Genomic DNA, 134628 nt, shown 5'->3' on the forward strand with positions numbered 1-134628 from the left:
TAGGTACCATGGTGGTTAAGATTTTATCACAGAATGCTAAGGGGCTAAATTCCCCTTTTAAAAGAGTAATGCTCTGGAGGGAAACAAGAGAGTTAAATATTGATGTGTTCAGGATATGCATTTTGCAGAGTTAGCTTGTCTTAATTTCTCCAGCCTCCTGATTGGCTGGAATCGGCACATGTGACGGGGCGGAGCTACGCGATGACGCGTAGAAGGGGGCGGGGCCAGAGCGTCGCTCGTGCCAGACCGAGCCGAAGGCAGGAGACCCTTCTGCGCAAGCGCGTCTAATCGGGCGATTAGACGCTGAAGTTAGACGGAGCCATGGAGACGGGGACGCCAGCGCAGGGAAGGTAAGTGAATAACTTCTGTATGGCTCATATTTAATGCACGATGTATATTACAAAGTGCATTAATATGGCCATACAGAAGTGTATAACCCCACTTGCTTTCGCGAGACAACCCCTTTAAGGCATGTGCCCAGAAGAAACAAGTGGGGGTCCTAATTGCTATTAGAGATTTACGTTGATTGAACAAACTTGCTACTTTGTGGTGACTTAAACATTAGACCTGAGAAGTCAATGAATTCCACAGCTGGCACTAGAAGATCGCCTACACTAAACCCATAGCTCCACAAAGAAAATTTATACACTACATTTAGATGTCTTAATTCCACATCTAAGGAGTATACCTAGGACTCCCCACAACACAAGACATTCTCACGGATAGACCTCTTTTTGGTCAACAGATGGACCCTCCCATTGGTCCAGGTGTCCAATATTAGCACGACTACCTGGTTGGATCATTTGCCTATACTACTAAAACTCCCCTGCAGTACTGATGGCACTTAGACTTAGACGCCCGCTGAAATCAGCACTAATAGAAGATTACAAAAGAGATTCCACTACTGGTGGGCCAATTTTTATTCAACATGAATAAACCCTCGAAATTAATGGCTAGCCTCACAAAACCGAAGCGTATGAAAGCTAAAATCCTGTGGGTAAAACCAATGATCCTTCAACAAAAACTCTGCATCCCCAACAAATAGCTGAGGAATTTATGAGCTCAGTTCATGGATCGGCCATCTTGGTGCTTTATCGTGAAGCCAAGTGCATCCTTTAGAGGAGATCCTTATAGAAGGTTCAGGTGTTGCAGATGTAGTCCAGTCGCTATGGCTAAACTGGCTTAATACTAATAAAGAACAGTATATTTCCATAGTCACTGAAGTATTGCTAAAGCCGCCTGTCCACGGGCATTGTGTATTCCGGCAGCAGATTTTCGCCTTGGGAGCCGCTGCAGGAGAATGCTAAAGTCACCGCAATTTTCTGCGATGAGCCTATCGTTAATAATAGCTTCATTGCGGAAAGTTGCGGCCAAATCGTGACATGTCGCTATTTTTATACGCGAGTGGATAACCGTGGTGGATTTCCGCTCGTGTACATCAGGCTGCTCTTTCCATAGTTATCCTATGGAAAGCGTTCATTGCGTTACCCGTGTGCGGATTATCGCTGTGGATATCGCCATGATATATCGCCCGTGGACAGGTGGCCTTATTCTCAAGATTCTTCAGTGAATCGGTGAAAGTTGTGTGAAATGTAAGAATATTATAAATGTCTGAATAAACTACACAGCTCAATCAATAATAACGATGGAATTCTTGCATCAGGTATGGTGCGTCATGGCCAATTTAAACAGTTTGCTTGCAGTTTTAAAGAGTAAGTCGCTACAATGAAGATGTCAACCACATAAAATTATAGAAGGATAGAAAAAACTCTTTGAAATGAAGCAGTCATAATTCGCACCTCTGCATTCTGCTATAAAGGTCCGCTGAGCTGTCATCTCCCGGTTTATAAATGAAACACACTTACGCAGAAGCAAAAGTGCCATAAATGGGATCCAAAAATAAAATATTATACAGCGGTGGTGTTGTAGCTTTATCACATGACTTCATCCATTAACCACTATTCTTACAAACAATCCAATTAAAATAAAGTGGATAGATTTCTTTCTGTTCCTATTAACCGTTTCCAATCCACTGTCTGACATCTAAAGACATTATGAATTAAGGCTGTACAGCTCTGATGTTGGAAGACGTTCGTTGAGGTTCTCTTACTGTATATTGCCAGCCTCTCTGCTGTCGGAGCCTATCCGAGTCACCTCATGCAGTACTGGCTTTAGCCAGCAGATGGCGCTATTGTATAATGGCAGAAAAAGAGTAAGCCCTCTAGGAAAACCAGGATACTAATTGGATTGCTAAGGGTTAATTCCAGTCAATGTACACTCTTTGTGAAAAAAGAAATTAAGCCCCTAGAAGTTACATCTCAGGAAGATATGCAAATAATTAGAGTTGCGGTGTGATTAGATGAACGGTCTTGACACCTGAGGACCTATAAATGGTTCCCCCCTTGGTCTATAAAAAGGCTCTCAGAGGCTCCTTGTGTGTAGTGAGCTCTTCTTCCGCTTGTGTGGAGCTTGTTGGCCACTAGACGCCTCTACGACACAATTGAAGAGATAAAAAGAAACACAGCAGCACTCCAAGGATTCAGCCACACCGCTGGTGCAAGGCACTATGCAATAGCCCAGTTAGGGTCCCGACTCCCTGGGTCCACCGTTGATCAGCAATGTAGAAAGGAGGAACCAGGCAGCATTCATTAAAATCCTCTTCTTTATTGAATAACCATGAGGAAGCAAGCAGCCACGTATCGACCCTGTGCTCGGGTCTTTATCAAGCTAAATGTCTGACATCTAAAGACATTATGATTTAAGGCTGTACAGCTCTGATGTTGGAAGACGTTCGTTGAGGTTCTCTTACTGTATATTGCCAGCCTCTCTGCTGTCGGAGCCTATCCGAGTCACCTCATGCAGTACTGGCTTTTGCCAGCAGATGGCGCTGTTGTATAATGGCAGAAAAAGAGTAAGCCCTCTAGGAAAACCAGGATACTAATTGGATTGCTAAGGGTTAATTCCAGTCAATGTACACTCTTTGTGAAAAAAGAAATTAAGCCCCTAGAAGTTACATCAAAGGAAGATATGCAAATAATTAGAGTTGCGGTGTGATTAGATGAACGGTCTTGACACCTGAGGACCTATAAATGGTTCCCCCCTTGGTCTATAGAAAGGCTCTCAGAGGCTCCTTGTGTGTAGTGAGCTCTTCTTCCGCTTGTGTGGAGCTTGTTGGCCACTAGACGCCTCTACGACACAATTGAAGAGATTTCGCCCCGTTACCAGAGAGTCTGAGAGGGGCGCATTATTGGGATGTGAGAAGCTCAGTGACGTATCGACAAATTGCCCGTCACCCGGGCCGTTCCAACCAGCCTGTTAGGAGGTGTTGGGACCAGTGAATCTGTCAAGGCACACACACACACAAGGTGACCGGGCTCAGGAAGCCCTCGACAGAGAGGATCATCTGATCATCCGACAAGCAGCTCCAACTGTTTCGCTGTTCGCTATCCAGAGACAGGTGGCACCATCATTACAGGCTGCTGTATCTGTCAAAACCATTTCCATATACTTGGCTGATGGCCTTGGGATTGAGTCTGAGCTAAATTACGAGGCACAGTCCATGGACTAAAAAAAAAGAATTACCTTAAAGAAGTATTCTGGTTATGGGATGTTTTCCCAATTTTTCACCCATTTACTAGATGGGTGACAACTGATAGATCGGTGGAGTTCCAATTACTGGGACCCCCACTGATCCCAAGAATGGAGTTCCCATTTCCCCCGTTCTCCTCACTGCAGCCTCCATAGCAAGGAAAACATTGAATGGAGTACATTTCAGGCAAGTGTAGTGCAGCTCTATTCATTTTCAATGAGATTGCCAGAGACATCCAAGTACAAAGCACTTGGCTATTTCCATCAGCCCTATTGAAATGAATGGAACTGTGGCTGTGTGAACATGACCTACTCTCGAGTCAATGATGTCACTGTGGTTGTGAGAAGCCACCCAGAATTGGGCAGGATGGAAGAAAAAGCACCCCTGTTCTTAGGATCAGTGGGGTTCTCAGTGGTCGGACCCGCACCAATCTATCAGGTTTCAACCATCCAGTAATGAGTGAAAACTTGAGAAAATGTTTTGTAACTGGAATACACCTCTAAGTCAGTGTAAGTTATTGCAAGGAGTTAACCCACTCTGGTTTCTTCACAGCTGATAGGTACTGTGAGAGTACATGGAATGCCTTTTGTGGTTTCCTCATGAAGAGAACTTGGTCCAAGGGATGTTTCTTGAGTAACAGAATATGATTAAATTCTCATTCACCAATCCATTATCTATATGAAGATGCTGATTACAAAATAATGAGCAGATCACTAATCATTTTGCTGTACCTTCATTTACTTCACAAGTTGGATGCAACCATATATGTCTCAAGACACGAAGAACAGGAAACCATGAACAAGATTAATGTGCGGATAAAGGGGTTGTCCAAGTCAGATCGATCACTGAGCCCTGTTATTGGCTGCAGCCCCTGTGATGTCCTGTAAACCGGGCGGGACCGCAACAGAGACCAGAGGGGGTACTGAGCACTGTCATGGGAAGCAGAGGGAGTCGGGAGAGGTGAGCATATCACCATTTATTTTAATGCATAGGGAAGGGGTTGTCCAGAGTTCTTACAACTTCGACAACTCCTTTAAGAGCCAAGAGGTGGGGTGCAGTTGTAGCCAGGATACACTCCTGCGCAGAACCCCCCCACACACAGAGAACAGGCTACGAAGAACGAATAACAGTGAATCTTGGCATAGCCCTCCAGTATACCATGCTGTTTTTCTCTTAATCAAGAGTGTTAATTGGAGGCTGCTGTGAGTCACATACACAACACATTATATGGCTAGATTGGTCAGAAGCTGGAAAATGAATGGTATGATAAGAAGTAATTAATTTTTCCAACAGTCTGTTTTCAGCAATGGCACCCACATTGTCCTATCATAGCCCCCTCAATGTCAGCTGGTATGTAGAGGAAACAAAATGTCCTTGTCAAGCTCAATGTTTATGAGCAAATTATTTTAAAGGGTTGTGCCAAGACTAGATGTTATCCCCAAGCCCTCCAGATTTCCTGCAGCATACGAATGCAGCAAAGTTTAACATGGCTTTTAACAAGTTATGATCACTTTTGGTTTGTTTAACTTTTCAATTACTTTACCAAAGCTTGTGTTGTGTTAAGATTAGAGAACAATATTTTTTGTTAGCTTAGGATAAACTAACTTGTCACAGAAAATTAGCACAAACAAGATGAAGGGCTTGTACCATCATTGGAAGTCATTCCCTATGCAACGTCCTGTAGGGTGGCCCCAGACACAAGGAACATGCTGAGGAGCTGGGGAGGTAGAGTGGTCACTTGTCATGGTAGCACTTAGCAGGCTCCCTCCCGGAGGGACACACGTAGCCTCAGCCAGAGCAGTGCTAGGCCTCTTATGGACACACCTAGGGTAGGGATGCCCAATAAACTGTAGAACAGGGATAGTAGATGTCACGGGTGACGCCACCTTTCCGTTACCCACTGGTATGACCCTCGGTGGTAGATAAGTGGAGCCGCAGACAGAAGTAACATACCTCAGGTCCCTGGGAACAGTCAGGGCCTGGCAAAACTTTACTGGAACAACTTCTTGCATACAAGGCACGAATGACAATAATTTGCAGTGCAGGTATTATACAGACTTGAGAGTACCTCCACCCGGTGATCCCAGACTTCAGGATGGCCGGATGTGACAAATAAATGGGTGTGCATCAACATGGTGATCCCAGATTTGGGGCTCACTTCTCTCTCATCTCTGGAACATACACTCTCAGTGAACCTCTCTTCACCACATGAGGGTGGAAAGTACCCCCATGTGGCTGGCTTTCTTTATCAGGAACCCAGAAGACATGGACCTCTTCCCGCTCTCACACACTCCTATTTATATGCTCACTCATACCATGTGACAAGACAAATTGATACATCTCAAGCATCACCCACACTTTTGCAGACACTTAGCCTCTCACTTGCTGCAGCTGTGCAATACACATACAATGACTAGACACTTTTGCTTAGCCCACCAACACAACACATGTATGACATTATGGAGGGGGCCAGGAATAGATGTACTGGGCCACTACACCTATCCATAGTATAGGGGATAACTTGCTGTTCCGTGAGGGTCCCTGCTGAACCTGAAAACAGGACTCCCAACTCCCACTCTGCTGTCATTGCATGCGTTGCTTCTCTCCCCCCACCTCCCCAGTAACATCAGCATGAAGAGAACACTGGTCAAGCATACGTGGTTGGAGCTCCATTAATTTCAACGCAGCTGATGAAAATAGCCAAGTGGCACCCACTCAGTATCTCCACAGTCCCATTGAAATGAATGGAGCTCTAGTGTGTTTGCATGACTAGCGCTCAATTTGGTCTCCTACACACTGTGAGGTTGCAGTAACCCCGCAATGAGGAGGACGGAGGACATGGGACCCCAATTCTCGAGATCAGCAGGAGTCTCAGCAAGACTTATGCTGTCTAAACAGGCTGCCCGTGCTGGTGATTACGTCACCAGCTCGTTCACTCGGGCAAATGAGAAATGCCCCTTATTAAAGGGGCATAAGGTGTTTCATTCATTATTTTACTGCATTACTTTTCTAGTCACTACCAGTGGATTTTGCTGCAGATCCACCCCAATCCACAGCAAAATCCACATAAATTGGGATTTTGACTTTCCGATTGAATTCAATGGGGAAAATCCACAGCAACTGTGCAAATATTCTACAACATAAATTGACATACTTCAGATTTAAAATTGCAGATTTAATGCACCACCGATCAAATTTTTTTTTAAATCAAGTTTAATTGAGATTTTTCATTTATTATCACAACAAACCTCCACAAAGACATCATAATGGCAGTTTCAGGTCTCACAAACATCATGGTCTCACAAAATAGAATTTACAAAAATGCACAGCAATAAGAAAAGTACCGTATATTCCGGTATATAAGGCGACTGGGCGTATAAGACGACCCCCTAACTGTCGACTTATACGCCGGGAATACGCTGTAGGAAAAAAAAAAAAAACAGTACCCACTTCCCGCGGCGTTCTGCGGCGCTGCTGCAGGCTGTCACTCCCTCCTCTTCGCCGACAGAGCATTGCTTTCTGGATGCGGGTCTTGAAATCCCCGCCTCCAGAAAGCTAATGCTGTGATTGGCTAACTGAGGCGGCATCAGCCAATAAAAGCTGGCGCTGCATTAGCCAATCACAGCCATTCAATGACATCATTGAATGACTGTGATTGGCTAGCTCAGGTGGCGTCAGCCAATGAAAGCTGGCGCTGCGTTAGCCAATCACAGCCATTCAATGACATCATTGAATGGCAGTGATTGGCTAACGCAGTTAGGCTGATGCCGCCTGAGTTAGCCAATCACAGCATTAGCTTTCTGGAGGCGGGGATTTGAACGGAGTTCCAACACTTAATCATTGCAAAACAATAACTACCACCAATCAATTTATGCTGCAGATTTTTATTTTAACCCTTTCCAATCCCCTGTCTGACCTTTAAAGACATTACAATTTAAGGCTGTACGGCTCTGATGTTGGAAGACATCCGTCGGGGTTCTCTTACTGTATACTGCCAGCCTCTCTGCTGTCAGAGCCTATCCAACGTGTCACCTCATGCAGTACTGGCTTTAGCCAGCATATAGCGCCATTGTATAACTGCAGAAAAAGAGTAAGCCCCCTAGGAAAACCAGGATACAAATTGGATTGGAAAGGGTTAATATGTAGATAAGATTTCTTGAAATCTTGTCCACTTGGCTTATACTCTAACAAGCTGCATATTCTCTGCATGTAAATCCATGATGGAAAATACGCAACGTATATGCCACGTGTGAACATACCCTTGAAGTCTATGCAATTTTGTGGAGCATGGTTGTGTGATACAGAATAGTATAAAAATGACCTAATGAATGACTACAAATGTATTAGACAAGTACAATATACAATATACAGTAGAACTAACATGCAATTATTAGACAGGTCCCTTCTGCACAGTCTGTTAGTGACTTCAGTACAGTATGTGCAGTGTGATATCAGATGTGACTACAATACTGATTAATATTCCGCACATTCTGTAATTATCTATCCCATGAATGTTTCCTTTTGCACATTCTGCTCATATTATCTGATGTAGAAGAGAAATACCCGCACACAGTATACCCTGCATTCAATAGACGGCTCAGGCGACAATTATTTTAAGTACATTGTTAGGGATTCTGTTCACGTACGTTCGTGATTTCTCTGAATAAAGTATGAAAATCACTGCTTTAACAGCTAAAGTGAAAACAATAGCGCTGAGTGATAATTAAATTCAGCAGATCTTCATAATTAACTGTAAAGCGTTGGATTTGTTAGTAAGACATCTGTAACCAAGTCTTCTGAATCTAGAAAATAGTTCTTATATCCAAAGTTGAAAAAAAAGAGAAACTGGTGCAAAAGAAAGTCGGCCCCAGACATTAGCGAGAGACCGGTCTTATAGGATTATGAAAGTGATGGGATCAGTGGAGCTACGGTGCATGTTACAGTAATAGAGCTGGTGTGGTATACAACAATAAGATAGGTTGGGTAAAAACCAAAATCAGGACCATCCAACTAACGTCAAATGTGTATGGGTTGCACTGCTGTCTTGTAGTACTCGGGTCTTGGGTTCATGTCCAACCAAGGACAATATCTGCATGGAGTTTATATGTTCTGCCCATGTTTATGTGGGTTTCCTTCAACAGTACAAAAACATGTAATAGGAGAATTTAGATTACGAGCCCCAATGGGGGTAGAACTAGAGATGAGCGAACGTACTCGTTTAGGGCGATTTCGCAATCGAGCACCGCTTTTTTCGAGTAGATTCGGAAAAGATTCGGGGGCGCCCGAAAAAAAAAAAAAGTACAGTAGGGCTGGTCTCACACGACCGAATTCGAAATGCAGATTATGCAATCGCCGTCCGCGCAGATGATATACAGTAATACATGAACATTGAAAGGCATGGGCTTTCGCCAGTTGGCTTAGACTGATAGGATAGGAATTGCGGACTCCACAAGCGGAAAAAAAATCATGGAATTCTCTATTTTAGCGCGGATTCCGAGACGATCTGTAGCGAAGCCTCTGGAGGTTGCAACGCAGTTGTGAAACCACCCTAAGATGTTACTTCTTAGTGCAGATCCCATACAAGGGCTAAATCCACATGTAGATCCTCGTCAAAATACATAACAGAAGAACATGGCTCAGCCGCGGATTTCTGCAGCAGTTTTAGACATGCTCTCTGCAAGGGAAAATTTGTGTTGGATTCCGCCTCTGAACACATATGGGGAGATTCATACGTAACTAATTTACTGCAGATTTTACTGTGGATCTGCAGCAGATTTCTCCGTTCCCTGAGAATTTAAATTGAAAAGGTGAAATTTGCTGCAGATCTGCAACAAAATCCACAAAAAAATCTGCAACGAGTAAGGCCCAAAGTCCACTTGTGGATTTTATATACGGAATCTGCGCGGATTTGAGCCACGGATTGCCGCCCATAGAAATGAATTTGGCTTCTGCAAGTGATTTTAGGTCTACGGATTTGATTTTATTGTATTTATTTAGCATCCGCACTGATCTGAAATCACAGCCTGTTCCATTTCATTGCGGATTCTGTGCGGATGTGACTTCATTCATCTCTATGGGAGCTTAGGATCCTCAGTGCATCCGCAAATACATTTAAATGCATTTGCGGATCCACTGCGGATTTGAAGGTTAGAAGCAATTAGGGAGGTGGGGAAAAGGCTTGATGGTGAGGTCTGCGTAGAAAACCCCCACAATCCGCGATCAGCCGTAAGCATTTAAAAATCTTTTTGAAGCATTTTATAGATGATCCGCAGTGCATCGGTGCGGATATCCGCATCACGTCTGCAGTGAAAGATGCAATTACATATGGACCCCAATATATGAACACACATTAACTGCCATTTTGGCGATTGATGTGGTATGTGGGCAGCATAATGTCCACGTGCGGATTTTCAGTGATGTCATTCACTGAATGGCTGTGATTGGCTCATCGAGCGCCGGCTGTGATTGGCTGCTGGCACTCGATGAGCCAATCACAGCGCTCGCTTTGCTGGAGGCGGGGTATTAAAGACCCATCACCAGCAGAAGCTCAAATGTAAGAAGAGGAGGACGAAATTTACAACAGCGCCACCGCCAGAGACCATCGAGAGGCATCGGTATACGGCGGACCAGGTGAGTATTGATTTTTTTTGGGGGTGTACTTTAGCTAGGTCCTATTTTCGGGGGAGGCCTTATATTTCAAGCCTCCCCCGAAAACCCGATAGGTCTTACTATCAGGGTAGGACCTATTTTCGGGGAAACGCGGTATAACACTAAATCCAGAGGAGATGAGCCTAGAATAAGGGACAACATATGCATGGTGGATAGATGAAGAACACTATGCTTTATATGGAAGTATTTTTCCCTTACACCATAGATTAATATACGTGAAGTCACACATTAAAGTCCCGAGAGATCAATTAACAATTTGGGACCCATTTTGTGATGTTATTTGGTGTATTTATTTTTTTTGTGTTTTTTGTTCTTGTATGTGTAAACGCCATTTAGATTTTAATATTTAATTAATAAAAGTGTATTTTTTAGTTCTTTTCAGTGATTTTTTACTACAAATTTCAAAATCCGCACCAAAATCCACAGCAAAAAAAATATACAGCGGATTTTGATGTGGATCTGCACCAAAATCCGCCACGTTTGAATGCACCCAAGTATAAATGCAGTGCAGCCATATCTGCCAGTGAATGGACACCACCAAGTCAAGAGAGGAGCGAAACCCAGCCAACGTCCGTACATCTGCATATAATCCCGCTGTACCTGCACATATTCTGTGATCCCCTTGTGCTTTGCTATACAGAAGTTAGACCAATGTACAGTCTTTGCCTAAATCCATGACCGTCTGCCCTGCCGTTATTGCTGTGTTCAGTGAGAAAATGATATTACTATGGATATTTAGTGAATTTTCCTCTTTGCAATCCCTGTAGCTAATTAACTCCACAGGGGAAGCTGTTTATAATGAGAAATTGATGAGAGATTTGTTTTATCCCACAAGCACACATCTTAGTTCTACCTGCCTTATACTCATAATCCTCCTGTAAATACATAAGGCAACATTGGATATTGTCAGGAACTTACATCATGTTTCTTTGCCGATCCGTAGATCCATTTGAACGGGGTCTGATTGTTTTCAGTTCAGTTAATGGTGCAATCCAATACAATGTACAGGAATATTGGTGTTTCTTATTTATTCTTTTTCTGTAAGGCCTCTTTCACACGGGTGTTGCAATTTTTGGCGCCCGCATCGCAGATGAAAAATCGCATGAACAGGAGAAAGCCACAACCAAGTAATGGCTAAATCTCCTGTTTTCTCGCCTGCTCACACAGCCGGGCTGCATCGCATATATACGCCCCAGCCCGTAATAGAGCTGCTAAGATCTCCCCCTCCCCTTGTCAGCTGATAGCGGCAACAGAAGCTCCCATAGAAGCTAATGGGAGCTGCCGTCAAGGGGAGGGACTTTAGCAGTACTTGCCATGCTAAATTCCTTCTCTACCCAGCCTATAGCCGCCTGCAGACAGCTGAGTCGGATCCCGCAGCGGGAATTCTGTACATTGTATCGCGGCAAAATAGCCGTGATAAAACGCTCATGTGAAAGAGGCCTAAATCTGTTGCAGGCTCCGCCAGGTTGGTTTCAGACCTGCATAACATAGGAATGGCGCATGAGATCACGCCAGAATTTGCTCAGAATTAAATGCGAGGATTGAGTTGTCAAGTGATATAACTTTCAGTGATGCGAAAGTTGATGAAGATTGAAAAGCCAAGGAATTATGGTACCAACACCCCCTCACAGAATGACTCCTCATAGATGAGATTCTTCTAGAATTTGCTGTGGATCCCATCACTTTAACATTACAACATGTATACTTTAAGCATCTTTCACACGGAAGACAGCGATATCGCTGCTATGTACATATGCCTTTTTCTTAGGAAAACTGTAGCATCGCGTCGCTGCAATCCACAGATAACTAAGACTGATAGAAAGTGTGTTTATGGGACAGAGTGTTAGCCAACAGAAAGTGGTTAGCAACTGTCATTGCTACATCTGCAAATGACATGCTGGACAGCACCTGCAGACATGCACAATAATTGCTCACAGTGCGGCGGCCGAAACAAACTAACAAATAATAAATGGGAAGTCTTTCCCTAAATACGAAACGAACGAGGGAGAGGGCCCTGCCTAACACGGCAGACTGATCGCGTCAATAGATGCGGGCCTGCACTCGTTCCTGGGACTTTAGTAACCCTACTTGGCCAAACTGATAAAGGACAAAACAAAATGAAACTCAGCACTTAGCTTTAGTAGAACAAGCCGCAGCACACAAAGTCATCTGGCGTAAGGAACAGTGGACACCACGCTGTCCATGGGAGCCACTAACTGTCAGCTCAGACAGCAAGCAAATGACAATTTATAGCACCTTAGCTTCCTATCCATCCCAGCTAAGTAGTCAGCTAATCATCCACAGATGTGAGCACATTGCATCACACCTACTAAGCTAGAAGGTGCAGAACCATGTCTAAAACTCGCATCGGACTCCGTCAACCCGGCAGCGATCCCAGCACTGCTGCAACAGTCATGGAAAAGATGGTTCAGATCTGTTGTTACCTAAGACTGTTGCAGCATGTGCTGAGGAAATCCATGTTATCAATGTTAAGTAAACCGAGTGCCACCGGTTTAACCAACAATTGGATTATTGACTGTTTATTCGATTTCTCTGTTTTATTACTTTAAGGGGCACTGGTGTCACGTGTACATTTCAAATCAAGCAGTTATCATCCTTTCTATTATTTTACCACTGTAAGCTGCCAGGCTGGGCCGTGCCTGGGAGCTCTAGGGAGGAACAGTAGAGCTGCCATTGACAAAACATCTTATTCCCTGCTGTCTCTACCCAAAGGCCTGCACTCAGCTGCCACAGCAACACAACTCAAGCTGCGTGGGAAGTAGGGCACAGAACTATGCTTGATAGGGGTCAACAGAAGGTGTTTTATTAGCAAGTAATGGAAAAGCTCTTGGCTGGACAGAGAATACTCATCTTCAAAATTTTGACATGGTTACCGTCAATTTTCAACAGTCTAAAAATACAAACTTTGCCTAAGAGGTCATGCATATGGGCATATAATCACACATTAATTTGCCTCACCCTCAAAAAATTCTATACACTCTATAAAACAACCTTTATAATATAGTGGACTTAAAGGGGTTGTCCCGCGAAAGCAAGTGGGGTTATACACTTCTGTATGGCCATATTAATGCACTTTGTAATGTACATTGTGCATTAAATATGAGCCAAACAGAAGTTATCCACTTACCTGTTCCGTTGCTGGCGTCCCCGTCTCCATGGTGCCGTCTAATTTTCAGCGTCTAATCGCCGGATTAGACGCGCTTGCGCAGTCCGGTCTTCTTCTTTTCTGAATGGGGCCGCTCGTGCCGGAGAGCGGCTCCTCGTAGCCCCGCCCCGTCACGTGCCGATTCCAGCCAATCAGGAGGCTGGAATCGGCAATGGACCGCACAGAAGACCTGCGGTCCACCGAGGGAGAAGATCCCGGCGGCCATCTTCACCAGGTAAGTAAGAAGTCACCGGAGCGCGGGGATTCAGGTAAGCACTGTCCGGTTTTTTTTTTTTAACCCCTTAAAATAATAATTACCATATAATCTGCTCAAATTCCCGCTCTACATAGTGATAGTGATTACAGTGCAGTTACCTCCAGTGATCTCAGATTACGTCGTCTATGTTTGGAGTCATTCATATTCGGTTTTCTTTTCTCTGAGCCCAGACCGCCATTGAGAATTTTTCCAGTCATGGATTGAATCTGCACTCTCTTTCCATCCTGATGCTGGAACCCCTACTCAACTTTTCAATGCCCTCCCCCCTATAGTAATAATGTACCTGGTCTGGTCCCACGTAGTTAAAATGACCTCCTCAGTGGTCCCAATTAGTAATAGGACCCCTTCTGTGCCTCACTTAGCAATATTGACCCTCTCTGTGGTTCCGTTTAATTATATGACCCTCTGTGGCTCCAATTCGTAATAGGACTCCCTGGGTACTCCCACTTAGTAATAGAACCGCCTCTGAGGTTCCAAATAGCGAGTGACCCCATTTGTGGCCTTAATTAGCAATAGTTCCTCCTGTGTGACCCAATTAATAACAGGATCCTCTGGGCTCAATAAGTGCTAGGGCCCTTTCTCTGCTCCAAATAGTATAGTGCCCATCTGTGGCCCATTGTAGAGAGTCTGGCTCCCTGCTAAACGTCAGTCAGAAGGGGTTAAATGCCTTACTACACTCACAACCTTCCCTCTCTATGCAGTGATCTCATGGCTGCTCAGCAGGACATCATCACTCCTCTCCTTGGCACTCACTCAATTCTAAGTACTGGAGTTTGGGAGGGCTGATGACGTCTCACTGTGCTTGTGAGATCGCCGTGCAGCGAGGAAATGCTGTGAGTGTAGTAAGGAGTTTACTCCTTCCTCTTCCCGCTGACGGACATTTAGCAGCACAGATTATAATAGGGTTGATTGGGAGGGCCGTGGACCCCCTGGAGCCTACGCCTCAGGACATTTGTCCCAATTGCCCATATTATAATCCACTATTGCACAGTCCAATTAATGCACTATTCCATTATTTAGTATGGCAAAAGAGACTTGCGTTTCAGAGCATTTCCTCATGTCACATAGATCATATATGTCTGTGACCTGAGGAAGGAGCCAATGCTCTGAAATGTGTCTCTATTGACACAAAAAAGACTGAAATAGTACATCTATTTTACTATGAGATCCGTTTTGACCATCTTGTCCACTGGGGAGCAGATTTACTGACTTTTTGTGTTGTGGCAATCTCTGCATGGGAGGTGGGGGTTGGCGACGACCCAGCGACTCACTTAGTCTATCTAAAAATCCAAATAACTTTATTTTTTCTTGACTTTTCGGAGGTGAGCTGTGACTATCACTTTAGCCTTAAGATTCTTGTTAACATCATGTGTATCAGTAGCATCATGTGAAAGGAGTTATTCAAAACTAAAATTAATCAAAAACGATCTTAGGTCCACGATGAGTCAGGATCGGCTCTCTGGCTTAGCCATCTTGTCAATTGAACACAAAGTAGCGAAAGGAATTGATGTTGATGATGCGATTTCAACATTTTCAGAGAACAAAGCTAGCAGACAAAGGATTCAAGTGTTTATGCCCACAATGTTAAGTAAAAAAACAAGAAAATTACATTTGCAACTGTAAGTATCTTGCCGTTCCTTCTTTTAATAATTTCAAAATTTGAGCGGAGAGCAAGGGGGGGGGGGGGGGGTTACAAAAAAATGTCCCCCCAGGTACCACCTGATCTTGCTACGCCACTGTGCCCTGTCCATTCATGCATTGCATGATTATTGTACTGCAAGCCTTGATCAAGTTCTACTTCTTCCTGTTCCTGCCGATCCTACTAAGACCTCTGTTTCTGACCCCTGGCTTCCCTTCTGACTACGCTACCCACCTTATCCATCTGTACTGCAAGCTAAGACCTCCCGTTGCTGACCCCTGGCTTCCCTTCTGACTACGCTACCCACCTCATCCATCTGTACTGCAAATTGAAACCTCCCATTGCTGACTCCTGCCTCTTTCCTGTCTATTCTTCAGACCCGCGACCATTACATCTGAGACTACAACTCAGTACCTGAAACCGCTACACAGAATCTGGCCTAGTGCGTTTTTCAGCAACAGCTCTGCCCTACGTTTTCAGCCTGGATCTCCGCTAGGGACTGCATGTATCTGTAGATTTTAGCTCCTCCAGACACACTTGCATATTTGTTCCTGCTGATTAGTTCACAGAAGGCCTGTTTACAGCCCCCTGCAGGCCATTTTGTGTACTGCCTTGCCGCAGCATGTATTGGTGAAAAGTATTATACAGGTAATGTTTCTGGTTAGACAATAAAGGTGTTTAAAATACTTTGTCTTTTTTTATACAATAGCATTTAACATGATATATGCTCCAAATCAGGAACACATACAGCACAGTCTTATATGGATAATTGTAAAAGCTTGCCTATGTGAAAAATACAATGACCAAAAAACCTAAGCTTTAACAAAGCATACTGGCATTGTGTATTCTCTCTATTTAAACCTGTCTATCTCAGTTCTTTTGGTAATTGCCATCAACTGAGCTCTACTTCCTATTATAAGAAGAAGGTAATGTAGGCAGTCCCAAGCGTCTTCTAAACAGGCCTCCCTAATTACTGCCTTCTATTCTTCACCATGAACGTTTTCTGGGTGTTATAGTAATCACTATCTTTATCATGATGTTAATGATGGTGGTTGAAAACCCTAGAGAAGAAAGGGATGGATGTTGAAACCATCCTGTCCAAGACTCCTTGTGCTTCTTGTAGGGTCCCTTGTGTCTACAGTATCAGAGTCATGCCAACATGGCTGTAAACACGACTAAACAGTGATAAAGGTTCGTATCCGGAGAGTTTTTTTAAGCATCTGATGTCTGATGTAAACACTGTGGAAGGATTAAGCAACCTCCTTGCAAAATTGTGTTTATTGCTGACGACCCTGGAGGTTACCAGAAGAAATCATGTGCTTTCTACAGTTAATCAGCCTTGATAAATGCACTCATTACAGATCTTGGTAAATACAGAAAGTAGGTGACAATGTTCCCTTGTGTGCGGGGCATTTAACTACTTAATTACCACACTTGATGGCTTGAAAACCACAATGCTATGAAGCTCTGGGATCCTAGTGTAAAATCTGTAACAGGACCCCACTTGCCATGTGCCATTATCATACTGCTGTCTTCATATATGGCAGAGGGTCCTTTGGCCTTCAAGCACCAAGAACCACGTGCAACGGTTGCCTCTGTGTTGTGCCAACTTCTCATGGCCAACAGTCTTAGTTACCTCCACCTGCGGTCAGTTGTGGCCAGTACAGTGGCCCCCTAGTCCTGATGCCACAACAACTATCACTTTCCTGCCACCCATAGAAAGCACCCATGGACGGTCTGCCTCTTAATGGGCCAGCATGCAGAGCTAGCTTTTCCATCCTCAGCTAATCCAGGCTGTTTAAGTGGAGGCAGAAAAAGAAGAATAGGTGGAGCAAACCAATGTGATAGATAAGGCCAACTGAAGTCTATGGTCCATAGTGGTGTGGCAAATGGAAGATGAAAGAAAGTGCTGCCAACCACATAACCGCTTCCACAAAGTGGAAGTGAGTAAGATCAGGAGAGCGACAACCCTGGTATTATGATATGTTTTGGCAGAAAAGACCCCTTTATCAGTTTAGCTTGAATATAGTTAGAGACTGGATGTGCGTATAGTCCTAATCGCTGGGCTGTGATTCTGGGTGAACCAATGCAGGAGTGGTGTCCAACAGAATGGAGAAGTGGATAATCATCATAACTGTATTGATTCCAGCTGTATTGATGAAGGGGTCCTTTACCCCCAAAAACTTTTTAGTGTGGGGTATTAAATTCACCAATAGAAGAGAAGTTGGACTTTACTTTCTTTTGTATTTCGGAAGGTTGTGCCAAATATAGCAACCAGGGTTCTTGCTGTTATATTTCCTGATTTGACTTTTTAAGGCACCCTCCCCAAGTAAAGGATGTCAGAGCAATTAGCTTTGTCTGGAATGCAAAGGTGCTTTCTAGTCCTAACTGACTCCTGGTTTAACCTGTGCATGTTCCACTCAGCTTTCCCGTCTTCTCCATTCCTGACCTCAGCTTCCTTGTAGACAACACTACACCTGTCTACTGCCTGCTCTGACCTACGGCTAGTCTTTGTATCTCTACTACTGCCTGCTCTTCCAGCTACCCTGAACAGTTTGCATCAGCTGCCACAACACTGAGACTACTCCTAGGATAATGGCCTAGGGGTCCCTTAAGCAAAGGCTGCATCTTGATTAGTAGGGTTAAATGCTGAAAACCAAGTGATTCCAGGTACTGTCCTCAGGAATAGCACCAGTCTAAATTGGTTGGTGGCATGATGACTTCACACTCACTGTTTTGACACTCTATGACCCCCTATAGGGCTCCACACCGGCTGATCTGACACTTACTATATGTCATAAATACGTTGTGTCTTGCCTACAGGGATTGAAATTTGCTGTGATGGTACCCTAGAGATATAGGAATCATCTCCAATTAAACATTGATAAGGGTCACACAAATAAAGGTATGGCTTTAATAGGATTGAGTAAAACCATTTTAGAATAGATAAAGTCTAGGTAATGACCAAACATTGAAAAAATAAAGTCCTTTCACTAGAGATTTCTTCCCCTTTTTCTTATATATGATCCTTCGCCCCTGATTGTGATCAGATATTTAAAGCAATTTGCTATACTGAGGAGTTAGGGTGCGTTCCCACGAACGTACAGTATATCGGCTCGGTTTTCACGCCGAGCCGATATACGTTGTCCTCATGTGCAGGGGGGGAGGCTGGAAGAGCCCAGGAGCAGGAACTGAGCTCCCGCCCCCTCTCTGCCTCCTCTCCACCCCTCTGCACTATTTGCAATGCGGAGAGGCGGAACAGGGGTGGGGATAATTCCCGGAACTTAGCCCCTCCCCCATTCCGCCTCTTCTCATTGCAAATAGTGCAGAGGGGCGGAGAGGAGGCAGAGAGGGGGCGGGAGCTCAGTTCCTGCTCCTGGGCTCTTCCAGCCTCCCCCCCCCTGCACATGAGGACAACGTATATCGACTCGGCGTGAAAACCGAGCCGATATACGTTCGTGTGAATGCACCCTGAGTTTGAGTCCTGCACTCATGTCCCTGGGAAGTAGAGCAAATCTACTCCCATGAGGGTGATTGACCTAATAAGTGCTTATTTGTTTCAGGCAGCCTGTAATCTGGATTTTTAACCTTTAGGCCTCTGTCACGAGCACAACAATTTTTGCCCGCCCCTATCACGGACGAAAATTGCATGAGTGAGAAAAATCTACGACCAAGTCGTGGCTAGATCTCACATTTTCTCACCCATTCACACAGCCAGATGCGGCGTATATATATGTGCCCCCCCCCCCCCGGGATTCCTTCAGCCAGCAAAAGTACTTCAACTGACTCAATAGAGCCAGCTGACAATAGTTTAGCAGCGCTAGATGCTGCTAAGCTTCCTCCGCCTCCTTTTGCTGGCAGCTCCCATAGAGATCTACGGGAGCTGCCGGCTGATCACAGCCGAAAGGCCTATCAGTTACGCTTGTGGCAAAACATTGGCCAACATATTTTGCTACTGATATCCTATCTTCTCCGGCTGGAGGTTTTTATACAGCTATAATCGGCCATGTAAATGAATGCATTGGAATCCAATGACTCACATAGTCGTGTAAAAATGCTTGGTGAATAAGGCCTTAGTAAGTGAATTTAAAATGTATTTTTTTTTATAAAAGTTGTATTTTAGGTAACTTGGTATAGGGGTTTATGCTTTTGGTATTTGCTTTCACTTTAAGTCATTTATGACCCTCGACGACCTTCTAAGGGCTCATTTACACGAGCATGGCTTTAGCACAGTATAGGTGAAGAAGCACAGCTGCTCCAGGAGGAGGGAGAAAAGAAGCCCCGCAGGGCTTCGGGATTTCCCCATAGTAGGAGAGAGAGCGGAGCTATAGGGGATTAACCCATAGCAGGGAGAGACACAGTGGGGCTATGGGTTAATCCTCCATAGCAGGGAGAGAGAGCGGGGCTATGAGGAATCAACCCATAGCCCGCTCTGTCTCTCCCTGCTATGGGTTAATCCCCCATAGCCCCGCTCTCTCTCTCTCTCCCTGCTATGAGGGATATCCCCATAGCGCAGAAAGAGTGGGCATGGCTTGAAAGAGCGGGGCAGGGCTATAAGGTTTCTCACAGGGATTCCGCATAGCAAAGAGAGGGACCGGGCTAGAAGGTGAATCCCTCTAGCCCCGCCCTCTCCTGCCACGCTCTTGGGGGAAGCCCAGTACTCCTGCCCCCTCACTTTCCCCGCTGTAGGGGAATCCCTTGGGTTGAGAGTTGGAGGGAGTTCCCTACTGTCCCCCGCTGCTGGGGAATTGCCCAGCAGTGGGCTGGAGGAATTCCCAGCTGCTTACAGCGGGACATTTAAAAGTGCTGCCCAGAAGTACATTTTAAATGTCCCACTGTAAACTCCTGTGAGTACCCGCAGGGATAAGGGAACCCTCAAGGCTTCCCTTCATCCCTACTGGGACTCACAGGAGTTTACAGTGGAACATTTAAAATGGGCTTCTAGGCAGCACTTTTAAATGTCCCGCTGTAAGCAGCTGGGAATTCCTTCCGTCGGCAGTAATCCTCCTAATGAGATTAGTACTGTCATTTTCCTTGGCAGGAGTTTCCATAGACTCTTGCTTCCATGGGAGTCTATGGAAACTCCTGCACATTGTGCACCAAAGATAGGTGAGGTCCTATCTTTTCTCGCACCACAGACCTTAGAAACGGGCAAAAATTCCTTCATGAGAGCACTTCTATAGAAAACTATTGGTTCTTATTAAAGCGCTCTTTTCACTCACCTCTAATGCTCGAAAACAACGCTCATGTAACGAGGCCTAAGCCACTTTTTTTGATCATTCTTTCACAAGAGATACCCGGTTTGGACTAATGAGAAAAAATAGTAAACATATATAAACTCTAACATTTAGAAGTACAGAAAGTGGATCTTGCTGCATATATACATTGGATGGCGACTTATTTGACCCATCAAGCCAGTTGTTTTATTATTATACTTTATTCAGTGGTGTTCATCAGAAAGGTCTGAACTGCAGTACCAGGCACAGCCACCATGGCATGGCTGTCACAGTTATGGTTACTGCAAATAATAGGCTGCTGTCACTTTGCTCTGTTGATTCGTGGGGGCGTCTTAACCCCTTCATGCCCCATGACGTATATGACAAAAAGGGGATTGAGGCAAAATGCTGTATATTTGCAGCATGTAGATGTCGTGCTCAGAAGCTAACCTCACGCCCTGCTGCATTGGCAGGGATTGGTGATAACACTGATCTCTGCTTTTAACCCCTTATATGCTGCAATCAATGTTGATAATGGCATGTACGAGGTTAACAGAGGGAGGACACTCCTTCTGTAATGTCGACGTCGTATTGCAAATGATGTAGAAAAAGCAATAAGACGCAGCTGAAATGGTTTTTTTTTGTTCGTTTAATTTCCCCAAAAATGTAACAAAAAGTTATTGTAATCATACCAAACCCCAGAAAAAGAAATGATCAAGACGTTTAGACCGCATAGTAAACACTGTAAAGGAAAAGTAAACAATTGCAGAATTCGCATGCATTTTGCCCCTACACCCCCCAAAAAATTATGCGGTGGATAGGGGATAACTTGATATTCTGGTAGAACTGTCAGGGAATCTGTCACCTACTTTTATCCCTATAAGCTAAACTTATGGGGTGAAAGTAGAAGAGCCATGGAGTCTGGGGACATAAGTGTTATACTTATCTTCACTGCCCTTCCACCGCCGTGCTGCTCAATGCACTGTAGGGGAAGTAAGTATAACACTTACATCCGTGGACTCCACCGGTCATCTACTTTCATACCATAAGCTTAGTTTATAGGGCGCAAATGGGATATGCAGCCATTTCTGACGACTCTTTGAGATATAGTATATCTTGACTTTCTTATATTATACTTATTAAAAAAATTGACTAAGGCCTCCTTCCCACGAACGGATTTCCGCCGCGGCAAAAATCCACTGCGTTGCCCGCAGCTATTAGGTTCTATTGAACCTAATAGCTCAGGGCACACAGTGCGGAATTCCACCGCGGAATTCCGCACCGTGAAATCTCCCGTCCTCACCCGCGGCATGCTCTATTTGCCGCGGGTGTACGCGCTGACGGCTTCCATTGCAGTCAATGGAAGCCGTCCGTTCACGCTATCTCCCGCTGTAACACAGCGGAAGATAGCGTGAAAACGCTTTCCCGCCTACCGCCGGCGCGTCACATGACACGACCGGCCGCGTCATGTGACGCGGTGGGCGTGTCATGTGACGCGGCGGCGGTGGGCGGGGAAGCATCATGCGGCAGCGAAAACGCCGGATCCACGTGTAAGTATGGGGTCTCTGGGGGGAGCCGTGACGGGCTTCGCCGTGGAATATTCCGCAGCGGAGCCCGTCACGCTCGTGTGCAGCTGGCCTAAATATGGGATTGACAAGGTAACTGTTAGGTGGATTCACAACTGGCTGAGCGATCATACTCAAAGAGTGGTCATAAATGGCTGCACATCCAAGTGGAAAGAATGTATCAAGTGGGATACCACAAGGTTCTGTCCTAGGCCCAGTGGTGTTCAACATTTATATAAATAATCTGGAGGAGGGAATTGATAGGAAAGTGATCAAATTTGCCAACGACTCAAAGCTAGGAGGGATAGCTAACACTAGGGAAGAGAGAGAGAGAATATTCAAAAAAAAAAAGATCTAGAAAAGCTTGAACAGTGGGCGGCGACTAACAGAATGGTATTTAACAAAGAGAAATGCAAAGTCCTACATCTGGGCAAGAAAAATGAAAAAAGCACATACAGAATGGGAGGAATTGGGCTAAGCAGCAGCACATGTGAAAAAGACTTGGGCATACTAATAAATCATAGACTGAACATGAGTCAACAATGTGATGCAGCAGCCAAAAAGGCAAACACAATTCTGGGATGTATTAAGAGAAGCATAGAGAATAGATTGTGTGAAGTAATTATCACCCTCTACTCTTCCTTAGTCAGACCTCATCTGAAATACTGTTCTGTGCACCCCACTTTAAAAAAGACATCGACAAACTGGAGCAAGTTCAGAGAAGAGTTACCAAGATGGTGGATGATCTGCAAATCATGTCCTATGAGGATTGGTTAAAGGATCTTGGAATGTTTAGCTTGCAAAAAAGAAGGCTGAGAGGAGACTTAATAACTGTCTACAAATATCTGAAGGGCTGTCACAGTGCAGAGGGATCGGCCCTATTCTCATCTGTACAAGGAAATACCAGAAGCAATGGGATGAAACTGAAAGGGAGGAGACACAGATTAGATATTAGACAGTGAGGGGATCAATGAGTGGAACAGGTTACCATGGGAGGTGGTGAGATCTCCTTCAGTCAAAGTATTCAAACAAAGGCTGGAGGAACATCTGTCTGGGATGATTTAGTGATCCTGCATTGAGCAGGGGGTTGGACCGGATGACCAGATTCTATACGCACTCCATACATTTGACACAGTATTTTGGCACATAAATACGCACAGAGCTAGAACATGCTGTGTTATTTTATGTGACCGAAATACGCCACGAAAATACGCAAATTTGAATTGACCCATTGAAAATAATGGGTTCTATTCACAGGAATTACATGCCTAAACACGCAGCATATATACACTTGAGGGAATGAGTCCCTAGGCACAAGCAGAGATCCACACACTTAAATAAATACATGTTAATTTTTTTTCTCTCCCTCTTCTGGTTTAAAAACTAATAAAGATATACTGGAAGCTGTTAATTTCTCCGATCCTGAAATAGGAAATATTTACAGTTTTTCAGCTGTTTTTTCAATGAAAGAGATGTTTCAGATGTCATTTACATTTGGTTCTACACCACCTACAGTACACATGAAAAAACATCCCAAATATGTGTTTCGGCTCCTATAGTCTAAAATCCCTGCAGAAAATTGTGTAGCGCTGATAATCCCCCGTCCTTGTATTTTGGTATTGAAGGCGATGATGAAAATATGTTGTGTTTGTATTCATGAATAATGCATGAAATCCTCCTGCAAACTGGCAGCTGTAAATCTTCCAAGAATGCAGGACTGCTGGTTTGCAAATAGACGACTCGAGGGAAAGACGTCCTTGTGCGCTGAATTAATGAAACGGCAAGCCTGTGCCATAAATATATTGATAATGTGCCGACAGCTCCTGACAGCTCCACACATCATAATTAACCTGAAATGACCAATCAAATCGCTTTAATAAGCCGTTCTAATGGACCATATTATCTCTTACCAAATACGGTGGCCCCTCCGATACGGTTTAATCCTATTGGTTGTGGACGTTGCCATCCTCCTCACCTACAAGGCATTCAAACTTCTCTATTAAATTGCAATTTTAATCAATGATGAGACCTGCTTGTTTATTGATCGTTAGTCTAGGCTTGTACGGCAACTCAGGTTGGGCAACCAAACTTCACCGAACATGCAACTTCATAACATAATGCAATCTGGGTCCTTCAGACGAACGTATTTGTGCATGCGAAATTTGCCGGTACAACACCCAGAGAATAGAACACGTCATCAATGTGTTTGCCCACATATTGTGTCTGTGTACCCGTAAAGAAATAGGGCAGGCTCTATCTTCCTGCGCACTTGTGCAGCAAAGCTCCCCATAGAAGTCTATGGGAGGTTCGCAAGTGTGCGCTCAATGCTTGTGCAAATGGGCAATAGGCTGCTCAACTGCATGGGGAAAAAGAACGCATGTGGACCTCAATAGGCTAAGGCCTCATGTCCATGGCGGGTAGGATTCAGTGCGGGGAAATCCCACTCGGAATCCAGCCCTGCCAGCGGCCTGTGACTCATGCTTACCTGTATTTGCCCGGCAGCAGCTCCGCACGGATCTCTCCACTTCCGGGTTCGCTGTACTGTGCATGGTCCTCACAGCTCGCGGTCGGACATGTACATCAGTACTGTTTTTCTTTTTCTAAATCTTCTGCTTTCCTGCGGGATCCGCGGCAAAACAAATCTACATGCTTAAATTAATTCGTGGACGCCCATGCTTCCCTATAGGCATCTTGATTTGCGGATCTCCCGTGTTGGTTCCGCAAATCAAACCCGCCTGTAGACATGAGGCCTAAATAGCCATTTAAATTAAGGAATGTTTATCTACCAAGTGCAAATGAACATCCCCTGCAGGCACAAAAAGTGTGCCGATACATGCGCAAATTAACATCGTTCATAGCGCAAATTCGTTGTGCTGAAGCGGGCACATTTGCTCGTGCCCAGAAATCAACCTGCTCACAACATGGTTATCGTAGAAGTAGTTGTAGCAATTGCTATCATGGGATCCACAACAGGATTTCCCTTAAAGGGATTGTCCGAGTTATTGGTGGCAGTGGGAGGAAGGGGGTGCACCGCTGCCCGCTGTGCTTCGGTCTTCTGTTTACAAGCGCTGCAGCAGTCATGTGCATGGTTTACCCACATAACTGCTGCAGTCAATAGAAGGCCCAAGAGGGGATGCTTTAAAAAGGGGCATGGAACTTGAAATCATTGTCTTCCTCTGTTAACCATGGTTACCTCCAAGGAAACATGTGCAGACATCATGGCTTTGCATCAAAAGGGCTTTATAGGCAAGGACATTGCTGCTTATAAGATTACCCATAAATCAACCATTTATCGGATAATGAAGAACTTCAAAGCAAGGGGGCCCAAGGAAGTCCAGCAAGTGCCAGGATCGTCTCCTATGGAGGATTAATCTACATGATTGGTTGCTCTACAATAACAGTAGGCAGGCAGGTATTACCAGGAGAGTTGAATCAACAGCACAAGTAATTGTCCCAATAAGGGTTAGACCTGTGTGCAGTGGCCAGACAGGAGACCCAAAAAAAAAATCCCCAAAATCAAGTAGGCAGGCAGGTGTCCGTGCATCTACACGCACAGTGAGGCAAAGACCTTTGCAGGCCGGCCTGGTGTCAAGAAAGGCAGCAAAGAAGTCACTTCTCTCCAAGAAAAACATCAAGGACTGACAGACATTCTGCATGAAGTACAGAGGACTTGGGGTAAAGTTATTTTCTCTGATGAAGCCCATTTCAGTGTGTTTGGCACATCTGGAAGAATGATTGTTCGGGGAAGAAAAAGCTATGCCATGCCAACAGTAAAGCATCCTGAGACCATTCATGTGTGAGGATGCTTTTCATCCAAGGGAGTCCGCTCACCTACAATTTTGCCTCAGAACACTGCCATGAATAAAGAACGGTTCACAAGCACCACCATGTTGGCAAAAAGTTTTCTCCACCCATCCAAGTGATCTACAAAGTTTACCATTTGTAGTTCGTTCAGAAAAAATGCCTGGTGGCCCTGACTTTTGAATCACCCTGTTTATACGCAAGAGCTTAGCTCCATCTTGTGGACATAATTGGTTTTACAACCTAAATAGTATTTATTAAGGATTTTCTAAGATCATTCTTTTTTTAGGCTGCCTTCCACGGGCGTTATTGCATTGCATTCACCGCGGCGATAATCCGGCCGAGCGGAAGGCAATGCACGCTTTCCATAGCATTGCTATGGAGAGCACACCCCCCCCCCCATCCAGGAGCAGAAAATCACAGCGATTCCCCGCTCGTGGCCGGCAAATCGCAGCATGCTGTGAATTGCCGTGATTCTCTGCAGTCAGCTTATCTGTCAGATGGGCTGACCGCGGAGATCCGTCTGCAGGCTCCTGCTCCTGGGTGGTGGCTCTTGCGGCGGAGGTCCACCGCGGGATACTGGAACGCCTGTGGATAGGCAGCCTAAAACTGCTCATGCACAAAAATAATAAAATGAGACTATAATCATGCGTCCTGGGTCCGCACAACTCCAGCGCTGCACCTTCCGCTCTCCTGGCTTGCACTCTGTTTACAGGACATCACAGGCTGATGTAGCCAATGATAGACATCAGTGATCATCGGCTGTGACCCAGTGACGTTCTGTCCACAGGCTGACCTTGCAACTTGCAAACAGAAAGTAGAGGCGCAGTGCTGAAACTGCAGAGACCCGAGACAGGTGAGTATAATCTGTTTTTTTATTTTTGAACATGGGCAGGTTAAAAGAAAAAAATGTATCTCAGAAAACCCCTTTAACACCTTTATTGCTGCAGGATGTAAGTTTATGTCCTGAATGTGGGGAACTTAACACAACAGACCGTAGACAGAGTTCATGCCATCCAGGGGGATTGCAGCGATTTACCGGTCCATCTGGTCCAGACTAAGGCCAGCTGCACACGGTGGGTCAAATTTTGCATGTGGGAGCCCACACGGAATCTGGCTCTGTCCCCAGCCAGCGACCCTCCGTACCTAGTCTTTTCTGTATTGCGGATGACTGCAGTGGCTCACCATCGGTCATGCACAGTACAGTGTAGTGGCCCAGAACACCATCCTGGTCCCCTCCATAAATGTCATACATGTTTTGTCCTATGTAGATGCACTGTGCAAAGCTTGTCCTGTCATATCCAGTGTTTGTGTTGCACAGCTGCGGCGCTTGAGAGGTTAACAGTAATAAAATCATTGACTGCATGTAGATGGATCAGTTTGTCTTGTCATGTGGTGTGTAAAAAGGTATAAATGTGAGTGCTGGAGAGCGGGAAGAGGTCTTCCATCTTGTCTGCTGAGAGAGTGCTAACACAGAGCCGCAGGAAAGCACCTTCAGCTTCCATGTAGGTGAAGATGGAGGAAGAGGAGAGATATCCTAGGGCGATTGGAGTGTGGGTGTGATCGGAGTGAGTCCAAAATCCTAGAGAGAGAGAGCAATTCACAATAGTTCTGTATAGAGGAACCCATTGTTCAGGTACCAATTCACACTACAAGATTTTCCTGTGTGGCCGTCTATAGTCAGGATCACCACACAGAGGTACACTACTGAGACATACCTACGAGCCTGTCATGCGGGGTGTTATTGCTAAGGCTTTCAAGTGAATAATTGCCGGAGTGTCTGTGGAGTGACCCCTAACCCCCATCCTCCTCTGAAGTGCTCCCAATTCAGTAGCGGTACCGTACAGCTAACGTGGATTGTAGGATCAGTTTCTTCCTGTGTATCCTCCCTGACCTCTGAGCTCTAGTTTACTTGCACTTAAGAGAATTGTACCTGCCTTACTGTGAGTGTTTCTTTGACAAGGTTATTTCTTCAAGTAAAGTCATACCAGGCCCTAACCGTTCCTGGGGACTCGAGGTACTATACACAAGTCTTTGTGTTATTTCTCTTCCACGTTGCATACTAATGTGTGGGAATGGTGGCTTCATGAGTGATATCTAGTACAACTCCCCTCATCCTGTTTATTGGCATTCCCTATCCTAGGGGTGTCAAAGGTGGTCTACAATCCAGCTCTGACCTTGGTTACGTGTCATCCCTCTGGGACCAGAGCCTGGTGGGTGCTGCCGTGACAAGCCAACACTTGTCCCTCCCATCTCTTCACGTTAGTCAGGTGCCCGGGGTATCACTCCTCTGGGATGTTGCAACAGATTTTTCTTTAAATCTTTGTTTTTCCCGCGGCGTCGCTAGGCAAAGACATGGGCACCCACAACCTATCCGCAATGTCAATTGCGGATGGGCCGCGGGTCGGACGGCTTCTATTGACTTCAATGAAAGCTGTTTGTGCCGAATCCGCACAAAAACAGAACAAGCTGTGATTGTAAGTCCGCTCTCGGAAATTGCAATCGCTGTCTGACATGCAAATGTTGTATTCTTTCAATGGCTATGGAATGCCGCAGATCATCTGTGCGGGTGACGGTCGCAATTTCCACAATTCAAATCCGGTCGTGTGCCACTAGCGTAATACACACACATACTACACTATAACTATTCACTCTCACCCATCACCACATCATAAACAACCACAACTCTTATAACTAGAAAAATGCATAAAACAGAAAGAAAACTTGAACAATAATTTACCATTATGTACAAATTCAGAGTTCCAGTCTGACCCGAATTCTGACCTAAATTTGGTCCAAGAAGAAACCTAAACATCTTAGATGAAAAATTACAGCATAACCTTAACTTAACATAGCATGTAAGGCCAAAAGAGGCACATGTCCCTCCAGTGCAGCCTATTACCCCCAATGTTGATCCAGAAGAAAGCAAAAAGACCCCAATGAGGTAGACTTCCTTAATTACCAATTATTTTTTTACAACACTTCACTATTCCTATTACTAAACCCAATCCACCACACACCCCACCCATATGGGGCTGTCTGGGAGCCATGCCTGCATCCCAAGTCCATACTCAATGTCTCTGTCCAGGCAAAGCTGTATAAACACACCCTGCCCGCCACAGTCTAAGGGCCATGCCCACAACAACAGTCCTCGCCGGATGTTCATTGTCAAGCTATGGCTAAGGCATATACCCTCCTCCCCTCAACAAACCGCAACCTATCTATTATCCCTAACGCTATATACAAGACTATAATACAATATGATGTCTACAATTTCTACAACTATGGCATTTTCAATAACACACCATAATATCCAAAAGTTTGGATTCCGGCACCGCCCGATCCATCCGATCTCCCACCATAGGTCCAGATAATCAATGCCGACCTCCTCATTGACTTCAGTCAAGAGGGGACTCGAGAGGACCTTAAAGGTCTTATAATACTCGGATGTTAAGCCATCTGGACCTGGCGACTTTTTGACCAGCCTTTTTTGCAATGGCATTGAACCAATCAGTATTAGTAGCAAACAGCTGAAATCAGAGTGCCAGTCATCATACTGTAGTGCCTGCAGACTGGCAACAATTAACCCCTTAAAGACACAGCCTTTTTTGACCATAAGAACGCAACAATTTTTGGCGGATTTTCATCATCATTTTTCAAAAGTAGAGATGAGCGAGCATACTCGTCCGAGCTTGATGCTCGTTCGAGTATTAGCGTGTTCGAGATGCTCGTTACTCAAGACGAGTACCACGCGATGTTCGAGTTACTTTCACTTTCCTCTCTGAGACATTTGTGCGCTTTTCTGGCCAATAGAAAGACATGGAAGGCATTACAGCTTCCTCCTCTGACGTTCCAGCCCTATAACACCCCCCTGCAGTGAGTGGCTGGGGAGATCAGATGACACCCGAGTATTAAAATCTGCCCCGCCCGCGGCTCGCCACAGATGCATTCTGACAGAGATCAGGGAAAGTGCTGTTGATGCTGCTGCTATAGGGAGAGCGTTAGGTGTTATTTTAGGCTTCAAGAACCCCAACGGTCCTTCTTAGGGCCACATCTGACCATGTGCAGTACTGTTGAGGCTGCTTTTAGCAGTGTTGCACAATTATTTTTTTTTTGTATATCGGGCGTGCAGACCATTGCGTCCTCAGTCTGCAGTCATTGTACAGAGTATAGGGGCAGTACTGGTGAGGCAGGGACAGTGGGAAAGGTGAAAGAGATATACTGTCTATATAGGCAGTGGGCTTTTTCAAACAAATTGGGGAAATATACTATATTTGGGCTGCCTGTGACCGTCTTCAGTGTACTGCGTGTCTGCTGGGGGTAGTAGTCCTAATTAATATGCAGCTAAGCGTTACAGCAGGCTTGCGCAAAATTGTTTCCTGGCTCTGCTGTGCCCGTTACATCACTGCCGTCATAGCGCCAGAGGGAAACAGTATACATAATATACGCTGCATACAGTATCTGTCTGGTGTTTCAGCTCACAATTTTAAAAAAGTGAAGCAAAATACTTAAGGCCTACTACTGGCCTTTGGCCACTTGACTGCTTCTGCGCTGTGAATTCCACTAGCTCAGTGATACGCACCTACGTCTCACTACAGGCGTGCGCAAAATTGTTTCCTGGCTCTGCTGTGCGTTCCGTAAGGGAAGTCAGCCTCCAACCACAGGCCAATAAGCGGCACATTTAATTACAGCGTTCTGTTTCTGCTCTACTCGTAATACACCATGCTGAGGGGTAGGGGTAGGCCTAGAGGATGTGGACGCGGGCGGGGACGCGGAGGCCCAAGACAGGGTGTGGGCACAGGCCGAGCTCCTGATCCAGGTGTATCGCAGCCGACTGCTGCGGGATTAGGAGAGAGGCACGTTTCTGGTGTCCCCAGATTCATCTCACAATTAATGGGTCCACGCGGTAGACCTTTATTAGAAAATGAGCAGTGTGAGCAGGTCCTGTCGTGGATGGCAGAAAGTGCATCCAGCAATCTATCGACCACACAGAGTTCTACGCCGTCCACTGCTACAACTCTGAATCCTCTGGCTGCTGCTCCTCCTTCCTCCCAGCCTCCTCACTCTATTACAATGACACATTCTGAGGAGCAGGCAGACTCCCAGGAACTGTTCTCGGGCCCCTGCCCAGAATGGGCAGCAATGGTTCCTCTCCCACCAGAGGAGTTTGTCGTGACCGATGCCCAACCTTTTGAAAGTTCCCGGGGTCCGGGGGATGAGGCTGGGGACTTCCGGCAACTGTCTCAAGAGCTTTCAGTGGGTGAGGAGGACGATGACGATGAGACACAGTTGTCTATCACTCAGGTAGTAGTAATTGCAGTAAGTCTGAGGGAGGAGCACACAGAGGATTCGGAGGAAGAGCAGCTGGACGATGAGGTGACTGACCCCACCTGGTTTGCTAAGCCTACTGAGGACAGGTCTTCAGAGGGGGAGGCAAGTGCAGCAGCAGGGCAGGTTGGAAGAGGCAGTGCGGTGGCCAGGGGTAGAGGCAGGGCCAGACCGAATAATCCACCAACTGTTTCCCAAAGCGCCCCCTCGCGCCATGCCACCCTGCAGAGGCCGAGGTGCTCAAAGGTCTGGCAGTTTTTCACTGAGAGTGCAGATGACCGACGAACTGTGGTGTGCAAGGTTTCTCGCGCCAAGATCAGCCGTGGAGCCACCACCACCAGCCTCACCACCACCAGCATGCGCAGGCATATGATGGTCAAGCACCCCACAAGGTGAGACGAAGGCCGTTCACCGCCTCCGGTTTGCACCACTGCCTCTCCCCCTGTGCACCAACCTGCCACTGAGATCCAACCCCCCTCTCAGGACACAGGCACGACCGTCTCTCGGCCTGCACCCACACCCTCACCTCCGCTGTCCTCGGCCCCATCCAGCAATGTCTCTCAGCGCAGCGTCCAGCCGTCGCTAGCGCAACTGTTTGAGCGCAAGCACAAGTATGCCGCCACACACACGCACGCTCAAGCGTTAAACGTGCACAAAGCCAAATTGATCAGCCTGGAGATGCTGCCGTATAGGCTTGTGGAAACGGAGGCTTTCAAAAACATGATGGCGGTGGCGGCCCTGCGATACTTGGATCCCAGTCGCCACTACTTTTCCCAATGTGCCGTCCCAGCTCTGTATGACCACGTCTCCCGCAACATTGTACGCGCCCTCACCAACGCGGTTACTGCCAAGGTCCACTTAACAATGGACATGTGGACAAGCACAGGCGGGCAGGGCCACTATATCTTCCTGATGGCACATTGGGTGAATTTAGTGGAGGCTGGGACCGAGTCAGAGCCTGGGACCGCTCACGTCCTACCCACCCCCAGAATTGCAGGCCCCAGCTCGGTGCTGGTATCTGCGGCGGTGTATGCTTCCTCCACTAAACCACCCTCCTCCTCCTCCTATGCAACCTCTGTCTCGCAATCAAGATGTGTCAGCAGCAGCACGTCGCCAGCAGTCGGTGTCGCGCGGCGTGGCAGCACAGCGGTGGGCAAGCGTCAGCAGGCCGTGCTGAAACTACTTAGCTTAGGAGAGAAGAGGCACACGGCCCCGAACTGCTGCAGGGTCTGACAGAGCAGACCGACCGCTGGCTTTCGCCGCTGAGCCTCCAACCGGGCATGGTCGTGTGTGACAACGGCCGTAACCTGGTGGCGGCTCTGCAGCTCGGCAGCCTCACGCACGTGCCATGCCTGGCCCACGTCTTTAATTTGGTGGTTCAGCACTTTCTGAAAAGCTGCCCACGCTTGTCAGACCTGCTCGGAAAGGTGCGCCGGCTCTGCGCACATTTCCGCAAGTCCAAGACGGACGCTGCCACCCTGTGCACCCTGCAACATCGGTTTAATCTGCAAGTGCACCGACTGCTGTGCGACGTGCCCACATGGTGGAACTCTACGCTCCACATGTTGGCCAGGCTCTATGAGCAGCGTAGAGCTATAGTGGAATACCAACTCCAACATGGGCGGCGCAGTGGGAGTCAGTGTCCTCAATTCTTTACAGAAGAGTGGGCCTGGTTGGCAGACATCTGCCAGGTCCTTGGAAACTTTGAGGAGTCTACCCAGATGGTGAGCGGCAATGCTGCAATCATTAGCGTCATCAATCCTCTGCTATGCCTCTTGAGAAGTTCCCTGCAAAGCATAAAGGCAGACGCTTTGCGCTCGGAAACGGAGGCGGGGGAAGACAGTATGTCGCTGGATAGTCAGAGCACCCTCATGTCTATATCTCAGCGCGTTGAGGAGGAGGAGGGGGAGGAGCATGAGGAGGAGGGGGAAGAGACAGTTTGGCCCACTGCTGAGGGTACCCATGCTGCTTGCCTGTCATCCTTTCAAAGTGTATGGCCTGAGGAGGAGGAGGAGGAGGAGGATCCTGAAAGTGATCTTCCTAGAGAGGACAGCCATGTGTTGCATACAGGTACCCTGGCACACATGGCTGACTTCATGTTAGGATGCCTTTCTCGTGACCCTCGTGTTACACGCATTCTGGCCACTACGGATTACTGGGTGTACACACTGCTCGACCCACGCTATAAGGAGAACCTTTCCACTCTCATACCCGAAGAGGAAAGGGGTTCGAGAGTGATGCTATACCACAGGACCCTGGTGGACAAACTGATGGTAAAATTCCCATCCGACAGCGCTAGTGGCAGAAGGCGCAGTTAGGAGGGCCAGGTAGCAGGGGAGGCGCGGGGATTAGGCAGCATGTACAGCGCAGGCAGGGGAACACTCTCCAAGGCCTTTGCCAGCTTTATGGCTCTCCAGCAAGACTGTGTCACCGCTCCCCAGTCAAGGCTGAGTCGGCGGGAGCACTGTAAAAGGATGCTGAGGGAGTACGTAGCCGATCGCACGACCGTTCTCGGTGACGCCTCTGCCCCCTACAACTACTGATTGTCGAAGCTGTACACGTGGCCTGAACTCGCGCTGTATGCCCTGGAGGTGCTTGCTTGTCCTGCGGCTAGCGTCTTGTCAGAGAGGGTGTTTAGTGCGGCTGGGGGAATCATCACGGATAAGCGTACACGCCTGTCAACCGACAGTGCCGACAGGCTTACACTCATAAAGATGAACAAAGCCTGGATTTCCCCAGACTTCTCTTCTCCACCAGCGGACAGCAGCGCTACCTGAACAATACGTAGGCTGCACCCGCGGATGGAAGCATCGTTCTCTATCACCATAAAAAACGGGGACCTTTTAGCTTCATCAATCTGTGTATTATATTCATCCTCCTCCTCCTGCTCCTCCTCCTGAAAGCTCAGGTAATCACGTCGAACGGGCAATTTTTCTTAGGCCCACAAGGCTCAGTCATATAATTTTTCTAAACAATTTTTATACGTTTCAATTCTCATTAAAGCGTTGAAACTTGCACCTGAACCAATTTTTATTTTAACTGGGCTGCCTACAGGCCTAGTTACAAATTAAGCCCCATTAACCAAAGCGATTAATGGGTTTCACCTGCCCTCTTGGTTGGGCATGGGCAATTTTTCTGAGGTACATTAGTACTGTTGGTACACCAATTTTTTTGGGCCCTCGCCTACAGTGTAATCCTAGTAGTTTTTAGCCCACCTGCATTAAACCTGACGTTACCTCAGCTGTATTGGGCACTGCAATGGGATTTATTTATGTACCGCCGGTAGCTTCCTGGGACCCACCCATGCTGTCGGTCCACACGGAGTTGTAACTGCATGTGTCCACTTCTAAAGAACCCCAGTCTGACTGGGGCATGCAGTGTGGGCCGAAGCCTACCTGCATTAAACCTGACGTTACCTCAGCTGTGCTGGGCACTGCAATAGGATTTATTTGTGTACCGCCGGTGGATTCCTGGGACCCACCCATGCTGTCGGTCCACACGGAGTTGTAACTGCATGTGTCCACTTCTAAAGAACCCCAGTCTGACTGGGGCATGCAGTGTGGGCCGAAGCCCACCTGCATTAAACCTGACGTTACCTCAGCTGTGCTGGGCACTGCAATAGGATTTATTTGTGTACCGCCGGTGGATTCCTGGGACCCACCCATGCTGTCGGTCCACACGGAGTTGTAACTGCATGTGTCCACTTATAAAAAAAAATAGTCTGACTGGGGCATGCAGTGTGGGCCGAAGCCCACCTGCATTTAATCTGACGTTAGCTCTGCTGTCCAGGGCACTGCAATGAGATACATTTATGTACAGCCGGTGGTTTCCAGGGAGCCAACCATGCTGTGGGTGCACACGGAATTCCCATTGCGGAGTTGTACCTGCCTGTGACTATTTATTAAAAACCCCGGTCTGACTGGGGCATGCAGACACCTTGACAGAATGAATAGTGTGTGGCACATGGGTTCCCCATTGCTATGCCCATGTGTGCAGCTCCTGATGGAGGTGGCACAGGATTGGATTTCTCATTGCTTCTGTACAGCATTATGGGCTATCGCCCCGCCCCTTTTAAAGAGGGTCGCTGCCTGGCCGTGCCAACCCTCTGCAGTGTGTGCCTGCGGTTCCTCCTCATGGCAGACGCACTTATAAATAGACATGAGGGTGGTGTGGCTATGAGGCCAGCGTGTGGCATGAGGGCAGCTGAAGGCTGCGCAGGAACACTTTGGTGTGCGCTGTGGACACTGGGTCGTGCGGGGGGGGGGGGGTTGGGCAGCATGTAACCCAGGAGAAGTGGCAGCGGAGTGTCATGCAGGCAGTGATTGTGCTTTGTTGGAGGTAGTGTGGTGCTTAGCTAAGGTATGCCTTGCTAATAAAGGTTTTTCAGATGTAAAAATTGTTGGGAGGGGGGAGCACTCTTGCCGCTATTGTGGCATAATAGTGGGACCTGAGAATTTGAGATGCAGCCCAACATGTAGCCCCTCGCCTGCCCTATCCGTTGCTGTGTCGTTCCCATCACTTTCTTGAATTGCCCAGATTTTCACAAATGGAAACCTTAGCGAGCATCGGCGATATACAAAAATGCTCGGGTCGCCCATTGACTTCAATGGGGTTCGTTACTCGAAACGAACCCTCGAACATCGCGAAAATTTCGTCTCGAGTAACGAGCACCCGAGCATTTTGGTGCTCGCTCATCTCTATTCAAAAGCCACCATTTTTTTTTAATTTTCCTGTCAACATGGCCGTATGCGGGCTTGTTTTTTGTGTGGCAAACTGTAGTTTTTATTGGTATCATTTTGTGGTACATAGAACATATTTAAAACTTTTATAAACATTTTTTGGAGGGCAGGGAGAGAAAACACATCAATTCTGTCATTTGCTTCCAATCATTATTTAGTTAATCATGCAGCATTAATGACATTATACGGGTTTTCTGCGGGTCAGTACAATTACGACGACACCAAAATAATAATTATTTCTTTGGGTTTTTCCCCTTTTGCACAATAAAAAACCTTTTTTAGAAATTTTCAGATTTTTATTGTTGCATTCAAAGTCCTATCATTTTTCCATGGATGGAGCTCTGGGGGGGGTTGTTTTTTGGATGAAGAGCTGCAGTTTTTATTGGTACGATTTTGGGATACATACAGCTTTTTTGATCATATTTATTATGTTTTGTGAGAGGCCGAATAAACAAAACACGCATTGTTCCTCATGTTTTTTTTGTTTTTTCTTTTGGGGGGGGGGGGGTGTTAACATTCTTTGATGTGCATGATAAATAGTGTGTTCAATGTATTGCACAGGACGTAATGGATAAGGTGTTTATTTTATTTTGCTCTTTTTTTATACAAACAGGGAAAAGTGTACAAAAAGGAGTGGGTTTTTTTTGTATACTTTTTATATCTCTGAACCATAAAAGCCATGATAATTAGAGATGAGCGAACGTGTTCGGCTCCGCCCCTTTTCGCCCGAACACCGAACTTTGCGAGCAATTCCGTGCTCGGGCGAAAAACGTTCGGGGGTCGCCGTGGCAGCGCGGGGGGGTGCGGCGGGGAGTGGGGGGGAGAGGGAGAGAGGGCTCCCCCCTGTTCCCCGCTGCTGCCGCCCGCGCCGCCGCGCCTCTCCCCGCCCCCCGGCGCCCCCCGAAGCTTTACGCGCGGACACTGAAGTCCTCGGCAAAGCCGGTGTCCGGGTGCGTAAGTGTTCGTTAAGAACACGTTCGCTCATCTCTAATGATAATACATTGTAATACTTCAGTACTGCAATGCAGTATTGCTCACAATAGTGATCACAGACCATGGCACCGGTGTAAGGTGTCCAGATGCCATTACATTGCGAAGTGCCAATGAGGTAATAGAGGGAGTGCGCTCCATCTGTGAACCCTTTACATGCCACGATCAATGTATATGTAAGAAGTTAAGAATGGGGATCAGTGTTATCATCGAACCCTACTGTTGCAGCAGGAGACTAGCTATCAGTCACAGCCGACTCTCTCTGTGAGATGGCGCTTCTGAGCCATCCATGCCATCCACGGAATATAACTTTATGTCCTATTGCATTCAGTGCCCCCCAACCAGGAAGTAAATGTGGTGTTAAGGGGTTAAGGTTCCCTTCAACTGATACACAAAAAAAATAGAACATGCCACAATTTTTTCCATCGCAACATCGCTGTGACAGAAAACAGTGCTCACGTGTATGAGTCCATCCAAAAGAATGTACAGTTGGGAGGTATGTATATATGTTTATATAGTAAGAAAGTCTGGGATTTCTCGTATTCCTGTCGGACTCTGGCCTTTGCTAGGCCACCAGCCTGCAGCACCTAAGCTCTGCTGCACTGGTCCTCTCTCCCTGCTTCCTGCACAGCTGCCTCTTTTGTAGCTACCTCTTGCTACAACTAGGGTATTAACCCTCTCTTTCCCTCTTGCAGGTATTAGAATGCCTGACTAGCACACTACTATATGTATGTATATATATATATATATATATATATATATAGTGATCAGACGCCCAGGACAGTTTAGCGGGACAGTCCCACTTTGGAACCCTGTGTTATGCTTTCCCCAGGGTCCCAAGCAGGACGGCCGCTTGTCCCGCTTTCACCACGTCTGTCCCACTTTCGAGATGTGGGGTCACCATGAAACTCCCCGGCTGGTAATTACTCAGTGGCGCCACTGTCTGATACACTGATGGCAGTGTGTGCATCCGGGATCCTTCTCCCCTCATCTCTCCTCATTGGTTCCGCAGAAGGAAAGGAGAAGGGAGGAGGCACTGCTGTGGGTGTACACAAGGGAAAGTATATGGGTTTCAGAGAGGGATACTATTACTATTGGAGCTACTGTGGGGGTCACTGTTACTACTGGGGTTGATATAGGGTACACTATTAGTAATAGTGTCCCCCATATCACCCCCAGTAGTAATAGTATTACTACTGAGGCCACTGTGGGGGACACTATTACTGCTGAGGCCAATACGGGAAACAGTATTACTACTGAGGCCACTATGGGTGTCACTATTACTACTGAGGCCACTGTGGGGGTGACTTACTGCCGAGGCCAATATAGGGAACATTATTTCTACTGAGTCCAGGAAGTACATACACTGACACTAATATGCGTCTGTCAGGTTGTGCTCCAGGGACTTGTTTTTCCATGGGTTTCCAGGAACACACTTCCACAGGAAAGGGATAATTGAGCTGGCTGGGAGTGTATTGCTCCAGCCAGCCAATATCCACCGGTCTGTTGCACATAAATAACAGCCCTTTTTACTAGAGAGAGATGGTCATTTATCTCATTCCCTCTTAGAACTCTGGTGCTTGGAGTCATGCAAGTTCTGCTTTGGTGTAAGCTGCACACATGAGGTTCTGGGTGGGATTCCCTTGTCTGTTTGTTGGTGTGAACAGTGACGTGTTCAGTGTCTGTTTGTAGGTGTGAAATGTCCTGTTCAGTGTGTGTTGTTTTTCCATGTCTGATGTTCCTGCTTGTTTCCATCTAGGGCGAGCCACAACCTTAGGTTCCAGCATGGGGCAGTCCCTATTGGGACAATCACCCTGCTTGTAGGCAGAGTTCTCTTTTGGGGGTTTTAGTTGTCTTGTTAGAGTAGGCATTGGAGGAGCATTACGTTAGACATCCAACGAAAATAAAGACACAGACACAAAGATTTGTGGATGGAGAAAGAACATTTTATTTCTAGTTGTAGGAAATGGTAGATTTTATCATGGAGAATTTTGAGGCTGTGTTGATCCAGAGGAAGGCGAAAACCCTTTGATAGGAAAAAGCCAATTATCCTTGTATAAAGGGGAAAAATTCCTTCCTGACCCCAAATATGGCAATCGGAACAAGTCCCAGGATCAAAGCCGAAATCTGACCTGACTTTTTAAAATGTATTCTTGTTTTAGTAATAACTAAATCTATTGCCATTGATTGTTTGTGTGAAATCTAAAGTGTATTGAACTAAACCCATTTATAGACTGTGTTGAACAGAGGAAGGCGAAAATCCCCTTGAGAAAAGAGCCAATTATCCTCTTTTAAGGGGGAAAAATTCCTTCCTGACCCCAAATATGTTGACCAGAATAAATATCAGAATCAAATGCCAGCAGCTCACCTCTCTGGTATGTGTGATGTCAGCTAAAGGTTTTTGTTTCTTTTTTGTTTATATTATGTTATTTAATTGGCCGTTTCCTTATAAATAAAACCTAACCCTATTTAAGGCTGTGAGTTGATCCAGAGGAAGGCAAAAACCTCTTTGAGGTAGGAGCCAATTGTCCTCAAGTTGGAAAAATGCCTTCCTGAATTTCCTCCCAAATGTGGCAATCGGAACAAGTCCCAAGATCAAAGCCGAAATCTACACCTATCAGTGTGTATACTTGTGTCTATGTGTATGTTAGTGTCTACACTTGTGTCTAATCTTCATGTACGTGGTGTGTGCTACTTACCTGGCCTGTGCCGAGCTTTTACTGGTAACCATGAGTTCAGGGATAATAGTCACTCGGGGTATTTTTCCTGAACTCTCCAGTTACCAATCAAGAACAGGCCGCTCCTGGGGGTGTAGAGGGTCTTCAGTAGAGGATAATGTCTGATGCCAGCCAGAGGATGTCAAGTTTTGGGGTAGCATGATAGTAATATGTAGGATACATACAGATGGTGGAGAGAGGATGTTGTTGGTAAGCCAAGGTCTTCTACAGCAGCAGAGTCATGGGTTCAGGAGACAGTTGACACAGGCTGGGCCTACAAGGCATTACAGAGAATGGTCAGTTTTACCAGTTGTGGATATAAACGAGTAAACTACTGTAAGATGATGACTTGTATCAAGATCAGATTTGTATCTGATAGAAAAACAGTTATTTCTTGCAACTGTGTCTTTACTATGAGTTATTAGGAGTTTTGTGATTGAAGAAGCCATAATGGAGGCCATATTGCTTGTCAACCAGACATATCAAAATTTCAAGAGGGGATGACATAAAAATACCCAGATATTTAGCAACCCTTTGTCTGCTGCACCAGCTCACACCACTTTCTCAAAAATCCCAATCTATGGTGGTAAAGAAAGGGTGACCTCTGATGTTCTTGTAGACACCCAGCCTCTTCCCAGGAGTCTTACGCAGCAGTCTCTCCAGAAGATGCTTCACTCCTGAGCTTGAGGAAGGCTGAAACGTTGCTTTTTATGTGATGGAACAATAAAGGACTTTTTTGCACTATTTACATCCGCATATGCTGCCATTTACTCTATTACTGGATTACGATTTTGGAGCCCTTCTGGTTTGGTCTCCTATTTTGGCACTGCATCTCTCTAGCCTGACCCATAACTGGGGCGACCTCTGTGCTGCGGGTGAGAACCTTACTTTTCCAGAAGATGCTTCACGTCAGGATCCAGCCAAAATGGAAATTTTGGCTCCTTCCTGGTGATGACTTTGATGACCTTCCTCCCGGTGGAGCCATGGTAGAAGAAGGACTGTCCTACCGCCATCCAGGAGACGACAATCCTCAGGCTCCACCAGTTGTCTGCTGTGTCGTAGTCCTCTTCAAGAAGCACCTCTGGGGCCATGAATTGAAATGTGCCCATCACTCCACTTATCTTGTTAGACAAGGTGATGTTGTCTTGGGCCAGTCCCAGGTCAATCTGGTGGATGTGTCCCGATCTGTCCAGCATGATGTTGTCTGGCTTTATGTCTCTGCAATGAAAAAAAGAGAAATGTTAATCTGTTCAGTGATACAGCGGACCTAGGGAAGTGGGGCAGCAAAACCAATCCTAATTCAGGACTCTGGGAAAGTCCGGAACCCATTGCAAGGAAAAAGAAAAGTGTGAGAAATTCTGCTTAGTGGTGGACGATGCTGCATCGGTGCAGGAACTGGAGGCCGCATGCAATCTCTGCTGTGTAGAATCTGATGGAGAGAAGAGTGTAGTATCAATGGCATTAAATCACTTCCCTAATATCCCCCCCCCCCCACACACACCTCCCCGTCTCCTGATTAGTCATTTACTCACTTCACATTGTTGATGTCCAAGCAGCCGCACATCCTGATCATTGCCCCCAAGCTTCCTCCGGACAGATACTCCGTGATGAAGTAGGCCCGGTCTGCAGACTGCTGTGCGGCATACAGATGGCATATGAAGGGGCAGTCTTGGGCCTTCAGGAGTATCCGTTGCTCTCTCATTATGATACGTGCTTCACTTCTTGCTTTGTTGACAACTAGAGATGAGAGAACGTGCTCGTTTAGAGCAATTACTCGATCAAGCATCGCTTTTTTCTAGTAACTGTCTAATCGGGCAAAAAGATTCAGGGGGCACCAGGGGTGAGCGGGGGGTTGCGGTGGGGAGTGGGGAGAGAAAGAGAGCTACCCGCTGTTCACCCCTGCTACCCCCCGCTCCACCCTGGCGCCCCCTGAATCTTCACTCGAAAAAAGCGATGCTCGATCGGGTAATTGTCCTAAACGAGCACGTTCGCTCATCTCTATTGACAACCTTGATGGCCATGAAGGTGTTTCTCCCGGGAAATGATACCAGGACCACCTCAAGAAAAGGAGGGAAGGGAAAATCATACACATTTATTACATGGGGGACTTCTTAGTAGGCTGCTGTTCACAAGGCCGAGAAAATTGCGCAAGATTTGTGCGTTGAGAGACAAACAAATCAGAACCCCATTCTTTTGAATGGAGTCATATACATGAGTTTTTCTCTCTTTTTCCCGTACCACATCTCGGTGCTGGAAAAAATCATGACATGTTCTCTTTGCACATTTCTTAGAACGCATCACCCATTGCTTTCAATGTTTCCAATTTCCGATCGCTACTTTACCTGAAGCGATGGGGGGCATTTTTAAAGAAGAACGCATTGCATACGCAGGTCAATTCTGACAGTGGCATTTAAATACCCCAACCAATGTTCCGGGTTCCCGCACAGCCCCCCGTGACATGGCTTAATAGAATGCCTGTCAGATCGTGGTATAATGTAATACTATGGCATTACATCATACTGCAGGAGCGAAAGTCCTTGTTCCCCCTGGGGACTAAAAAGTTTTACTAATTATTAAAAAAAAAAATAAAGTAATAAAAGTTAAAACAAAACCTTTTGCCATATTTATAATGAAATAATTTAAATAATAAAGCAAAAATACATATTTGGTATCACTGCATTTGTAAAAGTAACACACTATTTACCCCGTATGATGAACATCATCATAAAAAAAAAAAAAAAAGAATGCCAGAATTACACTTTTTCTTGGTCTCTAAGAAAAACTGTAAAAAAAAAAAGCAATCAGTATAGTCATATGCACTTCCACATGGTACCAATAGAAACTACAGGACATCCCGTACAAAATGAGCCCCCACACAACTATGTCAAGGATATAATAAAAAAGTTATGGCTGTCAGAAGATGGCGGCAGAAAATAATTTTAAAAAATTAAATACGTTTGAAAAAAAAAATAAAAGTAGTGCAGCAAAAAAAAAAGATATGTTTGGTATCATAGTAATTGTACTGACCCATAAAATAAAGTCATCAGGTCCTTTTTGTTGCAGTGTGTACACCGTAGAAACAAGACGCACGCAAAGATGGCAGAATTTCGTTTTTTTTTCCATTACACTCCACTTTTTAAAAAAGTTTTTCAGTACATCGTATGCTACATTAAATAGTACTATTGGAAAATACAACTCGCCCCGCAAAAAACAAGCCCTCATACAGCGATGGATAAATAAAGGAGTTATGATTTTTTATAAGGGGGCAGGAAAAAACGAAAATGAAAAAAAAGGGCTGCGTCCTTAAGGGCTAAGGGAGCGATTATGGCTGACAGGCTAAGTGAGAGAAAATCGCTGTTTGGTCCAAGTTACTCGATTTTGAGCTCACGAAAAATGAAGTGACTATCTGCCCGCTGACTCTGAATGGAGATGGGCATCCAGAAGAAGTCTGCAGTGCCTTCCGCCTCCAGTCAGGGGGCATATTTCGTGAGCCATAAACTAGAATTGGAACATACAGAGAAAAGTATAATGGAGAAATCCACTGGTATGAAGGTGCCCTCACTGCGCCCTTACCAGAAAATAAGTTATAAAACATACCTTGCTGAAGCTTTCCCTACCCAAGATCTGAAGGGCGGTGAAGCGACTGATGTCCAAGCTGTGGTCTGATGGTATGAGGTTCTGGCTGCTGCCCGGTCCTGGCTCCTCATCCTCATCCTCTCCGCTCCTTTTCCTCCTTATTTCCGTGAGTCCGCTCATGCTCTCCTCTTCCCTCTTGCCCTTCTCGCCATCTTCTCTGTGTCCATTGGACGCTATTTTTCGCAATTCTGTAGTCTTCAATCCAACCACTACCATCATCAGTTGAAAGGAAATGGCAGTTGGCTGAGTGGAGGTCAAAGGTTATTGAAGCCAATGTTGGCATATTCCTGCCAGTACCCTGTTTTGCCATATACACAGTGATGTGGGCACCATCAATTATGGTCTAGTGCCCAGAGAAATGGAGAAATTCATGGCTGGTTCTTCTATTGCCACATTATTAGTAAATAGGGCAGGAATGGCACTTCATGTCTGGGTTGGCAGTGGTGCCCATAGTTCATCAGAAACTTCATTCAGAAAACTTGCAGTTATGTGAAAATTGAAATGACCCCGGTGGAGAAATAAACCATAAATTGTACTGATGGCAGCAATAATAAAGCCTTGTGAGGGTCATTTTGTGCTCCATTCAGTAAGTGTCCATCATCCGGATACATGACGTGTATTTCTATAGGTAACAATGGGCAGCGCCCTCTCCAGGGCAGATCTGGGTGTACAGGGGGGAAAGATGCTTCTATGGGGGTTATGGAGGGATTCATCCACAATGATGGATTATTGTGAGGTGTGAAATGTTAGGAGGGTCTTATAAATAAGCGATTATGGTGTGAGTTATTATTGGGGGCTGTAAATTGGCGCAGTAATGTGTATACGGTATTATAAGACTTTTTATTTAAACTGACCCAATAAAGACTATTTTATTAGACAAGTTCCAATGGTCGGATTTTGACTGTTTTTGAAATGCAGAAATGCTGCAGAATTTGCCCCTTGTCTTTTTTTAAATGGCCCTGTACTTTTTATAACAAAGGAGGTAAAAATTTATACATTGTTATAAGCACCGCCCCTGACCACACCCCTTTGTCCTGCTTTGACCCTAATAAGGTGACCAGACCTCCCATTTAGGTGGGACAGTCCCACTTTGGGATCCTGTGTCCCACTTTCTGCCAGGACCCCAGTGAGACAGCCATTTGTCCTGCTTTTGGGACATCTGGTCACCAGTAAAGTGATTACCAGCTGGGGTGCTGCAGCTCCTCGGCCGGTAATCACTATACAGCACCGCGGCCAGATACTCACACTGACGGCAGTGTGTGCATCCGGGATCCTCCTCCCCTCACTTCTCCTCATTGGTTCCACAGAAGGAAAGGAGAGGGGAGGAGGCACTGCTGTGGGCGCACACACTTCTGTTGGCAGCAGCACTGAGAGGAGCAGCGACACAGTGAAGACCAGGAAGAGGGTATGTACATGGGTCTTAGGGGAGAGCTAATACTACTGGGGCTACTGTGGGGGTCACTATTATTGCTGGGGCTGGTATAGGGGAGCGCTATTACTGCAACACCCCAGAGGGATGACCCCGGACACTTGACTACTGTGCAGAGCTGGGAGGAATAAGTGTTGGCTTGTCGCAGCGGCACTTACCAGGCTCTAGTCCCTGAGGGATAACACGTAGCAAAGGAAAGAGCAGGATTGAAGGTCACCTTCGACACCCCTAGGATAGGGAATGCCAATAAACGGGTCGATGGGGGTAGTACTTATCACTCGTGACGCCACTGTTCCCACACATAGGGTATGCTACGTGGCGGAGAAATAACACAGAGACTTGTATATAGTACCTCGGGTCCCCAGGAACAGTTAGGGCCTGGTATAACTTTATTTGAAGAAATAAAGTTTGACAAACAGATATTCAAGGCAATGCAGGTACAATTCTCTTAAGTGAAAGTAGACCTGGGAGGATACACAGGATGAAACCTGTCCTACAGTCCACATTATTGGTACGGTACCACTCCTTGACTGGGAGCACTCCGGAGGAGGAAGGGGGGTAGGGGTCACTCGACAGACACTCCGGCAGACAATTATTTACATGAAAGCTTAAACAATATCACCCAGCACGGCAGGCTTGTGGGTGTGTCTCAGTAACGTACCTTTATGCGGTGATCTTGACTCTGGACGGCAGCACAAGAAAAGCCTGTAGTGTGAATTGGTACCTGTACGGTGGTTTCCTTTATACAGAACTATTGGGAATTGCTCTCTCTCTCTAGGACAGTGGTGGCGAACCTATGGCAAGCGTGCCAGAGGCCGCTCACCACTTGTGAATACCAGCAGGGGGCACGGCTCCTCTGCTGGTATTCACTCATAGCGCTGCTAGCCACACTGATACTGGCACACACTGTGACGTCAGTGTGCAGCCGGGATCCTCCTCCCCCATCACCCACGTCTCCTCTTAGGTTCCGCGAGAGCAGGGGGAGGTGTCCGGCAGCACACTGACATCACAGTGTGTGCTGGGATCAGCGCCGAGAAGTAGCGGAGCTTCTACAAGCAGGAGGGGGTAATGGGTTTTTGGGGGGATGAGGGGCCGCTGTGGGATGTCACTATTACACTGAGGGCTGCTATGGGGTGTCACTAATTCACTGGGGCCACTGTGGGGTGTCACTAATTCACTGGGGGCTGCTGTGGGGTCTCACTATGATATTGGGGGCCGCTGTGGGGTCTCACTATTATACTGGGGCTGCTGTGGGGTCTCACTATTACACTGGGGGCCGCTGTGTGGTCTCACTATTATACTGGGGGCCACTGTGGGGTCTTACTAATATACTGGGGGCCACTGTGGGGTCTCAATATTATACTGGGGGCCGCTGTGGGGTCTCACTATTATACTGGGGGCCTCTGTGGGGTCTCACTATTATACTGAGGGCCGCTGTGGGGTCTCACTATTACACTGGGGGCCACTGTGGGGTCTTACTAATATACTAGGGGCCGCTGTGGGGTGTCACTATTATAATGGGGGCCGCTGTGGGGTCTCACTATTATACTGGGGGAGGGTGTCACTATTATACTAGGGGAGGGGGGTGTCACTATTAGCGCTGGGGCCTCTGTGGGGGTCACTATTATCGCTGGGGTGGGGATCACTATTACCGCTGGGGTATGTTTACATATGGTAGAAATGTGCAGGGCTGTTTCAAAATAGACAGCATGCAGATTTTGACTGCTTTTTGGATGTGGAAATACTGCAGAATTTTCCACAGAAATTTCCGCTGAGGACATTCTGCAGTATTTCCGCATTTAAAAAGCAGTCAAAATCTGCACGCTATCTATTTTGAAGTGGTCCTGTCCTTTTTAGAACAGCGGGGGTCAAATCATACGTTGTGATAAGCTCCACCACCTGACATGTTGGCACTTTGCGATAAATAAGTCTGTTTTGGGTTGCAGTTTGGACACTCGGTCTCTAAAAGGTTCGCCATCACTGCTCTAGGATCTTGGGACTCACTTCATTCACATCAAACCTCCAATCGCTACAGGATATCACTCCTCTTCCTCCATCTTCACCTACATGGAAGCTGAAGGTGCTTCCACGTGGCCCTGCGTTAGCACTCAGGTAGCAGTCAAGATGGAACTCCAGATGAAGACTCCCTTTCCCGCTCTCAAGGACTCCTATTTATGCCTTCACTTATACCACATGACAGACTGTTACATTCACAGGCAGACTATGGTTTTAGTCAGGCTAACCTCTCAAGCGCTGCAGCTGTGCAACACACACACTGGATATGACAGGACAAGCTTTGCACAGTGCATCTACATAGGACAAACATGTATGACATTTATGGAGGGAACCAGGATGGTGTTCTGGGCCACTACATTACTACTGAGGCTACTGTGGGGGTCGCTATTATTACTGGGGCTGATATAGGGGACACTATTAGCAATAATTTCCCCCTATATTGGCCCCAATAATAATCTTTATTTATATAGAGCCAACATATTCCCCAGCGCTTACAAAACAGGGGGTGAGAACAGATACAAGAAACAAAGATACAAAAAACACGGTTACATGTAGTAATCGATTGATGGAAACAGTAGGGGTGAGGGTCCTGCTCCTTACATACTACAGATAATGGGGTGATACAAAAGGTAAAGGGGCTGGAGATGTGTACGATATGTGAGATGCTATACACACAGACAATGGTCAGACATTAAGCCGTGTGATGGCTGAATCAGTGTGACTGCAGGGGGGCGGTTGACTCCAGCTACCAGGGATTGCAGTTGGTAGGACAGGGTGCATGTTATCAGGTGGAGTACAGAGGGTTTTGTGTGTCGAGGATTGCCTGGATAGTTTTGGGTAGCACGTTCCAGGGGACCTGTGCTACTCTGGAGAAGTCTATACACAGCTCTGCAGCACACATATTATACTCACACAGCTCTTCAGCATTAAGGTTCCCCGCACACGGGTAGAAATTCCGCGGCGGGATTTCCCGCAGAATTTTCGCCCGTGGAAGCTGCCATAGGATTGTGTTAGAAAATGCAATCCTAGGCAGACAGTTGCGTTTTGTTTGCGCAAAATCACGCGCAGAAAACAAATCGCGGTATGCTCAGAAATGTCACTCCCCGGCCGCCGGCTCCAGTCTGCGCATGCGCCGTCTGGCCGGCACATCAAAGAGCCGGAGCCGTGGGAGAGGTGAGTGCAGCACTGGTCACTGCAGGCGCTCAGGTCGGGTCCCGCTGCAAGAATTCTCGCAGTGGGATCCGACCCGGCCGTCTGCAGGCGGCCTAACACTGTACACACACAGCTCTGCAGCATGGATAACAACACATACTACTCTGCAGCACGCACAATAACACATACTGCTCTGCAGCATGCACAATATACACACACAGCTCTGCAGCATTAACACTGTACACACACAGCTCTGCAGCATGGACAACAACACATACAGCTCTGCAGCATGCACAATAACACATACTGCTCTGCAGCATGCACAATATACACACTGAGCTCTGCAGTATTAACACTGTACACACACAGCTCTGCAGCACACATTACACACAGCTCTGTAGCACACATTACACGCAGCTCTGCAGCACACACTACACGCAGCTCTGCAGCACACACTGTACGCACAGCTCTGCAGCACACACTGTGCACACAGCTCTGCAGCACACACTGTACACACAGCTCTGCAGCACACACTGTGAACATACACCTCTGCAGCACACACTGTATACACAGCTCTGCAGCACACATTACACACACAGCTCTGCAGCACACATTACACACACAGCTCAGCAGCACACACTGTGAACACACACCTCTGCAACACACACTGTACACACAGATCTGCAGCACACATTACATACACAGCTCTGCAGCACACACTGTACACACAGATCTGCAGCACACATTACATACACAGCTCTGCAGCACACACTGTATACACAGCTCTGCAGCACACATTGTACACACAGCTCTGCAGCCCACATTACACAAACTGCTCTGCAGCACACACTGTACACACAGCTCTACAGCACACATTACACACAGCTCTGCAGCACACATTGTACACACAGCTCTACAGCACACATTACACACAGCTCTGCAGCACACACTGTACACACAGCTCTGCAGCACACAATACACACACAGCTCTGCAGCCCACACTGTATACACAGCTCTGCAGCACACACTGTACACACACGGCTCTGCAGCACACATTACACACACAGCTCTGCAGCACACATTACACACACAGCTCTGCAGTGCACACTGTATACACAGCTCTGCAGCACACACTGTGAACATACACCTCTGCAGCACACACTGTATACACAGCTCTGCAGCACACATTACACACACAGCTCTGCAGCACACATTACACACACAGCTCTGCAGCACACACTGTATACACAGCTCTGCAGCACACACTGTACACACAGCTCTACAGCCCACATTACACACAGCTCTGCAGCCCACATTACACACACAGCTCTGCAGCACACATTACACACACAGCTCTGCAGCACACACTGTACACACACGGCTCTGCAGCACACATTACACACAGCTCTGCACAGCAGCACAGTGTGGTGAGCGCTGCTCCTCCTGCTGACACTTCAGCCTGCAGATCACATGACGATGACATCATGCAGCTGCCGGCTGACTAGGAAGCTGTCTACAGACATCAGGCCTGCAGCATGGGGCGCTCCGTCTTCCTCACTGTGGGCACCACCAGCTTTGATGAGCTGATCTCCTGCATGTCCTCGGAGCGGACCGTGCGGGTGAGACGTTATTACTGCCCACAGGCTGGCACTGACGCGCTGCTTCTGTCTTGCAGATGACCTGAAGCCGCCGTCTGCAGGAGGCGCTCAAGGGTCGCCGGCTGTCTTGTACATACTGAGTGTTGGGGTACCGTGATGCAAGTGTGGCTGCATGTAGCGATACCTGCTACCAGTCTGCATGTTGCGTATGTCTGCCGGCTTACCTGGATGGGCGAATCTTCTGTCCGTGTATTTCACGGACCCGTGACTGGCTACACGCTAGAGCAGTTGTCCTCACTGGCCGCATGTGCTATGTTGGTCCATGTCAGGCGAGCAGGGCATGTGATGACCACTGTCCCCGCAGATCAGACGGCTCACAGATGGCGGTCCGTCTGCTGCGCCATGCAAGATTTTCTGGTGCAGTTCGCAATGCAGATGTCTGAATGAGCCCTGCGGCTAACGTCACAGGGGCGAGTGCGATATTGGACCATGACACCACGCTCGTGCGTGCGTGCCTGCAGGGCGTAAATACTCATACGTGCGTTCCTGCAGGGCGTAAATGCTCATGCGTGCGTTCCTGCAAGGCGTAAATGCTCATGCGTGCGTTCCTGCAAGGCGTGAATGCTCATGCGTGCGTTCCTGCAGGGCGTGAATGCTCATGCGTGCGTTCCTGCAGGGCGTGAATGCTCATGCGTGCGTTCCCGCAGGGCGTGAATGCTCACCCGTGCCTCCCCGCAGGGCGTGAATGCTCACGCGTGCCTCCCCGCAGGGCGTGAATGCTCACGCGTGCCTCCCCGCAGGGCGTGAATGCTCACGCGTGCCTCCCCGCAGGGCGTGAATGCTCATGCGTGTCTTCCTGCAGCATTTTAAGTACAAGCCACGTAGCTGAGAGTCTGAACTCCTCCGCATGATATGGAAAGAATATGCTGCGGACTTGACCCTCCTGCAGATCATCAGCGCGGAGTTCATCTCCTCAAATGACGAGGAGAAATTTTGCATCAACATCCAAGTGTAACATAAGAGTTGGCACTGACATCTGTAGCGTAATATCAGCTGTGGATAATATAGCACATGTGCGCGTCGCCTACAACTGCTACATTGCTTTAGTCTAGAGGAGAGAGGTCTAAGGGGAGCATGAGTAATTTGTACGAATTCGTAAGGCCTGATGTCCACGGGCATGCACAGATTCCAAGTGCAGAAATCCGCAGTGCAACCCTCCTGTGCCCGCAGACAGGGAGATAAAAAGGCAGTTTCTCACCTCTCCGGATCCAGCGTGGGTCTCCTCTGTGCCGGCCGGATCTTCTTTCTTCTGCATGGCAGATTTGTACTGGCACGCCGGCCATTACGCCCGGCGCATGTGCAGTGCATTTTATAAGAAAAATCGCCTGCTTTCTCGCGGATCCGCAGCACCTCCGCAGTGACAGCTGTGGATGGGCCGCGGATCGGGCAGCTTCCATTGACTTCAATGGAAGCTGTCCCTGCAGGGTCCGCAGAGAAATAGAGCATGCTCATTCATCGTTCAGTCGGGGCATTTATACTGAGCGACTCGTTCAGATCCTCACTGGATGCGGAAACCTGAAGGACTTATCGGCTCATGTAAAATCCCCCTTCCAGTAGAACGGTTTAATGATCTTGCCGTTTTGACGTTTAGTCTTTTGCTCTACTAGATTCTCAAAGACCTCGGCTACGACAGACTGATTCTCCAGATTGGAAGGGGAACAGTAGAGCCCAAGTCCCACAGTACAGGCGGATTCACTGTGGACGTCTTCAGGTATAAGGACTCGCTAGCAGAAGATATCCGCAACGCTGACCTCGTTATAAGCCATGCAGGTACTTGATGCATTTTCACATGTCTAGAAGATTTTTGAGGACTAGACCTCTTTAATGTCAGAGGGAGCAGAGGAACTAGACAGGAGCAGCAAGGAACAAGACACATTTGGGAGGGAACTGTAAAATAATCAGCAGACAACATTGCGAAAAGAAAATCGATAGAGAGTTTAACTCAGGGAGTCCTGTGAGTGACGCCCCCCAGGGCTTGGACTGGGCATCTGCATGCAGAATATTATGCATGTACTTGATGAAGGCCAAAACGCGTCTACTGCTGAAATAAACATTTGGAACTACGATTGCTGCTGCCAACGGTAATCTGCTACGTTTACTGGGATTGGGGACGTCTTCACTAGAGACGCCTCCGTGAAGTAAGTTTATCTTATGCATATTTTCATCATATCATCAGATATACTGTATCCATATATTTGAGCGCTGAGGACCTTTTTCTCTTTCCTTTTTTTGTCTATATCCACTCCACCATATGTATGATTGGAGCCTCCTGTAGCTGCTCTACAGTGCACTAGGTGCCTGTATCAATCTGGGTACAGTCACCATCAGCTTGAACAAAGTGTCCACATCTATCTCTCCATTACCGATTTGAATGACGTTCTGGGATATCTGAATAAGTGAGCGCCGCCTATCTAACTTTCTGACTATTTAAAATGGGATTTCCCTGTAAAATAAGGTTGGGATAAAATCACATTTGTTCAGTGGGATAAATTAGCCCTTGAATGACTTGATATATCTATCATGAGTGACAAGGGCAGGTATGAAGCAGACTCCGAAACCAAGCGCGCTTCATATACAGCAGCTATCAGCTGTTTCTGACAGCCGTGCTGGTAGTCTAATAAGCCCTGTCTGTGGCACGGCTAATTAGTCTACCAGTAAAATCACAATATACTGCAATGCTAAAGTATTGCAGTATATTGTAAATGAAATGAAATGTTCACAAGTTTAAGCCCCCTAAATATTAGAGAAAATCCCTCTTTTCCCAGTCTTCCTGTAAAAAATTGTTACTTCTTTATTTATCCCTCGACGTCGCTGTATGAGGGCTTGTTGTTTTTTGTGGGACGAGTTATATTTTTCAATGGTGCTATTTAAAGTACTATATAATGTACTGAAAAACTTTTAAAAAATTCTAAGTAGAGTAAATAAAAAAAAAAAAAAAGACATTCCGCCACCTTTCAGTGCGTCTTGTTTCTACGGCGCGCACACTGCAACAAAAACGACATGATAACTTTATTCTATGAGTCAGTACGATTTCTACGATACCAAACTTGTATAGTTTTTTTTTTTTTTTTTTACTGTACTATTTTTTTTTCAAAGACATTTAATTTTTTTCAATTATTTTCTGCCGCCATCTTCTGCGCACGATAACTTTATTATTTTTTTGTCAACGTAGTTGAGTGAGGGCTCATTTTTTGCAGGATGTCCTGTAGTTTCCGTTAGTACAAATTCGCAATACATACGACTTTTTAATCACTTTTAAATTTTTTTTCTGGGAGACAGGGCGACTGAAAAAGTGCATTTCTGGCGTTCTTTATTTTTTTTTCAGACGACGTTCCCCATGCAGGGTAAATAATGGGAGGATTTAAATGCATTTAAAGGGTTAATAGCCGCAATCGGCCGCATGGCCCTTAGCAGCTATTGCCCGTGGGTGTCAGGTGTAGTAAACAGCTGACTCCCGCGACCTCTCTTCATACATACCCCGATGTTCTAGGACGTAAATGTACCTCCTGGAACAGGAAGGGGTTAAGAAGTTAAACAGAAAATGTAAAGTTTAGTCGACTGTGAATTTTAATAAGTTGAGGTTTGACTTAAAGGGGTTGTCCCGTGAAACAAAGTTGGGGTATACACTTCTGTATGGCCATATTAATGCACTTTGTAATATACATCGTGCATTAAATATGAGCCAAACAGAAGTTATTCACTTACCTGTTCCGTTGCTAGCGTCCTCGTCTCCATGGTTCCGTCTAATTTTCAGCGTCTAATCGCCGGATTAGACGCGCTTGCGCAGTCCGGTCTTCTTCTTTTCTGAATGGGGCCGCTCGTGCCAGAGACCGGCTCCTCGTAGCTCCGCCCCGTCACGTGCCGATTCCAGCCAATCAGGAGGCTGGAATCGGCAATGGACCGCACAGAAGACCTGCGGTCCACCGAGGGTGAAGATCCCGGCGGCCATCTTCACAAGGTAAGTCAGAAGTCGCCGGAGCGCGGGGATTCGGGTAAGTACTGGACGGTTTGTTTTTTTTATGCCTGCATCGGGTTTGTCTCGCGCCGAACGGGGGGGCTATTGAAAAAAAACAAAAAACGTTTCGGCGCGGGACAACCCCTTTAAGGATGTGGCTGACTAGTAGATTAAAAAACTGTTTCCATTGATAACCAGCAAAACTATACATAAATGTTGGGGTTCAGAACTGGACATTCCCAATCATATAGGGATCTAATCCAAACTAGCAAAGTGCTGGAACTATCAGGTAAAATCTGTATTCACTCCACATTCTTTTGTCATACTTCGCTATATACATTTTTTTTCTTTGCAGGATGCCTCTTGCGTAGGAAAGACCAGTCAACTAAAAAAAGGGGTAAAGCCAATACTAGCCCAACACTAGCGGAGGTCAATAGGAAACTCTCTTGGCCTCCGCCAGATGACTAGAGCCCCATGCATATGTTTGGCCCATACTTTATAAATGCAGAGCTCAAGGGTCAGATAGATGTCAGAAACTAGAATAACCCTTTGCAATCCAATTTTGAAATTAAGGGTTTCCTAGGGGGCTTTCTCTTTCTGCCATTATACAATGGCGCCATCTGCTGGCTAGAGCCAGTACTGCGGTATGGGCCATGCTGGAAAGGCCCCCGACAACAGAGCGGCCGGCAATATACAGTAAGAATACCCTGCAAGACGTCTTCTGACATCGGAGCTGTACAGCCTTCAATCAGAAGGTCTTCAGATGTCAGACAGTGGATTGGAAAGGGTTAGGACTTCTTTTGAAGAAACGGTCATACACCACCAACTGAAGTTCGTCAAATTTTGTATTACATTTGTTTCAGGGCTAAGAAGCTAAGAAATCACGTGTCCCGTAGACTTTCCTCACAATCGGACGCACTTTTCAATGGATTGCATCATATTGTGGTTTTCGGCTGTTGCCTAATGTTCATGTTTCTCTATAGGCGCTGGGACTTGCTTAGAAACACTCGAAGCACAAAAACCTCTTATTGTTGTCATCAATGAGAAACTAATGTCCAACCATCAGCTGGAAATTGCCAAGCAACTTAATAAAGATGGCCACCTCTACTACTGTTCATGCAGGTAGGTACCATAATGGTCACAGCAAGCCATAGCTTACTCCAGAATATACACTGAACTCTTTTGCTAATCACTGTAAGTTCTTCCCTGGCATATACCATAATGCTAAAGTGTGTAGGGACACATCCTATTAATAACAGTAGCACTCAGTTGTCCATTTTTTACTTATATTTCACATTGTACTTTTTTTTTTGCTATGTTAACCCATTCCAGTCCAATTAGTATCCTGGTCTTCCTAGGGGGCTTACTCTTTTTCTGCCATTATAGAACCACGCTATCTGCTGGCTAAAGCCAGTACTGCATGAGGTGACATGTTGGATAGGCTCCGACAGCAGAGAGGCTAGTAATATACAGTAAGAGAACCCCGACGGACGTCTTCCATCAGAGCTGTACAGCCTTAAATCATAATGTCTTCACAGGTCAGACAGTGGGTTGGAAAGGGTTAAATACAACAAAATATAATTGGGCAAATAAACAATTATAACCACAATAAAAAGAAATTGGGACGCTGTGTGATATCTAAATAAATGTAAAGAAAAGAATACAATAACTTGGAAATCTCATATAACCACATTGTAGTCACAGTAGAACATAGAACATGTATCAGAATGGGGAAGGGAAACACTTTTCCGTTTCATTAAAAAAAAAAAAAAATTAACTCATTTAGAAATTGATGGCGGCAACACATCTCACAAAAGTTGGGAAAGCATTAACAAAAGGCTGGAAAAGTAAGTGGTACTAATGAGAAACAGTGGGTGGGTCACACGACCATGTATAAAAGAGTATATTAGAGAGGCAGAGTCTCTCAGAAGCAAAGATGGTCAGCAATCTGTGAAAAACTGTGTCTAAAAGTTGTGGAACAATTTCAGAAAAAAGGTTCCTCAACATTAAAATTGTGAAGACTTTGAATATCCCACCCAGAGGTGTAACTAGAAGCTTCCGGGCCCCAATGCAAAACCTGTAACAGGGCCCCCAACTGTAATGCTTTATTCATAGTACTGAGCTCCCTATATGCAGAAGAGAGGCCTTATGGGCCCCCTAAGGCTCCTGGGCCCGGGTGCAATCACATCCCCTGCATCCCCTATAGTTACGCCAGTGTATCCCACCATCTAGAGCACATAATACCATCAAAAGATTCAAAGAATGTGGAGAAGTTCATGTGCACAAGGGACAAGGCAGATGGTCAGTATTGTATGCTTGAGGTCTGCAGGCCCTCAGGCGTCACTGCATTAAACACAGGCATGATTCTGTAATGTAAATCACTGCATGGGCTCAGGAATACTTCCAGAAGTCATTGCCTGTGAACACAGTTTGCTCTGTAATCCACAAATGTAAGTTAAAGCTGTATCATGCAAAAAAGAAGCCATATGTCAGCACAATCCAGAAATGCCGGCGTCTTCTCTGGGCCAAAGGTAATTTAAAATGGACTGAAGCAAGATGAAAACCTGTTCTGTGGCCAGATGAACCAAAATTTGAAATTCTTTTTGGAAACCACGGACGCCGTGTCCTGCAGACTCAAGAGGAAAGAGACCATCCAGCTTATCAACGCACAGTTTAAAAGCCTGCATCTCTGATGGTATGGGGTTACATCCAAACAATGTCTCCAGTCCTGCAGTCCAGACCTTTCCCCAATAGAAAACATTTGCCTCGTTATGAAATGAAAAAAAACAGCTAAGACGACCCGGGACTGCTGAGCAATTAAAATCCTAGATCAGACAAGAATGGGACAACATTCCTCTCCCAAAACTCCAGCAATTGGTCTCCTGACTTCCCAGACATTTACAGACTGTTGTAGAACGAAGAGGAGATACCACTACAGATGAGCGAGCACGCTCGGTAAGGTCAGTTACTCGAGCGAGCATCGCTCTTCTCGAGTAACTGCCTTTTCGTCCAAGCATGCTCGGGGGGGGGGCGGTGGGGAGCACGGGGGAGAGTAAGAGAGATCTCTCTCTCCCCCCGAGCATGCTCAGACGAGAAGGCAGTTACTCGAGGAGAGCGATGCTCGCTCATCTCTAGATACTACACAATGGTAGACATGGCTCTGCCCAATTTTTGTGAGATGTGTTGCTGCCATCAATTTCTAAATATTTTAAGTAAAATGTCTCGCTGTGACCCTCTCATATGTTCTACTGTGAATAGAATATGGTTATATGAGATTTCCAAATCATTACATTCATTTTTTTTTCTTTAGCTTTATCTATATTTTACACAGTGTCCTTTCCAAACATTTTTGGAATTGGGGTTGTAACAGTCAAAAAGATTTCAACAAATGCATCAATATAGCACAAAAAATATAGTACATTTCACGGTGGTATTGCAAAAGTACACAAGTATGAAAAAAGAACGTTCCCACACACTTTTGCATTATCCACACACACAGCAAGTCCCTTTCATAGTGTATTCTTGACACTACAGTAAATGTTGTAAAAGTAAACTCTGCTTCCACATAATGAATTCACTGGTCTTTCCCGGTTGGTTCAACTGTTCTCGCTTCCAGTCAGTTTTATACTGTAGATAAATATACCATTTATGTGATTTTTGAGCTATTTTTGTGTGGCTGCAAAACTATCATTGTAATTTCCACATTGAGCACTAGATGTCAGTATAATCTGCATTTCCACAAGGCTGCGGTGCTTCTCAGCTGTACTATTTATTGTGAATGCCATTATATACGTTATCGGAGGTGTAGCTAGGTTTACCTGCACCCAGGGCAAAAATTAATTTGGCGCCTGCGGCCCTCCCCCAATATTACAGGGCCTCCATTGCTGAATTCTGTTAAAATAGAGGACAAAATAGCCCTATTTGGACAGAAACTGAACAGACCCCATTAGGGTCAATGGGATCCATTCAGTTCCATCATGACCTAGATCAGTTTTCCTGCTCCCAAAACAGAACCAACAATGCCCATCATGTATATAAGCCTTAAAATGTACCCCTATAGATAGCTAGAAGGAGCCATTGCTCACTTGCTTATTATGGGCCCATAGACTTTCTATTGAGATCATCATCGGGTAGCGAGCTGCAGCAGCGTCTGAACAAGCGCTTCCAATGGCTCTTTTTAGAGGGAAGTTTCTCACCTTTGTCATCAGTAATCAACAGTAATTAGTTAACTCGCTAAGTGTTGGGCTCAGTTGGCCGCAGATTAGTAGCACTGAGCAGCAATCAGCTGTTTAGTGCCAGGAGGCCAGAGGAGGCACAGGTGCAGTGGCAAGCTTCCTATGCCGGGCTTGGGGGCTGCTGGTCAGACAGCACCGTACTTCTATGTAAATATGCCAGGGTGGGCTCGGGCAGTTATGCGGTAGGTCAGAAGCAATAAAGTGTTTTTTGGTGCTGTGTTGGGTTGTGCAGCCGGTGCTCCCTCCCCCTCCCCGCTAATATCACATATTAGCAAAATAGTGACCTGAAACACATGCATACTGCCATGTCATGCACAGATAATAGTCATTTAGGCCTTTAAACATAAAGCAATTTTTAATTTCTCCTGTACGAGTATCCAGTATAATCTCCAGAGGCTGCACATCACTAGCACCGATGATTGTCAAACACTGTTTAATCCACAGTTTACTAATCCATACAGCTTACTTATTAGAAATGTTAAAAATGCAACAATTTACATAGTCTGCCCGCTGCTACCTTGTATGTTCTTGTGATAAGCATTCGTTTGGTGCTTACTAGAGTGGAAACATAACCATTAATAGGAACCTACATTAGGGTATATATAAGGTGGTGCAGAAGTAGCAATAAGATATTTAATGCAAGTACAAAACCGGTTCAATGACATAAATGGTAACAAATGGATACAAAACTTTAAGTTTTAAGCAATGCCGGCTGTCACAGGGGTTGGATACACTGGGGTTGTAGTGGAAGCCTAGGCTCTGACCCTCGTGTAGTGGCCGGCACTTGTCATTATAGTCTCTGCTCTCATTTAAATCAGTGAGCATTGAACCTGCAATTATAAGCAGCAGCCACTACAGAGGGGTCGGAGCAGCGGCTTGCACTCTAACCCTGGGACCAATAGGATTCCTGCCCAGACCAACACATATGTACTGCTGTTATCTACCTCGCTTGTCACTTCAGGGTCTTCAGGTCACCAATAAATACAATTGTGTCTGCTCTGAAGAATTTGTATATAGGAGATTGTTAGACCCTTCTTTTTTGAGGGATCTATTATAAAAATAGTTACTTTTCTTTTCTTATTCCCATTTGTTACAATTTATGTCATTGCGTTAGTTTTGTACTTGCATATGATATCATTACTTCTGCACCGCCCTGCATATATGTGTTAACCTTCCAGGGAAGCTTTATTCCACATTTGCGCCCGTTTCTCTTCTCCATTCAGTTGTAAAAACCATTATTGCTTGAGACAGTAATACTTGACTCTTCTTTTGCCCTAGCACCCTAGAGAGCACACTGAAGACGTTGGACCTGTCATCTTTGAAAGTTTTTCCCCCAGGACACCCGGAAAGATTTGCAGATTTTCTGGATAAAGTTGTTGGACTTCGATAGCAGTAAAAAAAAATGGACTGTTAAAAGTACTCTGTAAGACTTGTAAATACGAGGCCGACTGGGACGGCAGTCCAGATCTATTCATGAAGTTGGGAACGCCTGGCAGCTACTTTTGAATCTTATTGAACATATATTCTCTCTTAGAAATAATGTCCAAAATGATATCTATCAGTCGTGTCCAACTTTATATGCTGTGTAACCAAAATCAACAAGTTCCAGCTTTGGGATGCTTTCCCGCACCGGTGCTGGATTACTTGGGCCGCTGCAGGAAGAGTCGTCTGGAAGCCCACTGCCATTCTGGGGCTTTCTGGCTCTATGTAAAAGAAACCTGTATTGTGAAAACGTCTAATATACTTTGTTGGCATCTACAACATGTCCAGCCTGGTCTGAAATACACACTCATTTTTCAGACAACTTGTGCTTATGTGATAGCCAGTGTGATAATTAGAAAACTACTTTTTATTTACCTAAAATAAGGTTTTTGGGCTGAAAAATCCCTCTAAGACAGTGGTTGTGAACCTATGTGCCAGAGGCGGCACGCAGGGCCCTCCCTGCTGGCACACCCCGCCATCGGCTGCTCACCACTTGTGAATACCGGCATGGGCCGCGGCTCCCCTGCCGGCATTCACTCAGTGCCGCTGCTAGCAGCGCTGATGCCGGCAGCATATTAACTTTTTATTCCCCACTTCTGCCATAATCAACAATTCCAGCAACCTGATTGGTTGTTTGGGTTGACTGATTCACCAATCAGTTGCTGGAATTGATGATTAGGGCAGAAGTGGGGAAGAAAAAGTTAATATACCGGCGCACACTGAGACGTCAGTGTGCAGCCGGGATCCTCCTCCCTCTCTACCCCGACGTCTCCTACTACTTGGTTCCGCGAGAGCAGGGGAGGAGGCGTCCAGCAGCACACTGACGTCACAGTGTGTGCGGGGATCAGTGCCAGCAGCAACGCCGTGCAGAAAAGGAACGGGGCTTCCAGGAGGAGGAGGAGGGGGTAAGTATATGGGTCTTGGGGAAGGGGGGTGGGGGTGTCACTACTACACTGGGGGCTGCTGTGGGGTGCCACTACTGCACTGGGGGCCGCTGTGGGGTGCCACTACTGCACTGGGGGCCGCTGTGGGGTGCCACTACTGCACTGGGGGCCGCTGTGGGGTGCCACTGCTGCACTGGGGGCCGCTGTGGGGTGTCACTGCTGCACTGGGGGCCGCCGTTGGGAGGGTTGCTATTATTGCTGGGGCTACTGTGTGTGTGTGGGGGGGGTCACTGTTGCCGCTGGGGTAGGGGTCACTATTACCGCTGGGGTATGTTTACATGTGGCAGAAACGGGCAGGGCTGTTTCAAGTTACACAGCAGATTTTGACTGCTTTTTGGATTCAGAAATGCTACAGAATTTTCCACAGAAATTTCCGCTGAGCACATTCTTCAGTATTTCTGCATCCAAAAAGCAGTTACAATCTGCATGCTGTCTATTTTGAAACAGCCCTGTCCTTTTTATAACAATGGAGGTAAAATCATACGTTGTGATAAGCTCCGCCTCCTAACATGTTGGCACTTTGGCATAAATAAGTCGGTTTTGGGTTGCAGTTTGGGCACTCTGTCTCTAAAAGGTTCGCCATCACTGGTATAGGCGAACACCTGAAAAAGTTGTGTACCAAGAGTATAGGCGAACCCCTGAAAAAGTTGTGTACCAAGAGTATAGGCGAACCCTAGAAAAATTTGTGTACCAAGATTATCGGCGAACCCATGAAAAATTTGTGTACGAAGAGTATAGGTGTACCCCTGAAAGATTTGTTTACCCAGAGTGCAGGTAAACCCCTTAATTTTTTTTTTTTAACATACAGCTCGTACTTTCTTAATTTGCTAACAGAGCCTGGAGGCAGCCCTCCGAAAAAAAATTGTTTTTACAGAGCCTTTTGGCCCTCTAAAGAATTGGCTGTTCAGCGTGCTGACATACTGGATTAGGAGGAGGAGGAAGATCAGAGAAGGATAAACCAAGCTACTTCTACCCTTTTTTGGGGTGATAGAGGGTGCATGGTTCTCCAGTTCAAACTTAAAGAATCTTTATGTTAAGCTGCTTTCCACCGGTGGAGAAGAGAAGTCTGGGGAAATCCAGGCTTTGTTCATCTTAATAAGTGTAAGCCTGTCGGCGCTGTCAGTTGACAGGCGGGTACGCTTATCCGTGATGATTCCCCCCAGCAGTACTAAACACCCTCTCTGACAAGACGCTAGCGGCAGAGCAGGCCAGCACCTCCAGGGCGTACAGCGCAAGTTCGTGCCACATGTCCAGTTTTGACACCCAATTGTTCTATGGAGCAGAGGGATCACGGAGGACATTGGTACGGTCAGCTATGTACTCCCTCACCATCTTTTTACACTGCTCCCTCCTACTTAGCCTAGACTGGGGAGTGATGACACAGTCTGGCTGGGGAGCCATAAAACTGGCAAAGGCCTTGGAGAGTATTTGCCCTGCCTGCGCTGGACATGCTGCCTGTTCCCCTCATCTCCCCTGCTAGTTGGCCCTCTGAACTACGCCCTCTACCACTAGCGTTGTGAGATGTGAAGTTTAGTATCAGCTTTTCCACCAGGGCCTTGTGGCATTGCATCACTCTCATACTCCTTTCCTCTTCGGGAATGAGAGTGGAAAAGTTCCCCTTATACCGTGGGTGGAGAAGGGTGAACACCAAGTAATCCGTGTTGGCCAGAATGCGTCTAACGTGAGGGTCACAGGAAAGGCAGCTTAACAGGAAGTCAGCCATGTGTGCCAGAGTCCCAGTACACAACATATCGCTGTCCTCACTAGGAGGATGACTCTCAGCCTCCTCCTCGTCTTCAGCGCATACACGCTGAACAGATGTGAGGGAAGTAGCATGGGTACCCTCTGCAGTGTGGGCAGCAGTCTCTTCCTTCTCCTCCTCCTCCAATACGCACTGAGAAAGACGTGAGGGTGGTCTTGCTATCAAGTGACGTATTGTTATCCCCTATCTCCTGTTCTATCCGCAAAGCATCAGCCTTAATGCTTAGCAGCAACCTCAGCAGGCAAAGCAGCGGGATGGTTACGCTGAAAATGGCCGCATTGCTGCTCACCATTTGTGTAGACTCCTTAAAGTTTCCTAGAACCTGACAGATTTCTGCCATCCATACCCACTCTTCTGTGAAGAAATGTGGAGGTTGACTACCACTCCAACGGGCATGTTGCAGCTGGTATTCAACAATTGCTCTACGCTGCTCGTTAACCCTGGCCAACATGTGCAAAGTTGAATTCCAGCGCGGGGGCACGTCGCATAACAGTCGGTGAGCTGGCAGCTGGAAGCGCTGTTGAAGTGTCCTGAGGGGGGCAGTATCTGTGGTGGACTTTCTGAAATGTGCGCAGACGCGATGCACCTTGCTCAGCAGCTCAGACAAATTGGGGTAGTTTTTAAGAAAGTGCCGAACCACCAGATTGAACACGTGGGCCAGGCATGGCACGTGTGTTAGTCTGCCAAGCCTCAGAGCCACCACCAGGTTATGCCCATTGTCCCACATGACCATGCCTGGTTAGAGGTTCAGCAGCGAAAGCCACAGATCTGTCTGCTCCGTCAAACCCTTTAACAGCTCTTGGGCGGTGTGCCTCTTGTCACCTAAGCTCAGGGAGTTCAGCACGGCCTGTTGACGCTTCCCCACGGCAGTGCTGCAGCGCCTCAAGCTACCAACTGAAGGCGACGTGTTCACAGATGGTAATTGAGAGGTGGAGGAGGATGAGGAGGAGGTGGCATAATAAGCCGGAGAAACCATGACCGAGGTAAGACCCGCAATTCTCGGAGTAGGTAGCACCTGAGCGGACCCAGGGTTGGACTCAGTCCCAGCCTCCACCAGGTTAACCCAATGTGCCGTCAGGGAGATGTAGTGTCCCTGCCCACCAGCACTTGTTCACGTGTCGGTGGTTAAGTGGACCTTCCCAGTAACTGCGCTGGTGAGGGCACGGTTGATATTCCGTGACACGTGCTGGTGTAGGGCGGGGACGGCACAGCGAGAAAAATAGTGGTGACTGGGGACTGAGTAGCTATATGGCAGCATCTCCAGGCTCAGCAGTTTGCTGATATGCACGTTTAGCGATTGTGCATGTGGGTGGGTGTATATTTGCGCTTGCGCTCTAATGCTTCTGTTACGGGCAGCTGAACACTGCGCTGGGACACATTGGTGGAAGCAGTGGAGGACCGTGCAGCCGAAGGGGTGGATGCAGGGTGGGAGACGCTCGTGCCTGCGTCCTGGGAGGGGGATTGCATCTCAGTGCCAGCATGTGAGACGGGGGAAGAGGGGGTATATAGTGTTCGCTTGAAGCCCAAAATACACTGTAAACTGTGTACAGTCTTGTTCGATACTGTGGAGTGACAGGAAGCACACAGGGGTATATAGCGTATGCTTTAAGCCCCAAATATACACTGTAAACTGCATATAGTCTTGTTAGGTAGTGTGGAATGACAGGATGCACACAGGGGTATATAGCGTTCGCTTTAAGCCTCCCCCAAAAAATATTAACTGCATATAGTCTTGTTAGATAGTGTGGAATGACAGGACGCACACAGGGGTATATAGCGTTCGCTTTAAGCCCCCCCAAAAAAACTGGAAACTGCTTACAGTCAAGTTAGATAGCATGCATCGACAGGACACACACAGGGGTATATAGCGTACGCTTTAAGCCCCCCCAAAAATACAAAAATGAAAAATGAGGAGTTTTGTTACTACCTATCTAGTCTCTGTACACCACTAGCAGTATACTGCATAAACCCGGTAACAGTATGCAGTATACAGCCGGGATGCTTGTGAATGGTTGGTGCGCACTACTGCTCCCAGCCAGCCAAACTGCTAAAGCACAATAGTACAGTTGTAGTCCTAAAAAGAACTGTTGGGTTCTTGCACAATGGATCCCTGCCTACACGCTCCTTCTAAACTACACTAGCACTCTCCCTGATTGACAGCAGCTCTGTCCCTCGCCTAATCCAGCCTCCGTGTGAGGCGAGCATCAGGTGACCTGAGTTTTTATGCTCGTAGGTCACCTGATCTGGCCAGCCTCGTAGTGCTCGCTCGAGTAACGAGTACTCTCGAGTATGCTACTGCTCGACAGAGCACCAAGCTCTGACAAGCATGCCCGCTCATCTCTAGTTATAATCATTAATAACCTCAGAAGGATGAGTGATCCCAGGATTATTCTGATTACCAGATTGGAGTCAGGAAGGAATTTTTCTCCCTAAAATAGAGATAATTGGCTTCTACCTCATTGAGTTTTTTTGCCTTCCTCTGGATCCACATTGAGGGTTAATAGGCTGAACTGGATGGACAGATGTCTTTTTTCGGCCTTATATACTATGATATTATGAAATGGCCAACCATGTAATAATTGGACAGACCAACTCCACTGAGCAGCTCTCCACCCTGGATCATGGGGGCTGGATGCTGCTCTGAGTCCCCTTCAATTATATCCATTTTTAACCCCTTAAGAACCAGGCTGTTTTGTACCTTAAAGACCAGACACTTTATGGATGTTGACCATGTGGTGGTTTAATGCCCTATTTTTTTTCCCTTAGCTACCAAAATTTTTTTTCTGCCTTTTTTACTTCCGTGACATATAGGACTACTTATTAATATCTTTTTCACTGACTTTTTTCCTGTTTTTTTTAGTTTTATTAGGGGTAAAAAGCTAAAAAAGGAATTTTTTAACATTCATAGTTGTTTTTTTTAATTAGTATAATTACCCTAAAATAAAGTACGGTATCGGGCTCCTCATTTTGTTTTGGATGTTTTGATATATAATATGTATTCTTGAATTACAGGGCGCATACGGCGACTGTTTTAGTTGGCGTTGGCTTTGGGTCATTTTCTTTTTCTTATGTATAGATTTTTAGTTTATTCTGTAATTTTTTTTTTTACTTAATTCCTGTAACTATTTTCTTTGCCATCATATAAGACCTCTGGAGGACATTCATATGGTCTTTTTTTTTCATTACACTTTTCCACTGTAACTGGTGCTCCTATGGATCCCCCAGCTACAGTGGAAAACATCGTCACTAACAGAGCTGAACAGGGTCTGATAGGACCATGCAGCCCTTCTGTAACAGTGGGACCTGGCAGTCACATGATCGACGGCTAGCGTAGTGGAAGAAACACTTCCACTTTTTAGTACATAGCGCTCATTGAGCGCTATGTTCCAGGGAAAGGAGAAGGCAAAAGTGGTTAAAAAGTGCTTCTCCCTTCTCCTCTGGGTCCTCGGCTGTGACTAACAGCTGACAATCTGATCTGCTCCTGCTTCATTGCAGAACAGAGGCTTTAATCTTGCACCATACATCTGCTATCGGGCGGAATTAAAATCCAGGACCAAGCACTGTATATTTACTGCGCTTAGTCCTTAGTAAGACATATGGATAGCAGTTCTCTTTGAGGTGCTTCCACTCATACTGCCATATTGTGCCACTTTCTAGATTGCCAGTACTCACTGAATGCTATACCGTGCCCACAGAAAGCTGTAAAGTAAGGGCATAAACACATGAGCGTGTTTTTCTCCCCTTACATGGCCGGGAAAATCACCGCCGCATAAAAGGGAAAAGGAAATCGCTGATTTCAATGGGATTTCGGAGGTTTTGTTTTCACTTTCGGGATTTCTCAGCTGTGAATACTACGGCTGAGAAAAGATAGGACCGGCCCTACAGTAAATACTGCGTGTGCTGAAGATCGGGTGGCACCTATCTTCCCGCGGCTTTTTTCAAACTCGTGCACTCTGGCGCGGAGTTTAAAAGGCCGGCGAAGAAATTCCCCTCAGTCAGATGCAACTTCGCACCGAAGCGGTGAGCGCTGTTACACCTACGGCAGGGTGTGTGTCCGCAAATACTGCTAGTGCCATACTCTCCCCAATAGCATCAGTGTGCAGGCTGTGAGTCCTCCTTCACTTATGCCCCATTTACACGGGACGACTGTCCGCTAAACGATCTGTAGGAGCGGGTGATGTCACGGCTAATCATTAGCGCTCGGGCAGATCACTGCTGAGTATCGCTGACTTCTGGCTCAGCGCTTTACATTCCATGTGAGCGTTTAGACGCAGCGAGAAGTCAGCGAACCAGCGATGATTTGTATACTGGTTGAAAGTGAGCGACAAATGAAAAGTAAACGAATAGTAAACAATTAGTAAACGATGGGTTTGAGGTTAGACGTAACGATCATTGCGCATTTTGTTCATTTGAATGAATTTTGCAGGAAAATTGTCCCTTGTGGATGCTGCTTCACACACAGCCGCAGTGCGCACGGAGAGACAAGAAGAATAGCGCCTACATCTGTAGTAACAAGGCATTACCCACAAGCATCTCGACTTCCCTGCAGTCTGACATCTCCTGCACCACAGGGTAGTCATGCTGCCCTCTGGTGGGCAGACGGATGAAGAGCAGGGATAAAAACTGTTTTCCACACAAACCCACTTTTTATGGAAAACATATATCCATAATAGGTATCACCACTATTGTAATCACTGGAACTATAAAATATTGTCATTTACCCCAACAGTCAATGATGTACAGGAAAAAAAATACAATGTCAGAATCGCTGTTTTTGTTCATTGGGATGGTGAAAAACATGCAATAAAAAGACGAAGACAATGTCACATGCACCCCAGAATGACACCAATGGAAACTACAACTCATCTCGCAAAAAAAGAAAAAAAACACAGATTCCGCACAGCTCCTTTAGTGGAAAAATGAAAAATGTTATGTGTTGTGGAATGGGCGATGCAAATACAATAGTTTTTTTTTGTTTGTTTATTTTAAGTAATTTAAAAAAAGATTTCATTGGGTTTTTATTAAAACTGGAAATATTTCCATTTATTTCTCTTCCATTTGACGGCGCTATTTGTTCTTTTTGAAAAAAAAATGGAACAAAGAAGAGGGGGCGGGAGCTCCGTGCACTGCTCCCACTCCCATTCCATCCTGCCTCCTCCCCCTGCAGAGAGGGACAGCGTATATCGTCCGGGCGTGAAAACCCGACCGATATACGCTTGTCTGAATAAGCCCCTGGGCCTGTGTCCCACGACCGTATTTGCGCAGCAATCAATAGGCAATGAATAAAACCCATTGATTTCAGTGGATTCGTTCCCATAAGCGTATTTTTCATGCTCATTTCGGTCATGCAAGAAGATACGCAGCGCGCTCTATTTTGGCGCTCCGGCTCCATAATGTATGGTCAGTAACGTCACCGGGGCTTCTGGCCTGGTGACGGCCTGTAAACTGGTCACATAAGTAGAATCCCCAGCCTGTGAAAGGGCTGACAGCCCAGGCGAAGGATCGCAGAGTTTCTCATTATTTTCAATGGGAGACCTTGCATCGCGTGCCCCTAGCATCTGGTGTGATGCTGCTGCTGGCCCAATTGAAAGCAATGGGTGCTGCAATGCGAGAGCACGTAGCACGATAGAACTTGCCGCGATTTGTTTCCTGCATCGCATCACAGTGCCATTCAGGAAATCATCGCTCATGTGTCTGACCTGATTCAAAAGAATGGTCTTCATATCTGTGCGTCTCACAATACACAAATCTCATGCGATTTTCTCGCCCGTGTGAAGGCAGCCTGAGGTGATAAAATCGCGCAAAATTTGTGCATTGCAAGACGCACAAATGTCGCACAAATATAAACCGCATTCCTTTGAATGGGGCCGCACACATGAGCGATGTTTTCTCGCATGGCACCGCGATGCGATGCTATGTGGTTAAGCAAATCGAGGCACGTCCTGTCTTGTGCGTGCGCAGCATCGCACCACCTACTGTTTTCAATGGGGACGGTGGCAGCATCGCCACGAGGCTCTCACATGGTGGGGAGCGCGATATCGCACTCGCCAGTGGGGAGGAGCCCTTAGGGTACATTCACACAAGATAAATCAGGGTTTTCACTGCAGAAAACCGGCTGCAAATCTGCATTGGTCAAAATCTGCAACTAAATGGTGTGGATTTGGTTGCAGTTTTTGGAGCAGATCGGCTGCGAATTTTAACCCTTTTAGGCTGGGTTCAGACAGGGCAGATTTGCCGCAGTTTTGCCGTGGATTGCCGTTGCATATCCGCACTGCGGCAAAACCGCTGCGTTTGCAGTGCAATGCAGCACAAATGAGATTTGCCAAAAAGCTGTTCTCACAGGACGTTTTTTTTTCCACACAGCCGCATTGCAGAAATGCAACTGCGTCGTGGTTGCAGTATGTTCATTCTTTGGTCTTTTCCGCAGCGCTTTTTTATCCATAGACCTCTATGGACGCAGCCAAAACCGCACCAAATACGCGACAAAAAGTAAAAAAACGCTGCGGAGAAAAACGCTTGCGGATTTTTCCGCACGAAAATCTGCAGCAAAATCCGCAAGCCCAAATTAACCTTTGAAGTGGTTTTGCCGCAGAAGCATTTCTTCTGCGTCAAAACCGCAACGGAAAAACCGTGGAATATCCGCCCTGTGTGAACCCAGCCTTATTGAATGGGTTGAAATGGGTAACAGAAATCTGCAATATAAATAGGCATGCTGCACATGTGCTGAGGATATTAAAATTCTCCCCCACACGGCTTGTACTGTAAATGCAGTGGATTTGCATAGTATTTGCCCTATGTGTGAAGCGGTCGTGGGCATCTATTACACAGCAACCTTTCTTCCTTGCAAAACGGAGGCGGAGAAACACTGATTATGGCCGGCACCTGGACTCCTCATATTGTATGAGTAAGGCCCCCTGCACACGGGCGGTAATTCTGCAGCGGGATTTCCCGCAGAATTTCCACCTGCATTACAATACGCAATCCTATGCAGACGGCAGCGATTTGTCCGTGTGAAAATGCACGCAGAAAACAAATTGCGGCGCGCTCTATTTCTGTGTCGGTCTGGCAGAGCGCCGCACAGAAATGTCACTCCCGGGCCGCCGGCTCAGCTCTGTGCATGGGCCGGCTGGCCGGCACCCGGCACATCACAGAGCCAGAGCCACGGGAGAGGTGAGCGCCACACTGGTCCCTGCAGGGGCTCAGGTCGGGTCCCGCTGCAAGAATTCTCGCAGCGGGATCCGACTCGGCCGTCTGCATGTGGCCTAAGGGCTCCTACACACTTGTGTTTTTTTAACGCTGCATCTCACTGTTTTTTTTCACGCAATTGTCAATGGGACTTTCTAATGTTAAAAACGCATCGCACAAAAATTGCGAAAGCACAAACTTGCGTTTTTAACATTAGAAAGTCCCATTGACAATCGCGTAAAAAAAACGCAGCGATATCGCAGCGTTTAAAAAACGCAAGTGTGTGGGAGCCCTAAGGCTGGGTTCACACAGGGCGGATTTAGCGCGGTTTTGCCGCAGCAGATCCGCCCGCAGCCGCTAATCTCGGGATTAGCCAGCCATGTGGACGAGGTTTCTCAGAAACCTCGTCCACACGGGAAGGCTAATCCGCTGCGGTAAATCCGGCTGAAACCGCGGCTGCGGCCGCCGCAGCCGCGGTTTCAAAAGAAGCAGCATGTCTATTTACCTTTTCTTTTTTGTTTATTTATGTCACGGCCGCGCTCTCCTCTATGGGAGAGCCGGCCGCAACGGAAAAGCGAGCGGCTGGGCCGCTTCAAAGCCGCCGCGGCTTAAACCGCGGCAGTTCTCCCAGCGGAAATCTCACGGTTTTTGCTGCGGCCAACCCGCGAGATTTCCGACGGGAATCCGCCCTGTGTGAACCCTGCCTAAAGGACCTTTCACATGAGATAGAATTACACCGCAGGACGCAGCCAAATCCACTGCTGTTGAACGCCGCACCAAAACCCGCAGGTCCAACTGCAAATTGTGCAAATCACTGGCAGAATTTGGCTATTTTTAATTCTGCATCAAAATCTGCAGGATAACAGCCCGGATTGTGGCTCTGGATCCCCCGCAGGAGGCTGTATGCAGCAACGCTGCTGAGGAATATTCCATCCTGTGTGAAAGGCCCTTACTGATTTTCCCACAACTGCCCTACATGGACACAACCTTTCTGTGAAGTTCATCTGTGTAGGTGATTGTAGCAGGACTCGGGCTCGGGTCCCCACAGCTGCCAGTCTGAGTGCTCGCTAATTCCACTAGCACAGCTGAGCCCAAGTGGATTTCACATCCCGGCCAGTGCAGCCGCCTGTACTGCAGCCTCCGCCGTATGAACGTGTGTGATGTAAGCGACGAGACTTATTACACCCTGGTATATAAATATGACCTCTTGGGCTGGGTTCACACGCTGCAGATTTGCTGCAGTTTGCCGTTGCATATCCGCTCTGCGGCAAAACTGCTGCGTTCGTAGTGCAATCCAAATGTGTTTGGCCAAAAAGCTGTTCTCACAGGGTGAAATTCTTCCGCACTGCGGAAATGCAGCAGCGGCGTGGTTTTAGAATATGCAGCATGTCAATTGTTTTAGATTTTCCGCAGCGTTTTTTTTGCCCATAGCCTCCACGGACGCAGCAAAATCCGCTGCAAAAGTAAAAAAGCGCTGTGGAAAAAGACTCTTGCAGAATTTCCACGCCAAAAAAGCGGCCAAAAAGAACCTTTGAAGTGGTTTTGCTGCAGAAGCAATTTTTCAGCGGCAAAACCGCGGCAAATCCGAGTGGTGACCGATAACCCACAAGTGCCCAAATATCATATAGCAAAACGGTAGCCATTACTGCAAATGACCCCTCAAAACCGCGACTCGACCACGAGAAATATTTGTATCGTTACTTGACCCAGAAGTGGATAGAAAGAAGCGGAAGTATAAAGCAAGGCCGTGTCATTGGGCCGCCGCGGCTCTAGGTCAGAAATTACGTGCATTTCCAGCCTTTTTGCTATTTTCCGTACCGCCCTCTGATACACTGCGGTCTATCAGGTATTGCGTTGTTTCTGCTCCCCCAAGTCCCTCTTCACATGCGCCAAGAACTGCGGCAAAAAGGTGTTTTGTTTTGCTGAAAATTACGTGTTTTGGTTTTTTTCCCTCAAAAATGCTTTGGCTAAACATTCTATGAAGTGGAAAATCAAGCGCAAAATATAAGAAGCGCTTTGGTTTGTGGCTTTTTTTCCCCAAAATTTAGCCCGCTCCTGTTTTTGATTTTTTTACTGGCGTTTTCCTCGTACGCCCCTCTACCGGAACATTCCTGAAATACGCGGCGTTTTTTAAGGCGTTTGAAATAACAAGTGTGCGGACGTAAAAAAAATACGTGGAATGTGCCGCGGGTAACAAAAATAACGCAGTGGAATAGAAATAGTGTGTGTGAACGGAGCACGATGCTGTGGTGCGTAATATGTGGAGAATTCCAATGGCGTTCCGCAGGGCACAGTCTTGATACATCTCCGGGCTCACATGACCGTGTTTGCCGTGCGGGCACGCGATGGCATGCGTACTTGCTGCGTGCCACCAATCCCCACACTATCTAATGCGGACCAAGATATTGCATGCCGCCATTTTTTTCACACACGACTAAAAGCCTATGGGAGATTGGTAGTGCGTATTACGTATGCAAAAACTGCGCGGGTAATGCGTATGCTCGTGTGACAGCATAGCCAGCTACCTGTAGTTTTTCAGTCACAGAAGTTGTAATTGGAGGCAGTGTGACAGAACTACAGGCAGCCATGATGACTGCATGGGAGGGGTGCTGCTGAGAGGGTTAATATCTGGGGGGGGGGGGGTTACTTTCCCTTTAAGGAAGTCTGACTTCCTCGGTTCCGGCTCTACACCGGCGGGACTGATACATTGTAGTCAGTTGTGGCTGCGCAGAGGAGCGGGCAGAGCGCCGCCGACCACAGCCGACGCCATGCACAAGGGCTGGAAGAAATACTTCGGCCAGAAGTCCCTCAACGAGGTGACCATGGACGAGTATCTGGGCAGCCTGGGGCTCTACAGAAAGCTGACGGCCAAGGACGCGTCGTGCCTCTTCCGAGCGGTGTCCGAGCAGGTAACGGTGTGAGGAGAGCGCCCCCTCCGGCCCGCACTACCGCCGGCCGCCATAGTCAGAAACTTCAGTCATGTTGACGGGCTCTCATGTGAGGAGCTCTCCACAGGCCGGATAGGATTCACTTTTAGGAGATATATATATATATATATATATATATATATATATATATATATATATATATATATAATATAATTTTTGTTTTTCATTTTACCATTGCAGCTGGTGGAAAATGGAAGCAAATGCAAAACTATCTGTTTGCTTTCATTTTTCGTTTGTGTGTTTTTTGTTTTTTTTCCCCATTCAGCCGCTCTCAATATGCCCCAGCTGGATGGAAGTAAAGGCCCAGGTGTGAACACGGCCGAGGTTAACTTGTCATTGACCTTGCCTTTCTCTCATATATAGTTGGCACATAACTCGGCTGTCCCTCGCACGACCTTATGCATATTTGCGCGTATTTGTGGTGGTTTTTTTTTTTTGCACACAGATTGGCGTATTTTGCTCTGCTTTTTCCGTCCTCCCGGCACGTTCCTTCTATGCGCAGCAAAGAGAGACCGATTGAAGTGGCAAATTAGTCCGATGAGTTCCGCATGTTTCCTGTGCAATTCCGCAGGGTTTCATGCTGCTTCTAGCATAGTGCGTGCACCTGCGCATCCCCATTGACTTCTATGGGGATTTTCGGTGCGCAAATCCTCAGGATGATACAACACTTTTTTTTTTTTTTTTTTTTTTTTTTTGCAAGTAACGAAAATTTGCCGGCACACTACGCTACCTGTGAACGAACCCATTGAAATCAACGGGGTCTATTCTCAGTGTACAGATTTTGCATATGTGAACACGCTCATGTGAAGGGGGCCTTAATGATGGAGTTGATTTTGGCATTGAGGGCTTAATCCCTTAATCCCTTTAGTGACCCCCCCTTTAAAAAAAAAAAAAATAACTACTTTATCCATCAATGTAGCTGTCTGAGGGCTTGTATTTTGCGGGACAAGTTGTAGTTTTGCAATTTAATGTACTGAAAAGCTTTTTAAAAATTCCAAGTGGACTAAAATAAAAAAACAAAATACCGCCATCTTTCAGTGCATCTTGTTTCTACGATGTACACACTGCAACAAAAAATGAGCTGGTAACTTTATTCTATGGGTCAGTGCGATTACTATGATACCAGACCAATGTGTGTGCTTTTTTTTTTTTTTTTCCGTTTTTTTACTGTACTTTAATTTTTTGTCAGATATTTAAGTCATCTGCGTGCAATAACTTTTTTTATTCTTCTATCACCATAGTTGTGCGAGGGCTCATTTTTGGGGGATGTCCTGTAGTTTTCATTGCTTCTATTTTGGAATACCTACAACTTTCTGATTTACTTTTTATTGCATTTGTTTCTTGGAGACGCGGCGACCAAAAATCACTTTTCTTGCATTCTTTCTCAACCCCCCCCCCCCCCCCCGACTACGTTCACCGTGTGGGGTGAATAATGCATTCCTCTGATAGATCGCACGTTTACGGACGCGGCGATATCAAATATGTATTTGTGTCTTATGTAGTCTTATTATCGGGACTGCTGCCGCCGGGTGTCCGCTGTCATAAACGGCGCTGCTTGCAGCATGTTTTCATCCGGTAAAATACCAGGCAGATGAGCGGGAGGCAAACTTGCCCCATTATAATCAATGAGGTCCATTTGGTTTCATCACAAGGTGGAGCCATTCGGTCAGGGGGCTCCCCGAACTGAGCAGGAGACCGGAACCCCGAGTGCAGATGTGAAACCACCCTAAATTTAGACTTTATCAACTCTTCAAAGTTTAAAAAGGGTATTGCAAACAACTCGACAATGTAGAACTTTCTGCAGGGTTAGTAAGGTCAAGCACTACCTTGTTTTTCAGTCATTTGCTTTAAGCCCTAAACAATAGGCTTATGGTATGAAAGGAGTCCAGGGATAGACGTGTTAGGCCTCATGCCCATGGGTTGGTTGGATTTCACATGCAGGAGCCCCCAGTGGAATCCAACCCTGCCCTCAGCAGTGCCCGTGTGTAGCCAACATCTTTCTTTCTCTGTACTGCTGATGGTCCGCTCGGACATGTGCAGTACAGACTTTTTTTTTTTTAAGTGCTTTTCCACAGGAATCCGTGGCCCGTCTGCAGTTTCAATTGCGGACGGGCCATTATGCCGGACGGCTGCCATTGACTTCCGTGTAAGCCGTCTGCGCAAGAACCGCAGTGACTTGGGGCCGGGCTCACATGACCGTATGGTAATACACTGCATACAAGTTGCAGTGTTTTACGGGTGTAAGGAATGTGTATCCCTGCTTATTGTTGCGTTTTTGGTCACTTAATGCCTGTGCATGTACATTGTATTTCTACATGCGCTGTCCTGTACGGACTTCCTGTGTTTTTTTTTTTTTTTTTTAACTTCTCGTGTTTGCAGCAACATAGAAATCGCCACACATACGCAATGTAATTGCATATGCACTACTTTTCAAACACACCCGAAGAGAATTATGGGGATCTTGCTCGTGTAATACACGGTAAAATAAAACATGCTACGTTCTTACTTGCGCATTGTAACATATGCAATAAATATAGTCAAGTGTTTGAACAGTGAAAATCAAGATATTTTTATTGACCCCCGTTTACTGCGTAATGTCCAATGCAAATATGTTTGTGTGAGCCCACCTAAAAGTAGATAAGTCTGTTTTACTAAAAAAAAACAAAAAACATAAGGCTGAGTTCCTACAGGGCGGAATCGCCGCAGAATTTCCGTGCGGACATTCTGCACGAAAATTCCGTTGGCAATCTTTATCCCAGGATGAAGTAGCAAAGTGGACGAGATTTCCCAAAATCTCATCCACACGCTGTGGAGAAGCTGTTGCGGCCAAGCAGCGCAGAATTCAAAGCCGCGGCATGTCAGTTTTATCACAGTCTTCGCTGCGGCCGTCTATCCTCTCTATGGGGAGAAGTGACCGCAGTGGAATGCAGGCGGCGAAACCACTTTAAAACCTGCGCTGAACGGTGCGAGTTTTGAAGCTGCATTTCTGCTGTGGAAATCTCGTGGAATTTCCGGGCGATCCCGCGGCGGTCATTCTGCCCCGTGTGACTGCAACCTAATGTGTCAAATCTAGTAAGGGCTTGTTTCAATAAAAAGCCAATTTCCATAATACTAGTCATGCAGGACTCCTCTGTCACAAAGTATCAGCAGTCCCTGGCCGGTCCCTCTAGCAAATGAATGGCTGGGGAAATGTACAGCTAGCCACAACGATGCTTGGTGATCAGACAATTAATTGCTGACCTGTTATATTCCTAACAAGTTTCACCACGGTGAAATACCTCCATTAACCCTTTCCAATCCACTGTCTGACCTCTGAAGACATTATAATTTAAGGCTGTACAGCTCTGAAGTTGGATGACATCCGTCGAGGTTCTCTTACTGTATATTGCCAGCCTCTCTGCTGTTGGAGTCTATCCAACGTGTCACCTCATGTAGTACTGGCTTTAGCCACCATATAGCGCCGTTGTATAACAGCAGACAAAGAGTAAGGCCCCTAGGAAAACCAGGATACAAGTTGGATTGGAAAGGGTTAAAGATTAGAGATGAGCGAATGTACTCGTTTCGAGTACTTACGCACCCGAGTACCGCCATTTTCGAGTACTTCAGTACTCGGGTGAAAAGATTCGGGGGGCGGGGAGAGGCGGGGCGGTGCGGGGGGGAGCAGCGGGGAACAGGGGGGAGCCCTCTCTCTCTCCCTCTCCCCCCCACTCCCCACTGCCAACCCCCGTGCCGCCACGGCGCCCCCCGAATTTTTTCGCCCGAGTACGGAAGTACTCGGAATTCGCGGTATTCGGGCGAAAAAGGAGCGTGCCCGAGCACGTTCGCTCATCTCTATTAAAGATGGATACGAAAAATGTTGCACAGCAGATGCATGATGAGCTTAGAGAATGTCCACCAGGCTAGTCACCACTTTGACAATTCAATACCCTTTTAATAAACCACTCAATGTGTTTTGTAGTTACGTTTTGGTTAGTCTAGCCCAGTCTTTTGTAACATGTGTAGATATACTTTTTTTCTCTTTAAACCTATCTGTTCTGGTTATATTTTTCAGCTCTTCTACTGCCAGATTCACCACAATGAAATCCGAAAAATGTGCGTGTTATACATGAGGAAGAATGAAAAGCTCTTTGACTCTGTAAGTTCAACTTTATCTATCTGCAAGTAACTAGTCCTAGAAAGTTATACTGTATCAATGCTACAGCTGCTCACCCCCCCCCCCCCCCCTCCATGGTGTCTAATGGCTTACTAAAGCTGCATTGAAATAAAACACATTGATCTGAATGGGACTACTCACAGGAGCGATGCTTTTATTTACCTTTGTGTCTGTTTGTAAAGAAAAAAATAAAACAAAAACTCATGCGTAAAAATCGCACCAAAAATTGGGCGTGGATGCAGCCTACATTATGATTATAAGCAAACACAATCCAATAAAACGTACACACAAACCATTGTCCTTGTGATTCGTCTTTGAATTTAATAACCAATAGATCCCCAACCTCTGTCCCCCCCCCCCCCTCCCTCTGTTAACAGCAGTCGCCTCAGACATTTTGGGCAGCTGCAAAAAAAGATTTGCATGATGTTGAGGGGGAATCTTGAACAGTTCATCCCTGCAAGTCTATTTCAGTTCATCAATATTTCTGGGATGCTGTGTGTGTGTTCAGTCCTCTTCTAGTCATGCCACAGCTTCTCATAATGGTTCAAGTTAGGTCTCTAACTTGGACTTTGCAAAACAGTCTTTTCCCTTCACCCATGAATGCACCAGGAGAGAAAAAGGCTCTACCCGCAAGGACAGGAAAACTGAAGATGAAAAGGTGGAACTTTTCCACTTGCGCTGACAGGGTGGGTGCAGGAAGGACCTATTTTTTAAATTTTTTTTTTTTTCTCACCTGATGGTTATCAGTTGGTTCCTTACCAGCCTTATATCAGGGGATCCTGGTCTAGGAGCATCACTTGTGCAGTCTTATGGATCCTCTTATGTTCTGTGATGCTGTGCCATCCAGGAGTGCAATATGTGGAGTGGTCTTTGCCTACTCCTGGTTCCTCCATGGTGATTCACATGCTTTGTTCCAGAGGGGAGGATCTACTGTCATAGGCCGCGTCGCTTCCAATGTTGTGAATTCTAGTAGCGGCGCCTGAAATTAATAATGGTTGAACCTTCCATGACAACTTTGGCCCTACTCCACCGCTGGTATTTTCCGGATTACAGTGATGGTCTTAAGGGTCTTTGGCCCTGTTCTAATATCTGATTATAGGTTCTTTTGTAGGAAAGACCAAGGAAGCAAATGACAAAACGTGGTGTGCTCTGTATTCAATAAACTTGCCTAGTACCTATAGCAAGAAACTATGTAGGAAATGTATACAGCATAATGTTTCAGAACAATCACCCTCTTTTTGTATTAAAAATATAAATTTAATGTCTAAGATTAAAAACTATAAAAGACAGAAAATGTTTTAAAGAGCCCTAGTAACTCAAGGGGAATTTTTTGTTTTTTTGAATCCCATTTTGGATTCTGAGGTAGCGATATTATTAAACCTGGTGAATTTACTTTAGCTGTTTTTTTTGCTTCTCCTCCTCTGATGGTTCTGAGGAAGGCTGTCCTTGCTTCACTCCTGAAGTTACAGATAAGCTTCTAAAAGCTATTAGAGCCGCCATGGAAATGGAGGCACCAAAGGAGTCTCGTTCTATTTTAAGACCTTATTTGCAGAATTAGAAAACTGCAAACCTAGGACCTTCCTGGTGCAGAAGCGTGTTCTTGCCTGAGTTAAAAAAAAAAAAAAATAGGAAAAACTGCCAAAAGATGTTATGCCAAAAGGGGTAAAGAGGAAGTATCCTTTAGAGGTTTCTGCTAGTCGGGATAAGGCTCCAAAAATTGGCGTAGCTATCGCAAGGCTTTCAAGGAGGCTGGTTTTACCTTTTGATGACATGGGATTGCTTAAAGACCCTTTGGTTAGAAAGGCAGTGAGTTTTCTTAAAAAGGCCTCGGCGTCATCAGCCTCTGTTAAACCTAATCCAGCTGCTACCTATACTACAAGAGCATTAATTATTTGGTTGCAGTAGTTAGAGTTGCAGCTGACAGGACTCCAAGACCTTTGTCCATTACTCTCCCCTTTGCCTATTATCCAGAGGGCAGTTTGTTTCATGGCTGATTTTTCTGTGCATGCGGTAACTTTCGGCTAGAATGTCATCCCAGACTAACCCGACTCGTAGAGCATTATGGCTTAAGAATTGGTCAGGAGATCTTTGATCACAAAACAGATTGTGCTATTCCCTGTCAAGGAGAAGATCTGTTTGGACTGGTTTTTGATGACCTATTGAAAAAAGCCTCTGACTTAAAAAAAACAACAACAAAAAAAAACATTTAGACTTCCTTTTTAAAAGGCCCCTTTTACTGCTTTAGAAAGCAGAAAGATGGATCGGTTAGGAGGATGGAAGGTGGTATGTTGAGAGGTAGGAGAAAGTGTCTTATGTTTGGCAACTCCTTCCCCGATCAGAGAAGAACGTCTAAGCAACAATGACACCAGGGATCGGGCAGGAGGAGGGCTGATATTATTCCTGCCTGGTCTTGGATAAAAGACACTAGCAGAAGGTTTGAAGCTGTAATTTTGCTTTCTTTCCCTAGAAGGAGATAGTTACCAAAAACTTGGAGGGAGCAGGGCGTCTGGCATAATAGGACAAGATATTAGGGTTAATTCACAAACGGGTCTTGGTCTATATAAGCCCAGACTAGATGGGTTTGTGTTTCTACTCTACCCTACTCAAGTTTATGGCCACTCAAGCTTTCACAAAGTTATCCAAGATGGCAGCACACATAAGGTACAAAAGAATGTGGTTTTTTTTTGTTTTTTTTCTTTAATCTAGCTGACTTCTTGATGGTCAGAAGGACTGAGTATCAGTGCCGGAGTCTCTTATGTATTTTCTATCTGTTAGGAAGAAGCTAGGATGGGTTGTGAATTAAAAAAAAAAAAATCAAAACCTGTTCCTGTGATGCGTCAGGGGTTTCTAGGGAGAGTGCTGGATTACCCAGTTGGATTTTAAGAAATCTCATCCACATGGTGTGGAAATAACCATGTGCAATTGATGTGCTGTGGATATTTGTTTGTACTGTGGATTAGTATGTATTTCACCTCTTCAAGTCAGGAGACTGAAGCAGCATCAAAATCCACATGTGGCTTTTGATTTAAAAAATTTTTTTTTTTTTTTGCATGGATCTACCCCCAAATCCGCAGCACCGCATATAATATGCTACGTGTGCATTTAGCCTAGAACCGCGGCTGGGATTAAATGTCAAACTTGCAGTGATGGTTTTTTTTTAAGCTAATTAACCCTTTCCAGTCCAATTTGTATCCTGGTTTTCCTAAGGGGCTTACTCTTTTTCTGCCGTTATACAATGGCGCTATCTGCTGGCAAAAGCCAGTACTGCATGAGGTGGCACGTTGGATGGGCTGCGACAGCAGAGAGGCTGGCAATATACAGTAAGAGAACCCTAACGGATGTCTACCAACATTGAAGCTGTACAGCCTTAAATGATGTCTTCACAGGTCAGACAGTGGATTGGAAAGGGTTAATCCATTTAAAGTTACAATAAGGTGTTGCCTGATGGGGGAGGTGGGGAGAATACCTATTAAAAAAAATGAAATAAAACAAAACAGCTTTCTAATAGTGTCCACATGTTTTGCCTTTCATATAGTATGTAGAAGGCCCTTTTGAGAAGTACTTGGAAAGATTGGAAGATCCTAAGGTAAGCAATTGGCTGGATGGGCTTACAGGCAAGGTATTTTGTGTGCGCAGAAAATGAAGCGAGATGAGAAAATGTTCTGATTTAGGGCGCCTACCCACTTGCGTTGCCGATTTTCGCGCGTGAAAAACGCGGCGTTTTCCGCAGCCCTCCATTGACAATCATGGGTGCATTAAGAGAAAAATAAGGACACATATGCAACTGACAGTTCCTATGTGAAAAAACCCCACCAAACGGAAAAAAAAAAACCCAGATGGACAAAAACACATTCTATACTAATTGCTCTTGAGAAAAAACGCAAAACATCGCAGGAAAAAAAATCGCAAGTGGGTAGGCGCCCTTAAGGTCTGTTTCACACCGACTACAAAATCGCACAATTTTATAGCGATGCAACATCGCTAAATAAACGCATGTATGTGAAGCTCATGCTTTCCAATGGGTTCTTTCAGGCTACAAAATATCTAATGTGAAAGAACCCATAAGCTTCACATACATGCATTTTGTAGCGATGTTTCATCGCTACAAAATGGTTTATTTATTTTTTTTGAGCCTGTGTGAAACAGGCCTCAGTATGCCATTTCTCATACACTGACTACAGTGGCTTTTTTTCCCTAGCTCTTTCTTTCCATTCACTAATTTTACCCAAATATGCGTCAAAAACTGCTTGTTGTCTGCAATTTGTTTAAAAAAACAACAAACTCTGCATTCAAAAACCCCGTGTGAAGTCTTGAAACAGTGTTTGGTTTTTACAGTTCCTAGACAGTCCTACTCAGTCGGACCTTTGAATAGCCAAATACAACCTACTGAAAGACATCACACCGTGTTCTGCTGTGTGTGTGAAAAAAAAAAAAAAAAAAAAAAAAAAAAAAGCAGTTGCTTTTTACAGGAAAGACCTTGTAAATGGCATCATTTTATTTCTGCTTCTCATCTTGTTTTATTCCATATAGGAGAGTGCGGGCCAACTGGAGATAACTGCCCTTTCCTTGATTTTCAAGTGAGTAACAATTAAGACGTCTCACTTACCTGGTTAAGGCACTAGTTTCCTTAAATGTTACCCACGCCTTCCCAAATCTGTCTAAGGGCAGATTCACCCGGGCGAGCATGATGCTATTATTTCCATTCACTCGTGTGAAATAATCCACTCAAAAGAATGGATTTTATATTCATGACTTTTGTGTGCATGAATGGCGCACGTGTGAATGAACCCTAAGTGTTAGAAATGATATCGAAGGCCCCCTGTCTACGGGCGTTATGGTATCCCATGGTGGATCACCGCCACTTGGGAGCAGAAGCCACAGACGGAACTCCGCTGTCAGCCTAAACTGACAGGCTGACCGCGGAGAATCGTGGCAATTCGCAGCATGCTGCAAATTGCCAGCCGCGAGCGGAGAATCACAATGATTTTCCGCTCATGGACACGGGGCCGGCACTTTCCATAGCAACGTTATGGAAAGCTTCAGACAGCGTGATTCGCCGGCGTTTTGCCGCCGGCGGAACCACGCCAGTCGACGGGGGGCCTAAGAATTTGAAAACTTGACAACTAGTTCTGAAATTGTTATGCTGCCATGGGGACAAACAAAATTTAGTTTAAAGGTGTTTGTAGGCTTTACAAAACGGTCACTTTGTTCATGTGCTTGTTAAATGCTAAATATTAAGCAATTTCCTAAATGGTCTTAATTTAAAAGTTGCTATAGTCTTGCTACTGTGGCGTAAATGTCTTCACTTAGCTGGCTGATCTGTTGCTCCTGAGACAGACCCAGCAGCACCCTGAGAGGTTGGGAAGGTAGATGCAGGGAGGAAAGCGCGCACAAGGCATTTTAAGGGGAGAAAGGAGAGACCACATAAGCAGTGTAGAAAAAGCATAAGAACCAGTGCAAACTCTTCAGGGGAAGATCATACACTCCTTGGTACCAGTGTCTGTATCAAGGAAAAAGCGATTTCTCGTGGGCTGTAGACTGAGAAATCGATGCAGTAATGAAGCTGCACCGACATGTGAGAGCTGATGGTGGAAGCATGGTGGACACGCATATGTTACACCACATGAGAAGAGTCCGACTAGGATCATTTTGCAAAATGCGTTTTGAGGAGTCTGATGGTGCCAATTTCTTTGATTCTGCAATTCTCATTGCTTGGTGTATCTTATTATGCTGTTCTCTTATGGGGAACTTGGTCATCTTCTTTCTACATTTCCAAAAAAATTTATCCCCTTCTTTCAGCCAAAACTTCATTCTTTACAAAAGCCCTGGTAAACCACCCACCTATGCAACTGATCTTAACTGTGATGGAAAGGTAAGTGGGGGAATGATAACTTATTTTCATCAATGCTGTTATGTTCACCTTTTGTTGCACGATGCCGTCAATGTACATACAAAAAAAACTAAAGGCTCGTTGTATATGGTGTGGTTTTCTTCTAAACCCCTTTTCCCCTTATTGGTGTTTACCTTACAGGTAATGTTGTGTTGCTCCACCAATTGGCACTATGATTCTGTATTTACTAAGACTTTCCAGTCAACTGCTGCCATTTGTCAAGGTATGTATATACAATCTCTTTTTTGTTTCCTTTTTTGTATTTTTTTATTTTTTTGTTTTCTTAATACCATGAACACACAAAAGGAGTTAAACCAGTTCAAGCCATTTAGATGCAGTTGTGGCTTTTCTGAGGGCCACCATACACATTTAAGGAAAAAATTTCAGATCTAATTTTAACGGGTTCGGTTGGCTCTTATGGGCACCTCCTGACTCCTCCAACAGATAATGTTTGGTAAAGGATAGGGTACGTTGAATTTCAACCCCAAGCCTTTTATTCTTCCTGGACAGAAGTCAATGCCGCAGGTGGGTGTCTATATGGCTTGCTCTACTCTGTGACCATTGGAAAACGCATGACTGCTCAGCCAAACCAAGCATGCAATTGGGAGTCGTGAGAAATGGATGTTGGCTTATCAAGCATTTGGCTGGATGCTATTGAAGGTGTAGTAATCAGCTGTTCTCTATAGGGCAAGCTGTGTATGGCTTTACATGTGAGGGGGGGGAAATATATCGAGCCATTCATATAAAAGACCATTCATGTAGCCTGGCTCTACAGGAGTAGCTCCCTCTTCTGGCTCAAGGGGGAAGTTCTGAGCAGGACAGCTGCTGTTGTGACATAAGACACTGGGGCTTATTTACTAATACGATCTAAAAATTAGATGATGCAATTTTACAGTTTTTGGCACAGTTAGGCCACAGTTTTTGGACAAGTTGGTAAATCTTGGAAATAGTAAATCTGCCCAACTATAACTTTTGGAGTCCACATCAGTGTACCACATTCTTCTCGAAGTATTCCTCCGGACTGCAACTGTAGCTAATGGTTACAATTTTAAAGTTTCTTTACAAAAAGCCTCCATGTAGCCCAAGTTATGTTTAAATCCAGGACATCCAAACCCATGAGGGAAAGCTCCTGTTATACCAGAAACACATTTGATCAGGTGTGTTTCTGTAGAAGATGTTTGCGACTGACTGCTGCTCATTTGCGATGAGCGCTTTGCCTGACAGTCAGACAGTCTAAGCATGTGATAGGTGCATGCATTAACCAACCAGTGCTGCTTCTGCAGTAAAGGAAAGTGCTCATTTACTGACAGTCTGGTAGTAGTGAAAAATTGCTACATTGTCAGCAGGTTTTGGTGTTTGAGGGAGTGGATTGTTGCTGTAAGGGAATATTGCTGCATGGGGGGGGGGGGTAAGCTTGTACTCAAGGGGTGATGTTCCCAGGGAGGTCTGTGCTGGGCATGAACATATGACTCTCCTCTGAATCCTGGGCGCTTGCTGCCCATACATGTCTATGGGAAAGCATACATGTTGTTCATGAAGACTCAGATCTTCATGCTTAGTGTAGACTTAACAGTGGGAAACTGGTGAGTATAACAATAACATCCCCCGACTCCGTCACCTACTGGAATAATTTATGGTGCTGGTCCGAAGTGACGGGATTTCTTGGAAGATGCCAGGGAGGAGACTCTATACATGGTATGTAGTCGTGGGCACCCTGCTGACGATGGATCACACAGCCGGTGTCCAAGGAGTTGGTTCAATTTTCATAAAGTGATTAAAAATGACATGTCTTTATTTGCCTTTTTTTTTTTTTTTGCGTCTAATAGCTCTGTCTTTACCCCTGGGTTGGGTCTTTTCCGTTCCAACTTATCTGCCCTTTTAATGAATTTGTTTGTCTTGTACAGTATAATGTAATTATCTGCACCCTGTCAATCTGTCTGCATTCCACATGGGCCTGACCTAACCTTTCACTAGTATTTGTTCCATGAGTTTTTTTTTTTTTTTTGTTTTTTTTTCTTTTCTCCCCATTGCATTGGTTTATTCTATAGGTAAGTGTCTGTTCAGGGTTTTCATGTAAGATTACACCTTCCTACAAAAAAATTATGAAAGTTAAGCACACAAATGCATGTACCCCCAAACTGGTGCCATTAACTGTAATGACTCTACTTTTAAGCAGCTTTAAATGTTGTTGTAGTCCTCTAGATTTTTCTCCACATGTTGCAGATTGGCTGTGGAAAATTCATCCACACGCTGGACAAAATTTGTAGCCTAAATTGACCTGCGTTGCCGACAATCACAGGATGGCACATTTATGCTATTTTTCTGAGCATACTTCTGCTCTTCAAATAAGGAGGTGAAATCCACATTAAAATCTACATGTAACGGATGTGGGTTGGGACACGGATCCACACTAACATTCTGCTACGTGTGAACATAGACTTAACCCTTTCCAATCCAAATTGCATCCTAGTTTTCCTAGGGTACTTACTCTTTTTCTGCCATTATACAACAGTGCTATCTGCTGGCTAAAGCCAGTACTGCGTGAGGTGACACGTTGGATAGTCTCCGACAGCAGATAGGCTGGCAATATACAGTAAGAGAACCCCGACGGACGTCTTCCAACATCGGAGCTGTACAGCCTTAAATCATAATGTCTTCAGACGTCAGACAGTGGATTGGAAAGGGTTAAGAGGTTTCCCTACAACTTAAAAGTAGAGCAATATGACAATGCTCCTATTTGAATGCTTTCCCTTGATCTTTTCTTGTAGCTGTTCTGTATGAATGTCTATACAGAGATGTGTTTGGAGTAGATGAGCGAGAATTAATTGCTGCTGTTGAGCTGTTTCGAAGTGGGTCAAAGAAGAACCGCAACAGTGCATCCACCGGCAGCGAAGATGCAAACTATGAATGCATTGCAGAACACAGCAAGATATACGCTGATGGCAGGTATCTGTTCAGCCACTTACACATTTTATAAGGAGCTTTTACTGTTGTAATGCACTTATAGGAAGATGCTTAAGCTGACTACATATACTGTAGGTGATGTCTACATACTTGACAAAAAGCTTAAATCCCCAGTTTGTGGAGTGAGATGGCCATGTGCAGACTTTATTGGAAGGGGTCCAATCCATATCCAAAACTTTCCCTGATCATCCCTGACTTTGTGATGCTCATATGTTTGGATATGAAGTCATTATCTGTCGTCGCCATCCTTGCTCCCTCTTCTTAAATGCTAAAATGCTACAGGAATTAAAGCTATATTTCCTTTCAGACAAGAAGAATGGGAGAAAAAAGATTTTGGCAATCCCTTGGAGGACAAAAACAAGCAAAGCACAGAGGAAGTGAAGGTCTGATGTGTGTAGCTTACACGTTGTAATCTAAATAGTTGTATATTTTATAATATGAAACCCTAATGGACTATGATACTGTAAGGGTGGCATCTTCTTGTTCTTTAGATGGCAGAAAACCCAAACAAAATGCCATTTCCATACAAGGTCTTGAAGGCGCTTGATCCAGAAATCTATAGAAATGTAGAATTTGATGTGTGGCTGGACAGCCGAAAAGGTAAGCATGCTAAATCATGTGAGTGCTGTTGGTGGTTAAAGATCATTGGTTTTTATCACTTTTGCAATACCCCCCTGTGTCCTGTGGGACCTTCCACAGCTCGCTTTCTAGTAGAGCATAGAGACAACATAGATGTTCCAAGTAGGGAAACCCTTCTATCGGCCAGAGTGGAGAGCTGCTTCCAAAAAGACACCGACATATGCTTGGGCTGGAATGTACTAATCATTTCTGACTTAGTGCACCTTTAGCCAAAAAAAGGGTCATAAAAGTTCCTGTGTCCTTTAGCCAGGAGACTGCCTACTTGGCATCCTCCATAACACTTTCCTAACAGAGCAGGATGCCAGCATACTGTTAATATCTGAGCAAGGTCCAGAGTCACATGTACTACTATGGCAGTCCTCTTTCAGGTCCTGCAATGCTAGACCTTGATCAAACACCTCTTCAGTACTTTAACCCTTTCCAATCCAATTTGTATCCTGGTTTTCCTAGGGGGCTTACTCTTTTTCTGCCATTATACAACGGCGCTATCTGCTGGCTAAAGCCAGTACTGCATGAGGTGACGTGTTGGATAGGTTCTGACAGCAGAGAGGCTGGCAATATACAGTAAGAGAACCCCGACGGACGCCTTCCAACATTGGAGCTGTACAGCCTTAAATCATAATGTCTTCAGAGGTCAGACAGTGGATTGGAAAGGGTTAAAGGGAACTAGTCACCCAGGGGCAAACAAAGAATGTAGTTGGTTTCTTGTCTGAACGATTATTCTGTGTTAAAGGGCTCTAAGTCAAAGAAAACCCTTTGTTCTGATGATCAGGGGGGGTACCAAAGGTTGCGGCCCCACCAATCATGAAGTTTTACATTTTGACTGACTTTGAAGGACGACCGTTAACACATATTTTTTACATGGGAACACTTTAACCAGTGAAAAGGCCTTGATTCTCCACATTCATGTTGGCCACTTTATAGGAAATTCTTCATAATTCCCACTACTTTCTGCCTTGAAGTCAATAAGGTCTATTAATGTTTCTTCTGTGCTGCATTGTAGAGCTTCAGAAAACTGAATACATGGTGTTTGCTGGAAGACATTACTGTCTGGGTGATAAGTGTCAGGTCAGTGAGACTCTTCTACAAGGAAGTGTAATTTTGTTTTGCAAGTTGTTAACCCTAAATATGGTTACGTGGGTTTATTAGAGTGCGTATACAATACTTTTACATTTCTAGGTGCGTTTAGAGCCGGGTGGGCGATTTTACAATGCTCATATACAAGAAGTTGGGCAAGACACCAATTCTGTTACAGTATTTATTGAAGAACTGGCAGAAAAGTAAGTTTACCAAAAACCTGCATGCATATTAAAACTTGTTTGGTAGCAGTTGGCTTATTGTCCTAGGAAGCAACTTGCATGAAGTAATTTGGACGGCTGCTGTATACACTTGTAATTCAGTGTGGTGCATATATGGGCTAAACCAAAAATATATTGCTTTGCAGGCACATTGTCCCTCTTGTTAATTTAAAACCAGTCACTCAAGTGAATCCTGTACCAGCTTGGAATTCGTCAACTAATCGCAAGGGAACAAACTACCAGAAGATTGCTGCTGGTTACCAAAGTGACATTGGTTTGTATATTGAAACTTTTGATGCCTAATAAACACAATTCTCACATTGTCTACTTGCATCATCTGATTTTGTCCAATTATACACTGTTCGTAGACCACACTGCTTTACAAATGTATTATATGCTTCTGCTGTTGTGTATTCGGCTCCATTAAGCTACTTGCACACTGACTATATTAAAAAAAAAAATTATACCTGAGAATCTGGGGCACAATTCGGCTCAGACAGTGCATGGACATGCTATCCATGTGCTGTCCATTGTAAGAAACTGTCCCTGCACATGTATACGTTTACAGAGGAGGGCAAACAGACTGGAGTTAATCAGTCTGTCAACACAATCCTCAAAAGACATGGAGGCATGTTCAACATCAGTTTGACCCTGACCCACCAGCTATAGTAGCCCCCCTATTGGAGCACCCTCTTCCTACCCAAAGGCAGGGGCAACAGGGGTATTCATTGATGGAGTACCAGAGTTCTGTGGTATATACTCTCTCCTCTACCCCGCTCTTCCTGACCCTTTTTTTTTTTTTTTTTTCTTCCCACTTGCACTGCAACCCCCTTCACCCTGTTCCCAAACCACTACCTGTCTTGAGCTCCTGGTGGATGTGCTTTGGTGCAATTTACACTGGGGCTTCCCTTTAAGAGACAGACCCATTTTCTCCCTTTCGACACCTTGGGGGACGCTGCTGCTCTTGTGCTGGAGGGCGCTGGTAGCAACTCGTGTGGCCAAGACCTTTGGGCTGCTGCGGACTACTTATCCTGGGTTTTGCTTCTATGTAGGGTTTTGCTTCTGCTTTCCATTGCCCATTTGTGCTGCTGCTGCCTGGGGATGAAGATTGCAGTGTGGGGTCGAATTCATTCTTCAAGCACCATAGGACTTTTACTTTGTGGGAGGCTGTGCACGCCTGTGCCTGCAGTTTTCTCACGAGTTTCACAGCTGAGCACTGCTGTACTCCTGACCCTCCACCCCCAAACCTAGGCTTCAGACTAGCTGTTGCGCTCCTAGTCTTCAATTACTGGAATGGGCATGCTCCACCCTCAAGCGGTATCAAATCTTATTAAAGCCTCCAACACCATTATAGACTGGCTGGACCACTCTGTTAACTGCTACAGATGACGTTTGCCATGGAAGATCCTGGAAACGGGCTAGGCATCTTCGCTGGAAGTGATCGTTTAGCTCCCCTGCATTGGCATCTAGCGCAGTCCTTGTGGCAATGTGTTCGGAGCTCTCCTCTAAAGACTAAAGATTCTGACTTGGATGAGGAACAGGCATCTAAGCTCTCCTATCTGGTTGATGGCTTGATTGTGGTAGTGAAAGACACCCTTCAGGTGAAGGATCAGGCACTGGCTTCACCTGCGGAAACTTTTTCATTCAGATGCCCGACGCATTCTTCTAAGGTCTTCCCCACTCATACATAGTTTGAGGATGTGTTGACCAAAGAATGGAACCTTCCTCCCCCAAAAAATGCTTCACAAAGCCAAAGTGTTTGTATGCCATGTACTGATTTCTGGAAGACTTGTTTTAGAAGTGGTCATCTTCCCCTGTAGTGAACCCAGTTATCTAAAAAACACTACCCTGCCTGTGGCAGATCCCTCGTCCTTTAGGGATGTATATGACAAAAAAAAAAAACCTGAAATCCCTAGCCAAAACTTCCTTTGAGGCAGTGGGTTTGGCACTTTCACCTTATTTTTGCTTCTACTTGAGTCAGTAGGATCACTACTGAATGGGCTGAGCAACTGTCGTGGCATTCTTTCTGGCTCTTCTCCGTAAGAAATATCAGACATTGCGCAGGCTGGAAAACTTTTTTTTTTTTTATTTGTGAAACCTTAAGTATGGCCAGACTCGCGCAGCGGCAAGAGGAAACTGAGGTGGCCAAACTATGTGGCTCAAAGTCTGGGCTACAGGTACCACCTCTAAGCGGTTTTTAGCACGTCTTCCTTTTTTGGCTCTCTTCTCTTAAGCACCAGGCTGGATAAGATTATTTCTCAGGCCACTGGTGGTTTTGTTTTTCCCATCCATAACACAAAACAAAACCGGCTGTGTGAGATCTGCACAGAAGTGGCATCTGTTTCGTTCCTTTTGCTCCTGCCCACAAACCTTGGATAAAAAGATTCTCACAGGAACAAAAGCTCCTACAAACCATGTACTTATGATATTCCTGACTACAATCCGCCAAGTCCACCTTTACTAAATCCTCTGCATGAAAGGCAACTCCCACCCAAACCATCCAGGGTGGGGGAACTACTTTTTCCATATTTAGGGTGACCTTGCTCACTCATGTCTCAGACATCTGATTCAAAAGGTCATCTCTTGATGCTCTGCCAAAGTTTTCCGCCTGCACCTCTTAACAGGTTAAATCTCTGTCAAAGTTTGTCTTCTGCATGGAGTCATTGAGAAATATCACTGCATCCATGGAATTGGAATTCCTGTCGTCGATCGACCCCCCCCCCCCACCACCACCCTGATGCATATCTTCTTATCCTCGTGTGTCCAGCACATCTGCAGTTACTTTGCTTTGCTATCCAGTTGGAACGCTACCAATTCACAGCTCTTCTATTCAGGTTGGCCACGGCCTTCTGAGTCTTTCCAACGTTTCTGGCATCGGTTATGGCTCTCTTCCACTCTAAGGGGGAATAATGGCCATCCCCTATCTTAACGACCCCTTGGTGAAGGCCGTGACTTGGTCAGACAGACTATCTGAAAAGTCTCCATTCTTGACACTAATGCTTAGAATTCCCTAGACAAACTTCCAGCTCCTATTCGTCTTTCCTCAGTTTCCGCTCATTGTACAACTTCTCAAAAAGATCAAGATGGAAGGCATTTTGGTGTTTGTTATAGTTCCAGACTGGCTTTGATGCCCGAGGGACTGCTATGTGGAGCTTTATCTGTGGAGTTGACATGGTTCTCTGTATGGCGATCATAAATGTTTTAACACTTTGATATTTACATTGACTGTTTTTATCTCCGAAATCCTGCTTGCATACAACTGATTAGCTTGGTGCCTGCAGGAGGGGATATAGCTGGAAGGAGGAGCTAACACTTTTTGCTTAGTTTCCACCCCCTATTTGCTATAGCTAAACCCACGGTTTTCAGCTCTGTCCTCCAATGAATGTAACGAGATTTTAAGAGTACAAAACTCTTCCATCCCCTTTAAGTGAAATTTAAAAACAAGCATAAACGCAATTCAAACAAACGCATGCTATTTCTGTCCTTTTTTTTTTTTTTTAATAACTTTTTTAGAACTTTTTCTTGTCCAAATATAACTTGTGTAAGTAAACTTATTGACCATGTAACGTGAAATTGTTTTTTTTTTTTGTCTTTTTTTTGGATTTAGAGCTGGACCTCAAATCCAGGAAGAGGCTTTTCAAGAAAGTACGTGTAAAGGAGGTTTGTAGGATTAATCAGAACAATGGGGTGGTAATCTTACCACTCCAGTATAGTAATATACCTGGTGTAAGTTATTTTTCTTGATTCATTATTTGCAGACTGCAGCCAATCTTGCATCATATGAACATTACAGACCTCCGCAATCTCCACATCGTCAGAGCCGTATCTTTGGAATCCCAAAGTCAGTTATATATGTTATGTATGATGTAGTAGAGAAATATTTAATATACTTGGAGACATTATAAAGATGGGTGTGTAAAAATCCATTCTTTGTAGCTTTATCAGCTGAAAGTGGAGGAAAATTTGGCTTTAACATAATAGGAATTTGTTTTTCTGTAGTCCTTTTGTGTGCTTGACTTAAGGTTCAGTTTCACACTGTTGCATTTATTACCCTGCAATACTACATCTTGACAAACCTTAAAGGGGTTGTCCCGCGGCAGCAAGTGGGTCTATACACTTCTGTATGGCCATATTAATGCACTTTGTAATGTACATCGTGCATTAATTATAAGCCATACAGAAGTTATCAGAAGTTATTCACTTACCTGTTCCGTTGCTAGCGTCCTCGTCTCCATGGTGCCGTCTAATTTTCAGCGTCTAATCGCCGGATTAGACGCACTTGCGCAGTCCGGTCTTCTGCTTTTCTCAATGGGGCCGCTCGTGCCGGAGAGCGGCTCCTCGTAGCTCCGCCCCGTCACGTGCCAATTCCAGCCAATCAAGAGGCTGGAATCGGCAATGGACCGCACAGAAGAGCTGCGGTCCACCGAGAGAGAAGAACCCGGCGGCCATCTTCACCAGGTAAGTAAGAAGTCACCGGAGCGCGGGGATTCAGGTAAGCACTCTCCGGGTTTTATTTTTAACCCCTGCATCGGGTTTGTCTCGCGCCGAACGGGGGGGCTATTGGGAAAAAAAAAACCCGTTTCGGCGCGGGACAACCTCTTTAATGTTTTAGGACTTACATTTACTTGGAAAAGTGTTTATACTATGCTTCCCCAAAAATAGGTCTTACTATCGGGTTTTCGGGGAGGCTTGAAATATAAGGCCTCCCCAAAAATAAGACCTAGCTAATGCACCCATAAAAAAAATAAAATAAAAAAAATAATCAACTAACCTGGTCCGTGGCGTCATCCTCGTCTCACAGCTGCTCTTCTGCTAGGTGAGGGGGCTTTGAATACCCCGCCTCCAGCAAAGTGAATGACATCACTGTGTGATTGGCTGCCGGCGCTCGATTAGCCAATCACAGTGCTCGCTTTGCTGGAGGCGGGGTATTCAAAGTCATGGCACCAGCAGAAGACAGCTGTGAGACGAGGACGCCGGACGCCATGGACCAGGTGAGTATAAGCACACACGTACTGAAAACAAGACACTGTGCCCTTTTTGGGGCAAAAAATGAGTGTCTTATTTTCAGGGAGACACGGTTGCAGAAGTTCTTCCGAGTTCTATTGGACTTCTGTATTAGAGAGATACTTATAAAAAAAGAAGAGAAAAATCCATTTATTTTTATCATAAACTAAGGTCTTCACCTCGCTATATTAACAGACACGCTATGAGTCCAGAGATCCCTTTTTACCACAGTCCCGGAAAGAGGTGCTACCAAAGTTTTGACAACTACTCCTACAGAACTAGGTAAGCATTACATTTTGCAGTCTGTGGGTAATATAGCTTCTCTTCACATGTTTTGAGAGCTGATGTCATAACACTAAGTTTTTGAGTTAAAGGGGTATTCCAATGAATCAATCTGAGTTCTGCTTCAGAAGGTGATGTGTAATCTTGCAATAATAACTTTTTACAAAGTTGCAGAGCTATTGCTTTACCTGTGGTCCCGGCCCCCACCCCACTGGTATCCAATGATTAGAATCTGTTTGCTCTGCTGTTGTACTGGTCAGGCATGCTCGGTGCCTTTTTAAATTCTGCAATGACAGTCTGTCATTGTGAATGTGCGTTCATCAGTAACTGGCAATAGGGCATTTTTGGAGATGTAGTTTTTGTACTCCCTGGCAGTCAGTTTAAATAACAATGGGTATTTGAAGCTTATTGAATTCCAGTACTATTTTTAGTCAACCTGCACTATTGCCATTTTCCAGTCTATTTAGATGGACCTTTGGAATAATGACGAAGTGGAAACGTTAGGGAAATTTTGAAAATTTCACCCAGTCATCGAAATACCCTTTTTCCCCCAGTCGTCTCCACGACAGCACCAATGAGATTGCCTCCTCCTGGTAGGACAGGAACATACTGAGAGGTTAAAAGCTCCCCCCCTTCCCCACTTTCCTCAGTGTCTTCCTGTCCTGCCAGGAGGCAGGATCTATGAGAGGAGCTGGTGGAGAAGCCAGCGAAAGTATACAGGCGGATCGGAAGGCAGTGGCTCACCCTGTCATCCCTTCGCAGCCAGACGACTCCCGGGACGCCACATCAGGGTGGTAACCCCCGGGCCAGGTTCCTCCCGCGGCGGCCCATGGGGGGGTTCAAAGCGGGAGCCTCAGTCCCCCTCGTCCTCCGGCAGAAATTACAGCGCGGCGCTCCAGGAAGCCCTTTGACGGCAGGGGGCGGGGCGCCGCATCTCACGTCCAGCGCGATGACGTCATCGCGTCTGCATTAGGAGCGGAGGGGGCGGGGCTTAGCGCAGGAGCGCGAAAATTCAAATGGGAACCTGAGAGAAGCCAGAACACCAGCATCACAGGTCGCAGGGTGTCTGCAGCACTGGTATAAAGATGAGTGCTCCAGCCCCAGAGACAGCTGAAACCTCAGCCTCAGCGGCCGTAAGTAGCCAGTGCGGCAAAAATACAATGCAAATATCCAGTATGTTGTATATGGAAAAATTGCATGTTTACCCGCAAAAATGCTTTGTTTGTCAGGGGGATAAAAAAGACATCCCCCCCCCAGAACAAAACTGCGAAAGTGCGTGGAATGCGGGACGAGACTGCCAGCCACGTATCAGAGGCCTCTATGCAAGGCATGCGTGGCTAGGCTAGTCAGAGAGGAATCGGGGGGATTCCTGGATGACGTTAGAAAGCTGGTGAAGGAAGAGGTTCAATCAGCTCTAACGTCACTGCCGGCACCGCCAGCGAAACGCCAAAGAAAGGCATATGTTCCCGAGGAGCCTTCTGATTCCGAGAATTCCATCGGATCAGAGCAAGAGGAACAGGCGGCCGAAGAGTCCTCAGAGGAGGAGGACTACAGGAAATATTTGTTCCATCAAGATGAGTTGACGGAACTAATTAAATCAGTTAGGGCTACGTTAAAAATAGAACAGCCCAGAGAGCCGCGGACCCGACAGGATGAGATATTCAGTGGACTTGGGGAGAGGCGCAAACATACCTTCCCGGTCCACAAAAACATCTCTAAAATAATTCAGAGAGAGTGGAATAAACCAGACGCAGGTTCCTACTCCGCTCGAGGCGTAAAAAGGAGATACCCTCTGGAGGAGGAAGCTTGCGCAAGCTGGGACGAAATACCTAAAGTAGACGTCCCGGTGGCCAAGGTAGCCAAGAGGACGACTCTTCCCTTTGAGGATGCCGCACAGCTAAAAGACCCCATGGATCGCAAGGCAGAGGGACTCCTAAAGAAATCATGGGAGGCAGCGGCAAACATCCTTAGGCCAGGGATCGCAGCCACTTGCGTGGCGCGGACCCTGGGGGTATGGTTAGAGCAGCTGGAACTACATCTGACCAACAAAACGCCGAGGGATCAGATCCTTAACTCCCTTCCCATCTTGCGCATGGCCACTAACTTCCTAGCGGACGCCGCGGCCGAGACCGTCAAACTCTCAGCAAAAGCCACAGCCCGCTCTAACTCAGCCAGAAGGGTGTTATGGCTGAGGTCATGGTCAGGCGACCTGGCCTCGAAAAACAAATTGTGTGCCCTCCCATTCTACGGCCAATTTCTATTCGGACCGGACCTAGATAAAATTCTAGAGAAGGCGGCCGACAGCAAAAAAGGGTTCCCTGAGGAAAAACCACAGAGTGAAGACCTTTCCCCGGGCCCCAATGCAGCAGCCCGAGGCCTACCGAGGCAAGGGCAAGACAGGCCGCTGGAGTTACCCCAAGGGGGGCAGAGGAAGGAATATCCTCTTCAACCCCCACCAGGGGGAGCCGAAGCAAAGACCCTGACGCCATCCCCGTAGGGGCAAGGCTGGGGAGCTTTGTGGATCAATGGGCCGCAATCTGCGGGGGCCCATGGATCCCAAAGATCCTACAGTACGGATACCAGATAGAGCTGGTGTCCATCCCCAGAAGGAAATTTATTACCACGCGAGCCCCAAAAAAACAGCTACATTTACTAGGGCAAAGCGTGCGCGACTTGCAACGGTTAAACGCAATATCTCCCGTACCGCGAAACGAGGAAACCCAGGGCTATTACTCCAGGCTCTTTTTAGTAAAAAAACCCGGCGGGAAACACCGGACGATAATAAACCTGAAAGACCTGAACACCTGCGTCCGATACAGGAGATTCAAAATGGAAACCATCTCCTCGACAATAAAGTTGATCCCCAGAGGAGCCTACATGGCGTCCATCGATCTAAAGGACGCTTATTTTCACATCCCGATCCACAAAGATTCACAGAAATACCTGCGGTTCGCAGTGGACAGGGGCGGAAGAATAGAGCACCACCAGTTCAGATGCCTGCCCTTCGGGATATCCTCAGCTCCCAGAATCTTTACCAAGATTATGGCGGAGGTAGCCGCCCACCTGAGAGAAAAATCGATCCTAGTAGTACCGTACCTGGACGATATTCTATTAATAGCAGAGTCCAAAAAACTCCTAACCAAACATCTGGAGACAGTGCTACAACTTCTCCAATCATTGGGATGGATTATAAACTGGGAAAAATCCAGCCTAGATCCCGGCAAGCAGAAGACGTTTCTGGGAATAACTCTCGACTCAGAATCGCAATGCTCCTACCTACCCGAGGAGAGAATACAAAAAATCCGCAGAATAGTCAAAACCTTCCTACGAAGACGATTCTGCACAATTCGGGAGGCAATGTCTCTCCTGGGGAGCTTGACATCATGCATCCCAGGAGTAGCATGGGCCCAGGCCCACACCAGAGCCCTACAGGCCGTAGTCCTATCCTCGTGGGACAAAAGGCAGTCCTCGTTAGGGGCAAGGATGTACATCCCAAACAGGGCAAAAACATCCCTGCGTTGGTGGACATCCCCAGAGAACCTGCGGAGAGGGGTTCACTGGCTACAAAACCCAGCCATCCACATCACAACAGACGCAAGCGCCTGTGGATGGGGAGCGCATGTGGGGAACCAATTCTTTCAGGGTCCCTGGCCTCAGAGGATAAAAGAACAATCCTCAAATTTCAGAGAACTACAGGCAGTTTGGCAGGTTCTACAGCAGTTGGGCAACTCGCTACAGAACCATCACATAAAAATACTGTCAGACAATGTCACCGCGGTCGCTCACATACGACACCAAGGGGGCACAAGATCTCCCCCACTGCAAAGCATCGCACAGAAAATCTTTCACTGGGCGGAGGGCCGGATCCTCTCGATCACGGCAACCCACTTAAAGGGGACACTAAACGGAAAAGCAGACTTCCTCAGCAGGAAGCAGATAGACCCAGGGGAGTGGTCCCTCTCCCCAGAGGCATTCAGAATCTTAACCAACCGGTGGGGGACCCCACAGTTGGACCTCTTCGCAACCAGGGAGAACACAAAAGTAGGCAACTTTTTCTCCCTCCGGCCAGGAGATCGTCCGATAGCGGTAGACGCCCTAGGCCAGGACTGGGGACAAGGACTGGCCTACGCCTTTCCTCCCATACCACTAATCCCAAGGGTTTTACAGCACTTCAGAACCCAGGGATGCACGCTAATCCTAGTGACCCCCTTCTGGCCGAAAAGAAGCTGGTTCGGTCTTCTGACAACACTGAGCGTCCAGGACCCAGTCACCTTGCCTACCTGGACGGATCTTCTATCGCAGGGGCCACTGAACCACCCCGGCCTAGACAAACTCCATTTAACGGCATGGCTCTTGAGGAATCCTCGCTAAGAAAGAAAGGATTCTCAGAGAAAGTAGTAGAAACCCTAATGTCCAGTAGGAAAAAGACGACCCACCTGATCTACCAGAAGGTCTGGAGAAAGTTTTCCTCATGGAGACAGGGAAGGGATCGTGGGGATTCTATCCCCGACACTCCGCTAATCTTAGAATTCCTGCAGGAGGGCTTAGAGATGGGCCTCTCCCCGAGCACCCTAAAAGTCCAAGTTTCAGCCCTTAGCGCTATCTGCGACACAAAATTCGCAGACGATAGATGGGTCCACAGGTTCCTAACAGCAGCAGCTAGATTACGCCCTAGGCCCATAAACCTGTTCCCAGACTGGAACCTTAATTGGGTTCTAGGGGCCATGACAGCGGTACCATTCGAACCGATCAAGGCGCTACCTATAAGAATGCTGACAATCAAGACCATCTTCCTAGTAGCCATTACATCCGCAAGACGGGTTAGCGAACTACAGGCCTTGTCCATCCGCCACCCGTTTATGAAAATTGCAGACACCAAACTAATATTTAAAACAGACCCGGCCTTTATGCCGAAAGTAGTGTCAGATTTTCATAGGTCCCAGGATATAATAATCCCCTCATTCTTCAGCAACCCAAAAAACGAGGAGGAAAGAACCCTAAGCTGCCTGGACGTTAGGAGAGCAGTCCTAACCTACATAGATACAACGAGCCACTGGAGGCGGGACGACAACCTGTTCGTCCAGTTCAGTGGCCCAAATAAGGGTAGCAAAGCAGCGAAAAGTTCCATAGCCAGGTGGATCCGCCTGGCCATCATAGAATCCTATAAAGCCCTCGGGAAGGAGATCCCGTTAGCGCTTAAAGCCCATTCCACAAGGGCAGTAGCGTCCTCATGGGCCGAACACAGTTCAGCCTCGGTCGAGCAAATTTGCAAGGCCGCAGTCTGGAAAAAACCCCACACGTTTACTAAACACTATAGGGTAAAAGTGCAGCAGGACGAGGACATGGCCTTCGGCCGCAAAGTCCTCTCGGCAGCGATCCCACCCTAATAAACTTTAGTTGGTACGTCTCATTGGTGCTGTCGTGGAGACGACTGGGGGAAAAAGTGGATTATACTCACCTGATAATCAGGTTTCCAGTAGTCTCCACGACAGCACCCGTACCTTTCCCGCCCTAGAAAAATAAAATAATAAATTTAAAAATAAAAAAACCCCGGTTAGGGGAAGAAATTTAAGTTTAGCTCCTGCCCCGGCAATTCGTTAGAATCCACTGAGGAAAGTGGGGAAGGGGGGGAGCTTTTAACCTCTCAGTATGTTCCTGTCCTACCAGGAGGAGGCAATCTCATTGGTGCTGTCGTGGAGACTACTGGAAACCTGATTATCAGGTGGGTATAATCCACTTTTTTTTTTAGTGTTTTTGTTTACATCTATATAACCTAAACTTTTTATTTAAAATTCTTTACTAGCCCTCTAGACTTGTACCAGTTTACCCTGATTTCCTTTTTTTTTTTTTTTCTTCTTCTTCTTCTGGAGTTAGACTTGTGTCAGGTATTCTATAGTAATTCTTTGGGGAAAAGGGTACTGATGAACCTCACATCCAATATTTTTAAAGGGGTATCCTCTTTGTAGTGCTAAATATTAGCAAAGTAAGGTTACTTGCACAGGGCAACCATTCCATGGCAGAAACGTGGTATTCCAGAACAGTTATTGAATTATTCCATTAAAACAATCTAACTAATTCTCTTCTTTTTTTTTTTTTAATGGGTATTGCGGTACACGGGTGTCTATTCTTTTCTGTCTAGTTTGTAAAATACATGAAGCTTATGTAAAAACAGCAAATTCATTGTTTTTAACCTTTTCAACCAAATATCCCTGACCTTGTGTTGGATGTCTATACAGAATACAGCGCCTTCATAACGTATTGGTCGCTTACTTAACAGGTGCTACACACGGAGTAGAAGGCAGATGCCTTGTGTAAATAAAGAGTGTCAGTTTGGGTTTGTGTCGGACAGAGATGAGGAGCAGCGAGGCCTGGAAGAAACAATAACTTATTACGAAATTGAGGAAGGAGATGAAACTCCTTTCCCTCCTTTATCTGTAAGTATTTCCCCCTGTTCTTGGGGATGGATTTATGAGACTACTGCAGTAAAGTGTGTCCGGACCAACTTAAATCAATGGCCATACATTGATAAGACTGATATCTGGACAAGGTTGATGTGCAGACGCAGCTTGACTTAGAACTTCTCTAACTTTTATCTAGGTTTAGTAACCAATCGTGACTGTCTTCAACAAAGCTTCCTATAGTTGGGATTACAATGTGGCATGTAACATGTTATGAACCATTGTGTATTGAAACATAACTACAGGTTACAAGTTATGCCTTGTTATAGGGAATCTGTCAGGCCGAACAGGCTGTCTAAACTGCAGGAATAATGTTCTAGAGCCGGAGGATCCAAGCAGATTGAGATATGGCTTTATGGAGAAAGATTCATTATGACTTGTATGTTATTCTGAGCTGAACAGTCCAATGGGCAGCCTTATCAATCGACTGCTACTCCTGTATGTTCACTCATACATGGCTGTCAATCACTGATGGCTCCGCCCATTGGACTCTTCAGCTCAGAATATGCAGAGATATAAATAAACAAAAGTACAAGTTATACTGAAATATACTAAATCTGCCCAGCTCCTCCTCTATAACATGCTTTTTAAACTGCAGGCATTATGTTTGAGCTGACAGATTCCCTTTTTAAGTATCTTTGTTCTTGCAGAATCCAGGAAATACAATGGTTAGCACTCCAGCTTTTTGGGTTGCCAGGAGCAATCCTGGACCTGTCAAGCAAAGCTTGAATTCATCAGAGGAAGATATTGAGGAACCAAGCGATAATGGTGACCTTTTTATATGCTCTTCATTATATGGTACTGTAGTCTTGCATAATAGAAGCCTTAATTATAGAAGGATTTACTGACATATACTACAAGCTAGTTTTGATGTCTCACAGTAGGATTGTTCAAGAGCAGAATGAAATTAGGCCCAAAAGGGATTGTACTAATGTTGTGGGAGTTTGATTGCTTGCTTCTAAGGGTATATCCTCCTTGTAATGTAAGGATGATGGTAGATCGTCCATCTTTCCATGTCAATCTGCCACCTCTCTGCCCTGGGAAAGTTAGATTGACCAAGGCAGATGGGTTAAGTGTATTTTCTGCCAAGCAGAGCTTTATCAATATTCATTCCACTCTCGTTCACACCTGTATCAGAGGGCTTGGGGTCGGGGGGGGGGGGGGGTTTGATGTGACATTTTGGATAGCAAGAAAGCACTTTGTCGTGTTAATGAAGTTACTAAGTTACAAGGGATGTCAATTGTTAAATTCCTCAACCATTTGGCTTTTTCTCTGTCCAACATACACAACCCAGGCATTGCAACACACAGGAATTAATCATGGGGATTATGGGTCATCTGAAGATCTCAGCCTAAGGGCTTATTCATAGGAGCGTATATCTGCCGCCATTTTCGCGGTCAGCCGATAAACGCTACCATCTGAGCTGTCTTCCCCTCTCCTCACCGGCTCTCTACCTCTCTCCTACCCTCTGGCTGTTTGCAATGGGAGGGGTGGAACTAAGCTCCCACCCCTTGTCTGCAGCCAGCAATGGGAGGGGAGAGAGCAGAGCTTGGCTCCACCCCCTCTCATAGCAAATGGCCACAGGGGAGGAAGAGAGCCGTAAGGGAAAGACAGCTCAGATGGTAGCCTATATCGGTCAGCTGGGAAAAAGGTGGCCGATATACGCTCCAGTGAATAAGCCCTAACAGTGGTTTTATTTTTGGAACCAGGAGTGTGCCATGGGCCCAGTGCATTTACTCAATCACTGTGTGACGCACAAACGCAAGTCTGCAAAGCTAATCTTTTGCATATAATGTTTGGTATCCATGAGTAGGTAAATTCATGATACGAAACATGGCAGCCATACCTTCCCTATTGGATTTGACTCCTTGGGAAATATGGCTAAAATGTTACATTGGGTTTCCATCCAGAAGACCTGCGCATATTCTGAGCCCACCCATCAATGTAAAAGGATGGCAAAGGTGTGATTCAAAGAAGGCTTTCAAACGAAGGGGGTTATCCTCACTAAATTATTAGACTTGAGTGGTATCTAATGTATCTTTTGAGTCTTTGATATGTAGGTCTGTTTCTTTGTTTACGTGCATTACTGGATATGTTAAAATATTCATATCTTTGTTGATGCAGAACTGACCTATCACTGTTTTATGATATTTGCTGTCCTTGTAGATCATCTATTTTTCTGTTAAGTGTAGAAATTACTTTCTTTGAAAAATTTTAAAGCAAAATGTTTTGTTTTTTTATTTTGAACACTGTAAATCACGCTTGAGGTGCCTGCCATTAGGAGGGGGGTCTCTTCCAGCTTCTCTGCAATCCACTGTCATTAGGTGCAGAGCTTCCTTAGTAACAAGGACACAGGTGTCTTCATAGTAACAGGGAGGAGCTTCACAGGCTGCCCACCTGCACACTCAGACTTCAGGCTGACAGGTCTGCAGACACTGAGAATCTTCTTCCTGCCTCTCCTATTGTCACAGCATGTGGGTGTGTGACTAGCTGCACACATTATAGTGGCTTTACTAACAAGTTGACTAGAATATTAATTTTGTTTTCTGCAGGAGAGTATCATGGAGACTTCATTTATACTTCAGGTCAGTGAAATGAGCAGTGGATTGGGGAGTTGGGCAGACAGGACGTCTAAAGCATAAAATTATATATCCTGTCGCCTTCTGTGCAATTCGGACTAGTGCCTACGGGCAGTTTTAAAAGGGTTGTTCCATGATTGGAGATGCGTTTTGGATGGGATAAGGGATAACATGCTGATTGAGGTCTAACTGCTAAGACCCTCACTGCGTCCTGCAGATGCAAAGCACTAGCTCAAGCGCTTGGCTAATTAGTCCCATTGAAATGAATGGAGCAGCTTTGAGCATGCCAGATGTGTAGTATTGGTTTTTAGGCTGCGCTATAGTGTGCAAATAAAAGGCAGAGGTTTTTTTTGTTTTTTTGGATCTTGTTTCCTTCACAAGGAAAGTAAATGATAACAAGATGTTCATTCTGTCTTGGGAGGGGGGGGGGGTGTGATGTGAACAAATCCTTATTGGTGTAGCTTTTTGTTGAACTTAGGGCTTGGTAAAGACAAACTGGTTGCTGTGGTATCACATCTGTTATATCTGAGCTAATTTGTAATCTATTTTTCCCTTTTCCCTCCAGATGGCACATTTGAGAATGCATCTTTGTATAGTGCAACGGAGTCCACTCAGAATCTGGTATTAACATTTTTTTTCACTCTTGTGGTTTCTGATCTTATGCATCATATCATTCGCTTCTATGTATCTCATTTATAGCAAGATTCAGTTTAGTCTAGCACGTAAAGTCCATGGCTCTGAGAACTTCTGATCCCTCAGTTTCTATGCTATGAGAATTCCTGTATCTAGGTGCTTGTAACACAATGTCTCCCAAGCTGATGGCGTTTGCATGCACACATGTTGGAAAGAATATATTCTGTTCTTCACAAAAAAGGAGAGTCAATAAGTTCAATTTTAGTTATACAAAATGTGAAGTTTTTGTGCAAGGCATTTTAAAATTCTAGCAGGTCCTCAGTTTCGGCTCTTCAAATTGCTACATTAGTATTTCCTGTTCTAAAGGGGTCTGTATGTTGCGTAGCTGTTCTAATGTTAAATATGTTAATTCTAGGCAAAAATATTTTTCCCCATGACATCATGACAGCATACGCTGGAGGTTGCTCACCTGCTGACCTGAAGGGACAGGAAGAGGCAGAATATAAAAAGCACCTCCCCTCCACCAACACCAGTGTTTTTCCTGTCCCTTCAGGACAGCAGCGGCAGAACTCCAGCAACGCTGTCCCATGCCGGAGGAGGACTTACCGGCGAAGCGGCGGCGTGGATCTTTCGGGCAGCCCCGGCAAACCCAGTGGGAAGGACCCCATCTGGGAGCTTTCCGGGGACTGCGTGGGCCGGGGCCCAAGTACGGGTTGCCGGCACCACTGCGGCCGTCATTTCGGGCAGCGGCCGCCATCTCCGGTGGGCCGGGGTCCAAGTACGGGCTGCCGGCACCACTGCGGCCGTCATTACGGCGGCGGCCGCCATCTCCGGGTCCAGGGCCGACAGGAGCGCTCCAGGGGGCGTGGCTTTGGATACAGCGCGGTGACGTCAGACGCTCCGCAAAGGGGGCGTGGCCTGGCGCGGCCGGCGCCAAATTCAAAAATCTGCTGCCCCTGCATCAGCTGGTGGTGTTTCTCCACGCTAAGGAACGATCCTAAGCACAGGAAGCGTTCCTGCAAGGCGCAAGATGTCGACCAGAGAGGACCCAGAGACCCTCCTAACTGTAAGTGGTCCAGTGGACCAACCTACACCTGCACTACATACACTTCCCGACTAACAGAGTTTCCCTTGTCTTACAGGACAGGGATACTCAAAAACCGAGGGAGGCTAGACGCAGGAGTAAAAAATGTCCAGTATGTCTAACCAAACTTGACGACTCCTGCACCAAAACGTTATGCGCTACCTGCTCCGCAAAAATTATGCAGGAGGAAAAAACTTCCCTTATGGCCGAAATTCGGTCAGTTGTCCGAGAAGAAGTGCAGTCCTCCCTCTCAGACCTCCAACCTGGGCCTTCCGGGGTTACACGCAGGTCGGTTCCGGCGGTGTCTGAGTCTGACTCCGACATAGCGGAAAATGTGGATTTTTGACGGGGAAGTGACGCAGGAGGACAAGAAATATCTTTTCTCTACCGCGGACATGGATCAACTGCTAAAAGCAGTACGCAGGACCATGCAGGTGGAGGAAGACGTGCAGCAACCCCGCACAGTCCAGGAGGATATGTTCGCGGGGTTACTCCCGCAACAAAAATCTTCATTCCCCGTAAACGCCACACTCAAGCAGCTGATCCTAAATGAGTGGGAGAGCGCGGATCAGGCTCCGCTAATCCCCAGGGAATTTAAAGAACGCCTGCTATTCCCGGGAGATGAAGTGTCCTTTTTGGACGAGATACCTAAAGTCGATGCTGCAATTGCCATGGTATCCAGAAAGTCCGGATTGCCCTTTGAGGATACGTCCCACTTAAAGGACCCGTTGGACCATAAGGTGGACACATCCATGCGTAAAGCCTGGTCTACTTCCGGTCTCATCATGAAAGCTAACATCGCGGCCACTTCCGTGGCTCGTTCCATGGCAATCTGGTTGGACCAATTCGCAGCCCTAGTCGACCAAAAAGCCCCTAGGGAGGAGTTCGCAAGCGGCATCCCTCTGCTGCGAATGGCAACAGGGTTCCTGGCAGATGCTTCGATGGAAACAGTCCGCCTCGGAGCCCGCATGGCAGCCCTATCGAACACCGCCAGAAGGGCAGTGTGGGTGAAAGAGTGGTCAGGGGACGCAGCGTCCAAAAATAGGCTATGTACCCTACCGTTCCGGGGCGGGCGTATATTCGGACCAGACCTGGATCGTCTGCTGGAGAAAGCAGCTGACAAGAGTCACGGACTGCCTGCCACCAGACCACCCAAGAGACCCTTCACCCCTCATCCCTCGTCTACGTACGCCGGGAAGGGAAAGACCGGAAGATGGTCTTATCCAAAGGGCGGAAGGGGTAAGACTTTAACTTTTGTCCCTCAGCCCATACTTTCGGGCCCGGTAGGGGGTAGACTGACTCGCTGTGCCAATAGCTGGCGTAGTATTACAACTAATGAGTGGGTACTGCACCTAGTGGAGGAGGGGTACAGGATCGAGCTACTATCCCGCCCCCCGGACAGGTTTATGATAACCCCAACCCAGTCTCCAGGCCTAGAACAGGCTCTGTTGGAGGGCGTACGGAACCTGCAGGGTCTCGGCGCAATTATCCCAGTCCCTAAGAAGGAACAGGGAAAAGGTTTCTATTCCCCCCTCTTTCTGGTTCCCAAACCAGACGGCTCCCACCGCACCATTATCAATTTAAAACAACTGAATAAATTCATTGAATATAGGAGATTCAAAATGGAAACCATTAGAACTGCAACTCCTTTAATTGCCAGGGATAACGTAATGGCTACAATAGACCTTAAGGATGCCTATTTTCATATCCCTATTTACGCCAACTCACAAAAATTTCTGAGGTTTGCGCTGAGGGTGGAGGGGGAAATCCGCCACTTCCAGTTCGTCTGCCTACCATTTGGAATCTCCTCGGCTCCGCGAATTTTTTCCAAGGTCGTGATGGAAATGGTGGCCTTCTTACGAAATCAGGGTGTCATGATCATCCCCTACTTAGACGACTTCCTGTTGGTGGCAGATTCCCCGTCTGCTCTGAGATCACACTTGGAGTCCACATTGCAATTATTTAAGGAGCTTGGCTGGATTGTTAACGAGTCAAAATCCAACATGGAGCCAGAAACCAGGAAGAAATTCCTGGGTGTCATCCTGGATTCCAGTCTACAAAATTCGTCCCTTCCTCCCCTAAGAAAACATCTTATCATAGAGGAATGTTCCAACCTATATAAAAAACATAGGGTAACGATAAGAGACGCAATGCGGATCCTGGGACTAATGACTTCGTGCATCGGCGTGGTCCCCTGGGCCCAATTACACAGTCGCGGACTCCAGTCACTAATTCTCCAGAATTGGGACAAGTTGCAGGCTTCGCTTGATCAGACAATCCCTATTTCTGCGGAAGCCAGAGCTTCACTCCGTTGGTGGGTGTCGTCGGACAACCTGTCGCAGGCATCCGATTGGAATTTGGACCCGGCCGTAATAATCACGACCGATGCCAGCGCCAAAGGGTGGGGGGCCCACTTTGAAGGCGGTTATGTACAGGGGGCCTGGGACGTTCACGAGAAAGCTAGCTCATCGAACTTTAGGGAGCTTAAAGCTGTATGGAAATCCCTGCGTAGCCTGCAAACACGGTTAGTGGCGAAACATGTGAGGATCTTCTCAGACAATATGACAACAGTATCACTCATTCGCCACCAGGGTACCACCAGGAATCCTCCACTACAACGACTGGCGGGGCGGATCCTTCAATGGGCGGAAGGCACAACAAAGTCCCTATCGGCCTTTCATATAAGAGGAGCCGAGAACTCAGCCGCGGACTTTTTAAGCAGAAGGAAAGTGGACCCAGGAGAGTGGGAACTCCATCCAGAGGTGTTCAGCCTTCTTGTGGAGAAGTGGGGGGTACCAGAAGTAGATCTCTTTGCGTCAAGCGCAAACACCAAATGCCGGCTTTTCTTTTCCAGAGGCGCAGAGAAACAGGCCCTGGGCACGGACGCTCTCTCTCACCCCTGGGATTGGGACCTAGCGTATGCCTTTCCCCCCCTACCACTAATCCCGCTTCTGCTAAGGAAATTACTGCAGTCAACCCTAACAGTAATTTTTATAGCACCATATTGGCCCAAAAGACCGTGGTTCCCCCTCCTGAGATCCCTGTCAGTGGGAGAGCCCTTCCACCTTCCAACAAGACCGGACCTACTGTCGCAGGGCCCTCTTCTTTACCCGGAAGTTCACAAGTTCAGGCTTACGGCCTGGAGCTTGAGCGGGTAAAGTTCCTAGGAAAGGGTCTTTCCCCTAAGGTTATTTCCACCATTAGCGAGAGCCTTAAACCCTCGACACACAAAATCTACTCCAAAGTCTGGAAAAAATTTTCGGAGTGGTTAGGCCAGGACATCCAGCAGCTGGATCAGCCAGACGTCCGGAAAATCTTAGATTTTCTCCAGGCGGGCCTGGATAAAGGTTTGAGTCCGAATACGCTCAAAGTCCAAATTGCGGCCTTGGGGGCATTCTTCGATCTCGCGCTAGCGGAGCACAGGTGGATTAGGAGATTTCTTAGAGGGGCGAGCAGATTACATCCATTCACACGGGCCACGGCACCACCCTGGGATCTAACCATAGTCCTTCAGGCCTTATGCGACCCCCCCATTTGAACCGATTACGGATCTATCCATCGCCTGGCTGACATACAAGGTAGCCCTGCTTGTGGCAGTTACGTCAGCCAGACGTGTGGGGGAAATCCAGGCCCTCTCACGAAGGGCCCCATATATGACTATCCACCCGGACAAAATAGTTTTTTCCTTAGACCCATCCTTCCAACCTAAAGTATTGTCAGATTTCCACAGGGGCCAACCGATAGTTATTCCAGCCTTTTGCCAAAATTTCAAAAATGCAAAAGAACAAAAGCTCCATAATATAGACGTCAAAAGAGCGGTACTAGCGTACCTCGAGGCAACAGAAAGTTTCAGGAAGTCTGACAAACTTTTCGTTCAATTTCAGGGGCAGGCCAAAGGAAAGGCCGCTTCTAAAGATGCGATCGCCAGGTGGCTCAGGAGAGCCATCCAGGAGGCTTACAAGGCCAAGGGCATCCCCCCTCCAGAAGGATTGAAGGCCCACTCAACGAGAGCGGTGGCATCCTCTTGGGCGGAGAGAGCGCACGCATCGATTGAGCAAATCTGTAACGCAGCCACATGGACTTCAGGCCATACTTTCATCAAACATTATAGGCTGGACTTTAAATATAGTCAGGACGCATCCTTCGGTAGGAAGGTGCTCCAAGCCGTAATCCCTCCCTAAAAAGCCCATGCCACTTATTTGGTATTCCTCCAGCGTATGCTGTCATGATGTCATGGGGAAAACGGGAATTTTTTCTTACCGATAATTCCCTTTCTAGAAGACATCATGACAGCATACGGGCTTTTTTCCCCCCCTTACCAACATGGTTACCCTAGTTTGTCCAACACATGAGGTAATGTGTATGCTTTAACTTTGTTTTCTGAGGTGTGTGATGTCAATAAAAACACACCTTCTGGTTAAGTAACTGGTCACTGTGGTCATTTGGAACGCACTAGTGTTGGTGGAGGGGAGGTGCTTTTTATATTCTGCCTCTTCCTGTCCCTTCAGGTCAGCAGGTGAGCAACCTCCAGCGTATGCTGTCATGATGTCTTCTAGAAAGGGAATTATCGGTAAGAAAAAATTCCCGTTTTCTCATTGAACATCTAGTCCGATGTGTAAAGGCTCAATTTGAAATGATTACTTGTATAATACACCACAATAACTCAGTATTTTAGTGTGTAGGTATATTCTTAATATATACACCTATACACTTAGTATAAGTGTATACTGTCGGCTTGCATCCTGCTAGGTGTACCGATATATGGGAGACCTAGTGTCCATTGTTAGCAACCCATTAGCCAAGGTATTAATAGAGGGGTTCCCTAACGGATTAGATGTCTTGGTTACTATTGACCACAGCATCTAAGAGGTTAACTGTTCCTGGCCTTTTATCTCTAATCCCATATTACAGCTAGCTTCCAATGCAGATGGCATGGGCGCAGCTCCTCTGCCTGCTAATTCAGTGTCTTAAATGTGTTGATTTGTGGGAACCCCTTCAATAGTACTGTATGTGTGGTGGATGTTGGGAAGGGCTTTAAATTGGGTTGATGGTATTGAGGAGTTTGTAGTATTCAGCCAAACTGACTGGAAATAGTTCTTCCCCACCATAAACCAGAAGAAATGGAAAGCATGGTATATTTATTCGTCAGTTTTCCCTTTTTACACAGCTTTTACACATGCAGTTGTCCCCTTTTGCTGATCTTTGTAAATCTGTTAGTCTTTGCAGGATGAGGTCTCCCGGTCTGTGCCGCCTCAAGATGATGTTCCTTATAAGTTCACGGAACAGGTGACCTTGGTTTTCTACTTTCATACAGAAGACTGATTTAGTGCTAAGATACTAATGTCAGCTCTAACATGGGTATGTTGTGAAAAGCTGTTGTGCTCGTGGATTTTGAAATTTTTTTTGAAAAAGCTGAAAATTCAACATTTTCAGTCGTTTATTTGTAATTTTTTTTGAAACATGCATTTGTGCCATGGGTGTCGTTGCGTGTGTATTTGACTGCATTTTTTTTTTGTGCCTGCGCACTGCGCACATTGCATATTTTATGTGTGCAAAAAACCCACCCCAGCCACTTCCATTGATTTCAATGAACAATTAAGTTTAAAGGGGTTGTCTCGCGAAATCAAGTGGGGTTATACACTTCTGTATGGCCATATTAATGCACTTTGTAATATACATCGTGCATTAAATATGAGCCATACAGAAGTTATTCACTTACCTGCTCCGTTGCTAGCGTCCCCGTCGCCATGGTTCCGTCTAATTTCGGTGTCTTCTTGCTTTTTTAGACGCGCTTGGGCAGATGGATCTTCTCTCTTTGGCTCGGCTCGGAAGCATCTGCGTTTTGGCTCCGCCACCTTGTACGCGTCATCGCGTAGCTCCGCCCCATGACGTGTGCCGGTTCCAGCCTCCTGATTGGTTGGAATCGGCACGTGATGGGGGCGGAGCTACGTGATGACGCTACAAGGGGGCGGAGCCAAAACGCTGATGCTGCCGAGCCGAAGGGAGAAGATCCATCTGCGCAAGCGCGTCTAAAAAAGCAAGAAGACACCGAAATTAGATGGGGACGCCAGCAACGGAGCAGGTAAGTGAATAACTTCTGTATGGCTCATATTTAATGCACGATGTATATTACAAAGTGCATTAATATGGCCATACAGAAGTGTATAACCCCACTTGATTTCGCGAGACAACCCCTTTAATGTAATGTGGTCTTGCAGACTTTCATTCTTCTGACACGTAGCTCTCGCTGTTAAAGCCTTCTCCCCAAAGTTTTGTTTTCAAAATGCTGGTAAAAAGTGATCACGGCGGTGAGAATAAAATACAAATAAAAATCATCATGTCCCTTATTGGTAGGGCAGATTATACAAATGTATCTTAAGCAGACCTATTTAATGTCTGGGTAGGTCAAATCTGGAGTCAGTCACCACTAAAGTAAGAGATTTGGGTAGAATTTGGTATATCCATAAAATGATAGTTGCTAGTGTTCATATAAAGATGTACAGTATCTGATTTTCCGAAGTTTGCATTCCATTTCAGCCTTCATCTGTTATATCTACCTCTTGTGTGAATTCTGCACCAGCGACCGTGGTCTCCTCAAGTTCAGCCATGGGAGTTTCATCCGCCGTTACCTCCACCGTCCTTCCACAGACTGCTGTGCAGCCGATCATGGTATCGCAGCCCCCTACTGGACGGCCAGGTGGGAATTTTATTTTTCGTTGGTTTCTAAGGGAATTTGCTTGATTTGACTTGCTTGGTGGATAAAGCTGGTTATGTGTTTGCAGGAACACTGGGTGGCGCTCTTGTACAGTGGAAATGGTTTTGCTCAAACTATTAAAAGTTAACCAGTGACTACAATATGAAATACAATTAGCACTGGGAGGTAAAGTGCAGCACAACTGTACTCGGGGGTCTGGCCACGTGAGGTGGGGGTTCGCTGCTGATTTTCGATGTGGGAAATCCTAGGCATTTACAGCAGTAGTAAAGTGGGTGAACTTTGAACAAATCTTCTCCACAAGGTAGAATCTACGCAATCTAAAAGAAAGTTTGGCCGCAGCGAAAAACCGTGAGATTTCCGCCGGGAATCCGCTGCTTCAAAACCCACGACACTTAGCCGCGTGTTTTGAAGCGGCCTGGCCGCATGCTCTTCCACTGCGGCCGGCGCTCCCATAGAGGAGAGCGCTGCCGTAGTGGAAGAAGGGAAAAAAATGAACATGCTGAGGCCAGCGAATCCACGTCAGTCTTGCCGCGGCATATTCGCCGTCCCGTGTGGACGAGATTTCTCATAAATCTCGTCCACATGGCTGGTTACTCCCGGGATTAGTGGCCGCAGGCGGATCTGCCGCAGTGAAATTCCGGACGGAATTTTCACAGCAAATCCGCCCAGTGTGAACCCAGCCTGAGGGTTATGCTCACGGCCATTTTTTTTCAGTCAAATACTCTGACTGTAAAATTGGCCTGAAAATCGGACTGGAATAGCGCCCCTTAACTTGAATGCGTGTATTCACATGGGCCTTTTTTTTTTTTTTTTGTAATCTGAGGAAAACAAATTGCAGCACGTCCGGTTATTGGACTCAAATAATAGAACAGGTCAATGTGTGGAGTCCCGTACATAGATGGGGATGTCCAATCCAAATTGCACCCAAGAATCTCAGTCACAACCTTTTAAACGTCTTGTGCATGTACCCTTAGGGTGCATTCACACGCTGCTGATTTTCTGTAAATTTTGGTGCAGACCTGCTACAGGTTACCCCCTTTCACTTGAATTCAAATTGAAGTGCTGGTCAGAAATGAGTGTCATCTAATATAAAAAGGCCTACAGGCTTTTCCGTGCACCACACTTTGACCCCTTTGCATGACCTTTGGTGGATGATTTTGGAGTCATTAGATTTGGGACATCCCCATCACCGCCGAAAAATCATAAAATTCGAGTTTAATACATTGAGTGACTGTCAGGCCGGGTCAAAGTTACTATGTTAACTCTAGTGGCGCTGTTGTGCTTCAGCCAACCACACCACTAGGGATAGTCAGGGCTCCTTCACACTGCGAGGACTAGATCGGGCAGTCTGTGAATCACGGCTCAATATCGCCCTCGTAGTCCATGTGGAAACCCCTGGGTGTGAGCCGTTTGCACACAGTAACAGCCTGGCATCCCTGCAAGGCTGAAGGAATCCTCCGGGGCTGCTGTCACAGCCACAGCAAGGGATCGCAATGTTCTCCTATTGAAAACAATGGGCGAGATCGCCAAAAGACATGCTGTTTTTTTTTTCCTCACTGCACAGTATCAGAACGCAGGTCCATGTATGGGGAACATCGCGAACATGAATGAACTCCTTTTATGTTCTCGCAGCGAATAGGTTTATTTAAATTTAATGGTAGAAATGTACACCAAGTTACTGTAAATACACACTGGCCCTTCCAAAAACTTTTCTCTTTTCAGTTCCACCTAACTCTGGAGATATGGGGGACTGTACCATTCCTCCTCCACCGCCGCCACCTTATTCTTGTGACCCTAATGGTAATGATCTTCCAAGAGGTAAGTACTTTGTGAGCATTTGTTTTTGTTTTTTTTCTTTGCTAACAGTGCTAATTGTTCTCCTCCCGTTTCAGACACAAAGGTTCTGCAGTATTATTTTAACCTAGGCTTACAGGTAAGTACCCTTGTAAAGTACATAGCTAGTTTTAATTTTCACATACTTCTTAGTCCTTTGCAGAAGCAAGTATTTTCTCTAGAAGAGGGTGACGGTGTATATTGAACATTTATTTAAACTGGCTTGGAGATGATCTGCCCCCCTGGATAAGGGGTTCTGCCATGGTCACTGCGCCATATAGTTTGTAAATCTGCAGTGCTAGTTGTAATAACACTGATAGAAATACAATGTGCCTCAGGAGCCACTCTTGTATATCCCATAAGACCAGACCTGCCAAGGGATGGATGCCAAAGTAACAAAGGCTAACTCCCAATGGTCTCACTGAAATTGGGGAGAAAACTCTCCCAAAAGTGTCAGTTTTCCTTTTAGAGATTTTAAGTTTGTTTCATGTAAAAATATTTGACATAGAACTTGGTTGCCGCAAGGCTAAGGCTAGTTATGTCACTAAGTGGGTAAAAAGGCACTTAAGAGCCAGTAAATCGTATCCCCTTTTGTTAGTATTTTGGCCAAAATATGGAAGCCCACAACCCAAAGTCAAGGGTAGTGGGCTTATGTATCGTAGGTCCCTACACTAATGCTACACGAACAGGTTTCCAATATGGCGGAACATAAGAGACCTTTAATCTCTAATGAATATTTATCAGCAGTCCTTTTATAGAGGGGGGGGGGGGAAGAGGAATGTGCAGTGACCGAGGCGCAGGGCCCACAGCTGAGGAGAGGGCAGGGTAGCTGTTAGGGATGTTACGGTGGCACTACAATCTCTTCCCCTGAGGGACGCATGCAACCCTTTGCCAAGGCTCTGGCAGGCCTCTCCAGGAAATGGTGGTGCGGTTACCTAAATAAATCTGCGAAGAAACTTCGGTATGTCGCGGGTGACGCCACCGTTCTATCGACTGGTGAACTTCGACGATGGTGCAATAAATAGTCGACACACAGGGCTGTACTTGAAATGGCCTGAACCAGAAACGGTTGGTAAAGTCCTTCTTTACTAGAACATCCGGTAGGGATAACGTGCAACAGTTCTTGCAATAGAGGATTGGCTTTAAAACAACTTCTACCTGTGAAGAGGCAGGGAGGCTACTCGGGGCATCTTGATACATACAGTCCACGTTATCTGAAGGATCACTCTCCCGGAAGACTTTTCTCACGCTCTCTACCGGCCAACACTCACTGTTTAGTTGCCTCTCAGGGCACTCTCAGTCCTTTCATGATTTCAAAACTGTAGACCAACTGGGGGTGAAATGGGGGTATTCTCCATTTCAAAGTAGATGGGATACCTCTCCGCTTCCTCCATCTTGGAAAGGCCTAAGTGGGACACTCTTCTTACTTTCACACTCTTCTCAGATGGATTGTCTGGCGGGATGACTGATTGCTTGACTCTCTGATCACCAAATCTCCATTACGATCTCTCGACTATTTACATTGACACACCTTGCAAACACATATCTTCCATGCTCACGTGACAACATTAGATACACACAAACTGTTACATTTTCCAGACATACCTAGACATCGCTTGCATGCTGCAGCTGTGCAATACACATGACTCACTGATGAGACAATTGCACAGTGCATCCACACTAAAGACATGACAGATATTTAGGGACAGTTATGGGTTGGCCGGATATGTATATTTCAGGCCACTACAAATTCAATGCAGGTGCAGTGCAAATTTAGGTTATGCTTTTATCCCTCTCATAGCACTAAGTGTTTTATGTATCATTCTGAAACTATTTACAATTCTGTATTTTGGTGGCTGATTCTCTTTAATATTGACTTGTACATTGCTTGCTCGGGTAGAATCTATTACTTTTGTATGGTGGCAAAAATACAGTGTAGATGGCCTAAAACCCTTAAACTATTACAAATTTGGTTATGAGCATCTAATGTAATGTGGTGTGCAAACTTTGGGACCTGTATGCAGAGAATAGCAGGTGGTCTGTTCTCTGCATTCAACCCCTTTGTTCTGCTGCAGGACTGCAAGCTGTATACAATATAATCAGCGCCCCCGTGGAGAATACAGCGCCATAGACAGCAAACACAGCATGCGGTCCGTGTTATCTTTTCTCTGGCTGAACGATGGATTTTATGCTCACCTAAAAATCATCATTCAGCCTAAGAGTGAAAGATGGGTGCATTTAAACATGATTGTTGCTCAAACTATGGCTTTTGAGCGATAATGATTGCATGTAAATGGGCCTTAAGGCTGTGTTCACATATGTCATAGTGTGGCTGTTCCAAAATCGAAGCTAAACTACACTATATTTGCTGCAATTTTCAGAAAACTGCAGGAATTTATAAATTCAGCGGCTGTGATGTAAGTGCAGTGTGTGAACACAGCCTAAATATATGGCCAGTACACTGAACTAGAATATACATGTGCTGCTTGAACTTTCAATCTGTGATATCGTCAAAGCCATTTGAAAATCCAGTCAAAAGGGAATTTCATTTGCTTTGCCTGAAATATGTTAGAAGTGTTTCCTCTTCCCTTATGCCGGCTTCTGTTGGCAAGTGCATTGTGATCCAACTAGCTCTGCCAAGGGAGGGAAGAGTTAGAAAACATGGTGCATTATATTAAAACATTCAGAAAAACAGTTGGAAATACAACCTAGCTACAATATTTATGCCCCAGTGTTAAATGTGCATTGTACTTTCCATTTATTTTACCTATGTAAGGGGGGCTTCACATTTGCATTGGAACCTCCAGCCAAGTACTGGAAGAAAAAGGGCTGCATGCAGCACTTGTTCTCCTGTACAGAAGTTGGGCAGCTGGGCAAAAAAGCGGGCAGACCCCATTATAGTCAATGTGGTCTGCCCGATGCTGTTTAGTTCCATCCAGAGACAGAACCATTCGGCTGCAAGGATCCCTCTTTTCTGCTCTCCGAACATAGCCAGAAAAATTAATCCCTGCCACGAATGTGAACCCCTCCCCCCCCCCCCCCCCCCCCCCCCGCTTCTCAATTCTCAACTAAGATCAGATGATATTGCATTTTTTTTTTTTTTTTGGTTTGCACTTAGTGTTATCATCAGAGCTTTTGGCCCTCCATGGTATATGTGCAACAGCTACCAACTCCGCCACATGTTGAGCCGTATCAAGGCTATCCAGAACCTGTTCCAATGGTTGACCAATCTCTGCCTACAGTTTACAATGAAAGCCGCCCTGTGACATTAGAAACTGGTGGTAAGTACAACTGATGGTGGGAAATTCCTCATTATGATACATTTGGGACATTAGATAGTTTATAGTGTTGTTGGAGCCACCAGTACAGTATTTGTGTTTCTGGAAGGGTATGGTTTCTCCTTAGGGGAGAGCACCTGGTAAGGAGTCAGTCAGAAAATAAAAACTGCTGAAATGCAGAGGTGCAAGAATGAGGGGGGGGGGGGGGGGGGGAATTAACCCTTTGCAATCCAATTTTGGATTCAGAGTTTCCTAGGGGGCTTTCTCTTTCTGCCATTATACAATGGCGCCGTCTGCTGGCTAGAGCCAGTACTGTGGTATGGGAAATGCTGGAGAGGCCCCCGACGACAGAGGGGCCAGTAATATACAGTAAGAATACCCTGCTGAACGTCTTCTGACATCAGAGCTGTACAGCCTTCAATCAGAATGTCTTCAGATCTCAGACAGTGGATTGGAAAGGGTTAAAGATTAGGGCTGTTTAGGCTTTAAGAGAGTTGGTGAAGGTCAGTGTAAAGGAAAATGGTAACAATACTGCACTGGGTCATGATATTCTTTCATCTCATGCAATCTGTTAACACTGTTTTTCTTAATTGTAGGTCAATTTCCCAATGTGGAATCTCTGCCGCCTCCACCGGGACCCGTGTATTACCCATTTGTCCCAGACCCATATAACCAGCCTCCTATAAGTGGTTTTGACTCATGTGTGTCTGTTGTGCCTACATATCACTATGTAGCACCCTGGCATCCTATAAGCCCCCCATACAGCAGTACACCACCCCGGATTCATAACACTTTAAATCCTGGCCACATTCACCAAGTGAGCTACATAGCGGCACCAACTCCTCCTGCGCATTTTGTGCCTCAAGCTATATGAGAGCAGGTGCATTATGGGTATGTTAAAGACCTGATGATAGATCTGTCTATATTATGTCAATTCATTGCTAATTACTGCTTGTACAATGCTCTGCCACCACTTGTGAAGGGGGTTTCCACGACTTCTGTTAAAGCACTGTACAGTTCCCTATATTCTATCCCTGGCTTATTTTCACAGTGGCAATGCTGTGGAAAATTTGCAGCATTTTACAGTGTCAGTATGTGGATAAGATTACTGGGGTTGTCCAGTTGTAAAGTATTGATAGTCTATCCTGAGCATAGGCAATCCATATTGGATCAGTGGGGGAATCTGTCACCCAGGATCTCTGCTGATCAGCTGTTTGGGCCTGTCTGCTTGTGCACTGTGCTAATTTCTATAGGAAGTAGACTGCACCGTTCATTTTACAGTGGCTAGGATCGGTAGTGCAAGCAAAGTTTCCATTCGTTTCAATGAGAACTTTGCCTGCAATACCAAGTCTGGCCACTGGGGAGAAAACGGAGCAGTCTGCTTCCTGCAGAAATCGGTTCAGTGCACCAATAGTTTACAACTGGACAACCCCTTTTTAAGAAATCTCATTCACATACTAAACTGCAGTGTAAATTCACAGCATGTCACTTTTACATTCTATACTGTAGATTTTCAGTGCTGATTTCATCTTTTCTGATGCATATTTTGGTGTATTTTCTTCCTCCTCAGTGGAGTTGGTTGAACACGTGTGGTCACTCTCCATAGGAATGAATGGGGCATATGAAAACTTCAACTTGGGGTTCAGTATATGTGAAAAACTATCCAAAATGCTCTTTCCTCAAAGGTTTGCTAAGGCGAAAAAAAAAATCATTTAGCCAAATTTGAAGTCTTACGTTGGCTTGTACAGTGTTCAAAGGGATTTTGTCACCAGCAGTAGGCAAATTGCACTTGCCTCATATCGCTCACTGCCATATTACACAATCTGCACGTATATTGATGAGAGCAAGTGTGAATTCTGTCTTAGTAAAAACGCACATTTAAAGGGGTTGTCCCGCGCCGAAACGGGTTTTTTTTTTTTTTTTTTCAAACCCCCCCCCCCCCCCCCCCCCCCCGTTCGGCGCGAGACAACCCCGATGCAGGGGTTAAAAAAGAACACCGGAGAGTGCTTACCTGAATCCCCGCGCTCCGGTGACTTCTTACTTACCTGCTGAAGATGGCCGCCGGGATCTTCTCCCTCGGTGGACCGCAGGGCTTCTGTGCGGTCCATTGCCGATTCCAGCCTCCTGATTGGCTGGAATCGGCACGTGACGGGGCGGAGCTACACGGAGCCAGCATCCTGCACGAGCGGCCCCATTGAGAAAAGAAGACCCGGACTGCGCAAGCGCGGCTAATTTGGCCATTAGACAGCGAAAATTAGTCGGCTCCATGGAAACGAGGACGCTAGCAACGGAGCAGGTAAGTGAAAAACTTCTTATAACTTCTGTATGGCTCATAATTAATGCACAATGTACATTACAAAGTGCATTAATATGGCCATACAGAAGTGTATAGACCCACTTGCTGCCGCGGGACAACCCCTTTACGGGCTTCCGTGGTATGTGCCAAATCGGCCCGCCTCGAGTCCTGCGGTACAGCCTTTCATTACACCACTCCAGCATTTAGCAGCAAGGGGAGGCACAATGAGGGGCATAATGAAACGGCAGCAAGCAGAGGAGCGTAATGAAAGGCTGTACGGTACGAGTCTGGGCAGACCGCCACTGTGATCAAGGCGGGCAGATTTGCACAGGCTGCAGGATGCAATGCACGCTTTTGTCTTACAGAGGTGTGGATGTTGTGTAATATATCATGGAGCACTATGGGACTAATGTAATATGCATACTGCAGGTGACTGAATCCCTTTAATCCCAAGGATAAACAAGAACTCCTAGAAGGTGTTGGCACTCAAACCCTGCGGACAATGTCTGCCTTGGGACCCTGGAAAAACTTAGCGTAAACTTGCACGTAGCGGCATGATTATTTTACTGCGGATTTCGGCTATCACGATAGATTTAAGTTTGAGTTGTTCTCGGTAAGAGAAACCTAGTAGTCTTGTAGATTTTACCTTTTAATGGCTAACAAAAATACATGTTCTAGCGACCTGTCGGACCTTTCAGGGTCCTTTCTTAGGCATAATGGAACAAATCTAAAGACTCATTTTAATAGAACACCTGATCACGTGGGAGGCCATGAACATGGTGAACTTAATTTGCACTAGATAAATACCAGAGACGGTGTAAGAGGGCACAGACGTTTTGGGATTAATAGCATTTAGATATATACCAGGGAGGGATGAGCATAACAGTAAAATTAGTCCAGTGACAAAGAATGTGAAAGCTCCCCTTCAGACCTGCAAACAAGAAAGTTGGAACAATACCTCTGCAGCGCCACCTATTGGATGGCAGCATTCCATAGATTAAGTGAGATTCACAGCAGAAAAGTATATGCTTCAGATGTTAAAATACAAAACGAAGACTGTTTTACATGGCCGAGAAAATCGCATGACTTCTATGTCTTTCTGCGACACAATCAATGGGCTAATACATCACGTGAGCAAGGTGGAAAAACTGAAGTGGGTCCCATTTTCGTGAGATTCATGCATTAGAATAGGACTTGCAAAGTGTGGTATCTAACACATGAGCTGGGTGTCCATGCACTCTGCTGAGAGTTGTGCCCAAGAATCTCGGACGCGACTCTCTATCGGCTGTGTAAATGCAGCCTAATACAAATTTAACCCCTAATTGGCGTGGAAGGAAGTTTTTGGTTAGACTGCATATAAGTTTTCGACAAAGCCACAGTGTATACTTTCCATCTCAGTAACGATGCATAATCGGTGCGGTTTTGTATGATGCTTTCTCCCACTCTTGATGAAGCTGACAGATGAGGTAATGAAGCAACGTGATCACCTCTCAGTTTACTGAATTAATTAGTCTATGAACAATAGTGGCTTCATCATTGACTTTGTCAGTTTTCTATTGTCTTTAGGAACATAAAAAAACTAGCATTTAATGTAACATCAGAGTTGATGGGTAAATAGCGATTGTTAGTGGTAGTTAAGACTGCGAGTTATGTTGCATTATTTATACAGGTCTTACTGTTTCATACTTTTTGGCTTATTCTTCTACTTTTAACACTAGTTTCCAATTTTCAGATCCATTATGGCACTGCGCTGGGTGGCTAGGAGCGGAGGTAAACTACGTAGATTACAGTTTTGTACTATACTGAAGCTGGCTTCGTGGCAATTCTTAATTTTACGGAAAGACCATCTCCAAAACCACTGCTGAAGATTTCTCTGTACAATGACTTCCTAAGCTCCATTCTATCTTGGAGGACTGCTCGTGATCTCCTCTTTTATCACCCCTAGTGCGGCACCCAATTGCTATCGTTGGACTACTACATTCCAATACTGCCAATTAGTCTCCAGTGCCGTTGGACCACAAATGACACAACTGTGTTCTATCCAAACTCTATTTTTGTGTTACCTGTTGACTGTATATGTTTTAGTATTGAAGCACTGTTCGTCTTTCTGTACCCTACTTAGATGTGTCTTTATTTATGTTTTGAGTGTTTGTCACATTTTCACTGTAGGGGAGTTACCAATGGTGGAGTTTCACAGTCACAATAAATAAGAAAGCATGAAAACCTCCATCTGATCTTGAAGTCTCTTAAGATGACCTGTCCAACTGATTCTAGGCCATCCATTTGATCACATGATGGTTGTCTTACAGACACATACTAATGCCTCCCTCACACAAGACGCTACAGTTCTGCAAACGTCTAATGCTGCGTTTACTTTGGTTTCAGCAGCACTGGCATGCATTTTGCCAGCGTTTTGGCTGTGTTTTCAGTGCTGCTGGAACATCTTTTGCTAGTGACTGGGTTTGAAGACCCCCACCTTCAGCAATCAATTGCTCTGATTGACTGAGCTTGTGACGCTCAGCCAATCAAAGCCAGCGCTGGATGCACCAATGACAGCAATTCATTGAATGGTTGTGATTGGTTCATCGAGCGCTGGCTCTGATTGGCTCAGCCAGCGCTCGAAGAACCAATCGGAGCAATCTCTTGCTGGGGGCAGGGTCTTCAAACCCCATCCCTAGCAAATGCTGCTCAATCGGCAATAAGTGCCCGGAGCTCCGGAGAGCAGCGTCAGGGACCCACACGGTACTAGATGAGGTTAACTTTTTTTTTGTAGTGTAGCTAGCGCTGCGTTTAGCGCTGTTGGAAGCATGGTACCAAGATGTGCCACATTTTCAGCTGCGCTGACACCACTGCCCATTCACTTCAATGGGTGACGCACGGCTGAAAACGGACAAAGAGCATGCATCGCTGTCAAAGCGCAGCGTTTTGATGCTTGTGTGAGCAGCCCCATTGAAATGAATGGGAGCGTTGTACAGCGTTTAGTGCAGTGCTGAAACTGCAGCACTAAATGCAATACACAAACGTCTGTGTGAGGGAGGCATATGGGTAGGTAGCTGGAACAAGAGAATAATACTTTTGTGTGTTTTTCCCTCTTGAAAGTTTTTTTTTTTTCTTCTTCTTACATAATTATGAATTTCAAATTTGTGCTCCGTTATGGTTTGTAATTCTGTTCCTTACAGTCAACCTCAAACCGTAGAATAAAGTGGAGATATAACGCAATTAAGGCCCCCTGTCCATGGACGTGTATTTGCTGGCGGTAAACCACCGGCGAATCACACCAGCTGACTTTCCATAGCATTGCTATGGAAAGTGGCGGGCAATTCTCCGGCCAGCCTATCTATCAGATAGGGCTGACCGGCGCAGATTCGGCATCTGCTCCTGCTCCCGGGCGGCAGCTCCCACGGCGGCGATCTGCTGCGGGACTTCAATGCCCGTGGACAGGGGGCCTTAATGTTTAAGAAATTTACTTTTAAGCAGTAAATCCTGAACAGGGTAACGTCTAGGTATAAGCAGCACATAAGATCACCAAGTGCCAGATGTCTAACAAAGAACTTCCATTAGTGGAATGAAAACATGGGAAGTTTAATGCAACATTTGCATAAGGCCAGCTTCACATGGGTGTATTCGCACACGCAAAAACTGCGTGTGCAATATGCTGCATATTGAACCCATTGATTTCAATGGATTCAATCACATTTCTGTATTTTGCTCAAATATGTCAGTCACACACACACACACACACACACACCAAAAAAGTGCTCTATTTCTGCGTATTTGCTCACTAAAGGTCCTTATAGAATTTAATGGAAGGTGCGCACGCGCACACAATACTCAAGGAGATGTGTAAAATACTGTGTAATTACAGTGGGGAAAAAACATCTCGAACTAATGGGCCACTTCAATCGGTGCGTTTGTTTTCTTGTGAGCTAAACATGCTATGCGGACAGAAAAACTACGGTAAAGCATGTGCACAAAAGCAGCACTGTGGCGCACACAATCGCGCTCGTAGGAAGCTAGTCCAAGTCACTTATCAAACTACTAACGGCTGTGTGTGTGTGTGTGTGTGTGTGTGTGTGTGTGTGTGTGTGTGTGTGTGTGTGTGTGTGTGTGTGTGTGTGTGTGTGTGTGCGCGCGGTCTTGCTTGTCATGCTCCGCCCCTGGTGACTATCGCAGGATCTACAACATATATAAGTAACGCAGAGCCTGACTGACAGAAGAACAAAGTTAGGACTCTTGGAAGGGGAGAACAAAATGAGAATAGACTCCAGCCTACCGCTACCACAGAGATCCGGCAGGCTGAGGACCTGCGGTGACGTCACTTCCATGTGACCAGCGCTGCTGTGGGAGGAGCTATTATGGAGTTTGGTAGAAAGTACCGTATACTGGATAAGCCGACAGCAGCTACCAGGACCTGTGATGTCACCCTCATGTGATCACCTATGTGGATGTAGTAGAGCTGTGTGTGTAATCTGTGGGAATCAGCATGGTTGCAGTCGAGCGGTTTTTGTAATGTCTGGCCATCAGCATGGATGTAGTAGAGCTGTGTGTAATTTGTGGGAATCAGAATGGAAGTAGTACAGCTGTCTCTGTATGGGATCGCCATGGATGTAGTAGAGCTGTGTGTAATGTGTAGGAATGGGGATGGATGTAGCACAGCTGTGTCATTTCTGGGAATCAGGATGGATGTAGCACAGTTGGGTGTGTCGTCATGTCTGGGGATCAGGATGGATGTAGCACAGCTGTGTGGTGCATTGTGCCACCAGAAACACTGGTGCTATAATTTTCCTAATAATTGCTAGTTTCTTTTACATATGCCAATGTGATCCCTTGGAATATTCCAGCAGTAATCAGTCAGCATTGCAAGTATCCACATTCCTTTTTTCGATTTCACATATGTCCTGGTGAATGCTCCTTTAAGTCACCATTAGACAGTCTTGATAAATGAGGCCCAGGCTTTTAATGGTTAATATACTATAACAAAATGGCAGAATATTAAATATCATACTTTCTTGGGTCTATAACTTCATTATCTTGCCTGACAGACCATTTTGGTTGCTGTGTTTGGATTCAGCACCCTGAATATAAGTAAGAACACAGATTTCTACACAGGAAAATATACCCTTGCAACACAGTGTAATTTTCCCAACATCGTGTTGTACGTCACAAGGCCTAGACAACCTTGTGTGTTACTGTTTGTAAGTCCCACTTCTGCCAATGCTATGGTGGGAGCTTGCCTGTCTGGCTCCTGATCTAATAGCCAGGATCAGAGAAACCTCCCATCCTAGCCTCTTAACTGCTGCAGTTAATGTCAACCTTGGCATCTAAGTGGTATCAGAGGGAGGGAACTCACTCTGTACCCCATCGGCCCCCTGCAGCACAGTCGCAGGGTACTGATGGGTTGTCATTACACCCAGATTTGCCTCTACATCTGCCAAACACAGAAGGCTATTACATCCTGCCTGAGGCAGGGTTCAAGAAGGTATGTCAGGATGTTAGTGCCATAATTTACTGCACTATGAAGCACTTTTAAATGATCATAAATACTGATAAAAATCTCACAATCCAAGTTTTCCTCTAAATTAAACTTTTTTTACACACCGGAAAATAAAAAATTTCCCCCAAAAGCACACACCTCCGGATCTGCTGTGCGCATCCCGCCTGGCAAGCCTGAGCACATGCGCAGTACAGTGCGTGGTGCCCCGGCAGTGCGGGATGACGCGGTGGTTGGGGAAGGGTGATCATGCGATATTTCAGCTGTGCTACAGCGGAAGTATAGCGTGACGGTCGGGTTCCATTGACTACAATGGAAGCCGACCGCGTGTATTCTCGCAGCAATTAGAACATGCCGCGGTTTCTTTTACGCTGCGGGATTCTGCGGTAGAATTCCACAGAGTGAACATTGAGCTATTAGGTTCAATAGAACCAAAGAGCTGCGGCAGAAATCCGGCGGTGGACTTTAGCTCTTACAATGGAATGGGTTTTTGGTTTTTTCTGGAAATAGACATGTGTATGAAATTGCCAAGGAGCCCTGGTAGTAGGTTGGTCTGGCTTCAAGGACAATTCCACATTGAAACCGAGAAATAATCCCAACTATGAGAAGGTGTAACTTGGACACTCATAAAGGCGACTTTTTGGAAGGCGTACTTGCAGATTTTGATGCCGAAGTGGATCTAGCAGGAAGAAGTAGAAATCCTTCTGTATCGTTCTCATTCTTTTTCTTGATCCACTTCTGTCTTTGTTTCAAAAAGTTGCATCAGAAACTGCAAGTGCCTTTTCCAAATGTTCTGCGTGTAGCTACCCTAAAGCTGCCTTCGCACTTGCGATAAAATCGTGCGATAGTTGAGCGATGTGCGAATTATGAAACCCATACTTTTCAATGGTTTCATTCCCATTTGCAATGTTTTCAGCCCTGTGATGTTGCAAGATTTGGAAATAGCTGGACGTCTTATTTTTGCGTTTTACTTGTTTCCCTATGGAGCCTAAGACATATTGCATCGCAATGCATGAACCTGCGATGTTCGTGTGAGACATTCTTAACCCTTTGCAATCCAATTCAGTGTTTTCTAAGGGGCTTTCTCTATCTGCCCTTATACAATGGCGCCATCTGCTGGCTAGAGCCAGAACTGTAGTATGTGACATGCCGGAGAGGCCCCGACAACAAAGCGGCTGGCAATATATAGTAAGAATACCCTGCTGGACATCTTCCAACGTCGGAGCTGCACAGGCTTCAATCATCAAGACATCAGACAGTGGATTGGAAAAGGGTTAACTTTAGAAACACCCGTTGTAGACTATCGCATGAGAAAATCGCAAGCGGCAGCGATGCAATACGCGATTTTTCTCTTGGCGATCTCTCAATCGCCAGTGTGAAGAAGCCCTAACAATAGTGTCTTCATAAGCGAATGGTGCAAAGCAGTTAAAGCATCGTTTCAATCACACCAGGTTGTACTTATAAATGTTTATTGGCAACTTAATGTTACATACTGTATGAAAGAATAAAAATCTTAATTTCAGTAAGCATACATTTTTGAAAAAAAGATAAGCTTTTATTTTGTATTCAGTGTACAAGTAAATTACAAAATACATGGAAATACATTTTATGTACAAAGTATCTCTGCAGGAATAGATCTCTGTTGTGTGGTGTATAATCCAAGGTGCGCTCTAAGTGAACTCGATTTTGCGTATTTTTAAATGGACATTCAGAATGTTCTGTTACCCGTCTGTGCTGAAGGATTGGCAAGGCATAATAAATTTTTTTATCTCTCCTATCGCTTCCTCAGGACGGAAAGAATAAAAGAATCCACTTTATTCATTGCTTGGATCCCTAAGTGCAGGCAAGATGCCATTTTGGTGCATATTGCTGCCATTCTATAAAAAAATGTAAAAAATAAAACCGTTATATTACACAAATACATGTATCATCTCTGCTATGTTATATGCATGTATATTTATATATATTATTTATATAGACTTCTTAAGTTCCCAGAGATATGATTTTCTGGCATCACCCATGCACGTCTTCAGATTTCCTATTGCGTTAAATAAATGAATGGGTTCGGGCAAAAGGCTTTGCGGCTACTATTTTGCACAGTGCTGCATTGAACGTACAATGAAGCTCTCTAGATGAAAGTTGCAGGAACAAACAATGACACTTATACGGAAGGCTGCAGTACTCCGTATGGAGCTAGTATGGGACCGAACGTCATACTTGTATCAATCGTACGATACTTGAGGGAGGGGGGGGGGGGTCATTTTGGAGAATGTGCTTTCCTTTCTTCTCAATCCTTTAAAATGCATGCTATATACAGTTTGATGAGTAGACGTGGAGTGGGTAACGTCTATGGGAATGAGTGCAGAACAGGAAGGACTCTTAAAAATAGTTTTTTGTGCCATAGGTGGCACCGGTTCCCATCAGTGGAAAGTTTTGAGACGGTATCCAACTCCGGTTTTGGCATAAAGTATATAGATCTCATGCTCTGTCCATGCAGCCGTGTGATTGAAACTTTACTAGTATTCACCTTTCCCATAAAGCACCCAATCAATTGCTATAAACCTAATTTGAAGTTCACTTTAGTCCTCCACTTGGCTACCTGGATGATACGTTCACTTCCAGGGTCCTAAGATTGAGGCTACATTCACACAGGCAAGCACAATATCTGGCCAAGAAACTCGGGCCGATATTACGATTGCCGACGTGCGGTTTACACCGGATGCAAGGCATTTCCCATGCAAAAACGGCTTGGAATCACTTTTGTGAAATAGTCATCCACAGGCGTGTGTTTCATGCACATTAGAGGATTGCAAGTGTTTCCCATTGATTTCGATGGGAAACATTACATCAAACTTGCATGCAATGTGTTTTACTGTCCCATTGAAAACAATGGGCGATGTGTTCCGAGGGAATGCAAAACGATAGGGCATGCAGCAATTTATTTATTTCTGCCTCACAGCATCACTTTGTGGGAAAAACAAATCACTCGTGAATGACTCCATTCCAAAGAATGGAGTTCATATTCACACAAACTTTGGGCATCTTGCAACACACAAAACTCGCGCTCCGTTTGCGCTCCTGTGCATGTAGACTGATTCTCCACTCCCTTATCTGCTTCTATTGTAGGGTCTAGGAAGAGGGGATCCCTGCACAGATTCTCATCATTCATTAAAGACTATGTACACCTTTAAACTCTTCTTTTTTTTTTTTTTTTAAATCAATGTGTTTTTGGAAATGAAGACTTTTTGTAATTGGTTTTCATTAAACATTTTTTAATGTTTGATTTCTATGCTTGTGTTATTTTACAAGGCACTGCAGACTGGAGAACTGAGCAAACGCTGTCAGCGTAAACTGACGGGTTGTTTCTCAGCTCCAGCAGCTGCTCATAGACTGGATGAGATAAACAGCTGTGTAGCGTTGAGTGGGTGGTGGTAAGCTACACAGCTTCTGAAAGTGAAGAGGGGAGGGGGAGCTAAGATTGTGCATGTTCGTGTTCATGTTCATGAAAGAGACCAATTGATCAGTGCTGAGAACACCTCTGAGCCAGAAACCTGAATTTAAGAGCACCTGCAAAATAAGTATGATGCTTTCTAAATGCATGAGAAGGAAAACTCAATGCAAAAAGAAAAAAACAGATAAGTGCATCATGTGTTTTCTGCAGGGACTTAGTATATTGATTCTTTATGCACAAAGGTTTCCATCGCCTTCAAAATAGATTAAGCAATCTAGGCTGGGCTCCCTTTCTCTAAAGGCATATAGCAGCTGCATCGGCTATATCTAAGGTACATATTCTCTTCATTTACATATTTTAAATGTTAGTTCTCTTGGAAATGTCTATATGGTAGCAGTAAGAGACTGGATGGAATAATTATATGTACGGTATATAATGCAATCTATACTACATGTATTTTCTAATGTGTTATCGGTTACAGATAAGTGTTCATGTTGTAAAGTAAGATGATTTCCGCCCTGCTAATTCTATGATCCCATCGACACCAGCGGCACACTCAGAAGCCTCCGTTACAGATTTTGTCACATTTAACAGAGAAAAACGACGGACACCATGATCCCATTGTTAATCAATACAGTCTGTCGGGCGCCGATGAGGTCTGCTGTGAGATAGATCCAATACAGTATTGCGGTTTCCATTGTAAACTGAAAGCCACAACACAGATGTGAACAGAGAAGAAGGCAACATGTCACAAAAGTCTGTATTAATTGGTTGGCACTTTTCATGAACTTTCATTACTTTCACTACAATACTTTACAAAAGATATTAGGAAATATGGAAAATGCCAATTTGTGTAAAGGAGAGGGAGTCATACTGCAGTACTTACACTGTTGGAAATGTGCTGCGCAACAGATGCAACTATATGCCTATTAGAGATGAGTGAGTATACTCGCAAAGGCACATTACTCGAGCGAGTAGTGCCTTAGCCGAGTATCTCCCCGCTCGTCTCTAAAGATTCGGGGCCCGGCGCGGTTGACAGGTGAGTTGCGGGGGGGGAGAGAGGGAGAGAGAGATCTCCCCTCTGTTACTTCCCGCTCTCCCCCGCCGCTCGCCAGCCCCCGAATCTTTAGAGACGAGCGGGGAGATAATCGGCTAAGGCACTACTCGCTAGAGTAATGTGCCTTAGTGAGTATGCTCGCTCATCTCTAATGCCTATACATGCAGAGAAAATGAACCAGCTCACCAGCAGAATGCACTGACTTAGCCGGAATCAATTGCAGAAGACGTGCAAAAAAAAAAAAAAAGCATGTCCTATTTTTGTCCATATCCTGTTCCAAAATCACCCATTAAAATCTATGGAATTGCATCAAATACGCAGTTGCATGCCTATTCATTGCGTTTTTACGCATTTTGGAAGGAGACAGTGGTTTAAAAGTTTTAAATTTTTTTTTTGCACACGTGAAAAACGCAGTGTAGGCACATGCAACACGAATGCAAAAAAATGCATACTCACACATATAGGCTAATTTCACACCGGCGAGTGCGATATCAGGCAGTGAAACTCGCCAACATGCGATGTACCACTGCGGATGTGAGGCATTTCTGTGTTAAATCTGCCTTGCATCATTTCAGGAAAGCAGCTATCACGGTGGAGAATCGCGGAATGTTTCCCATTGATTTGAATGGGTAAACATCGCATCGCAGTTCCGTGCACCTAGCACACGGCGCTTTGCTGGGCCCATTGAAAACAATGGGCAAGGCGTTCCAAGGAATAAGACATGCCACGATTTTTTCCCGTGCCATGAAGTGATGTGGGGAAAAAAAAATCGCTCATGTGTATGACCCAATTTAAAAGAATTTGGTATATATTTGTGCATTTCGCAACGCACAAATCTCATGCGATATTCTTGACCGTGTGAAACAGCCATACGAACAGTAAAAAAATTGTGCGTATTTCACAGACCGAAAGTGTATACTCCCGAGTCCTATAAGCTCTTTCACATACGTGTATGTGTATTTCTGCTCGTGAAATCCAGTGTTTTTACTGCTTGCATATATGTGTCCTGGGCGTGTATTTGGTGCATATGCATTTTTGCGCTCGTATTCATCTCGCTAAAAAAACGTAAGAAGGCCCAATTGATGTCACTATTTTTTTTAAACCACTGCCTCCTTCCAATATGCGTAAAAATGCAGTGAATACTTATGCATTTGCATAAGTTTTACGCAATTCTGCAGACTTTAATGGGCGATTTGGATCTGTAAATATGGACCAAAATAGGATGTGCTGTGATTTTTTTTGTTTTACGCTCATAGAAAAAGAAACGCACATCTGACTAATACGATGCAAGTCAATGGGGTTTATGCTGTCCGTATGATGTGCATTAAAATACTCGCAATAAGACGGGCCAAAAGTACGCCCATGTGAATGAGCCCGAATTCTGACAACAAAAAATAAAACAGGCATAACGGATGCGGCCGGGGCTGACTAGTTCTCATCCAGCTGTTAGGTAATAGAATTGCCATTGAGTAGGTATCAGCGGATGTGATCTCTTCTAATGTGTTACTGACAACATTCATTACCTTATTTCATATGCAGGGAAGTCGCACTTTTAATTAATCTGTTTGTCTAAGTATCACACGCCGCTCCCAGGTGTACGGATGCTCATCGTACTGAGAAAACACATCATTTCATGTTGGCGCCGCACCGCTCAGAGGTGTGATCCCAGCCGGTAAATGGGACCTTCCATGCATGCTTAAACATCTGCTCGCTGCATCAGGATTGCGGATCTCAATGTTCAATATTAATACGATTTTTAAAAAAAGTTAGATCAAGAATAACTCTATATTCATATTCAATATTGCTATTCGTTACACACAACCTAATCCTCCTCAGCGTACAGTAAGTCCAGATGCCGTGGGAAGTTGCCTCAACAAAACCCGCATGCCTTACAGTAGGGTTTTCCTGCGGGCTGTAATATGATTTCACCCCTGCTACATTGTCTTGCAGATTGTATTACGGAGCTAATACGTCTATCAATCTATTTGCATTGGGCGTATTTTTCACGGCCGTGTGTAAAATAGGCAGCATGTGCTACTTTCGACTATTTTTAATGAAAACTATACCCATAGAAGTCTATGGAAAGTGATTAAAATACAGATCCATACATATTACAGCCATATTTCATCAATATTTCAATTCACTGGTATTATTTTCGATTGTGAAAAAATGGATCTGTATTTGCCCGGCAAAAAATAAAACCAATGATTGTCATTTCATATCTAATACATCTGTATTAACCCTTTGCAATCCAATTCAGTGTTTCCTAGGGGGCTTTCTCTTTCTGTCATTATACAATGGCACCATCTGCTGGCTTGAGCCAGTACTGCAGTATGGGACATGCTGGAGAGGACCCCAACAACAGAGCGGCCAGTAATGTACAGTAAGAATACCCTGCCGGACGTCTTCCGACATCAGAAGCTGTGCAGCCTTCAATCAGAATGCCTTTAGACGTCAGATAGTGGATTGGAAAGGGTTAAGGATCTGTATTACAACACATTTGTGTGAAACTGGCCTTAGATTAGTTTCACACAGTCATAATACGGCCACAACATCCAAAAACCTTCACCGTAGGAAGTGGGGGAGGCGAATGTCTGTCCATATTACAGATGTCAAGATTATATTCCTTATAAGAAATGGAGTGCGGTACTACTTGTCCACTAACGCCAACCATATACATGGAGCGTAGGGTGTAGACTGGGAGGAGAAAGAAAAAAGGATGGACTTACTAGACGCAACTCTCACATTCTACATTGTGGATACAAACAGGTAACCCTCCACATTCTGCCCCGATGTCAAAGTCTTTTTAGTTTTTACAGAAAGGCGCACTTCCCTGATTGTTGCCCATGTGTTGTGTTAGCTTTGGCCACTAGAGGATCCTCCGCTGGGTCCAGGATCTGACACATCAAAGGGCATCTAATACAGCTAGACCACAAAAGGTCCAGCCGAAGACGCTCCCCTATCAGCCAAGATTGCCGCAAAGGTCCACTTTTGTTATGAGTTGCGTGACAAATAGCCTATCAGATGTTATTGATGATATGTCTTGTGTGTAACAACGATCACAACATTTACAATGCAATTAAAAGTGAGCATGCACAAGTTTAGGTAGAGTGTTGGCTCAGGCAGACACATCAAATAATGCCAAAATATGCCATATCGTAATGACTGGTTGGAGTTTGGACCATTGACCCAAAGCGCAAAAAGGCAGAAGCCAGTTGGCCTTTTCTCGGCACATTGGTGCTCCTGGCCATTCACTATCAGGGTTGAAGGCCTCCTCTAACTATGACTACAGTCCAATACTTGTTTTTTTAGACTTTTTAAAAAAATCTACATTCATAAACAGGCTCTAGCATGCACATCCAAAAAGTAAGTTTTGCACTGTGATTCAGTTGATTTGATAGGCAAATCTTTATTAATCTAACAATTTATGGCACTTCAAGCTCTGTAACTAATGGAACAGCATATTCCTTCGTGTTACTACATTTTCTATATTACAACTGGAAAACCCATTGGATTCCTGCTACTGACATCCAGTCTTGGGCAGGAAGTGGAATATCAGTGCGGCACTCCCATTGGGTTCAATGGGAATAAAGTTGGCATTCCAACGTTCTCTCCCGTCCATTAATGACAACATCTGGCCTGTTACACTGGCACTGGGCCAGATGATCAGCTGGTGTTAGGTGCCCAGAGTGCCGGACCCCTGTCCATCCACTACTGATGGCCTAGCCTGAGGATAGGTCATCAGTTGAAAAGAGCCCATACGACCTTTCTTTAAGAAATGAAGATGCTTGCAAATAGTGGATGAACAATTATCCTGATATTTTTCTCTACAACTGCTATGTAGACCAATGGGTCCCCAGTTATTGGTGGCCTGCACTTCTACGTTCACTGTTGAGTGGGCGATGTGGCCAGGAGTTTGAAGAAGCCAGCACTGGGCCATTGGGAGAGTGCTGGGAAAAAAGGAAAAAAACCCAGTCGGAGAAAAAAATTGCTGATTCATCATATCTGTCACAAACTTATTGGCAAAGCCACTGAACAAGAGTGAAAGTGGGCTGGAGGATCAAATCACTGCCCTCTCTCGTTGGCTTGTGTCCCCCACCCTGAACGTGATGGTAGGCACAGAGGTCCCTTGTTTGTACCACGCATGTGCAAACTATGAAGAAGACGAGATTCCTTTCATTTTGGTTGGCAGAAACTAAATCTGATTCTTGTGGACTGTCCTTGAATCTCTGCAGGGTTGGCAACTCTACTCCCAATTGTCTACTACTTCTCGCTAATAGTATTGAGCCAACTGAACCAGTAGAACCCTGTTTTGGGTTGAATTTTGCTAAAAGTTCGATTCGGCATGAGCCTGAACCAAGCTTTTAGCAAAGTTGTATCAGAAAAAAGGGTTCTACTGGTTCTCAACACTAGTGTATAACACTAAGAGCCAATTAAAGCCCATTATAACACTTTCAGAGTGTTTTACAGAGTTTTTATGGCTCTTAGTGGTGTTAAATACGAGTTTTAGGGGTTTTGGTGAACTAATTTGGATCAAACAAAACTTTTTGTACAAATTCGCTGAAGCGTCCGAACTGAACTTTTCAAAAGTTTGCTCATCACTACTTGCTAACAAACATTCAGTGTCCCATTTATAAAACTCAAGCATTAAGATCAGTCTTTGTGAGGGTCTGTTTACACCAAAGGATTGATCATTTGAATGAATGAACGATGTCAGAGTTGGCTTGTACAGCTTGTTTATCATTGTTTTTGGAACAATAATCATTCCATGTAAAAGGGCCTTCAGTCTTCTTATTTCTCCCTCACTATTAACCCATATCACCCTTTGGGTACACAAATAGCACATACATTTATGATTGGTGGTGTCCAACCACTGTGACCCCACCAATCCCAAGAATGAGGGTCCAGTTGGTTCCAGAATGACTGGATGGAAAGTTTCAAGTGCGACACCACTGCATTCACTTCATCGACAGCGCCAAAGATTACAGAGTTTGGCCGCTTTGGCACTCTCTAGCGCCATCATTAAAGTGAATGGAGCAGCAGTGTCTCTGCTTGACCTCCTCTCAATTCAACTAGGGATTGATCAGAGCCCCGTTCTCAGGATCACCAATGATTGGACCCCACTGATCATAACATGGTGCCCTATGCTATGGAGAAGGGATAACTTCATAACTTGGCACAGCCACTTTAAAAGATGGAAATGTTAAGCAAATGGGTAATTTCTTGAATTGGATGTGAGCAATGTGTATGTGCAAATTTAATATAGGCAACTAGCAGGAGTATATAGTGCAAATACTATTAATCATCAGTGAGTTCCAGCTGCAATAACAGCAGTACATTAAATAAGTGGTTTCCTCTCGGGAGGTTTCACTTGCTGTGTAGAACGATTTTAATATAGAAGATAATAATCTTTCTTTATATAGTGCCAACAGATTGCACAGCACTTGCAGAGGATATTACAGTGACTTGTCGCAGTAAAGGTTTTACAAATCATTCACTTGAAGGGGTTGTCTTACCACAGCCCTTACCTGTAATGTAGCCCACCATAGTGTCCCAAAATGTGGAGAAGATGCCTTTTGGCCTCCACTCCATTCAAGCACTTGGCTACCTCCGATAGTCCCATTAAAATGAATGGAGCCAAGGTGCACATATGTATCCTCCAGTGCCCCACACTTTGGGACACGCCAGGGATACATTACGGATATTGGCTGTGCTGATACAACCTCTTTAAGCTGAACTTAAAGAGTAGTTGCACTTTTCACAAACTTTTGACATGTCAAAAGTTTTGATCAGTGAAGCCCCCGCTGCTGAGACCCCGCTGATCGCTAAGATTAATTTACATTCTTAAAATGTCCCTCTAGGAAAAAGCTAAAACATGCAGAGAGAGTTATTTCCTACTTCCAGCTCATAACATCAGGAAATGCAGCCATGCTGAAAGATCCTTATGGATCCCTGTAATGTTGGGGGCCAGGTAAGTATAACCTAAAGTGTGAGGTAGGCACCCTACCTCTGGGCAAAATTGGCAATACCAACTTTTTTTTTTTCTGGTGGGCCACTTTAAATCCACACTACATTTTGGCAAATGCTCCGTCACCCTGAGTATTCTGGTTAGTCCTATCCAGACTATTGAATGCTTATCATTAGGAAACGACATTTTAGGTGCCAACACATAGCAAGAGCTGGTTTGTAGAAGATTCACATATTAGATCTAATAGTATTACCAAAATATCTAAACTTTCTTAATTCATTCAAGATTAAGCTCAACTGATGTGTCCAATGACATATAAAAGATACACCAATCAAGGATGCCCACTGGAGAAGAAAAGAGGATTCGTGGCACTTGCTTTACTAATTAGATCAGCTAAGATCTGGACTCGAGGGGACACGCTGAAGACGTCTAGGGCAATCCTTTAGGTAATCTCTTGGAGTCTGACCCAGGGATTGTATACCTACAGGACTGCCCAAGACGTCTTCAATGTTTTCCCTCGCGTCCAGACCTTAGCTGATCTAATTAGTGAAGCACGCGCTGGGAATCTTCTTTCCTTTTCCTATTGGCATCTATCATGGCAGAGGTGCTGCTCACAGGTCCGTACGAGAGGAGGCTGGTTACATGCCATATACCTTGCTCAACCAAACCAGCTACTATGTTTCCATTTTTGTGTACCTTCTAATGATACGGGTCTCAGGGTGCCTTCACAGGGGCGAGTTTCACCTGCGAGTTCCAAGCAAAAATGCATAGTGCTTACATCCAGAATTGCAATTTTACAAGCACGATATCAGTCTGAGTTTCTATCGCCCTCACTCGTGTGGATGCGCCCTTACAAGAGCGCTCCTCCCGTTTTAATAGAATTGACCTACCTCTTCAGCAACCCTCTTGAGACCTACTGGATGCACAGTATCCATACCACAGTCTGCTCTATCCCCCTCACTACCAAAAACATGTCCGATTCACCAAACCTTGTGCTTTATGATTTTAACTAAATTTTACCGTTGTGGTGCCTACTTCACAAATTTCTACAAGCTGCTTCTCCCGCTTTTGCAGAACATACTTCAATGGGCGCACAATGAAATAAGTACAATGACAGTTATACAGTTTATAGTGCAAAGTTGCATTGCCTTTCACATGACAATTAGACTGTGAGATGTGAAGAACGGGAAGAGAGATACTAATCTTATAAACTTGGTTGAAGATCTGCAGAGTATCAAGATAGTTACATACAAATACATACTGAAGCACTAACCAAGAATACCTTGAGAAGTCATTTTAGCAAGTTCCCCTGCAATAGCTACAAAAGCCCCTGAGCAGGTGCTGGGTCTTGGGACAGGCCTAGGTGCTCGGGTGTGTTCACACATGGCAGATTTGCTATGGAAAGAGACCTGCAACACATTGTTACCATTTGATGAGGATTTTGGCACGGCTCTGAT

At 45.7% G+C, this 134628-nt stretch overlaps 1 protein-coding gene across 1 annotated transcript; it reads left to right on the plus strand.

The window, feature by feature from the left end:
* The first annotated feature begins 49412 nt into the window (after positions 1-49412).
* Positions 49413-119293, plus strand: ALG13 (ALG13 UDP-N-acetylglucosaminyltransferase subunit). The gene is given in 31 exon segments (XM_066582113.1): positions 49413-49548; positions 51195-51357; positions 54526-54664; positions 59056-59166; positions 71864-72059; positions 76150-76233; positions 79787-79837; positions 80782-80828; positions 82051-82123; positions 82283-82364; positions 84910-85087; positions 85413-85488; positions 85597-85705; positions 86748-86812; positions 86924-87024; positions 87189-87320; positions 88841-88845; positions 90650-90777; positions 90780-90883; positions 92218-92328; positions 98606-98762; positions 99437-99554; positions 101339-101371; positions 101931-101986; positions 108300-108368; positions 109620-109779; positions 111520-111615; positions 111690-111730; positions 114749-114911; positions 115505-115799; positions 118937-119293. Coding segments are annotated over 30 exon segments (3210 nt in total). The 5' UTR covers positions 49413-49464; the 3' UTR covers positions 115783-115799; positions 118937-119293.
* Positions 119294-134628: the final 15335 nt, after the last annotated feature.

The sequence above is a fragment of the Eleutherodactylus coqui genome, chromosome 10 (assembly GCF_035609145.1).
Source record: "Eleutherodactylus coqui strain aEleCoq1 chromosome 10, aEleCoq1.hap1, whole genome shotgun sequence".
NCBI lineage: Eukaryota > Metazoa > Chordata > Amphibia > Anura > Eleutherodactylidae > Eleutherodactylus > Eleutherodactylus coqui.